The 144,179-nt window shown below is 41.3% G+C and overlaps 5 protein-coding genes across 10 annotated transcripts in view; 3 read left to right on the top strand and 2 right to left on the bottom strand.

Annotated features, from left to right (window-relative positions):
* Nucleotides 1–2,545: 2,545 nt before the first annotated feature.
* On the bottom strand, nucleotides 2,546–66,118 carry shroom4 (shroom family member 4). 2 transcript variants are annotated; one of them, XM_047567924.1, is made up of 11 exons: nucleotides 65,832–66,118; nucleotides 40,699–40,850; nucleotides 21,963–22,172; nucleotides 13,383–16,179; nucleotides 11,038–11,099; nucleotides 8,228–9,610; nucleotides 6,876–7,005; nucleotides 6,690–6,791; nucleotides 6,340–6,510; nucleotides 5,966–6,108; nucleotides 2,546–5,816 (listed from the first exon to the last, which is right to left on the bottom strand). In XM_047567924.1, the coding sequence occupies exons 1-11, from the start codon at nucleotides 65,952–65,954 to the stop codon at nucleotides 5,660–5,662; spliced, it is 5,430 nt and encodes a 1,809-aa protein (XP_047423880.1). In that variant the 5' UTR covers nucleotides 65,955–66,118; the 3' UTR covers nucleotides 2,546–5,659. The 2 variants fall into 2 exon arrangements, with proteins under 2 accessions (XP_047423880.1, XP_047423889.1); XM_047567933.1 differs by lacking the exons at nucleotides 40,699–40,850; nucleotides 65,832–66,118 and adding an exon at nucleotides 26,052–26,426.
* Nucleotides 66,119–70,869: 4,751 nt separating this feature from the next.
* bmp15 (bone morphogenetic protein 15) lies at nucleotides 70,870–74,480 on the top strand. Its single transcript, XM_047601506.1, has 2 exons — nucleotides 70,870–71,400; nucleotides 72,795–74,480. The coding sequence occupies exons 1-2, from the start codon at nucleotides 71,043–71,045 to the stop codon at nucleotides 73,763–73,765; spliced, it is 1,329 nt and encodes a 442-aa protein (XP_047457462.1). The 5' UTR covers nucleotides 70,870–71,042; the 3' UTR covers nucleotides 73,766–74,480.
* Nucleotides 74,481–83,314: 8,834 nt separating this feature from the next.
* Nucleotides 83,315–87,113, top strand: leap2 (liver-expressed antimicrobial peptide 2). Its single transcript, XM_047601567.1, has 3 exons — nucleotides 83,315–83,758; nucleotides 84,219–84,397; nucleotides 85,865–87,113. Exons 1-3 carry the CDS (start codon nucleotides 83,681–83,683, stop codon nucleotides 85,917–85,919), a joined length of 312 nt encoding a protein of 103 aa, XP_047457523.1. The 5' UTR covers nucleotides 83,315–83,680; the 3' UTR covers nucleotides 85,920–87,113.
* Nucleotides 87,114–92,575: 5,462 nt separating this feature from the next.
* On the bottom strand, nucleotides 92,576–119,593 carry phka1a (phosphorylase kinase, alpha 1a (muscle)). 5 transcript variants are annotated; one of them, XM_047589675.1, is made up of 33 exons: nucleotides 119,283–119,590; nucleotides 115,666–115,824; nucleotides 115,474–115,521; nucleotides 114,433–114,601; nucleotides 113,496–113,578; nucleotides 113,328–113,408; nucleotides 112,078–112,176; nucleotides 111,837–111,983; nucleotides 110,822–110,875; nucleotides 109,368–109,490; nucleotides 109,191–109,286; nucleotides 108,990–109,097; nucleotides 108,459–108,537; nucleotides 108,249–108,383; nucleotides 107,569–107,678; nucleotides 107,315–107,459; nucleotides 107,154–107,232; nucleotides 106,954–107,021; nucleotides 103,833–103,994; nucleotides 103,649–103,743; nucleotides 102,886–103,031; nucleotides 101,890–102,043; nucleotides 101,616–101,774; nucleotides 101,406–101,535; nucleotides 100,561–100,662; nucleotides 99,395–99,510; nucleotides 98,956–98,991; nucleotides 97,496–97,531; nucleotides 96,470–96,514; nucleotides 96,155–96,316; nucleotides 95,120–95,173; nucleotides 94,531–94,731; nucleotides 92,576–94,459 (listed from the first exon to the last, which is right to left on the bottom strand). In XM_047589675.1, exons 1-33 carry the CDS (start codon nucleotides 119,358–119,360, stop codon nucleotides 94,286–94,288), a joined length of 3,633 nt encoding a protein of 1,210 aa, XP_047445631.1. In that variant the 5' UTR covers nucleotides 119,361–119,590; the 3' UTR covers nucleotides 92,576–94,285. The 5 variants fall into 5 exon arrangements, 4 of the variants coding, with proteins under 4 accessions (XP_047445631.1, XP_047445605.1, XP_047445614.1 ...); XM_047589649.1 differs by having other exon boundaries at nucleotides 106,852–107,021; XM_047589658.1 differs by lacking the exon at nucleotides 97,496–97,531 and having other exon boundaries at nucleotides 106,852–107,021.
* Nucleotides 119,594–121,964: 2,371 nt separating this feature from the next.
* The window catches only part of hdac8 (histone deacetylase 8), a 24,382-nt gene continuing 2,167 nt past the window's right edge, over nucleotides 121,965–144,179 (top strand). Inside the window, exons 1-10 of the mRNA XM_047611600.1 lie at nucleotides 121,965–122,372; nucleotides 122,472–122,524; nucleotides 123,162–123,292; nucleotides 124,123–124,264; nucleotides 125,099–125,211; nucleotides 125,307–125,384; nucleotides 125,475–125,583; nucleotides 126,699–126,871; nucleotides 127,471–127,565; nucleotides 138,400–138,505. Of these exons, the coding sequence (XP_047467556.1) occupies nucleotides 122,259–122,372; nucleotides 122,472–122,524; nucleotides 123,162–123,292; nucleotides 124,123–124,264; nucleotides 125,099–125,211; nucleotides 125,307–125,384; nucleotides 125,475–125,583; nucleotides 126,699–126,871; nucleotides 127,471–127,565; nucleotides 138,400–138,505 (1,114 nt within the window). The 5' untranslated portion in view covers nucleotides 121,965–122,258. The remainder of the gene's footprint in view (nucleotides 122,373–122,471; nucleotides 122,525–123,161; nucleotides 123,293–124,122; nucleotides 124,265–125,098; nucleotides 125,212–125,306; nucleotides 125,385–125,474; nucleotides 125,584–126,698; nucleotides 126,872–127,470; nucleotides 127,566–138,399; nucleotides 138,506–144,179) is intronic.

The following is a 144,179-nucleotide window of genomic DNA, read 5'->3' on the forward strand; positions in this document are numbered from 1 at the left end:
TTGTGGTTGTTTTACACCGGTTGAGGTTGTTCCCTTTCCCTTTCTGTGGTTATTTGCTTTCTCTTTGAGACTGTTTCATTCCCACTTTTGTTTGTATTATACTACTTTCGGATTGTTTTATACTCATTTGTGGTTGTTTTGCGTCTTTATATAGTTTATATGGTAGTTATTTTGTTGTTGGTTTATTCCACTTCCTGGCTGCTGTGGTTTTGTGTCACTTTCCGTTTTTTTTTCTTTAAAAAAAAAAAAAAAAAAAAAATCTGTGTCACTGCGTGTTTGTTTTATGCATCCCTTTGCTTATTTTATACCCCCTTCTCCCGAAGATCTACTTTTTGAAAAGAAAAATATTTATTAAAATAATTTACATGTCCTCATATTTTGCCATGAGAGTGGGTTGCCAATAGAAAAGAAAAGAATAAAATTAAAAAAAAAAACTCCTTCAAAATCAACATTTTACATTTCTCAGACCCTAACTCTGAAACTGATTTCGTACTGCGGACAAACGTAGCTATTTCACATTTTGATATGAGACTTCGTTGCTTGCAACATGTAATGGAGTCAAATGGTCAACGGGCGACACCTTGTGGCCACTCATATGAATGAGCAGGGCCTTTACGAGGAAAATTGAAATATAGTGAATAAAGTTTCCAGCTGGTATCATGGCCTCCTGCTTTATGTCAGGGAGCTTTGGTTAGCTGCCTGACTTCCTGATGTCTTGTTTCTCTCTGCATACCTCCATCACTCAGCTCCTTGCAGTCCAACATAAACACCTCTGCCTCCCACAGTGTTTCTTGCTCAAGCAGATCTGTTTCTCTTCACTCCCTCTCCTTGTTTTATGTAAACTTCCTTCATTTGGGGTCTTTGTTGTTGTTGCTGTTGTTTAAAAGACATAACAGTTATGTAAACCTTTCTCTCTGTCTCATTTAATCCAGAGGACTATGTCCTCATTTGCTTCCTCAAAAATGCAGCTTCTGCACTTTTACAGCTGCTTTCTTGATTATTTCCACAGACCATCCACCGGATCCTCCACCACCGCCCTCTGCTCCTAAAACAATGTTCTCGCTGTTCAGTGTTACAGGTTGAAGCTCAAAAGCCGACATATATCATCTAAACTAACATAATATTGCAGGCTCTTCAATGCCTGAGAGAAAGACGTTAAATTATGCCTCTTAGTATTTGTTTCAGATCTCAGTGTAATTACGTTCTGTCTCTGTGTATTGTATTATTTTGTGTATTGTCATTGGTAATTTGTGTTTGTTTTGGGTCTGTAATTTTCTTTTTACATTTTATGTTTTATACCTTTTTGTGTTTTTTTTTTTTTTTATGTTTAGTGTATGGTTAGTGTCTGTCCCCTTGTAGACGTGTTGTCTGTTTGTCTTTGTTCTTTACATGTTTGTGGCTGTTGTGTGAATCTTTGGGGTTGTTTTATACCTGTATATTTTTATGCTTGTTTTATGATTGTGGTTGTTTCTAGTAGTTTTATGACTCTTTGTGTTTTCTTGTGAATATTTGTGGTAGTTTTATGACTCTGTGGTTGTTTGGTGAATAGTTGTAGCTGTTTTATGAATATTTGTGGTAGTTTTATGACTCTTTGTGGTCATTTTATGCCAGTTTTGTGTCTCTGTGGTTAGTTTGTATTTGTTTGTGTATGTCTTATGTCCCTTTGTGGTTGTTTTGTGTCTCCTTGTGGTGATTTTTTATTATTATTATTTTTTTTTACATCTTGCAAATGAGTTTTTGACTCTGATTAGTTTGTTTCTGTATATGTGTCTTCTCAGAATATATCTGTGGTTATTTTATACTTATGTTGTTATTTTTTGTCAGTTTGTAATCAATATGTGTCTGTTGTGTTTATTTTATTCTTATGTATTGTTGTTTTGTGTGTCTTCAACCAAAACTATGCTTTACTTTAAAGCCCTATTATTTGAAAGGTGTCAAGACTATCTTATGGAATCAGCAAGCTGTTTGGTTGTTCCAACTTCCTGCTGGGACTGGGTGCAGATTTGAGTCAGTCTAAATGTTTTACAGCACCACACCTGATTTTTACAACTTTATATTTAGAAGGCAGGGCTGAATTTCCATCAGACATTTTAATTTAATGTGCTTCATTGAGGCACGCTATTTGTAATGATTTTAAAGTGGTTTAATCTTAAAGTCTGCTCTCCTAAAATCAAACAACGCCTGTGGACCACTGCTGTTTTATGTTGTTGGTTTTTAATCTCTGGTCTCTTCCTGTTCAGCCTTTGTGCAAAGAATGAGCTCTGAGCTTTCAAGAACCCACCTGGACTGAACATCAGTATTAGTGACAGGCCCCGACTTCGCTTAAATGCGTCTCTTCAGTAAAACTCTCCAGCTCCAGCAGAGCTGCTGAATGACTCTAAGCACTGCGCCCGCCATCCGTCAACCTCCATTTACCACCCGCCATATTTACTTAACCACACTGAAACCACAGCTTCCTCCAGGAGGGAACACATTTCAAACGCTCGAGTGGCACAAAGAGACCGTTCACCAACGAGGATATAAATCACAACAGGAGACACAAAGCTAGTTTAAAATACTATTATTATTATTTATGGTACTTTTGTTCTCACACAAGTATTTTTGCAGTTACAAAAAAAAGGCTTTTGGTAATGTATTCACAAAAAAAGGGTTTGTAATGAATCAAAATAAACAAACAGAAGAAATACACTCTCAAATGTCCAACAGGTATCTTCTTTTCATCTCTTGTCAGATCAGTACACTTCCAGTCAGTTTAGAAAATATGTGGTATAGTACAAGAATACACTGAGTATGTACAAAAGAAAAAAAAGTATTTTAGTATTAAAACAGCAGAAGTTGAAAGTGAGTCAATCTCTAACATAATGAACCTTAACCTGTTTGTAACCAGACTGAGTTTATTTCATCAGCCGATAACCAGTGAAACTGATAAAGCACAAATCTGACACAAATACACATTTGTCTCCTCGCTATCTTCACCTGACGTTTGTTTTGTTTGGATAAAGCCCTGGAGAATCTGGCAAGATCGCAAGATGTTAATCATTCCGAGTTTAAAGGAGAGCTGTAAAGGTTGACAATTAACTAGAACAACAGGAATCCGTCCGTCTGCTTATTGTTGACGTTCTTGTTTAGTCAACTTAAACTATAACTCAAGGTTTTGAAATGTTGGGCTCACCATTCTCCACCATTCATGTTATAGCTAAAGCCAGCAGCCTGTTAGCATAGCTTAGCACAAACACAGGAAACAGAGAAAAAAATGTATGATTTTTAAATTTTTTTTTATATGTGGTTTATAGTAAAAACAATCTAGCTAGGACTCTATGAATAGTTAGCCTTCCACCATCTATGTAGTAAATAGCTAGTTTGTACAGTCTGCTTTCAAAACTTCTTTAGTGTTATATGCTCCATTAGCATGTGCAGATAGCAGTGCAATGTTCATTTCAGAATACTGTATTTAAAACAGCTTTGTGAATTGTTTTCCTCTTTTCAATCCTCATGCTAACCTAAGCTAAACTACTTTAAAACAAGCTAGCTAAAACAACTATCCCGTCATGTTTTTCTACACTTAAACTCCATTAGCACTAGCAGTTAGCAATATGGTGGCATTTCAGCACGGCATTTTCATAATATTTTTTACAGAAACAAAAATAACCAACTGATGGTGTGTAGTGCAAAAGCTAACCATTTGGACACATATCCAAGCTGACAGTATTTGCTTCTGTGTTGTTTGAACCATTGTATTTTTTTATTTAACAACTATAATATGAGCTTTGTTGACAGGATATTTTCCTTTTCTTGGAGAGTGAACCTAGCTGTTTCCCCTCGTTTCCAGTCTCTGTGCTATGCCAAGATAAGCTAACAGGCTGCGACCTGCAGGCCAAGTGAAAAAGAAACATTGTGAAAGTGTCACTTAAACAAACATATTGACTGTCAACATGTGCAGTAAACGTTGACTTTTCCAGGTCTTCTCACTCATCTTTTACATCCAATTCCAGTCGTTTCAAATATCAAAACCACTATGTACATTATAAACACAGCATCTTCTGTACATAATGATCATTTCATGGCAAGGCAGTGGAGTGTCAAACCCCACATTACAGTAATAGGAATACAAAGTGATATTAAAGTAGATAATGCAGTAGTTAATAAGGCTGCAAAGGCTGCATATCTCGCAATATTGGCCTTAGTGTATAACAGGAGCACCAAAATAAAACTAAAACACAAATTCTCCTTTGATTCTCTGAACCAGGAGATTTAAATACATAAGAAAACAAAAAACACACAGCGAGCAGCGTCTCAGTGACACATCCGTCAAGCGATAATGTCTTTGGCAACGTAGTGTGGTAGTAGAAGAAAGTGTTGAGCGTTACAGTAGATGTTTCAGGCACAAAATGTTTAGCTAAAGGATCTATTTTAAACTCGACCAATGACTAGTAGATGGCCTTAATGTGAAGCTTTAGCCAGGAAGCCAAGCCAAAGTCCACCTTGGTCTGGAGTGGCTCCGTTGAGAGCTGATGATGCTCCTGCAAAGATCTGCCGGGTCAGTCACATCATTTGGGTGGTCTTTATGCAACAAAATGGCAGTGATTGGTTATAGGACTGTCCAGAATAGTGCGCTGACATATTGTGATAAGAACTGGTCACTGACCAATAAAGTCTCTGTTAATAATGTGCTTGTAGCGAGTGAGCTACATAGGCTCGACTTTCTCCTTCTTCTTCTTCTTTTTCCAGCCTTTGGCCTCTTTTGGTCTCCATTACTAAAAGTCTGTTCTAGCCCGTCTGCCTAAAACCTTTAAGGGAGTTGGTTTGTTTACGAACCTCACATGTTGGGATGGTAAATATGAAGCTACAGGAAAACTTCAGCTGAAACAGTCAGGTTCTCAACTGCTAATTTGTTTAGCAGTGATTTTTAGAAGTGCTGTTCGGTAAAGAGACACCTTTATGCTAAGTTATGCCAACAGGCCACAGTGGAATATTTGGTCCTCAAACTAATTTCAAGACGGGTAATATGTCTTTGAACACCTTTGACACCATCAACCATAACATTAAGATGGGAGAAATGATTATCTCACCTAGCATATATCAGGCAGCTAGGAGGCAGTGTGATGCTTTGGGTAGACCATGTACAACCCTTCACAGTAATGTTGTTCCATGCTGACAGTGGCCTCTTTCAGCAGCAAAATGCTCCCTGCCACAAATCAGCAATGGTTCAGGAATGGTTTAAGAAACTCAACAGCGAGTTCAAGGCGTTGACATGGCCTCCAAATTCTCTAGATCTAGCAGATCTCAATCCAATTGAACATCTGTTGGGGACGTTCTGGACAAACAAGTGTGGTCCATGGAGGTACCACCTTGGTCCCACTTTGGAAACCTGCAGGACTTAAAGGATCTGCTGCTAATGTCTTGGTATCAAATACCCCAGCACACCTTCAGAGGTCTAGAGGAGTCCACGCCTTGACGGGTTAGGGTTGTTTTGCCGGTAAAATGGTGACATACAAATTATTAGGTAGTTGGTCAAAATGTTATGGATGGTGGGTGTCTGTAAACTGCATGTTTATGCCTGGTTTAAAACAGATATCCACTCAGCTGAAGTCATCTACTTTCCTTCCAGGTTTTGGATAGACTGCATTCTTCTTTGTCTTCTTCTTCAACTTTTTAGTCTTCAATAATGTCCGTATCCCATCGACATTCCCATTCCTATTCCCAGGCCCAGCCCCAGACTCTCCCTCAGCCCCCTCAGCTGCTCCTCTCCCAGCCGGATCTTGTCCTCCAACTGTCTCTGCTCCACCAGTAAAGCGGCCTTCATCTTCACAAAGTGGCTGCAGAGGGAAAAAACAAACCATATGGTTCATCCTGAATGCTTAGTGTGTAAACCACAGATACATTTAGCATGTGTTGTGTGACATTTAATGTTCCTTTCTTGTGCTTTCAATTCGCCCCTATGATGAGCAGTGGTGCTGCATGGTACCTGTAGTCTCGGTGGTGCTCTGGAGAGAGGCAGCGGGCCAGCACCCGGCTGACGGCCTGCTCTCTGCGGTCTACGTGGTCCTTCAGGTCCTGAGCCTCCGACAGCTGCCTCAAGAGCTGACGCTTCTTCTCCAGCAGGGGGAGCTGCAGGGCAGAGAAATGAGAGGACATTTGTTGTTTTCCTGATTAAAGTGCATCCTTCATTTCACCACCTTTTACTTGTTCTCTCTCTTTCTTTCAGTTCAATTCAATCTATGTAGCGTCAATAACAATACAAACTGTGCGAAGACGTTTTAGCTTTATAAAAACCTTTATGTATTTCAGGAAGACATTTTTAAGTGCCCCATCCATTTGCTTGTTCTTTGTCCCCCTCACCCTCTCATGGTGCTCAGTCTCAGGGTCCAGCGTGTCCAGCGTGGTCTCCACCCTGAGCAGCCTCCCTCTCAGAGACAGCAGCAGGCTGACCACTTTGTCCAGATCACCGATGAACATGAGGAACTTGTCCACTTCGTTGGGTTTGCACACAGACACCACCATGCTCTCCACCTGAGGGTTTGATCTGATAGTTATTTCGTGCATAAGAGGGTAAAATGATGCATTATATTATTATTATCGTTACATTGGATCATATCGATCTAATTTTTGTTTCATTTTATTTTTTTGATAAATCAAAAGGAGTCAGTGCGACTGTTGGTACAGAAATAAAATTAAACGTTCGTCTCTACCTCCTCTCCCAGCTGTACGTTGGCTCTGATGTCATCCTGCAGCCCCCTCTGAGCTTCCCGAAGGACCCCCAGCTTCTTGCGGAGGCTCTCCATCAGCTGTTTCTGCACAGCACAGGATTAAATGTCACTGCCGTGCCGCTAGCCTCAAAAACCACCTCCAAAAACAGTAGCGTACGGTAGCGTTACCTTGTAGGTTAGCTCGTCGTCCTCGTCCCTCTCTCTGTTGTCTGTGAAGTCCTTCATCTGTGACAGCAGCTGAGCCTTCGCCGCTGATGTGCTGTAGTAGGACGAACAGCTGGAGCTCGCACCGGACCGCCTGAGAGGGGAGGGAACCCCCGGGAGCACAGTGAATGTAGAAATAAGCACACATAAGAAGACATGGAGGAAATCATTATCTTCTCTTCTACTGAGAGTTGGACAAAGGAAAATATGATATTTACAAATAGTTAAATAGTTCATTCAAAGTTCATTTTGTTTGACATGTCCAACTGTTTTCAACTCAAGTACTTCAGCCTTTATTCTTGAACTCTAATGGTGCGTTCACACCGTGTGCGTCAAGAGCTTCTATTTCAGCGGTGCCAACAACACTGTAACTGTTCAGGCATTATCAACAAGGGTCTAGAACAGGCTTTGAATATAAATATATTATGCGCAAGTGAAGCAAACACTTCAGATTAGATGTTAAAAAAATATTGTGTGTATTTTAGCATTTTAGATTGGCCCAAGTCTCATTCAACATAGAGAAGGTAGAGCTTATGGCCTATACTGCACCCTGTCACCAGGGGGAGCTCTACTTGCTTAAGCTTCACTTTAGAGGAGCAGTCTTGACGCCCACTTTATTTTGCAGTCTCTATTTTACAGACACATCAAAAAAACCAAGGTTGACTGCGTCGTCACCTAGTTGCAGTTTAACGCACCACAAAGACTACAGCACACATCCAGCTGTTCATACCAGCTATGTATTCATCAATGGAAAGAGGAAACAGGAAGAGATACTATTTACTGGGAGGCTAAGAAGCTAAGAAGAGCTGCAGACCTTATAGAGTTGACCTTTCCTGAATGCATATGACCTACACTATTCGTTCCAGGTGAAGGAAACTAGGGCCACAGATGCACACTCATGTCCTGACACTGTTTGACCTTTTAGATGCCTTTTAGATGACACCTCTGCACCAGGTAAAAAAAAAACAAACGTTTCAAGATCTTACACAAAATGTAGATTTTTCTGGTTTCAGGTGTGCTATACTGTACAGTAGTATAGTGACTGGCAACATTAGAATAAGGAAGAAAAGTAGTTTCTACATTTAAAAGGTAAAGCTGTCTGATTTCTTTTTCTCCTGTTGCCATGAGAGCTGAGTCTGTAAAAATAAACCCTCTGCAAAGTGAACATGGACAGAATAAAGACGACTGGCTGCACTGAGGTGATCTGGGGAGGTTGTGGGAAAGAGGGAATGAGCTTAGTGACACTTGTTGTACAAATCAAATCATGTGTGTAATTAATTCACACCACATTCCTTGGCTCAGCCTTCCTCTGTTACCTGTCCAAGCTGTCGGTGCTGTGCTCCGTGGTTTGGTAGGCTCCTCTCCAGCTCTCCGTGCCCGACTCTCCCTCGCTGCTCTGGGGAAAGAGCTCCTCCAGGCTCAGCCTTTCTCTGCTGCCCTCTCCTGCCTCCAGCTCCTCCTCCAGTGAGCAGCTCTCTGTCCTCGCCCTGCCCGGCGGTGAGTCCTCAGGGTCGGGCATCGTGTCGATGTCCGTCTCCAGCACTGTGACAGGTAGGGCAAAGCAGGGCAGCTCGCTGGTGATGGGCATGTCCTCTGCTGGGAGCTCTTCATCCTGGAAATCGTCGATGTCCGTCTCTACGGGGATGTCCAGCTCAGCCTCCAGGCTGTGTGCAGGGCTCGGGCTGAGGGTCGTCTCTGATTCCGTTCCTGGTTCGGGCATCTTCTGTGGCTCTTCTGTCTGGAAGCCCTTGATGATCTGCTGCTGCTGCTGGTACTTGATTTGGCTGTAGTAGGGATCAGAAGGTGAAACCACACCAGCGGATCCATTTTCTAAGACAGGGGGAGGTGCTGCGTCGCTATGAACTCTGGGAGATGGGCCTCTGTCCCACCCAGCTCCAGGTCTCACGCGACTCACATTAGTCTCTGCTGGTGGAGGTGGAGGTCGAGATGACACCACTATTTCTCTCAGGCTTCCCTCCTCTTCTCGCTGGGGTGGAGCCACCGGTCTGAAACCCCTCCTGGATAACATGGGACTGGGTGGAGCGACAGCGAAGGGCCGGTCCTGAAACTGGGTCTGATTCTGAGCGGACGGGCCGTGGTCGGATGCGAGTCCCTGGGTTTGAGTTTGGTTGCAGCAACATCGCGGGCAACCCTCCGCCACTTCCTGCCTCTCTGGAGGAAGACTGTAAGACCTCTGCCTGGACGTTTCAGGAGGAGGGACGTAGGAGGAAGAGTGAGCCGAGTAGTGTCCATCTGCAGTGCTGAGGGACGGAGAGACTGACTGGGGAGCAATAGAAGAAGAGGAGAACAGGGCGTGGTGAGATGCACGTCGGCGGTGGAACTGCTCCCACTTTGGTGGGGGCGGTCTCGGTGGAGGCAGCGCCTTCTTCCTGTTTTGCCTGGCAGTGCTCGCTGCATCTCCACCTCTGACGCCTCCTGCTACTTCCTCCACCTCACTCAGAGTCTGGCTGGTCGCCGCGGAGATTGACGGCGACCAGCGGTGGCTGCTGTCAAAGCGGAGATCGTTTTCGGACATGGCTCGTCCTCGGAGCGAAAGAGGGGCTGGTGGAGGAGCGTAGGAGTACCCGTTGTGGTCCACGCTGCTGCTGTCGGCCTGTCTGTTCCATCGACTCTGGTGGAGGTGGTACTGACTGGAGCTCTCTGGTGGTCTGGACTCCCGCCTCCAGCTTGTGTAGTCTCTGTGAAGTGCAAATAGATATTCATTTGCAGAATCACAACAGTTTGATGTTAAACTAACCAGATGAAGTCACTGAGCAAAGCTGTAGTTTGCCTAGAAGTAGTTAGAAGTAGGTAGAAGCAGCTTATATCACCTCTATCTTGTTTTGGATATACGAATAAAAAAATAGCTAATGGTAATTTAAGTTGTTATTTAGCTATTTATGCTACGCTAACCAGTTTTGCGGTCCTCGCTTAACCAGCTTAGCATAAATAACACTACATATGCTAAGCACCTTAGATGGTTTATCGAAAACTACTAAGCTAAATAGCGTAGAAAGCAAACTAACATTGACTATAAATAGCTAAGCTGCTAACTGCTTAGCATTAATAAACAAGTTAGCAGGGAAGAAATTATCATTGGTTACCAAAAGCTAGTAAAATCTGTAGATATATATATATATACATATATACAACGACATAACATAAATAGCTAACCAGCTCAGCTAACCAGTTTAGGAAAGAGCAGTAAGCCGCTGCTAGCGCTGGAAGCTAACCAGATTCTTAGCATAGTTATGGTCAGCAGGGAGGATCGGCTATAGCATAAATATTTGCAAAACAAATGTTAGAGATTTTATGGGGATTTATAAGCCATAATAATTTCTTGGCAAACAGCATCTTTGCAACTACGCAGGTCGTAAACGCAAACCTGCGCAATCTACCCCACCTTTCTGTTTAATTTAATTTGATAATTAGTGAGTTTGCAAAGAATAAAGCTAAGATAATTATTTGTCACTGAATCTGGTCTTAACGCTAAGATACGCTAACCATCCTTTCTATTAGTTCTGTGTATGGCACGTGTGATTGATTAAACTTCACATCTAACTCTTGCAAAGAAAGCAAATTAGTTTATTTCACAAATAAAGTCGGATTCTTCTATTTAGTATTCATTACTAAATAAGAGATGTTCAAAGTTACAGCTAAAGTAAACTGAGATTAGGGTTTTCTTGATTTTGCAAATTACAAAGAAGAAATGCAGAGTGAAACTGGTTAAATTATAGTAAATGTTTCTGTATTTGTGTTCCAGACTAACTGAACCTTTTCCGTCTCGGGTCAAACATGAGTAGAGGTACTTTTTTTGCAAACCACCCATGTCCTCAAAGACCCCCTACACGCCAACGTACACCATCCGACCACATGTCGTTACAGTCACATTTTAAGCATGGATGATTGCGCCGCACACTTAGAGCTCATTATAGTCAAATCACAGCCGGACACGACTGAGTGATTTCCGCCCATCACTGCACAATGGTTCAACCCAACACACCGTCTCCAGAGACAATGAGACAGACGGAGGGTGAAATGTCAGAAAGTCACAAATATGGAGATTATTTATATAAATGCATGTTGTGTTGCGTTATGGTGTGGGTTGCCAAAGGAAGTGGCTCACCTCTCGGTCAGACTGTACTTCCTGTTGAGCTTGGTCGTTTCCTGTTGCCGGGCGGGACGCGTCTGTGAAGATTTAAAGGCAGTTATTACACCAAAGGAATGAAGGAAGACTTCAATCTGCTGTGTCGGTCAGCACACCTCCCTGCTCAAAGGAAGTGTTACTCCACCCTGCATTACACCTCAGCGGTGATAAGGTTAACTGACGCAGGGGTGTATTCCAATAGATATAGAGCATTTTAATGTTGTAAATGTTTATTTTGCACTTTCTATTTATTTATTTATTTTTTACTTCTATGCGAAAGATAAAGCCTTATTTACAGGACTACATATGTAACTCATTACTGGATAAACCCATTGCACTCTCATGATTGCTGGGAGTTACACACAGTAGAGAGGAGAGGGATACGTTGCTTAAACACACCGCTGGGGTCACCACACACAAACATTCATGTGCCGAGATATTTTCTGACCGTCTGCGATGCAAATCTGAACACCCACATGGTATTTTTGTTGGAACAGTTGGAAGCCAATTTTACATATTTGGCCGTCGACTGCTGTCAACAGAGCAAAAAATCAATTAAATGGTAACAACTGATAACTCTGTAATAATAAGCTCTATTTCACAAGTACCTTAAGACATTTTTATCCATTGTCTTTATGGGATGTGAAGGAACATTAGGGTCATTTTGATAGGCCAAAAGCCAGTCCATTCTTTGGCAATCAGCAGAGAAGTCCCTGCCCAGTCAATAAGTAGCAAATGAAACTTTTTGACACGTTTTGCCATATTCAAACAATTCAAAGAATAACTTTACAGACATCCAACAAAAACAAAGAATATTAATGCCGTTTTGGGAGATTTGCACTATTACGATTTATAGCTGACATATTTCTACACAGTTCGCTAAGGGTCATCTCATATCATACTACCGCTTATCTTCAGGAGAGTTTGTGGAGCCTGTTTCAGCGGTCATCATTTGTATCGATTGACAGCCCTAATGAAAACATTAATCAGGCACTTCCACGTCTAGGTTCAACTCTAACATGTATGTGTTACCAAACAAGAATACCAAACTTGTCAAGAACACTGCTAAGGGTTAGGCTTAGGGAAATGGCAAATTATACCAAGGTGTAGCTTTCATGTACATCTAATGGGCTGGGATGTAAAATTAATATGTCATCTATTGCCAAAAACAATTCCCAAAATACAGCTGAGCTTCCCAAATGAAAGCGCACTGAGTGACAGACCACAAATAATAATTACATTTCTGTATTATCACATTGCTACTCAGTCCAAAACACACACACATACTGGAATATGACAGCCCACACCTTACTGAATGAAGCCTGGGTCCAAATTTAATTTGAAATGTTTACTCTTTGATAGAAGTGAGTTCACGTGTCTGTTCACATCTTGACATGTTGTTGTTTGCCACGTTTGCCTTTCATTTGTGTTGTAGAACCATGCATCCAGCACATTTGTTACCATTAAGAATATAAGACGTTGTCAGCAGTAGATTTCAGCGCATTGGGGTTCTGACTGTGGCATCAAATCAAGAGCTTTTGATTTGAAAAAGATCCCATCGCAGAGGAGGCTTCCCAGAGGCCTCAGCACTGCAAAACCACACGGAAACAACAGACACTGCTTGAACTGAAGATACATTTAGTCCAAAACAAATGTCAGCTTGAATTGCTCAGTGTACCGATAAGGGCACTAATGCATTTAAGTTCATAAAAGCTACAAAAGTTCAGCTGAGGGGCTAAACCCCCTGCCAAGAGTCTCGAACCAATTTGTGGTAAAGATGTAACCCGACGCTGCCATTACTGCTGACACAAGTGTGCGCCATTGTTGCCCAATCTCTCTCAGTTCCATGAACTATTTAAATGATTCGCTGACATTTCAATGAGGACTTCAGACTTTGACCACATGCAGGATGTTAGGTTCAACTTCAAACCAACCGTTTAACCACACAGAGACTTGGACCAAATGTCCACTTAGCTCCAACATCCAAGAGTGACTACTCAATCCCTTTCTGGTGCTGGTTGAAAGACTAAAGATAGTTGTCAATCTCCAGTGGTCATCTCAGTTCAGTCCAAAACCACAGTCTGTTTTCAGGCAGCTGCAAAGTTTATCTTTCACTTTGAAAGGCGTTCTATCTGCTCTTTAACTAGCAAGCCTGCTACTGGAAATCAGTACTGAGGCCAGACTGTAATCCTCGACTATCCAGTAGAGTCAAACATGTGCTTTCTAAAACCTTCTAAAGCTGATAAAACTGACAGTGGGCATGGAAGACCTCAACCATTCAATGTGTCTTTGTTATTATGAAAGCAAGCTGGCAGCACTCTTACCTCAGTAGGAGTGTAGCTCCTTGCTGTGTGTCCCTGCTTCTCCAGTGGCTGTGAAGGGGTGTTGACTGGGTAAAATGCTGATCGTAAGACTTGATTCTGGGTTTGGTTGTGGGAGAACCCCTGAGGCTTGGGCTGGAAGTTGTAGAAGTTATCCTTGTGTTGGAAGTCTTGATTTCTTTCTCTAATACCAGAACTGCCATAAAACTCCTGATGTGAGGTGAGCTGAGAATCTTCTTCCCTTTCCTGTTCTCTTTCTCTCTCAAGCTCTTTCTCTCTTTCTTTTTTGAATCGTTCCTTCTCTCTGACCCTCTCCATCTCTTTTTCTCTTTCCAACACAAGCTCTCTTTCCCACTGTTTCACCCTCTCCTCTCGTTCCCTCTCCCGTTGAATCTCCCTCTGCCTTGCATGCTCCATTTCTAGTTCCCTGTCTTGTCGTTCCTTCTCCTGCTGCATCTCCCTTTCGCGTAACCTCTCTTCCCGCTGTTGTTCCCTCGCCTTCTCCTCCCTTTCTCTAGCGTGTTCCCTCTCTTTCTGCCTCTCCCTGATTGTACTCATGGACTGTCTCCTGGCCTCCATAGTGTTTGGAGGCAGGACACCTTCCTGCTGAAGTCCCCCTTGGTAGGAATATCTCCTTTGGGGTGGTTGCTTACTGTGCTCTACCCCCTGGTGCTCCGGTTGGTTGGAGTTTTTTTTCTGCCTGTAACTTGACAGTGTTGGGACATTCGACCCAGACATCCCCTTGCTTGTCTCCTCAAAAAACTTCATTCTATCTGCAAATGGAAGGAGATCCGATTCCTCTGTTCGAGAAGAGGAACGAGTGTAGGTAGACGTGGATGAGGAGGTGAAGGTGCAAACCCCATGACGTGACCCTGTGACCCCTAACACCCTTTCACCCATGACTCCAGTCCGTCTGTCTCGATCAGGTTCTGGTTGGAGTTTATGCTCAGGGGTCCAGCGCCAACGGCGGGCCTTTCCAGCAGGAGCTGGTTCCTCTACAACTCTAATACCAACACCAAAACTGGGAATGCCTGGATCTAGGATCTGGACAGATCTGGACAGGTTGTTGTTCTGTGGGTAGGTTGTGGAGTGGGTGTGCAAAATAACATGGTTTGTTTCACTGGAGGGCTTTGATGACTTGACAAGTGCCAACGTCTTGGGATCGTGAAGAACAGACTTTTCCTGGGCGGGCAGGTCTGGGTCAGCCCCCTCCTCACAGACATCTGGACCCTCCTCCTGAACAGTTTCTCCACTACAGAGCAACCCTCCTGGGCCATGACTGCGCTGAAGTTGTGCCTTTTTCCTCTGGATCTCATTGCGGAGGTTGGTAGCAAATCGCTCGTTTCGACGACGGTTCCTTCGATGGTTCCTGGACGAATTTGACTTCTTCATACATGCCTCTCCTGCTACATCCACCACCTTTTCCCCTCCCTTCTCCACCACCCTTTGCTCCTCCAGTAGGGTATCCATGCTGGCAGCAGCACTCAGAGGCTCAAAATCATTCTCTAGAATCTGATCAGTACCCAATCTTTCCAGATTTGTGGGTTCCCCTGGTACGCTCACAGAGCGACCCCAAGGTATGTGATGAGGATTTTGTAGGGAGGACCTGTCATTTACACCAATGCCTTCCTGCCTCTCACTTGAGTCTCCATCATCACCATCCAAGAACACAGACCCTGGGGTCGAGCATCGGCTGTCTTCCCATTTATTTGATTGGGTATGACATGACTCCTGGTCGTCCCTTGTGGGCTGAAGTGATGAAGGGGACCACTGGCTGATACAGGGGGACAATGAGGGATTAGAAGGCTCGAATGGTGTCCCATCACTGCTGCACTGTAATAACTCAAGTTGTCCAGCACTGTGGCGGTGTAGCTCCATAGAGGGTGGCATACTCTGAGACTGCCCTTGTACCTCCATGGATTCTGCTGGTAAGGAGCCAGGACTAGAGGAGGTGGACAGGACTTGGGAGGACGTTACTGGGTCAGGGAGATGATCTGAGGCAGTCTCCAATTTGCACTCCTTATTAGCACTAGTGTCACGCCTGATTTGTATAACGTTATTCGTCTGTCCTTTGATATAATGTGACTCCTCGTTTAAATTTTGGTCACTTCCTGGTTCAGAGAAGCCATTATGAATTCCTGATACAACGTTCAATGAGGACTTGTTTTCCTCATAATAACAAGATACACTTGAATTTTCAATAGGAGCAGAAGCACACCGTTTACTGGTGGGATTTGGACGACTGTGGGTTGCTCTGAAACTGTCCTTCCTGGTTGGAGGCTGTGGAGGGTTCCTCTTTCTTTCCTCTCCTCTTTCTCCATTTCTTAAACTCTCAAAATCACCTGATCTGTGCTCCTGCTCATAACAGCAGGACGAGGGCCTCTCTTTCACCTCAACTGTCCTTGGTCTTGGCCTGGTCAGCGATCTGGATTTGTGCACAATCTCCTGTACTTCATCTGGGACATGAGCAGATGAACTCCCCAGGGTTGAGGTTACACCATCTGGGAAGCTTTGACAAGTTGGCCCTAGGCTCTGAAGCAGGTTATCCATGGAGCAGGCTTCCCCCTGCCTCAGCGGCACCGTTGCGTAGTCGGATGTGTTTGAACTGGCCGAAAATGAGCTGTAGGCAGAGTCCCTCTTGTTGTTGAAGAGGGTGGGGTCGACGGGTGAATTATGGGAGTCCGAGTATGGCTGTGTGCTGGGTGTCGGCGTGTCCAAGCTCTCCATGGAACCCAGGGAACTGCTTCTGTCAGTGGAGGAGTAAGGTCTGGACAACTGACCCCACTGCATGGACAAGTCACTGCAGGGAGAGAGACATAAGATGTAAGTGTTGGGTATTTCAAAAATGGGAACAGTTGTAATAATGTGGAAGACAGTGTTCAGATCCATCATGGTGGAACAAATGCTTTAATTATTTAATTAACTTTATTATTAATAAATAATATTTCTCTGACATGCAACATTTGAACTGTAGAGCTGGGCAATCTGTTTTCTATCAGTGCTGATCTGAAGATCCACGGCAGCCCCATGTGTTTTTAAAGCCCCTCAGAGGAAGCCTCTTTAGGCAGAGAGGGATTTCCTCCTCATCAACTCCTGCTGCCTGGAGTTGAAATCTTTAAATCACCCCTTGATTCCTATTATCCTCCTTCGTCTTCCCCTTTCATTCCTTTGTTCCGCTTTTTGGATTCTCGCCATGCCACCTCCTTTACATTAAATATAGATTCATTAGGAAATCATGAACCCTTTTCTTAACATACTTATTAATAAATCTAGATTGATTTCAATGGTCAGTTAGACACAAGGTTTACATAAGAGCCTGCTTGCAATGCAAAATCACAAATGTGCCCTTCCCAACTATACAACAAACAACACCCTCAGGAAATATTGCTATCAAAAGAAAAAGATATTCACCTTTTACCCATGTTAAAATATCCTGCTCAATTGTTCTGTCTACTTGTACTTCAGGCATGTCTTAGGTTAAAAAATGGCCCCAAATCCATGCAAATAGAAAGAACAAAAGATCCCTAACAATATCAACTTCTCAGAGAAAACCACATAAGTCAGAATGGCAGCAGAACTTTGGGTAATACATTCTGACACATATTGGCTATCAATATTAACTCCAGTGGGAGACAAAGATCTTGGTGCTTGGTTCAAATCCAACCTTGTAAAGGCACCAACAAAAATCTTCAGACATTTTTATTGTGGTATTTATTTTTTCCTATAAAGACAAGTGAGCAGTCACTCACCCTTTGTATTTCTTTGGTGTCTTATTCAAACAATGGGGATGGTTGCCAAGGAGACTGAAGAGGGGTTACAGGACAGAGATGTTTCTAAAAAGGCTTTGATCTGAAAACTGTGCCGGGAAGCCAGCGGCAGACTATCTCCAGGCTGTTTCTGTGGTATTTATGGCTTATAGTTCATAAAATAATCAAAGAACTGGTGGGCTTTTGTTTCAGTTGTAAAATCTATAACATTTTATTGTCATGTAGCCCAGTGTTTAGGTGGTTTCTTGGATCCTAACATTACGTAGATAAAATAAAAGAGCATTCACAGACTTAAACCTTGACTGAGTTATGAAATCCAACATTGTGAATATCAAGTGGGCTTTGTTTCTGTCGGTTCAATCAAGACCAAGAACCCTAGACCACAGAGGTACATATCAGGTTCAGCGCATCTTAACAGTTTTGACAGTTTGATTAATTTCTTATTTATAAGTTCAACTGAGGTAATGAAATTACCACAAATTCCTTAATGCACAAGAAAACCCAGGGAAGAAAGTAGTATTCAAAGATGTAAGTGGGGCACTGGGTGTACAATAAAGCTCACAGAAGGTGGCAGGGAGGAGGACAAAGAGCACAACAGCACGTTTTTTAACCTCAGGGTGTCAGATCAGGTCATTCTAGACACCTACAGAAATGAATAAAGACCAGGGAGTGTTAGGAAAAACACTAGACCAGACATCACTGGTTTAACAACAATGGAAGACAATGCTCTCGAATAGTGAGGAAATAAAGCTTCATTATCAGCATGAGAAAAGAGGGCTTGAAGGAAATGAGCGATGAATGAGAAAGCAGAGGCTCCCGTATAGATTTGACCTGAGTGGCAAGAGAGAGGAAGACAGGAAATAAGTTGGAAGCTGGATGGGAAATGACAAGTCACTCCCGCCCAATCAGATGACGATATGGAGGATATGGTGGAATATGTGAGCGTGAGAGTTGACACGGATACGCAGCCTCACCTGATGTGTCCACTTGAGCCAACTGTAATCAATTAACAGTAAGCAACCGTCAAAAGTAGTTATTTTGTCCTTAACCTCCTTCACATTTTGTCTTTTGAGTGCAAAAAGACACATGCATGCAGACTGTACAAAATGTCCTTCGCACAAACACAGTTTATTGAATGTCTTCCTCTCTTTGTCCACATGTTCTGGGAGTCACATGCCATTGTCCAGAGTTATGCCGGGAGCTGCCTCCTCCTCAGATGGTGTGTGTGTGTGTGTGTGTGTGTGTGTGTGTGTGTGTGTGTGTGTGTGTGTGTGTGTGTGTGTGTGTGTGTGTTTGTGTGTGAGAGATGAGATCAGGCAGCAGAAACTGTGGGAATAAGCGACCCACACGACTGCTATCTAACTCACGTGGGACTATTAAATCTAATAGTGGCACATTATATCACCGATTCTTATCAAAAAGGAGAACAGAACAAATCGCTTAAGCACAACGGCAGGGCGGACAAACAAAGACACAAGGCTATTTTAACAGTGAGTCAATATACAAACGGTGGAAACTTCCTCTTTGCAGTTTAGTGAGATCATACTGTAAGACTCATGCAAGTACAGTACTTCTTTTTATACAACATGACTGGGCAAGTGAATCAATAGTCCCTGTGATGATTAATGGAATAATCAAAAGCCAACAATAAATATTTTCAATTGATAGTATTCTTTTTTTCCCCAATCAGATACAGCATAAAAAAGTATTTGAACATTTTCTGCTGGACTAGAGGATACAAAAAATTTACGGAAAACATCCTTAAAATAGACAAAGAGAAGCAAACCAAACAAATGAAACCGAGATATTATACTTGTGCATTTATTTACTCAAGAAAACCTCCTGTTTTTCTTTGAGTTATAATTCCAAACTATATATTTTTACTCTAAATCATAAAATAAACTCATTAAAATTCTATTTAGAAGCTTTAGGAAACAATCTACAGACCAAACAACTGCTAGAATAATTATGTAAGTCACAACAGCTGGAGCCATTAGCATATGAAGAGATTGCAATGTTTTGTTTTGTTTTTTGGGACAAGAGTATTTCACAGTTAAACTGACTAATAAAATACATCAAATAGATTAATCCTCTGAAAGATTAAAAACACCACCTAAACACAAGTTGGATTCATTTTTGTTTCTACTTCCAGCTTCACTGTCAACAATGGCAGCTGAAACTTTGCCAAAATTACCCCCAAGACGTGACTTTGTGCTCCATTTTTAACTGATCTGAAACGATCAATTAGAAATTTGTGGAGATGGAGCAGGGTTAGGGTTAGGGTTAGGGTTAGTTCCTCAAGCAGCCAGAAAAACTAAAGTTTAAACACGCTACTAACAAGTGGACCAATCCCAGCTCTCTGACAGCGTGGCATGTAGTTGCATTTCTAGGGAGGTTCACGTCAGCTACACCACTAGGGTCTGTGCAGGGACTACGCTGTTGCCGTAGCTTCGGCGCCAATTTAACACACAAGTCTAAAGGTAGAAACACCTTTGGCAAGTAATGTGAGCAGGGTACCAAGATGAACTCATTTCAACTTTGATGCAACGACTAATGGAAGCACCAAAGTTCCCCAAATGTTTACCAGAAGGGAACATCATCCACAACTTTGGTTCCTACCACCAACTTGGAGCTTCACCTGAACCCAGATGGAGCCACAGCATTGTTGACTGTATTTTTTTCTGGCGTCAAGAAGAGTTCCGTCCATCTATGTCTCAAAGGGATTGGACCTGTCCCTTCTGACATGAGACCTGACTTGAGCTTGACACAATCCCAAGTAGACAGGACTTGGATTTTACTGGGCTTGGACTTGTTCAAGATGATCTCTGAATGTGTCTCCTGGTGAAAGCAAGAACACCTAGCACTATATTTTAGGTTCTGCATGTTTAACCCTGACACCTTTGGGGAGGGAAATATACAAGAGGTTTAGCTAGGCAATAAGAGCCTGGAACATCCTCTAGTGATCAACTATGACATAGAAATTGATGGACTCACCAACAACAACCAACATCCGAAAATACATTACATTTAGATTACATTTATGTAGGTCTTCATTAACATGTCAGTTGGAAAAGTAGGCTACGACAAGACTTTCAGAGAGAACAAACGCCTTGATTTGAGCCGCTAATAATACAGTGACCCCTGTAAATCAGTGAATAGCTCAGACAATCGATGACTGAATCATTTAGTGTGAATGAGTTCACCGATGCAGCTGCAAACATCCACCTGGCCCCCACAGACAAAGACCAGGTCACTTGAGGGACTTGATTGGTTATCAGTTTGGAATGCTCAAATAGAAGCAAAAAATAGACCAATAGACTTCCTGCGTGGGCAGTGTTGACATTAAAATGCAGTGATGTCACCTGTTTCCTGGCGATTGTTGGCTTTTTGTGGGCGCAGCAAGAATCACAGTGTGGTAAAAAATCCCCAGTCAATGTCCTCTGGAGTCATGGGATCACAGAGTATGGCTCAAAAATACAGTATGACTCATTCACTGTCGGGTTAGAGCTGCACACGATGCGCTTTGTAAAAAGTAAAAGGAAAGCACTTAATGATCAAAATCTAAGCACACTGGCTTTATATCTTTTTATGTATTTCCAGATATACAAATTAAAAACTTGTCAACATCTTTACTCCCGGTCAGATACCACAAAGTAAACCTTGGTATATAAAACACCACTTATAATGATTTTCTCAGAAACTCAAAAGTTACCTGTGAGTAGACTACATCATCAACACCGTACAAAGACATAATCTGAAACATGACTATGTCAATCGATCTTAGATGAACATTAATCTATGAAGCCCTGGAGGCTCAAACTTCTTCTGTTTTAATGGTATTTAGCTAGTGCCAAACCTAAAAAAAGAAGAAGCAAAATCACCCAACTAAACAATCAGACAGTAATTTTTAAATTGTGAAATGTGGATGTTTTGTGTAGTCGTAGATTATCATTCAATACCATATTAGTAGATTTTACACCTACAAAAGAAATCTTGTAAGTATGTAAGTATGTAAATGAAACTACAAATTGTTAGAATATTTATTTGGCATTTTCCTTATTATTTGCTACAACTGTGTATGCTTGTATAACAGTTTTATTCAAATTTTCATATATTCAGATTAGTTTATTTTCCTTATGTACATATTAGAAATAAACTTCTCATTTGTTGGGTGACCAGAACATTGCTGGAGTAGAGAACACAGGTTTACTGAAGCCAAGTTACAAACTACCCTCTTCACACTACATTAACTCTGACAGCCCTGATAATTGGACTGAATACAGTCACATTTATACATACAGAGAATACAATGAAGAGAAGAAAAGCCTTTTGGAATCTCCAGGGCAAGAAATTGTGTTTAGTTAAGATCAGACAGAGACGCAGATCGGTTGACACATTATATTAAAAGATCGGTATACGATCAGTGGCAATAAACCTTGATCAGGACATCCTTAGTATTTTGTCATCCCTACAAAATATGGATCATTGTCACTTCTACAGATATTAACTAATGGGAACATTGAGAGGAAGGCTTTATGTAATGAAGTCTTACTATATTGTGATTAAACTGACCTTCAAGCAGAAATCAAAGCAGTGTCCTGTCTTATATTGTTACATAACAAGTACACCAGAGACTTTTTTGTGAACTGAAGGAACAAGAGGCATTCAGAAAGTCATCTGTTAAATTAAAACAATTATTGGATGAAGCAATAATAATAGTGGATTATCCAGTAAGTAAGCATCCCAATAAATAAATAAAGTTGTGAAATGGTTCATCTAGAGAGTCCTTAATTAGTTCAATTACATCTCAGCTCACCTGTTGTCTGTTGAGTGCCAGGGTATTGTGTAGGGGCCAGGGTGGAGCTGCATGGCAGACGGAGGAGGGGGAGGGGGGAGAGGGGGGGAGTCGGCCGGGGGGAGGCAGGGCGGCGGCGGAGGAGATGGAGGAGGGGGAGGGGGAGGAAGGGGCAGCTCCGATAGCTTTGCCAGGTGCCACGAGTGAGGTCTGATGAGAGGGACGCTGCGTCTGTGGAGACAAACACGGTGTTCACTGACCTTCTGCAGACACAAAGATCAAGACTCTAATCCAAACAATACAGACAGCGGCAATCTTGACTGAATCTTGGTGAATCCTGACATTTTTCTTTGCAATGTGGTGTTATATTGCTTTTATCACCAATTCAAAGCGACATATTTTTTCATCTAAATATGATTAGCCTCAGGTGGACACCTACGATGACGTCCTTACAGCTCGAATAGTCATCAAAGTCCAAATAACTCCACCCCTCACCCTATGACCTACTGCGCCAGTATCTTGCCAACCCAAATTCTGTGCAGGCAGCTTCCTCACAGGTTGTTTGGACTAACTGCAGTGCAATTAAAAACTCATCTCGTGGGTATGGTAAATCCTCCAGTCTGATCTGAAGCCAGGCATTCCAGCGTATCCCAAGATTTTCACTAGTTCCCTAATACAGACTTCCGATCCCATGTGCTCGCCAGATTCAACTCAACCCCCTGCAGACTGAGTGTGATTGAGAGGCAGAAAGAGGAACTGAAGGGCTGTCCAGAAGAAAAATACAGCTTGGAACAAAGAAGAGACAGATATAAATGCAACACTGTAGGAGCCTGAATGGACTTTTATGATGGTAATCATATCCTTTAAACTAACACTAGGTTGGGAATACTGCTGCTCAATGGAAATAATTTGACAAGAATGGATAGTACCAGAGGTTTTAACTTGAAACCAAAGCTTCAAAAAGACTGGAGTCACAGATATTTGCTCTAATATGTTTAATTATTAGGCCTGTGCACTGATGGGACCAGTTATAAGGGGTGTGAACACAGGGAGAGATTAGCAGCAATGTGGAGACTAGAGACTTTGAAATGTTGATGGAGTGAAAACCTTTGACGACACCAAAATGGTCAAGTTCAACTAATGTCAAATTTGGGGCAACGGCCAATGGGAGCGACATATGATGCAACACAGCGTTTCCCAGACATTTGCCACAAAAACACACAACTTTGACTCCCACATCAAATTCACCACGCTGATGGAAGCCTTGAAATGCAGACTGTCGGTTACAGTATTTTCAAAAGGTACATGAGGGTTATAAGGAAAACTCTCATGAGAGAGCCTGGGACGTCTATTAGACACCATTTGTCAGTTACAAAAAGATGGGTGAGCTAACTGCTTTGTGAGACAGGGCTTAAGAGGACGAGCAATTTGGAAATTTAGGGTCCAGGGAGTTGTTTTATGTCTCAAATGGACTGGACATGTCTTGCTTGATTTAAGACTAGACCTTGATCATGAGTAGAAACAACAAGACATTGACGTTACTTTGGTTCACTGAATTTAGACTGGACTTTACATGAGATTTATTTTTGACCTCTCATTTAGCACTTGAGTAGGAAGTGTCTCGATTAACTTGAGAATTGAGCTGGATTCTTGGTTGCAACGTATCAAGACTCAAAATTTGGCTCTTTCTCGGTTCTCGGAGACTCAGTACAGACTATGTTATTAATGATGACTGATTTGAAAGCCAACAGAACTTGTACTGAACTAAGAACTGATTTGTACTTTCCCAAGGGAGACTTAAACAATAACAGCTCAATGGCAGGATGACGAATTATTACAAAAAGGTCCAAAGTTTAATTCCCAATAACCCCTCTAAGTTTGAACTATTAAGACCTCAAACTGAAAGTACAGGAATGTAGAACAAGACCATTTTGGGCATTTCAGAAAAACATTAGGAGGTACAATTTAAGGAAAAGAATGCGGATCCTGGCACCACCAGGGAAAGGAAAGGACCATTTCTGAGTATTATTGTTTATGATAAAGTAGGGGCAGGAGAGACATTTCCAAAATAAACACTCTAGTTTCCTGGTTCTGGCTCCTGAAGAGGGATTTCTATCTAAGCCCACTGATTGTTCGACTCCGCCGACAATGTCCTTAAATTATCCCCTGAGAAAGTTTATATAGAGCCCGTGTATGTGATTGTATGTGAGTGCACGAGCATGTGTGGGAACTTCTTAATGAGACGAAATACTGTCAACTAACATACTACACTGAACGCTACAGGAACCCCCTTCACTGCCACCTCCTTCATTTGTCCAAGTTTAGCTTTTAGAGATTGATGACTGTGAAAATCAAAACAAACTATGTGACGCCAGAGTCAGCAGGAGATAGAATGTATGATAAAGAAAAGAAAAACAACTAAAAACATTAGGTCAAAGAATATAAAGAATATAATATAAAGAGCTGCCATACTGCAGCAGAGGGGAGAAGGAAAACGTTCTTCAAAACCACATAACCTATCACTGTTTTTCCACAATGCTGGAAGCAGCGCTTGAGGAGGGGTCAGGGATCATGTATCCCACATATTCTGGAATTTATAGCAGGAACTGCACCTTCTACATGGAAAATACGAGTAAAAAACATCAACATCTTGTCTAGAGGATGCAGTTCTTGCTAGTTCACCATATTATTTTGGTCATATCCTTTACAGACATTATTTTGGACATGTTAGCATGGGATAATGTGGAGTTGACTTTAAAATTACATCTCAAAGCTGGAAAGAATGGACACATGCATTTATTCATCCTTGTGAACACGAATTCCAGGTCAAACAATAGCAAAAATGATACAAAACTTGCTTAAAAAGTTTGATATCCTTAGACAACAACAAAAAAGCCATTATATAAAATAAACTTTGCCTTGGTTTTAATTGGTTGAATGCCAAAAAACTACCTTACTGACGCGTTTAGGCCATTTTTTCTTTATCAGTAGTGGATGTTAAGTTAGGAGATGGATCCTCTCTATCATAAATAGTGCATAAAGAAGAGAGGTGTATAAAGAACCAAGATGAAACTATGACTTCTTCTCCTCAGTTGGACGGCCGTGATTCAACCTCAAGTGCAAACAACCACCAAACATGAATCACTCGCTTTTTCGTTGCCTCAAGGTGTCTCCGCTGGACACTCCAACAACCTCAATGAAAACAAACTCAGTCTCGGAGCAATGTCTTAACAGGCTTCTAAAGCTTTTGTCAAGAGTTGTACAAGAGAGTGTCTTGTACGAAGTCTGCATCGTGTGTGGACCTTTCATTTACAGGACACAGCAGACATACCACATACCTTTTACAGTCCTTTTAGCCACAGCTGTACATATTAAGACTAATGTTAACTCACAAGTTCATAATACCATAATCCAACAAAACTCACTTTCCTGTTTGTGACACTGTAACCCAGTTCACTACCTCTGCCAGCTGGCAACAACAAGCAAAGAGGAATCACATGGATCATGCATTTCCAAAGAATTTTCTGGCACAACACGGCTAACAGCATGTCCTTGACGTGGTAACAGAGCTAATGAGATAATCAAGCAAAGTTTGTGGTGTCGCTGCAAATGCAACTGACCAGGAAATCTAATCAAGTCTACAAGACGTAGCGAGCTTCTATTTATAAAAGTTTCCTCAGGGTGCTGCGCAGGTTTTTGAGCATCTCAAATGCTGGTTGACGGAGAGCCGAGAGGCGACGGGACAGCAGTCAAAGGTGAAGGAATTATGAATTCACTGTCTTGAAGCAGTGAATGAGCCTCTATGAAAGGATCGGCTGGAATGTCTCAGTTAATGGTCAGAGACGGCAACAGCTGACTGATACCGCAAAGGTCACCCTGCATAATCTGAGTCACACTCACAGTCTCAATACAGTACTGAACGGACAAACAACCTCACAAAAAGAAGTAGACACTTAAGTCTCCAAGATAAGGACACAAACTGGTGCGATACATGAGTTTATGACTAGAGGAAGGACTGAGTTATTTGACGATTCACAAAAGTTTAAAAGGGTCCAAAGTGTTGAATCTCAAAGGAGAACTTTGCTTGCTCTCACATGTAGTCAAACTTACCAGAGTCCACAAACTGAAGCATCCGCTATCACTCTGGTCCCAGTTTAGCTCCGAGAATCCCCAAGTTCAAGCTCAAAGCCGAGAGTCTTTTAAGGAAGCTTTCGAATCGGCTCAGACAGCAAAGTGAACCTCAAAAACTCTCTTCAAAAGTCCTCATAAACAAATTTCCACTTCATAAAAGCGACTCGTCTCCTTCGCCCTCAAGCCAGCTGAAGCCTGAGAGCCCTGACTTGTGAGCGGAGTCCAAGTTTGAGAGCTGATGTCCATCTGAAGAAGTAAAGTAGGTGGCAGGTTCTGACCAAGAGGGAAAAACCTACTGATGATCCTCACATCCCCTCTCCCTCCTTTTCCTCTCTCCCCCCCCTCACTGGAAGACAAAACATAGCTATTTCTCCCTCCTGCGTTTCTCTCCCTCCCTCTTCTCTCTCTCTCTCTCTCTCCCTCTCTCTCCTCCTCATCCCATTCTCTCCCTGCCTCTCTCTCCCCTCTCTCTCGAGCAGGATGTGTGAGTCAGTGAGAGAGGAAGCATTGTGGAGAGCAGATAAAGTGGTGGACGGCTGCTAAAATAATACCCAGAATTCCATGCCGTTATTGTCAGACGGGGGGGAAAAAATGCAGAGGTACTTCCTCCTTACACGCATGAGTGTGTGTTGGTGCGCACGTTATGTTTGCAGAGCACGAAAAAAAAGATCGAAAAAGAGTAAAGAAAGCAGAGACTGCTGGACGGACGTGGGAGCTCTTTCACTTTGGCAGCAGGACGAGAAAAACAAAATGTGGTGAAAGAAGGGGAACGCAGGAGAGGACGGGAGGACTGCGGGAGGATACAGGAGCTGGAGGAATAATTATAGACGAGCACAATGAGTGGAGGTGATGAACACTTATCACTCAGACGTATTTCTTTTCACACTCACTTCTGCTGCAGGTCTATTACAGGCGAATATAACTTTGACCGCTGCACTCGCCGCTACTGATGAGCAGCACCATTTGTCATCATTCTCAAATGACAAGGTAGTTCATGCAGGTCAATATATGTTGTGTCTACGTTGCAAACTATCCAGTGTCTTTGATGATGTGGAAGAGGGTTCTTTGTATCAGCTGCGTGCTTGGCAAACAAGTGGTCCAAATAACTTTGAGATAAAGAGCCTTTTCTTTGTGCATTTCGACTCGTTTTTGTCCGCTTGCCATCCACAGCGACGTCACTTCCTCCTCACTTCCTGATTTCTCAAACTACGGGTACTGGCGGAGAGTCGTAAGGATGTGCGTCAAAAAATTACTTTCTATTGTTGTGTTAACTTTGTAAGCTGAGTGGTTCCTGACATAAACAATCCCAAACAGTTAACAACCAAATGAACGAAAAATACGTTTCAAGAAAATAAAACTGTAAATAGGGCTCATTTTCAGCAGCAAATAAAATCAAAATATAAACCTTTACAAAAATGAAACACCAAGGTCAAATTCATTCTCTGACAGATACATGATTCTTTTAGCCAAAAGACTCTTTTATAGTACTACAGTACATAGACGTTATAACCTAGGTATGTAACCTGCACCGGTGCGAGCCATTTATACTTGCTCGTCGGTTTGGCTAACTCTGTAACAACACCACCCAAACACTAGTTGGCGCTATGTCTTTTTTGCCAGGCGGACTGATTTTTTTTCCCACTTCCTGCTTCATTTCCAACAATAGTGATTGAAACTTACTACGAAATTTTGCAGAAAACGTGTGTATTACCCTACCCTCTAACCCTGACCCTGAAAAGAAGACAGTCCCACGTGTGTCCTTTAAGTGTGAGAGGACGCAAAACAGTTCAGGCGTATGGTTCGTTCAGGCTAGAGCTGAACCCTGTACAACTACAATTTATTATTCTTTTATTTATTATATTATTCTAACATTCTAACATTTCCATATTAATCTCTTAGTTCCGGGTAACTTCTGTGCTCTAAGTTACTTTTTTGAATTGCTTGTTTTCTCTGATTCAAAAACAAAAAAGGAAAAATCTTTCTGGCTTCTCAAATTTGAGAAGCTAGAAAGCCAGAAAGGTTTTTCTGTGGTTGTTGAAATGATTTCATAAATCTCCTTCTGCCTTTTAACAAACATACATTCAGAACAGTGACAAGGGAGATGTCTGGCTGGCCCTGAACTTAGTTGCAGCATAGCTCTGCAGTATGACCAACTCATAGATTTTATGGTGATCAGCTGCAGCTGATCAAATGTTCATGTGACATTCAGTCAGTGGCCTCTGGGTACAAGTGAGAGACGTGTATCTGTGCCGCTCTTCCGTCCATAGTTTGACCAGACGTGGATCTTGCAGTGCAAACACGGAGAGGTGTCGGTGTCCGACATTAACAGCGTTAAAGTTTAACGAAGCGTACAACGGCCTGCACTTAATAACATGAGCCCCTCAGCGGGCTTCAAAGGATTTCCTGGAGACTGATATCTCCTGCAGACTCCCCGAAAGTGTGTGTTGTTGTTATGTACATGCATGCGAGCAGATTCCTCACATTCCCCGTCTCCTCTGTCAGGGTGAAGGGTTAACTATGCTGGAAAGCTTAAGCAACCTCACCTCCTCCACTCGGTCCCTTTGTTTTGGCCTGATTAGGATCTATTTGTTGGCTTAATGGTCTTTCTTGACTCTGTGTGTGTGTGTGTGTGTGTGTGCATCTGCATGCAATCAAAGCCGTTTGTTTGCCTCATTGGCCCACATAGCCCATTATGGATTTGTGAATGACAAACACACTCCTAAACACCCATTTACACCGACCGTCCAAACATGGAAGGGTTAAAGACATTCATCCGGGTTTTACATAGCAGGTAATCAGCACAGTGAGACTGGGCTCATACCAGAGGTCGATGGCAGGAAGGGTGAAGTCCAGTTTAGCCTCTGCAGCACAATGCGCTGTTTGTTACTGCTTGATCCCCTAGACTATGTGTGTCTGCCTGTAATCAGCCGTCTACCGCTGCTCACTACATCCAACTGTCAATAAAACCTTAAGTGAATTAAAAATAAAACAACATAACATCAGTGTTGCTCACATGAGCTGGAAACGTCAAGAAAGTTCAAATGTACTCCTTTTCACAGACAAATATCTGATTGAGGTAAAGCAGCAACGTGGTGCCAAGAGACCATGGGATTTTAATGACCGTGAACAAGTTGAAGACACGACAAGAAAAGAGGAAAAACCTTTGGTGAAATTAACTTGAACTCATCTCATCTTGGCCGAGACAATGGCCGATGGGTGCGAATGATACAGATGACTGACATACGAGGCAAACACAGAGATTCCCCACGAAAGCACTGCCGTGGCTACCATCCCTTGGTACATTGGCAGAATCAGATGGAGCCCAAATAAAATGGAGCCACACCAAGAGGAGCTTGGTCTGGTCAAACACTATATAATAGCAATATTTTGAGTTTACATTCTGCTTGTTCCAGTGGGAAATAGACAAGAGGGTTACCAAGACAACCAGAGCTTGAAACCGACCTCTACAGAGAGGAAAAACTGGAATCATTTTGCCTACAGCTCTCTTGTACTGACATATATATTCTTAGCTTGCTTTATATATTCCTAAAGTGCCTTTTTATTTTTATGTTGACTTATATATTCTTATACATCCTTACATAAGTTTAATTAGATTTTAATACTGACTTATGATGTCCTATATATTATTACATACTTTATAAAATACTTTTATACCAGTTTATATATTCTTATATATTTTTGTTTTGATTCATTTAATTATGCTGCTTTATATATTCTAAAATTGAGTTATATCTTATATATCTTAAATATTTTCACATTCATTTATATAATTTTGCTCTATATTGACTACTTTATTGACATATTTTGTTCGCATTGCTTTATATATTTTTTTCACTTTATTGACTCGTATTTGCTTTCATTTTGTTTATCCTTCATAAAAACTATTTCATTACATGACGTACAGAGTATTTCTCTGTATGAGACAAATGAACTTTCAGTTTGAATTCCCTACAGTCCGGGATGATTCTCTGTTGCTTTAATATAAAAAGCAATAAATCTCACAGCAAAGTGTGAATGGATACATGATTTCAACATACATGGAGGAGTGAACTTCCTATAAGCCGTGCTGTATTTCATCTTTCACTGCGCTGAACCCAAACAGTTGCCAGAAACCTCAGCCGCCGCCACCACAGCCTGAGAACATCACGTTCACAGTGAGACCCAACAGTTTTCACAGCGCTGATGTTTTTTAAACATGTGCACAGCTGCCCGTTGACGGACCAACAGTGAAAAGTTTGGAAGCAGGAGGAAGTTACGATCCGAGCTGATGAGATATAATAAGTAATCTGAGACGTGATTGTCCGTCTGTGTACATGTGTGTGTTTGTGTGGGGTCGGACCAGTGTCGCGTATCACAGAGTTGCAGTTTTAATGGGCCAGTTAATAAAAAGCAGGCCAGAGGAGACAGATAAACTGTAGCAGACCACACGCGTAGAGGAGAGACCCCCGTGGACGCTCCAGCACGTACTGGTACAAGTGTCAGGGCCAATCATTGTTTTCTGTACCAGTCGGTCTGCTAAAGGGAGCGCTGATGAATGACTCGAACTGGACAACTTAAGTGCATGTAAACGTGTTGCTCGGACTAATATCTTAGTTCTCCTTATCTGTGCAGTTTTGGAAAGGTGACAATTTTGGCCAGATTAAAAAGCGATTAAAAAGTACATTATCCATCTAGTTGTTGTTTGAAACACCGGGGAGGGATCAACCAGAATGGGAGGCTGTATTAACCCAATGAAAAGACAGTAATCACCACCTATTGTGGAGGAGGAGGACACATCAGGTTTTCCATTTTCTCCACTGCATGTAAACTGGTACATTCTGAAAGTCAAATTTTGGGCGTAGCCTGATTAACCTGTGCATGTAAATGTGCTGATTTTCTGATAATAAACTCAGAATTTCTACACATACAATATATGAACACAATCGGGCAGCTTAATGCTGTTAAGTCTAAACAATAAAACAATTCATAGCATCAAACTGGTTGGGAATTTGAGGCCATCTGCCTAAAACTAAGTTACCAATGGTGGATCCCCAACTGGGCAAAGCAGGCAAACCCTACAGGGTGACTAAGCAACACTTAACAGTCACGAAACAAGAACAAAATGAGTCTTCTGATCTTAGTCATTGATGCATTCTACTGCTGTAATGGCAGCAGAACTACAGACTAGTCAACTAGAGACCAGTTCTGTGTCCTACACTGCTGGCTCTGGTTGTTGTCATTGCTGTTTAGCTGTTTAACTGGGCCGAGATGTTCTTTTGGGAGAGCAGTGTCTTTGTCCTTGCCACCCTGCCATGCACACCATGGTTGTTCAATGGGTTCTGATGGGAAGACTTTAGTTTCTTAGCAGTTACCTTAGGCTTTTTGTCCATTCTGTTGATTTAAAATGTTCCAGCAAAGGAGTAACCCACTGACCAAATGACAGAAACACACACTCCTCTGTTCACAGTGTTACTATTTCATTCTAAATAGCACCAAAACCAAAATCGTTTACAGTCAAGGCTCTAACTAGACCCAGAATGGTGTATGTATGTGTGTGTGTTCATGTGTGTGAGGAAGAGGTCTTGAAGAATGCCGGGAATGTCCATTGTTCTGTTTGGGAAGGAGTGATGGGGGGCAGACTATTGTGTTTCATGGTTCTTGGCACTGCAGACCTCAGTCTTGCCCCGGTCTCCAGGGACCAAGTGGTACAAAAGAACCCAAACAACAAGATGTGTATGTGTGCGTGTGTGCGCACTTTTTGCCCATCCGTCTTTCTGCGGTCAAACTGCAAACAATCCGATAAATGTGTGCGTCTGGGCCCCGGAAACTTTATCTGACAATCTGAAACTAAGAAAAACACAAAACAAAAAGGGCAGCCCTTAACATCCGAGAAGAGCTGAACTCTTCTGAATGCAAAAAAAAAAAAAAAAAAAGCTCTTTCAAGAAAATATGAAAACAAATGTTACAAATGTAAAGTTTAGCAGTGCTGCTGAGGATGATGGCCTGTGGACGGAACCAAAGACTTAACAATCCTGTAGGATTCTGAAATCAGCTTGATTCACTTTCATCACAGATATTCTTGACACTAATATCAAACTGGGACACACTGTACACACATGAGGAAAATAGAGATTGTGGTTCAACAACTTGTGCAAATCCACTGATCCACACTCCAGTCCAGTAGGTGGCAGTAATACACCTGTAAACTGGTTTGCTAACCACCAATCAAAGCATAAAAAGGCGTAGTGAGCAGAGGATGTCTATTATTCAGTCAGAACTGGAGGAGAGCTAATACACTCTTATATAGACATACAGACTCTTTTTCTCATATTGTTTTTTTTACACAACTTAATCATCCAGATTCTACATCCTGCAAATCACACATGAGTGATATTATAGGTCCAGGAGGAATTTGAAAGCAGTTCAGGAGATTTAAGAGTGGATCTGTAAACCTGCGCACTACCAGGTTATTTAATTAGAACAGAGTGAGGACAGATTGTTTCAAAACGCCTGTAGTCTGAGCTCAACGTTAGTCTGCACAGACTGCTGCAAAAACAAATGCCAATACTTTAAAAATCCCACAAACCTCACCTATTTTCTCTTACACCCACTTTCCCTGCGCCCATTCTTTCATCTCGCCTTCCTCCTCCCAGTTCAGCCTTCAGCAAATAAAAGAAATGTTTAGCTAATGTGGTGCGGAGATGAAAGAGTGAGCTGAGATTAAAGAGCTCAGTCATAAACGCCTGTTTACCCTGTCAAAACATCAAACATGATGTCTACCTCTCTTGTAATTATCATTTTAATTTCCTGACGCACATTCCCCTGTCATTGTGAGGAGACCATGCTGCCACGTAACTCCAGTGGGGTTTTTCTCCTCTGTTGTGCGGTTACCTGACAGGCTTTGTTTTCCCCAAACATGTTTTACTTTATTTTGGGTTGAAACTGAGTTCTGCCTCTACAGCGGCTCTAAATAAGAATCAGAAGAGACAAGAAGGTTTTCAGTGGCAAGTTAATAATGACATATGGAGCAACTGATTTATGCTCACAAGTTGTTGTTTTCCAAGTCCTTCCAGAATCTCATATTCTTACACACAAGTACAGTGTCTGATGTAATTACCTATATTTGTGAAAATAAATATAGATTGCATGTAAAGAAGGACGACATCAGCCACAGATTTCTTGAAGAGTAGGGTTAAAGCTCAGAGTGGCGTCTCCAGCAGTCGCCATCTTGGCATTACCTGACTACACCTACCTCCCAGCTGATCCCAGTAACAGCTATGAAGTAACTAGCAACCTTTGGCTCCACCCACCTGTCGCTCAAAGGTGCCACACTATTACTAACGTATGAGTTAAAGCCTTGAAATAACCTGAACCAGCAATACATTGTTGCAGTTTTAGGGACCAAAACTATTTTTGATACAAAGGCAGTAAACATTGTTTATTTCTGGTGTAACGTCAGAGATTTTTAACAATGGCAATAGACTCACTTTTGGAGCCAGCCTCAAGTGGCCATTTGAGGAAGTGCAATTATGGCACTTAACATTTTGGCTTTATTTTCTCCCCTGGAATTTGCCGCTTGAACTAAAAGTAACTGTGCCTTTGAGAAAGACTTATCTAATCTATTTATACGATACTAAACACACCTCTTGATTTTGAAGTGGTGTCAACTTTAACTGTATCTTAAACAGAAGAACCAAAGCTTCCTTTAGTTTAGCTCCAGATAAACATTCGTATGGTGTTTGTAACACCTTGGAGGGTAGTTTTACTACTAGCATTTGCAGCTGACAACTAAAAAAAAGTGCTTCCTTCTCTTTAATTCCATATTACTATTATTATGGTCTCCACAGAAAACTTAAACATCAAACTTGCACACCTGCCTCTAAAGGGCAGCTTCCCTTTCCATCAGCAACTGTAAATAAACTGTTTAGTCTTTGTCTGCTTCCCCTTCAAGCTGCTTCTTCTTGCTCAAAGAGAATAGACAACAAATTTTGCAAACACATTAAGTCCAAAGCTGGACAGGAAGTAGGAAAGCGGAAACTTTGAGAAGAACAGGAAATGATGCAAACGTTGAGGAATGTCCTCCTGCCTCTTCCATGGCTGCCCAAAGGAGAGAAACTGACCGACACAAACACACAATGCAGTACAGATCTAACAAAAGGTCGGCGAAAACAGGAAGTACTATAGAAGAAACATTTCCAGGTCGAGCCAACAAAACATCCCCATCACTCTTTCTCTTCCAGAAATATAGTGGGCAAATCATCACTTACTTAAAACACCCCCCAAAGATGTAAAGAGATGAAAATACTTGGTGGTGACAACGTTTTGAAAAGGAGGATGGAAGGATGAAAGATCACACTCAACGCAACAATCAGAGGGTGAAGAGGGTAGAAAATAAATGCTCTTTTGTTTCAGGGTAAAACAAAAAAGATGTGAAAAATATGTGTAAATGAGTTCTTCATATATTTATATTTAATCATTTAAATACAAAAAACAGAAGGTTTTATTTTTTTTAGTTTAGTTTGCAAATTGAAACTTAATCAGGGAACCAATGCTTTTTCAGTTTTCATCAGTCCATAAGAAGGGTTAGGGTTAGGGTTAGGGGTAGATCAGGAAAACGTAATGCCTTTGCAATTCCTAGATTAGATTGCGTCAACTTGGTTGCTGGTACGACGACAATCATCTATCAGTGACTACTTTTACAACCCATGCTACTACTTGAATGCAGAGAATTCTGAGTAAACTATTTCCCATGTTTTGTCCACAGGCTTCTTTTGTAGGCAATACAGTGTCCAACAAGTGCACAGTGTAATGAGGTTAGGTTTAGGGTTGTGCTGTGTAAGACGTTTTAAGAGCAGACGTTTTGCCAGAGATCTTTGCCAGAGCACAACAGGGTCTTAACGACAAGGGTTCCAGAACAATTTTCCAACACAACAAATGTCTGGGTGAGGAAGTTGGTTGGGTTGCCAGACAATTTTTACACTTTGCGGCAAAGAAAGAAGAAGTGGAACATTAAAATGGCACCGTACCATTAAGTATCCCAAGAGGCCTACACCGAGTTTTAGACTACAACACCACATTAAAACTGACTTTAGGTTATTTGTTGTTGTTCATTGAAGATTCTCTGCATTCCTTGGGATAGTGGATGTCTTAATTAGCAGGAAAAACAAGACACTAGTTAGCAGCAGTGCGGGCTCGGTTTACCATCAGTTGGCTTGTTAAAATGCCTGTAAAGCATCACTCCTGAAATAAAAACTAAAATGGGCCAAAACACACTGCTGTGCTGCCACTGCACTAAATAGTTGGGTAGACCAGTAAATGCTTGGACCAAATTTAGCCAGCAAGTGCTTCTTTCAGCAGTGCAAGGCTGAATTAAATATATTTTATTTGAAGAATGGACAATGAATGTAAGGACAGCTGAAACAATGGCTGACGAAGGGAAGCAACGAAAGAATTACGATGAAAGAGTCAACCAACGTGACAATCAAATCCTTTCTATTAATGTAATGGAAACCTGTCAGATACAATACACCCTTTAATACATCAAATACAAGCCTCCATGCCAAGGCGTCCCAAGCTGAGTTTAGTAGAAAAGTCGCACAAAAGCACCCTTTTCTAACCACCTCTCCTCGCCAACTCCACATTTCCTTCCTCTGCATTTACATCATATAATTAATCCACTATGTACATTTTCCTTTTCCTGCTCCATCAGCTGAAAAGGCCATTTATTCAGAAGCACTGCTACGGTAAAATACTGCGCAGGGAACCCCAGTGGGTCGTTTCCTGATGAAGTCAAATCTATTGAGCAAATTAAAAGCCGTGCAGCTACCCTGCACCTTAGTTTAGGTCATGTGAGTCGTAATTGAGCTTAGAAAAACAGAAGGGACGTGCAGGCTCACCTTTACTGAAATACATGAATACACAAAGGGGAGTTGCTTATGTTTGGCAGAAATCTCTAAAAACTGTTTGGAAAAATGCCATAATGGAAGACCAAGCAGTTCTGGTAAAGAAAGACTGTACTGCAGAAAATGATGTGAGATTAAGCTATATATATTTTTAGCGAAAAAACTGGCAGTTGGCCATTTAGGTTTATTTAATTAGCCAGATGAAGTACTGGCTAACTTCTACCATTGTGCACACTTTAGAATATACAAATAATGATAGTTCATCCATATCCATTGGGCATGCACATAACTCACATGTTCCATATTTTTACAACTGCTTCATCAAATGCAAGATACAAATACCCACAAAATCCACAAAATAAAATCCCACAAACATACTCTGCTTACTACTTTAATAAAATTAAACCTAAATCTTTTTGTTAATACAACATACCTCACAAGGAATTATGAGAAATACTATATGGGTTATGTTACCCACATTGGTGGGTGTTGTGGTAAACAAGAACAGGAAGGGAACACGAAGTGTGTCTGTCGTTACATCTGAGATGATGTTTGGTTTGTAAAAGCTCATACCAGGCTAGGTTAATTCTTTGTGTACAAGGAAACCAAGTAAACAACAGTGAAACAAAGAAAAAAAAAAAATAGTCTTGCCAAATGTGCCCGCTGACCCTTCCCAATGACGCCTGCTTGTTGCTGAATAACAACCAACTTTCTGGTTGGCTCTAGGTTAGGCCAAAAAAATCACACACACACACACACACACACACATACAGACACACACACTCCTAATAAAGACCTAATAAGAAGCATGGACATCTATCCATTCACATGCCATCTCCGTACCAACAGTCCCCTTGTGTTATTAAAAGAGGTGGTAACAAGATTTGGCTTTTGTCTAAGGGCCCGTTTCCACTGTTAAAACTATACAAGAAGTGCCAAGTGTGCAAATGTGAACATTTCATCATCCCTCTGCTGTGTCGTCTGGCAGCAAACTCCTACGAGACCTTCCAGAGGGTTCCTTGTTCCTACAGTAATGACTAATGCCAGTGTGGTGAACAGAGCTGTGACGTGATTGGCAGAGAGTCGAGGTCAAAGAGCGTCAGAGAACCCGCCTAATACGGAGCCTGATTGGTTATTAATGTCAGTGACGTGTCAGTCAAAGGGTGTTTAATTCGTGTCCAAAATCCCAACCATGGGTGGATTACAAACACGGAAACACAGACTAATGGTGGTTAAAACAGTGAGTGTAATTTTTACAAGGACTTCTCACAGGTGTTGCTCAAATACAAGGTTATTTACAGTAGGGGTGTCCAGTCTGATATCAGCAAACAAGTATGGGATCATATCGGCCTGCGTCTAATATCTCTGATATGAGCACTCAGATACAAGCAGCCCGTTCCAGGCTGCGCTCCAGCACTTCCATCCAGGAGCACCTGGATCCAGCATGCAGGGTTAGATGTGATCAACAACCAGCACAGCTAGTGTGCTAAGGTGCTAACAAAGTAGCAAGGAGTATGATGATATTTTTTGTTTAAGTCCGAAAAAGACTTTACAGCTGGGAGCATTTTTTGTTTTTATTGGATTTATTGAGGTTATTTTTCAGGGTCTTCTAATTTATTTATTTATTTTGTTCAACTGTAGAATATTCTTATGTTTAAAGTTAAAAATGACGTAACCCATTGGTTAATAGTAACTGGGTCAGTTTTTTTTCATACCTACTGTTGCTGACGATTGTTCTCTGTCTGAGTAATATCACTTTTCTAAAATTCCACACTACAAACTAAGTAATAGAAGTATTCATGTTTCGTACTGATATCGTATTGGATCTGTATCGGCCAGTACTCAAGGCTGCAATATCAGTATCGTATCAGAAAGGGAAAAGTTGCAGTAGGACATCCCTAATATCAAGAAAAAATCTCTCCTTGTCTCATTATAACCAGTTAGCAACATGCACAGTTGAATATGAACACGATATATCCAAAAACTGCTGTTCCTCAAATGGCCACTTGAGGCTCGGCCTCCGTGTTTTAATGTACAACTTGCAGAACTGTTTGCTGTGGTATCAGACGGAAGTACATGTAAAAATCCTACATTTGAATGGAAACTGGCAACTCTGTAACTAACAGTTTTGGTCTCTACAGCCAATTTGTGCGTTCATGACAACTATATAGGCACAAATAACTGTAACTCAGGTGTGTTACGGTTTAAAGTTAGGAAGAGTCAGGGCTTAACACTGAGCATCAAAACTGCTTTTCAGGAAACCTATGGCGTCATGAAGACTTCGTCCACTTCTTCCATGCACATTTACAACTAGTGGCTCAAACACGTCAGAAAATGACAGCCAGCTTGTCTCATTCATTTTATTTAAAACTTACAGATAAGTGCACTAATTAGGAAATGATTTAATAAGCGACTGAGATGTTTTTTAAAGGGAAAATGCTCCCAAGAATATATTGGTTCCAGCTTCTTAAATGTGAATATTTACAACATTTTTTGGCAAATTGAAATCTGATGTTTTAAATTGCTGGTAGGAAAAAACAAACTACTTGATCAACTCAATGTTAATCTGACGACTAGCAGAATAATCAAAAAAGGAATCTGTACTTGCTGACTTTGCAAAACTAACGTGTTTATGAATGAAATAAACAGCACTTCCAGGATCGATTTGCCATTGTTAACTATCAACCATGGGAGAACTACTGTAGGATGTGTTGCATAGAACGATCACACGGCTCACACACTCGAGCCTTGGGAAAGCCCCTTAAAGTCAGACGAGCACTTCATACCAGACACTGACACACACAGACAGGATTTAACTGGGTGAGATTCTCATAATGAGTAACATTCCTAGGTTTCTGTCGGAGCACTGGTCCCTCTGAGTCTGTGTGACTATTAATTTACAGTATCCATGGCTGTGTAAATGCTGTTTTGTGCGTACCTAACAGCATTAGACAGGGATCTGCCTGCTGCAGAAACAGGAGCAGAAAGAGCTGGACGGCTGATCTGATTCCAAGGCCTCAACGAGACGTGTCACTGCCAAGCAGCTGTCACAAGCTGTCCGAGAGGACAAAGTAATAGTTGTAAAAGCCATAAAATCTTCCACACTAGTTTAAGGTCCTAATGAAGTGGGGAATTATGGAAAGTATCAGTGTGACAAGAAAGTTGATCAGATCTATGGAAAAAGCAAAGATGTTTTGTTTTATTTTGTTTTAAATCTCCCTGAAAGGAAAGACGTGATTTAAAACAGTCTTTGTGAACATGTGCTGCACTTCAGCTTTCATCCACTAAGTGGCAACAGCACAAGGTACAAAGAGGTCAGCTGTTCATTTAAACTTCAAAGACCTCTGCACATGAAAAAGTGCTCAGCTTAAAACTTCATCCAGAAATATCTAAACTCCGTGTCCTTTTTCATGTCATTTTTTAGTTTTAAGGATGCCATTTTTAATGTATTTGCCAGTAAATTGAGCAATTAGAGGTGATTTTATTTTATTTATATTTTTAGTTCTTAAAAAAAAGGTATGAATAACAACCATATATGACACTCTGAAACTGAAAATGTTTATGAAATAAGAATTTAAATGTGAATATGTGGTTAACTCTGTTCTCTGTAAATATGTTTAGTTCACAGAGTGGAAACGTTTCGGTCTATAGTTCCACTTCCAGAGCCACAATAAAAACCGGTTATAATCTGCACCTTCTCCTCTTGTACCAAAATCCCTTTTATATACATTTATATACATTTTCTCTACACATGCAGCAACTCTCAGTTCGTTGCACTGACTGTACCGCCTCTAACTTTCATAGCTTTGTTTCACCCACACAGTTGTCAACTGCAGCAGCAACATGTCGTTGATTTAAGCAAAACACTACTACCTGTACAACACGGCAATGCACAGGTAAAAACAGAATTTAGCAACGGCCGGTGGAGACCAAAAACAGAGCAAAAGGAGACTGGATGTTGGTCGTACACTGATCAGATGAACAGAAACACAAACCCAAATGAACGCTATATGTCAGCATAGATGCATAAACAGAAACGTGTTTGTGAGTTTAGAAACTTGACAGGGCAGTGTGCTTGATTGTCCAGACTTTTCATTTTAAAACCGTACTAGCTAGCTTTGCTAATGTTAGTTAGTTCCAACTGGAGTTGTGTGCTGGTGGCCTGCCCTCTGGAAATAACTGGAAAACTGGATTTAAACAGTAGCTGTAACTATTTTCTGTTGGTTATGAGACTATGCTGGGGCAAATTAGACTAGAGCTGCCAATCTTGGAACTTTTCCTGAATATTTCTCAGGTTTCCTTTGAGTTGAGCTCAAAGGAAACCGGAGTCACCGCATTTCTTAAATCTCTCAAATTGTTACATTTTCCAAATGATCCTAAGAGCCAGTATTCCTTCCAACAACGCTAAAGGTCAAAATTGACATCCTGTACCTTTGTATGTTCTGAGAACATTGCTTTCATGTGTGTCTGGATAGCGGACTTCCAAGACAACAGGAAAAGCACAGTCACCTCCACCTTGTCTCCTGCCTCACCTGCTTCCCTTCCCACAGCCGCGAGCCAAAGTCAAGACAACATAAGCAGCGGCAAGAAGAAGAACAAAACGGCCGGGGACAACAACACATCCATTCCTGGAAGGCGAACGCTACACTGTTCACTTTGGAGTCGTGATTCTATTTGTAGAAAGAAACCATTGTGAATATATTTTATGTAATGGGCATGTTTACCTCCTGACTGTGAGCTTCAGCAGCCTGTACGAGCCTTTGATGAGGATGAGGGCTTCCTGTCTGCTGCCGTAGAGGGCGGAGCCGTTTATGTTAATGAGCTCGTCGCCAACCTTCAGCTTCTTGCAGTGGGCCGCCTTCCCTCCATCCTCGATCTGCAGACAAAGAAATGAATTGGTTGAGATAAAAGAGAAAAGTTGGAAGGCAAACAGAAGGGCATTCAAGATTAAAACTCATCCTCTGTAATGTCTGCGCTGCCAAGCCGATTTTAAAACCTAGTTTTTGAGGGATTTTTTGCTAAACTGTCTGGCGTCCCCATGGAAACGCCACCCAAATAGCATCTCCAAAACAGCCCGGACCAAACATCCCACAGAAACTCATCGCATTCCTCTGTAATAGACCGTGTGTGTTTGGCACAGTGGTGAGCGTGGGTCACACAGTGGTGAAGTCCGCGCTGTTAAAGCATTGCTGGGATGTTTCAGCGTGTTTTCTAGGCTGCTAAGAAGTGAAAAATTGACGAGTGTGCGGTGAAGTCAGCCATAAATCACACATGAAAAGAAGAAAGGATGAAAGGAGTGAAGAAGGAGAGGAACACACACGGACAAGGGTAACTGACCACCAGCAGGAAAAGACGCAAGCCAACTAGGACAAAGAATGAGACCAGGATATGATTAGTTATTTAACTGAAAAAGATGTTTTCAAGAGCTGCAACAAGTCGCATTCATGAGCCGTTTAGTGGAACCAAACAGGAAACATGAAGTGCTATGACACCACAGACAGACAATGAGCTTATCCTTAACAGCCTGTAAATGTACAAACATAACAGGGTGTGCTGTGTGTGTCTGTTGACTGCATGTATTATAGCTACTGTGTATTTTCTTTGTTAACATATTTAGTGCAAAGCAGTATATTTTAAACAGCCAAGAATTAAGAATTTAGGATTCAGGAAAAGTCTGACTGTTTTTATATTTTGTTAGCACCAATACTCAAACTAAATGGACAATGTTTCTTTGGTGAATCACTACCACCGGTGGAATTGTAGATAGATTTTTTTTGTACACACGGTCATGGTCCCCCGGAAACAATTCCTACTACGTACTGGTCATGTGGTACTTTGGTTTAAGACAAAATGCCTAAAAACCCAATGGCATTTCATTTTGTGTGAACTGAACTGACAACCATTAGCTCTAAAGCTATATTCATGCTAATTGCTCTCTGTTTAATTGTAAAACATTACCCTCCCTTCATTACTTACTCAAATCATTTTGACATGTATTTTTCTGTACATGGCAGAGATCAAACAAAAGTATCCACACACTTCCCAACGTCACAAAGATCTAAGACAACTGTTGGCGCTTATTTGTGTGTGCTGGCCAAAATGTATTACTAATGCATTACTCAAGAAGGTCCATATCTATGCAGGCAGTGATAAGTAATCTAAAAATGAATAATTTTAGAACAGAGTTTGGTGGGACTATAATGGGTATGTTTATGAATGACTAATACAAGCAAGAAAACGCCAGATGAAATAGGATTTTTCCACAAGTGTTTCCCTATTTTACACTCCACAAATAGTGAAATCCTATTATTTCCTCTGGCTTTGGCAGGTAGGAATAGGGAGTTATTAGTAGCGCCTTTCAGGCATTAAAGTCATTAAAACCGGGGGAATTCCACTATTAACCCAACGTAAATGCTGTTTAAAGATGCTTTGGGGCCACACCAAATTCCTGACTACACAGTGTGAAAATGGGTGTGCAGACATGCCCAGCCCTCCATCATTCATTCATTCATTCATTCATTCAGCTGCTCCTACCGCGGCAGAAATCAAAGGAATGCATGTGATGGAAACACAGGTCTGATTTTACGGTTTTAGGGTTTTACAGACGAGCAGCGGGGAACTCCACAGACTGAGCCAACACAAACATAAATCTAGATCTTTCATATATTAACTCAGGATCTCTTGGGCCTAATGCTGCCCTGATATTCTGACTTCAAAGCTTGACATTTTAAAACCAGCTTCAGCCATGGAAAACCATTGCGAGGTCAGCTCCATTTGAAGTGGTTAGCTTTATCACAAGTTTGGGTTTTCTCAAAGTGGGAGCATAATCGTGGTTAAACCTCAGGTGCATCTGTTGTGCAAAAATACATGTGACGATGAAGAAAGTCATCGTCTAAAAATCTCCTTTTGGAGCAGACAGATTAAACCGCACAGGCTACGGCATTAGCACATGTAACCATACATTGCAGCGACTGGTCCACTTGGTAGTAACGTGTTTCTGCTTTAGTGTTTCCAGCTGCTTCTCAGTCTCCACAATTTTCAAATTGATTGTTTTGGATCAATAAAGAACCGGTAAGGTTAACTGAGGAGGTGTGGCGATACAGACGTCTGTTTGGCGAAATTTCATCCCACTTCGGATGACAGTTTCAGTCGCCAGTGAAGCAGGAAGTAGAAACAAAAATTAACCCGACTGGCAAAAAAGACACAGCGCCGTCTAGTGTTTGGGTGGTGTTGTTACAGAGCGAGCAAGACTGACAAGCGCACAAATACAAATGGGTCGCACTGGCGTAGGTTACTTGTGTAGTTTACGTCATCTAGACCCCGCTAGCTCTCTTTGAGGGTTTCCGGCAGGTCAACTGTGTGTATTACTGCCCTCTGCAGGATACAAATGTTAACAACACCAAGCGTCTCTCAAGTGACTTGATCTCTGCTTAATTAGTTTCTGTACTTCGACAGATTGGATGGAGAGGGTTTTCTTAGTACGCACTGTGACTTGTCAACGTATTCCAGTAAAGCAACTGAATATAGTGTACATGACACTCTTTCTTTGTGTATTCATGCCATTTGCACGCACACAGTCCACAGTACAAGACAACACACACGCACACAGAAAGGCAGCAGGGTTGAGCTGAATGCATCTGACACAGTGTTTATGTTCACTTGTTTCTAATGAGCTTTTCATTATGAAAATAAACCAGAGACATAAATGGCTTTAGGAATGAGGGGGAAAGTTTAATGTTTACAATGAAAATTACTGTCTACACACACACAGAGTTTCCATAACACAACATGCATGGTTTAGAAACTCAAATACACAGGAACAATATGACCTCTTATTGTCCGTCGATGCAATAAAGTGAAATAAACTGTGCACACATGTATGAGCACAAGCAGAGTTCGGTGCACGGCCTGGCAAAGACGACCAGCGTATCGCTGCCCTCCAAAAGTCATCCGTCATTTTCCCATGGATAACAGAGGAGTTGAAACAAGGGCCACTGGACTTGGAGGGTTTGTTGAAGATGAAGTCAGATGTTCTTCGGGGGGGTTTACTAGGAACATCTGTGATTGCTGCCCACCTGAAAGTCGCATGACTACTCTAACTACAAGAGTCTCACCTGCATGCTTTCAAGAAGAAGTCCAATCGTTTCAGCTTGGTTTTTAAATACAGCTGGAGGAGAATAAAGCTCTTAAAATGAGCGAATGGGCCTTGAGTTAGCAAGAACACCATGGTAGACACCAACCACCCAGCAAAGCTTTTAGCTAAGTTTAAGAGGAAAGATGAGGAACAGTGGGAAGAAAAGAGCTTTACAGTAAAACACACAAGCCTAGAAAGAATAAGGGATGTCAATGACAAAACAGGGATGCAAAAAGAAAGAGAATAAAAGGCATAAAGGACGGAAGATGAAGGGCAGAAAGATGCTGGAGGAAAAGCAGTAATAGGAGGCAACAGAGGAACAGAGGCTCTAGGTTGTAATTTACCACACACACACACACACACACACCTGTGGGTTTATATACTCAAACCCAGCAAGCAGGTATGTGGGGCATAATTAGAGAGTGGTAATGGGAGAGTTAATTACAGACGGAGCAGGCAGATGTAGGCTTTTCTGTGGATGTGTGTGGCTAATGAAGTCATTAAGTGAAGCTCATTTCTTGTCAGGGGAGGGGTTAGAAGCTGTTGCTGCTTGACGTCATACCTTTAAAGACTTTCCAACGAGGGACAGCCGAAGTTTGATTCCAGCTAAATTAGCCGTAGCCGGAAGACTTTATGCTTCCTGGTTCGTGCTAAAACACAGGCTGGTCCGACTAAGAAGCTTAAGCATTTAAACACGGTTTTGGTCACTCTGGCTGGATCTTGTTTGAACGGGCACATTTAGGTTAGGGGTGGTGTTTATTGATGCGTTTTGATTTTGTTTAGGGAGACTGGGTTGTTTTGAGATTTCATTTTTAGTAAGAACCTGGTCTACATGTTGAGCTTTGTTTTACTCCTCGGTTTATTCAACAGCCCTTGTCCAGTCTCAGTGCTGCGCTTTCTATCGTCTTAATTGTTTCACAATAAACATTTACTAAAAAGCCAATTCCACCTGGTTTTAATGTTGCTTCCCTCACACCGACAGAGCTGGGTCGTAACAAAAGTGATGCGTTGCAACAATGAATGTTCTTGACCTGAATACACATGCTGAAAGCAGACATGAAAGTGTTACATGCAGTAGTACTTTTGTTGTATTTCAGGACTGACTTGCATATGTCACAGTAGCATGGGCTCCATCCTTAGTGAAGTATTTCCACCCACTTGAGTAACCACTGCTACTGTAGTTCTCTACAATGACTCAGGGGCTCCTCGGATGTTTAGTGTTGACATCAGCTGTGTTTCCATTACACTTTCTCGCAAAATAAAAACAATATTTATGAAATTTCGATTCTTTGCGTTTCCACTGAAAGGCGTTTTGTGAACGAGTCTTGCCTCACGATATATACTAATTCATGCGGTCATGTGACCCCCCTGCATCATCTCTGGTGACGCCAGGGTGTTGCAGAAAAAGCGTTTCCATTGCACGACAACACATTTGAAAAAAAAAAACACCTCATGAGAGCGTAAAAGCGTTTCAGTGATATCAGAGGTTTTTCAAAATTTCCACTACCAGTTTTTTTGGCGATACTTAGGTTTTGCGTATTTCAAGAGGTAATGGAAACGAAGCAACTGACACATTATCAGTGCCTGGCCGACATGATACTGCAGTGAGGTTGATAAACTGACTAGTCAACTGGTCTGTACGACCCCTACACTAAACTCTCATGAACAGAACAGAACATTATCTGTCCCACCCCGGGTCCATGTGATTTTTTCCAACACTAGATAAAGATATTTTTCTTTGTGTTTAATAAGTCACTTGTCAGCTGCTCTGTTTCAGTCAGCCAGGACTGTGCCATGCTGCTGTGGGATGTCCAGACAGGGTGAGGTCACTGGAAGCGACGAGGAGAAGAATGCCCTCTCTGTTTGCTGAAACGCACACACACACACTCACACACTCACACATACACACACTCAGGTCCGACACACCCTTTTTATATTTAGCTCTGAGGGGTGACTTTACTGCTTTGGGCGTGAGCTGCACATCGTTTAGCCCTGGGAAAAAAGAAAGGAAAAAAAACAGGGGAATCCCCCGTGCTGGTCACAGGTTGTCATCACTCAGCCATCACCTGACGCACAAACATGGCACTGAACAACAGCTCCTTTATAGAAATCCTCAGCGTGAAGATCATGAACGGCGAGGGAACAAACCCATCCTGCAGCGCTGCGTGTGTGTGTGTGCGTTTGTGCGGCTCTGACGGAGAAGATTAACACAACGTGCATCTGCACTTCAATATTAAACAGCAGGAGCTACCAGCGCTGCTTTACAGCGCACATCTGTGTGTGGCCACTTCAGCCCGTTAACAGCTGATTTGCGGGGACAGACAGTGAATACCTATCGTGTAAGTCATTCAAATTAAGCGGGAGCAGTCGTTTTCAACTCACTTAAGCATTAGGTCAAGACAAATAGTTGTTATAGTTCAATAAAAGTGGATGTAATGCCCTCTTATGAGATGGAAACACAATTGTGTGCCTGCCGCTACAAGCCAGGGTTTTAAACAGGCATGCTTGAAACCTCACATTACTGAAAGGTCAGGATGGAGAAAATGAGTAGTTCTAGTTGGTAACGCAGCTCTGAGAAAAGTCTCCGTATATACACAACCACCGCAAAGCACACGATGCTGCCGTTTGGAAAAAGTTGTGTCATTTCCCCGACTGCGGAGATACACAACATAATCTCTTCTTAAATTTGTTTACTTTAAGACATCCAAAGAATATGAGACGGCTGATGCAGGACAGATGTTTAGAGTCGAGGGTCGGGATCGGGGTGTCATAAGTTCGGATGAAATGGGCTTAAAAGAGGATTTCGCTGATAACGGAGCTGCGTGCACGGAGGACGCGCGAGGAACGACGTGCATTTTCAATCTGATCTCATGCGTTTACAGCGTGTTTAAAAAGTGCTCTGTCATTTAAATGGCACAAACACACAAACAATCCAAACTCATGAGGTCATCTAAACGTCCCGGAGCTTATAGGTCACATTTAAGGTGTTGGAGCTGGTGATAACTGATCAGATGTGCATTCGTTTAGGAATTCTGCAGCTGGCATAATTAAAAAAAAATAAATAAAAATAAAAAACATTACTCAAGTATGTCCAATCTAAAGAACGCAGACTTGGAGTTTGTTTATAAAATGCTTTGTTGATGGTGAAATGTTCCTTTTGTGCCTCGTTCCGTGTTGTTTATGCCTCACTGAATACTTTTTAAGGATGCACGGCGCTGTGTACGAGTCTGAAACTCACTCATTTTAATGTGTAGTGGTTGTTCACATGAAACGCAGTGAGAGATGTCCACTTGTGATTGGATCAAGGAGGACGCATGTTTGGCCCAGGTGAGAACTATGTTCTCCAAAGATCACCTCAAGGCAACTGAGTCTTGGGCCGTGTTCACACGTACCAACGCAATCTTTTCTTCTCCAGTTTTCCTTGGCATCGTTTGTAGAACTCCTTCGTAAAGGTCGATCCACTGTAAAACCGCATCCAGCTGCAGAAAGGCTGTAGTACATGTTCTAGTCCTACGTGTGGTGCTGTTTCTGCTACTGAACTAACGAAACAAGAAGAAGAGGCGGAGCATCAACCCTGTGTGCCATATATAAACATACAGGCTGGAATCCTTTTCAGCTCATTATAGCGGTGGAGTAACAGTATTACCCTGCCACCCAACAATATCAATATCTGATGCAGCACCATCACAAGCCTGTGGTCCACCAATGATGTTCTTATGAGACATCGGGGCTGTAAGGGTGACGGGCATCCACACAATGAAAAAAAGAAACTGCACAGACTCTTCCGTCATGACGGTCGGCAGAAATGTGCGAGACTTACGCGGTTTCCCTCAAAAATGTGTGTTAACGTGTGATATCCGTGTAAACGTGGCCTTGGATGTGGAGGAAGCAAACCTGTGACCTCATGATCCGAAAGCTGTTTCTACTGACCACAGCTTCCCAGTGTACATGTTTGCTTGCATACTGAGTGTGGAAGTGGGATTGGAACAAGAGCGGTCTCTGGAGAGGCATTTATGAAGTATTCTGCAGCTGACACAATAAATAAACATTCTTGGAGGAGAAATAATTCCTATCAGGAAAGCAGCATGTCACACTAGGATTTTGCTTAGAAAATTCTTTGTTGATGGTTAAATGTTCTTTCTGTGCCTCATTGCTTCTTGTTTATGCCTAACTAAATACTTTTTAAGGATGCACGGCACTGTGCAGCTCATAAACTGACTCACTGCTGCCTCTTTTTTTTTTTTTTATCATAGCGGTTGTACATATGAAACAGCACAAAGACTGGTCTGTGATGAATAAAAACATCCACACTTTAAGGTCTCACAAGGAGATATAATGAGCGCCTCTGGTTCCATAAGCAAAACGTTCCATTCGTTTTGTCCACAGAGACTGTTAGATGACTCACAGTTGGAGCATTTACACTGGGCTCAGACCGACCCAAAATCCCTCAGTTGTATTAAAAGAACAAAAGATGAAAGTATTTTTAATCTAAAACTATTGTTATCTGTTCTTTGACAAAGACTCAAAGTTAGAGGCCTTCAACATGTAATTAAAATTCCAACAACTGATGGTGCAACTGCATTAGACCAGTAGTATTGTTGGAGTATTGACCACTTCATATTGTATTTTTCCCCACTTCTTTGCACCTTGAAAGTAGGTGAAGTGCTAAAAATACCGAATGGTGCTCACCAGCATCCGTCTCCTGACGACCAGCTTGGTGTATCAGGCCTTCAGTAGAGTTGTCAACCTCCGGCGTCCCACAGAAACCCCCAACAGCGAGGCACCCGTAGGACAAAGACCACAGGAGGAGGGAGGACATGAAGCTCCGAGGACCGCCCGCTGCACACCAGCTCCCAGCTCCAACTATTGTCTGCACCGCCTCTGTTCACCTCCCAAACGTAAAGCCTCCGTCTCCACTGGACGAATTTGGAAAGAGCGGATTGCGACATGGAAATAATACTGTGGGAGCTGGAAGCTGCAGTGCCAGTTCTTTTTGCGGCTCCAAAGGTAGAGCCCAGTATTTCCCACATTTCCTGTTTTGCTAACATTTGAGTTCACCTTAGTTTCCTGTTGGTACGTAAAACTGCTTTGAGCCACAAGTCTGAGTCACTCCGGCCCTGTTCTCCAGCAGGATTAACATGCGTCTTGGGTGACCCAATCACAGGGGGAAAACAATGAGGCACGCATTCTACTTCGATTTTTGGCAACTATGATTAGCCAACCACCATAAAAAACAGAAGAGGAGGAAGATGTTTTGACACTACTTAGACGTGCTTTTGGTTGATGGCAAACCTAAAACTAATAAGTACCAAAGATCGGGCTTGGCTGATTTGACCATTCTAAAAGTGTCTGGACTGTCACAAGGCTAAGCCTGGTCATGCTTAACTCTGGCTCTGTTTTTTGGGCATTTCCTGTTTTACTCTCAAAGTTATTTAACTCTGTCATTACAGATGAATTCACTTCCTGTCTTTTTGTGGTTACCGCCCCTGTCAGCCCCAAACCCATTCTTCTCCTGATTCTTTCTCACCTGTGGCTCATTGCTCCTCTCATATTTAACCTCTGTGTTCCTTCCTACTATTAGGCGGTTTAGACTTGTGAGTTAAGTTGATGCAAAAGCTACAGCAACAACACAGACCCTGTGCAGACCCTGGTGCTGTAACTGACTCAGAAATGCAACTACGTGCCGCGGAGACGGAGACAGCAAAAGCTGTGATTGGTCCACTTGGTAGTAACGAGTTTCTGCTTTCGTATTTCCGGTCACTGCTCCATTTCCCCAATTTTCAAGTTGATTCTTTTGGATCGATAAAGACTTGGTAAAGGTAACTGAGGAGGTTTGGAGATACAGACACTTACATGACTGGTCTTCGGCAGGATTTCGCCAAAGGTTTCAGTTGCCGTAGTTGAAAGTGAACAAGAAGTGGAAACAAAAATTAACCTAATTGGAAAAAAAGACTCACAAAAGGTTCACAGTGGTTATTGCTAAGTTATGGCATCTATGTCCCGCAGTACTCTAGAAACCTAGCTTTATATCAGTTCACATACTGGCCTGTTCCTAATAAGCTCAGTGTGTCCGATTTACTCCTTGTGGTTTATGGACTTCCGTCTTTGCCATTATTTTCCAGTCCACCACCTGTGTCTTGGGTCATACTCTGCATACTCTGCCCTTTACTTCATACGGAGGCACCGATACCATCGGTTCACCGTTATTTTTCTTTCATGTGAAACATAAAGTTTCAAGTATTTTCTTTTTGAAGGAAAGGAAAACAAAGGAAAGAACTTATTTAGTAGGTGTATTAATCCACACGAGTCATTTTGTTCTCCTTACATGTTAACCCACCAGGACTTGTCCGTGTAATTGGACTGGGATTTTAACCTTTTATAATTATATTTTGGAATTTTGAACTGCTGGCTAAGGAATGGGACACTCCTCCTCTAGATCACCAATAAAACGTCTCACTGAAGACTGATCAGTTCCAGCAAAAAGATTTTGAAAAGCATTTCATTAGAGAATGTTTTCTTTTACCCTGGGACCATTACTCAAGTCCAAATCCCCAGGTTGGACGCCACATGTTTAAAGCAAGGCAAAGCATTTCTTTTGCTCGTATGGTTTTTAAGGCTGCGTTCCTGAACTCTTCCATATATGACACGCACGTTTCCCTCGCTCTCGCACAACTGCACACCCTCCATCAACCTCTGCCCTCCAGTCTGAGCCCTGTGAGGTTCTCCTCCCTTCCTCACACCCACGCGAGCACAAGGCCTTCTTTATCAGGGCGGGAGGAGGGGAGCCGCAGAGATGGAAAAAGGAAAAAAAGCTCCCACGCTCGCACCAGCAGCTAGATGTGTGTTTGCATGTGTATACCGCTGTCTGGCTCGATTGATCCCCGGTGTTGCAATTGGGTAGTGTTGTCCTTAAACGGCCTTTCCATGGAAACAATGAAGCAAGACAATGATGCCCCAGACAGATAAGCCGTTTCTGGGTGTAGCATCAGTGCTGTGGCCCCGCAGGACAGCAGAGACCCTGGATCATGCACACAGTTGGATTAATCTCAATACCAGACTGTTAGAGAAGAAAAAAAAATGGACAAATAACTTTTGCTTTAGTGATCTTTAGTGAATCCAAATCCCAACACCCACTATTCAGTTCAGCTTGGAAACCACAGAAATATCCTGAAAGGTACTGACAAGGCCAAACACTAGCGTGTCAGTAAATGCTCCCTTGCTTGTGAACAGTCATATTTTGCTCTCTCTAAGGTGAACAGTGTGCGTAAAGTATTTTTGCTCTCATGCCTGTCTCAGTTTTATGATTGAGACGTTCCTTTCAGCTCCACACCAGCAGCCGATCCCACTCGGTCTTTGTTGTCTTTATCACCCACCGAGGCTTTCTGTTGTCACAGTGTTTTCCTTTGTCACTCATGATTTCACAGAGTCAAATCAATGTTCTATTTTCAGCTGTAGTCGTGTTTACGTGAACTAGGATCCTGAATCCATTCAGTTCCCATTTACAAGTCTCCATTTAGGTGTTTCCCTTTCAAAATTGTTTTGCTATGTTCTGAAAGACATTTTGCCAAATTATCTCATAATAACCATGGAAACACTTGATCTGATTCTCTTTGGTTAGAATAAACCCATCCTCTCTGAGCATGTTTGCCCCACGCGGGGTAAACTTCAGGTGATGAACAAACAGTTGTTCAGACAGATGATCAAAGCTGGAATGGATGTCGGCAGCAGTGCTGGAAAGAGGAAGCATCTCGGGCGTCTTCTTCTACTGAATGAATTCAGTGTTGTAAATGAAGCTGGAAACTATTTCTTCTTCTGCTGCTGCTGTTCTATTTCTGGTAGTTCCAATGGCAGAACCACTTTGATTTGGGCCATGTAAACACATAACGAGCTGCACTTCACAAAATAAAAGGGATATTTCTTAAATTTCGATTACTCTCTGTACGTGTTTCCATTAAAAGGTGTTTCGAGAATGAGCTGTAACTCTCGTAAAGTCTTGTCTCACGATATCCCACAATTCTCTTTTCTCATTTTCGTCATGCCAGTCTTCATTTTGAGGAAAATGGACAAATGAAGTGGTCGCATGACCCCCTGAATCATCTCCAGTGACACCAGAACAGTCAGTCTGAAACTGTCAGAGAAGCGGCCATGAACAAGAAAGTGCAAACACGCTACTAAGAGAGGACCAATCACATCACCATTCCATTTCTGGGTAGGGTGCACGTAGCTATCATGTCCAATGGACGCACAAGTCTAAACGGCCACAGTGTGAAAGTTGAATACCTAAATGACCAGTCTTTGTCACTTTATCTTAGTAGCTGTTTTTAGCTGTTTTCAGAGACTTTCTGTACAGCCAGGAGACATGCCCCATTCATTAAAACCACTTGAAACATTCCTCCACTGATATAGAACTCTATACATCTCAACAGACTCATGGCTACTTCAGTTTGTTTTTTTTTGTCTGGGATATTTTCAGTAATTATTCTAAATGTTGCTGGGGCCACTTTCTGGTGGGTCCCCTCACTTGTATATTTTTATTAGCTGTACTCCCAGGATGAGACTAAATATTTTAAATCCAAATTAAAAAAGTCTCCTTGGTCCATTGAGTGTGAGGACGTGCCAAAAAAACGTGGCGACAGAAGAAAAAAAAAAAAAAACACACAGTCTCCAATTTAGGCGCCGTATGAATTCAAGAGACGACAATGTTTGAAATATATGTAAAATAAACAGCATCAAAAGAAAAAACTCATCACTCACATGTTTTATGGTTAACTCCCACAACTACACGCTTTAACCTCTGAGTGTATTATGATGAAGGGAAATAAATGGAAATGTATTTCTCAAAATTTTACACAACTATAAACCGTTTTCATCTCTTAACATCTGCTTTTGGTCGGCAGCTGGTGTATAGCTGTTATTTCTCTCACCAAGAAAACGAAGAGGTAGTTTAACTAAGCATGACGAGATGGAAAAAACTCAAAACTCAAAGACAACAGGCATCACTCTGCCGCCCACGGTGTTGACTGACAGGTGATCCTTGAGAAACCCAGTGCAGAAACCTCGACAGCTTTACACCAAAGACCTTCTTACCACCTTAAGCTCCAGTAATGCCATTAAAATCCCACTTGATCTGCGAAAACAAGCCCTCATTACAGTCTTAGAGTGATCGGCCACATCAAAGCTCAAATACTCACAAATCCTTTGGCAGAGAAGCAACGGCGGTGTCGTGCTAACCCCCCGACCCTGAAGAAACACCGACCTGTCGAACCTTAACCCTCAGCTGTCATCTGGATCTATACATCATAGAAAACACACTCCAACTCCCATAATCCCCCAATACAACACAACACACACTCCCTTAAATCTGCCGAAAGCCTCAAATTGGCTTTTTAATGACACACATGAAGGAACAACACACACTTTGTGACTTTGTGACACTTGCACAATGGTTTGGTGTACAGTGTGTGCATACACAAAACACACAAATAGTCCATTTGTGGGGATGGATTTGTGCATTTGAGGTCAATAGGAGAACAAATGAGAAACTCTAACAGTGACATGTGGAATCACAGAATGTAACTAAAGATGGACGACAGAACAGCTCCTCTAAAGTGAAGCCTGAGCAAGTAGAGCTCCCCCTGCTGTCTGGCTGCAGAATAGGTCATAAGCTCCACCCCCTCTGTATTAGTGGAGACTTGGATCAAGCTAAAACACTAAAATACAAATTTATGGATAGTTTCTCTCTTATCAGGTACAGTAGATGACAGTACATGACAGTCCAACATTTCAAGTAAGTTTAGTATTTAAGTGATGAAGTTGTGGTTAATTAGAGTTAAGTGAAGCGAAGGATTAACAGATTACTCATGAAACAATTGATACATTAACAATTTGAAAAGTAAGTTCCTGTAGTGTAACTCAAATATTTCAAATCAATAGTACAACTTAATTAGCCCGTACGTAGAAAGAAACCCCATTCTTCAGTATGTTCGTTCTGTGTTAGACTGAATGTACACTCGCTTGTCAAAACATTAGGTACACCGGTGGAAATGAATGTGTCCCAGGGTAAAGGTTTTGCACACGCCCCTAGCTGTGTGTTTCTGCTGGAGTATGGAAGCCATTAGATCCGGTGACCAGAGCGGACAATAGCAGAGGTGAAAGGGGTCAGCGGCCTGGTGGGACCAGAGCCCCCGACTGGATTGATCCATCAATGTCATAAAAGAAAAAAAAAAAAAGACTCTGGTGTGTGAGTGTCTTTATCTCTCTCACACACACAGTTAAATATGGGTGAAACATTAACTTCTTAAAGTGCAGTAAATGACCTTCCCCTCTCAACTCTTTTTCCTGAGGCAGTTTCATGACTGGATGCATTTAGAGTTTATTTGGAAGATCACAACAGAGTGTGTGCTGTGGATATTTTTAACTTCTTTTCTCTGGGCCCTCTACTCAACTATTTTAACTGTAATGCATCACACTGGAAAAAGATGACAGTTTAAAAAATGTGTCATAAGATGGAAATAACCAGTAGTAGGCAATGACTGCCTGTAATGGATTAAAAATAATGGCTGTGGGCAGATTTGAACCATCAGATCTATGAGTGCACAAGTATCTTTCCTATAAATACAGAGATGTAACAACAACTGTAAAGCACCTGGTGAAAAGGTAGGACAGAGTCTTGTTAAGACCATTTCTGTCCTCGTTTGTTAGGTTTTAAGAGAGCACCAATCAGAATTTAGCATCTTTAATCACAATCTGATCATAAGAGTTGGTACTGTGAAAGTCAAATTCTTCAGAAATAATTAACAAATTGCATCCTTAAAAAAAAAATTTGGTTCTGTTGTTTGGTTCAAATGCAGACATGATCCACCTGATCCAAACTTTAACTTTCCTTCTTATTAATTTGGGAACTTGTAGTAGTGAGTGATCTAGAAGGAAACACCATGATGTGATCAACATCTTATAAATCCACACAGAAAAGCAGGAGGGCTTCAATCTGGCAGCAGCCGTGTCCAGAAATCGGAAACCTTTACCTCCCCCTTTTCATCTCCACCTCCTCTATCTTTTGATCTATTATCCCTCCATCCATCCAACCATTATCTATTCATCAGGCTACCGCTAAAGGGACTAAAGGCAACCCCCGCCTCTCCGCTCCTATTTAAATCAACTCACCCTATCCACTGTCTTTTTGCCATATTTGAAGGCATCCCGCCTGTCTTTTCTTTTTGTTCATCTTTTCATCCGCCATCTTCCGCCCCTTTCCTTACACTCTGTCCATCTGTCAGCTTTAGTTCACCTGTTTCACTCTCCCGTCCATCCCTATCCCTTTATCCAACGCCGTTTTCACCCTTACATTCAGCACATCTGCTTAGGTTTGGCCAGTTGAGTTAGCTTAAATTAGAAGCTTCAATTGAGATAAACAGATTTATTCTAAACTGGGACATCTTTCTCAAGTAAAAAGAAACTTTCAGCATATCTGAACATGGTTTTATTTAAAATTAGCTTGAGGATTTGCACTTATCCGGGTGAGATTTGTTTGTCTTCTCATTGAAATCTATAATAGCATTTATTAGCAAATGTCCCACGATGGTCTGAATGACATTTCAGGAATTTCTTTTTAATTTTGAAAAGCATTTAAGTCACATTCCTGGTCAGAGAGACACTGAACACTGATTATCAGCAACTTTAATTGACTTTCGCAAAACCCAAATCCAACTAAAACCCAGGAGATGAATAAACTATCTGGGCAATCTCCTCATAAATCCTAACGGAGAAGAACGCAACACACCCACTGTCGCCCTTGAAGTTCCACTCGTCCCACTTCCAGCGAGGCCAGAACGTGAAGTTCTCGTGAACGTTCCCTGCGGAACCCACGTTCCTGATAAAGACCGGGGGGAGAGACGGGGGGGATGAAAGGACGAAGTCCCGAGAACAGATGGGAGGGAAGAGGACGAGAGAAGATCCAGCACACAAAGAGAGTCTTGTCTCATCCTTCGACCTCAAGCTGGAGTGGCCTTGCCAGAGAGTGGCCACGAGAGAGCACCACATTGCATGGTGGAATGCGTCACTGTGCTCGTGTGTGGTTTAGGGCAAGGATACGTTGCAATAAACTGTAAACATATAAACACGGACGCAGAGAAACGCACACAAATTACGCCTGTAACAGCCCTTCTCGCGCCAACAATAACAGCTCGGGAACGAATTCTCACGTCTAAGCAACATAGCTGCAGTGCGGTGGATGGAAAACGATGTAAAGAGGAACTGAACATGGGATTAAAGGAACCGGATAATAAAGAGGATTGATCTAAACTCAACAACTGCTGATTCATTTTTGTCAATTACCAGTTTTTCTTTTAACAAAAACCATCTAAGGGAGATACGTCTTCTCAGGTATATTCAAAACACAAAGCTGGAACAAGGGCAACTGCCCTGGTAGATATTCTTGAAGACATTACATCCAAGTAACTGGGTCGGGTCTAACAGACTGGTGGACTGGGTGTTTAAATAGGAACAACTGTAGCCCCAGTGCTTGGGTCTGTTTTTAAAAGATGTTGAAAGCTCTATAAAACAAGGAAGTGGACCTTGAGTTACCAAGATCACAGAGGAAAATCAACATGTGCTTGGTTAAAATCCAACTGAGATGATGCAACTTTGTTTGCTGGGCTCTTATCATGTGCCCATGTACAACCGTGTTGTTTGTGGTTCTGAGACTGTGATAGACAGCGATCCGTCGTTCTGAGACGACTGCTTTTACGTCATCAACAGAATCCAAAAGAATGTTTAGTTCTGATCCCAAGTGGTGACAAGAAACACATTTTTACAATTTCTACTGTTGTGTAACATTTTACCACCACTTTATGGCAAAACCAAACAGCCCTTTATATAGTGGATTAGGCATAAGCAAACATTCTTCTCCTTAGGGTTAAAGTTGTATATCTACAGTGTTTAATGTATCACTATGTATTAGATACACCATAAACCGGGGATGTGGTGTGAATATATGTTTGTATTTTTCTGATTGTCTTTATTTAGTAGCATTGTACAGTGAATATTGTGTGGGGTGTGGACTATACATTAGACAAAACAATAAATATAAAGCTCCCCTGGGTTTTGGGAGCTTTTATGAATGCACACTCACTCTATTCAACTAAAATGATGTTGATCCCAGAATGAATCTATATAAAGAGGGGGATGATTCATGTTTACTTGGTAGGACCAGGTGTGGATCAGCCGGGACACATGTTAATAGGATGTGTGAACACGGCGTATGAGAGTGGACCTGATGAGTGCTGCACATCATTTCATAACTGAACTCTTGTTAACATGCACAAATGTGATACTGTCACAAGACGATCAGCAAACTTTGAGTCTTGGAGGTAAAATGAGAGACATGCAGGAGTTAATAAAATAATCCATCCAATATAACTGCAGCTACAATAAATTGGAGAAAAAAATGATTGCAGATGTGTGGAACTGCTGAAGATGTTATCGGGTGAACACGGAGTTCATGGCCTTACAGACCTTTACAAAGCTTCATGCTACTACTTTCGTTTTTGGGGATTTTTTTATGTTTTTTTTCCTTCAAGGCCAAACCAAAGCTGTTAAACACACAAATACATCTCAGATGGCAGATTTACTAACTTGGGCTGAAAATGACTTGTGTCTAAATCACAAGACTCCAGCAGAACACAAAACCTAGTGGGACTACTAAAAACCACTCTCCACCGCATCAAGATGCAACTCAAGTGTAATCCTAGTGAACAAAAACACGGCTGAGGTAGGTGTGTGTGTGTGTGTGTGTGTGTGTGTGTTGCCCCCCAGAGAGAAAGGGTAAAGGGTTTCAGAAAACTCAGAACGCCTGACAACAACCATAACAACTGCGGCGGCATCGGGTCAGGACTTTTTCACCCCTAACGTGCCCAAACACACACTGTGAATATAATTTAAATACATCCTCTTCTTTTTCCTCTCAGACTGCAATAACAACGCTCCTGCGCGCTTGCCAGCTAATTTATTGATGTAATTATGCAAACAATGGTTGTTGGCTTTTAGTGGCGAGAACATTTTTCGGTGAGGCGTGTGGGTTGGTTTCTTTACAAAGATAGAAGACGTGTGTGTTTGTGTGCCTCCAGACATAGCCCGAAAGAAACAGCTAAAGGCTCCACAGATCACAGATAGATGCATTCCAACCCCACCCAGACACACACCCACCGACAACTGCCCGCAACCTAAATGCTACATGTTCCTACAGCCGCCTTTTTATCTCAAAAACATTCATGTGATAAGTGCGTTCATTCGTTCAATATGGCTTTCAGCGCTGTGATTCAGGCTGCGTATCTTGATTGTTTCCCCAGACTCAGACTGAATGTGTCCTTTCAACCCACAGGTCAAACAAACCTCTGAGCAAACCTGAAATAAAATCACGTCAAGTCTTGCGTGGCGTCATAACTGAACATCTCAAATTGGGTGTAGAATGAAGAAAACGTATAAAACTAGTCTCAACTTGTTCTTTCGTGTGGCTAAATTCTTATAATTAGTGAAATCCATGACATTAAGCAGAGACCAGAGGGAAAAACCTGTGCTCGGTTAAAATCCTGACCATCTGCTGCTCGATCGTACCATGTGCCCGCATACAACGGTGAGGTTTGTGAGTCAGGAGCAACAGTAGATAGCGATCCACTGTTTTGAGACACAGCTTTTTCAACAGCGCTCCAAATGACGTGTTTATTTTCAGAAGGAGCACAAGGCCGAGATCTGATCACAGGCGGCCGCCGGAAATTTTTTGTAGCTCCTTAATCTCAATCAAGAATTCAACAAACTGAAATAGCCGTCAGAAAACATCCTAATCTCCAGGGTCAGGGCTACATGTCCACAAATGTTGGTATATCTCTGTAGATTAGATGTTGTTATTGTAATTAAATATTTTGAGTTCGGTCTGTAGGTTGGACAAAAGAGAAATTTTAACATGCCACTATGAGTTCTATCTATTAACCAAGATCATGTTATTTAAAAAATCATCCTTGTATTTTGTACTTTAGAAAGATTCTTTTTTTCTTAATTTCATTAATAAATCGTTGCATATTTGTTGCTTATAACAGATTGCTCTGCTACTTCTTTTTTTTCCTCATTTACCGTGTTCTGGTAGTATTTAACAGAAGCACTGGCGTTAGGGTTAGGGCTTGTGAGCTTCACGGACGACTTAATATGATAACAAGATGATCAGATTTGAAATAAGTTTTCCGTCGTCTTATAGAATTAGTTGAAACCCTTCGTTCTTTCTGTCTCTCCCATCAATATGCTCTATTGTGGACTGTGTTCCTGTTCGACATATGTTTCCAGTTAGGTGGGACAGTTATCAAAGCAGGGCAGTGGACGTAGAAACACACACACACAAAGAGACACACACATGCGGGAGGGACAACAGCATCTCTATCTGATGGCATCCTCATCTACCCCCTGCCGAGCAGACTGCTACTGGAGGCTACCTTCACAGGAATGCAGGAGGGAGGGAAACACACACAAACCGGCCCACGACAGTTGGCTGCATACCTCCGACCAAATGTCAAAACATTCCTTTGTACAATCCCTGGATCTCTGGTTCTGTCAACAGCGGGATGAGAGCGAAAAAAATATCATCATCTGGGCCAATCAAGGTTCGGAAACATTACTCCGGTGGTGCACTCCCCGCACAAGAAACCGTTTGATTTCCAGCAGCTGAAGAAGAAGAAGAAAAGTCTATTTTTGCCACGACTAAAAAACAACAAACTCTTTGTCCACAACACTGTGCAGTGATTTCAGCTCAAAGGATGGTCTTGAAGGTAAATCTGCAGTATTTAGTTACTGCATTTCCACCCCACTAGATTATCAATATGACAGAAATCAATTAAAAGAGCCTTTCAGTCATTTATCTTATAAAAAAGCCACTTAATCCCGGTGTGTTCAGCCCAGAACATTTTCCAATTTGTGACTAAATGCATTTCACCAATCACATGTTGCCTGCACCTTCATGATGTGCAGTTACATTTCTCAGACTACAGCCTACCTGCCACTATTAGCTCATCTACTACCACAAGCCATCTCCTCGTAATAACAGTAATTATGTTCACTGTACTGATCCCGCACGGGGGAGTTCTTCCTCTACATTAAACCCATCCGTTCGTTGACACAGCAGTAGCACCTGTGCAGCGCGCTGAGAGCGGCTGCTCAAAGCCTCGGCCACGAAAGCAAACCTGGGACCAGAGCTTCTCTCAGGGCTCATTTAAGGTTAACAGCCTACTCCGGCGCAAGACATTTACACCTGTCTACTCGTCAGTGTGGCTCGCTGTGTAAAAACACCACCGGAACACTAGTCAGCGTTGTGTCTTTTTTGACAGCAAGATTCATTTTTGTTTCCACATCTTGCTTCACTTTCAACTATGACTACTGAAAGTAGTCATAAAGTAGTCATAAAAACAAATCAATTTGAAAGTTGAGATGGAGAAGCAACTGGAAATAGTGCAGCTGAAACGTGCCACCAAATCACAGCTCATGGAGCCTGCGTCGCCGCAACATGGTTCCATTTCTGGGGAGGTGCAAGTCAGGGCACAGTGTTAGGGTCTGCGAAGGGTCTGAATATGATCTGGGCTTTCAAACTGATGCAGGAGACTAAACCACCTATAACCTGTGCTCCACGGCTACAAACAGCCCAATGTAAAGACACATTGCACTGCAGAGTCTTGTCTATTATGAAAACACCTGAGCTCAATTGTCTCATCGTCATTTCGCAGCTCATCTTCTCTGGATGAGTTCTAAATGATGATGTCTGACGCCATGGCCTATTTTTTTTAGAGCAAATCTGCTGGTAGTCCGCTGTGTTGGGTTTGTGAAGGGCAGAAGGACATTTTTTCACGAGGTGCTCGTCAAGGCTGGGTTTAAAAAATAAAATCAATCAATTGATCGACTGCTATCCGCGGAATTCTCCCATAGATTTCTATTCAGGATCCTTTGAGTGGTTTGTCTCATCCCTCTAACGTCCGTGGTTTACAAAAGAAAGAATCTTCTTAGTCCAGACAGGTCCTTGAACAGCATGTAAGGTCTGACGTTCATCCAGATAACAGTTAACAACAACGCCGGGGAAGACACCCCAGTCCAGACGGCTCACTCGAGCAACTGGGATCCATTCAAAGTTATTGGCACGTTGACAATTTCACACATTACACTCATTTTAAAGCTACTAAGACTGTGTCGAGACCTTCTGGATGCCCAGGTGTCTCATAGGACCGACAGACGCATGTCCTCAGCAAGAATCAGCAGAGAGTTGACAATAATTCATATTCACCACATATGAACGTGAGCTGACAGCTCTGCAGCAGCTGCTTTAAAGACAACAATGGAAGAAGTCACCACTTAGTCATCACAACCACACACATTAAATCACACACAAAACACATGGAACTGACAACTGTGGTGGTTGAAATTATAAATTACCCTGATACATGTCCATATGACAGTAAACATGCACAAGGGTCACGCCCAGGAATTTCCAACATACTTTCAAAATAAGTTCATGTTTGTGTTTTTAATGGGGGACGTCCCAATCGCTATCAATGCAGGCATCTTTAAGAATAAAAAGCACCGTGGGAACACCACATATGGGACCAAATGTCAGAGTTGTCGCATAAATGCAGCAAGATTTCTTACAAATGAAGGTGAATAGTAATGTTTTTTTGAAATTGCATTTAAAAACCACAATAAAACGATCACAAATGTGAAATCAATCCATCACGGTGGATTTTCGACTGCTCACCTGCACCTCAAAAGCAGAATTTCTTAGACGCAACGTGGCTTTTCTGCATGCCTCATCCTCAGTGCACCATAACATTTTAAGCCCTGACTGACGACTCGCCATTAACAGGCTGACGGAGTGACTCACTAAACGTCTGAGTGAGCAGCAGAGCTAATGAGTGACCGGCTAACTCCGCGAGCAGAGAAAACCTTAAACTCAGCATGTCATTATACAGCTGATCACCAGCTGCCAGGAGAGCAAGCACTCATGTCTGAGAAGTATTAAATCTCCACATCTATGCACACACTCAACCAACAGTAGTAATTAGTTATGGTCCTGGAGGAATGCTGACCAAATGGCTTATATCCCTGCGCTGTCTCAGCCTGGAGAAGCCACCCTTCCCCCTCCAGCAGCGCTCCAACTCTCAGAGGGCCAAACTCTTTAAAACATGGACATCGCGAAAGGGCAACTGGCAAATCTCAGTCCCACACATGTCCACAACTGTCCCGCAGAAATCACAGAAGACGGCGTGCTTTTTGAAGAGCTGTTTGTCAGATGGAGACTCCGAAGGGAATATAAACATTATCTGTGGTGGGAACTCAGCTCTCGTCGGAGTTTGGCAACACGTCATTTTGGTTTCATCATGAGGCTCGTTTCAACTGATACGAGGAAAAAAAAACTCCGCATGCAACTGGATCGTCTCAAAGCCAATCAGAGCCATTCAACTCCACGGTGGTTTACACTCCTGTGATAAGTTGACGAAGCTACAGCGACAACGCAGACTCCTACGGAGGCACCTCCCCAGAAATGGATGGCGATGTGCGTGTTTCCGGCTTCTTCTCCATCTAAACAATTTTCAAATGATTGTTTTGGATTAAAGAAGAATCAGTAAAGTTACCCGAGGTTTGGAGACACAGACGTTTGTACAACGCGTGTTCACCGAAATTTCAGCATCATCAGTCATCACTGGCATTTATTACGTTGACTAGCGAGGAATATCCACGCACAAGAATGACCAAAGTAAGCCTGTATCTGGCCATCACAAGTGTGGGAATTCATCAACCAGAGAACTATGTACGTTGCATGCTTTGTAAAATTGAACTTTCCAGAGCACTAACGAGTTGTAAACTGTTTGTTTCTGCTCATACGGGGCTATAAAAACTAAACCATGCAGATTTCCATTAATGCTCCGTCGTAAGAGGGTGGTAGCGGAATAATTGACCAGAACAACGACACAGCTGTTTTTGCAATTACAGCTTGAGCTCGACTCACCACCGAACAAATCTCAACTTCTGGGTTGAACAGTATCGTTTGGCAAAAGTTCACTTCTGAAACGGGTTTTCCATCATTGATTTCATCATTAGAACATGTCTGGTTAAATGTTTGGAACATTATTTAGTGAAGTTTATCAATTTATATAAAATATTTATTTGATGCAGCCCAAATTGAAAAAAAGTTCCGGCCCTGGCTCTCGTCTCACCTTGGCGCAGCTTGGTGAGCACACACACTCGCAGAACTCACAGAGAGCGCTGGGCGAAGCCTGCACCGCTCCATAGCTCTGACATCGGAAACACGTGGGAGGAGGAAGGTTTCCAAAGCTGCTTGACCACTCAACACGCAGATGTGCTGTTGCACGCTTCGGTTCTAACAAGCAGCAAAAAATTGAAACATCTGCACCTGGAATTAAGCGTGGAATATGTGTGGGGATAAGTGGAAGGGACGAAACAGGTAAGTGAGGTGCAAAGGAAAGCTCTTCCACTTCATTTTTAGAGAAGAGGCATGAGACACTGGAATTAAACGTCCCACTCAAAGAAACTATCTGGATCTTATCTATAGATGTAGCTTTCCTCTCTCTTGCACTACTGCCCCCTCTTAGACTCTGTCGTTCAGAAGTGAGAGAATTATGACCGCTGTGGTCCGAAACAGTAAAACCTCTGTGTGCAGCCTAATGGAAACTCATGTATACACACACTCACGTCTTTTGCGCACTAACACACCTTAACTTCTCTGCTCTTTCCTCCAAGGACTTAACACTTAATCATTAAGCGCTTTTGTGCGCCAGGCTTTACCTCCCGAGCCGCTTCTGCTGCGTGTGTTTCAACTCGCCGCTGGACACAAAACAGCCACAGAGCGCGGTTTTGATTTTTATCTCCTTCAGCGGTCCCAGTCACATTTTCCCAGGGGCTGTGTTAGTGTGTCGGCGTGCGTTTCCAGATGACTGAGCCAGGCTTTTCCATTCCCCGCTGTGGTGAATTCGGACGTGTACCGGCCAACATTTGCACCACTGTCACCACCGCTGCTGCTGCTGCGACTTTTTTTTTTTTTTCTTTTCTTAAACAGAGAGAGGTTGCACGTCCTACTTATGCACTGGACTTGAACGCAAAATTGAGACCACCCCCAGCAGAACACACACCAATAATTACTTGCAGTAACTCAAAGACGGCCTCCTCATTTCCAGCAGCTCAGCGCCCGCGGCGTGAAACCGTGAGAAGAGGCTGAGGAGGAGGAAACATCGGCCCCCGCAACTTTATCGCACAAGATGAGGTCAGCATCTGAAAGTGCACACTAAATCTCTCGCAAACCCTCCTGCAATAGCCCACCTGAAACTAAAACTGACCTCCCGCAGCACACCGGGACCACACCGTACGCTGTCGGGCACTGCGACTCAATCGGCTTCTTCCCGTGTGACAAACGAACCGGGAGCAAGTCTAGGAACGTCTCATCAGAGAATCTTTCATTTCTAGGATTCCCCGAAACCCACAGACACCACACTGCATCATTCCTGCCCTGAGACTCAGCCATCTGAAGAGGTTTTAGTCGTCTGTCAACACTTTTTTTCTTTTACCTTGAAGTAACAGGAAGACGAACAGGGCCTCGTTACATCCGAGATTCCCCTGGGAACCCCTTTTGGCACCCTTGCGGAGACCCTTTGACCTCCGGGTTTGAGAACTCAACTGCTGCATTAGATTAGACTTTATATTCATCAGACAGCTGACAAACATCCACCAGCACCGGATATTTGCTTTCGACTTGGAGAATAACTTTTTATTCTCTGTAGAAGAAGAGGAGGAGGAGGAAGAGGAGAAAGAATGGCACTTGGATGGTAGTCAAAATGCTTCTTCTTTTTTTTTTTTTTGCACGAGTTGGAAAGTTAAGTGACCAGCAACCAAGAATGCACAAATGAAAGCCTGGAAAACAGACCACAACTGTTGTTTTGGTGGAGCTGGAGTGTTGCAACCGCCACAACCACTCAAATTGGGAGCAGATATAGCCAAAACTATTAATATACACAGAAAAATGAATGTTTAAATTAAAAACGACAATTTTCAGTCATGTAATTGAGGCTGCATTGAGTGCATGAATGAAAGAAGACTTACAGGTGTGCAAAACTAACCACAACTGTTGGTTTGCAACATCCACATCCTTTCACAATAAAAGTCAAAAGAACAAATATCAAGCACAAACTATAATAAAACAAAACCAAAAAGGGGGCGTTTGAATTTAAACAATGGTGTACAAATCCACTGTAAAGACCTGTAAGACAATTTAAGGAAATTATTTAAGTAAGTAAGTAATTTAATTTAAAATGTTTGAACATATATTGATGCAAACCTTACTAAAGCTAACTTGTGGTGTGTCAAGCCTGTATACATGAAAGCCGCAAAACTAACAGCAACTGCAGCAAACTTTTAGACAGGCTCAATTCATAGAATTTGGACTTCGTGAATGAAAGCACTAATGGGGATGTGCAAAACTGACTACACAGACTACACTTTTGGTGAACCTGGGCTGTTCAAATGAGAAATTATCGGCAAATATCAAACCGAACCTAGAAATATACACAGAAAGTAAAGTGTGCGAATTGAGACGATCATTTTGAACTCACTGCAGTACAGTTAAAGACGCCTTTTAGCAGTTCTACGTCATGTAATTGAGACTTTTTGCTCTTATATCAATGTAAATCTTACTTTAGTGATGATTAGCGGCTCGCCGTGCTCCAGACCTCCTTTCAGCGTGAACCCCCAAGGCGCGCCCCCGTTCAACTGGACCTGAATGTGGTGGAAAGAGACGAGCTGCTCAACGGTCTCCATTCTCTGTGTGTCTCTCTCCGCTCCGGTTTAACCGCTACCTCTCCTCTGTCTTCCACTTGCCTCCTTCTCACGGGTTTCTGAGCCGAGTCGCTGCTAGCTTAGCGGAGCCGGTGGCCGTCCTCCGGCTTCTCCATCACCGCTCTAGCATCAACAACAAATGGATGGATGGGACGGAGGGAGCGAGTGGAAGAGGGGGAGGGAAGAAAGTTTTGACCTACTGTCAGGTTACGGCGAACAGGTCGCTCGGTACTTCCGGTTAAACTGTTAAACGTTCAAAAAAAGTTAAAAAAAAATGTTATTGATTGCACTTTCAGTATGAACCTTATCAAATGTGCATGAAGACCGTCTTGCTTTGTGTATTTAGCTAAGGAAGTGTTTATTTCTGTGAAAAGCGTGGAATAACGGTTTTATTTTGATATCTCTATAAAGGTATTTCCGGTGTTACTTGCGCCAGCAGATAAACTTTGGGAAAACTTTTTCCCAGCGAGGGTGGAGGCACATCCCACTATTCGAACGTTGGGATGTGATTGACAGGGAAATCAACCAATAGCACAGAAGCTACTGAAAACACTATCCAATGGAGAGTGTCAAAGGGGGAGTTAGACAGGGGTTTCTCAAATGCTGCTGTATTCAGAGAGAGCTTTGCTTTTCATTTGAAACATGAGACCCGATACTTTCTGCTGACCTCTGTGAAAACTATCAGTTCATTTGAGGCACTGATGACCAACCCACCATTGTGAACTGGCTTTCATCTTCACATTTAATTGTGTGTATAAATCTGCATGATTTGTGGTCAAATAAATCAGAGAACAGTCCTAAGATATTATAATAAAATTACATAAGTACTTTTAACAAGGTTACCTCACTTTCATGTTTCCCAAATAGGCTAAGGAAGTTTTAAAAAGTGAGAAAATATCTTTTAAAAAAATTATTTCAAGTTGATGTTCAAATTAAACGCAACACTAAAACTCTGATTTTGTAAATTTTGCTAAAGATCTCTTTTTATCTGCTAATTCAAGTGACAAATTTCAAACCTTGTAAAGCCTGGACTTAAAAAGTCAAAGCAAGGCTGAAGACCTCAAATTATGGTCAAATATGACTTTAATCATCTGCAGCTTGTATACCTCTCATTTTTTTAAGCGAAAGTGCAGAAGCGCTACAGACCACCTTCGAGAACAAATGCCTGCAGGCCAACAACAACATCAGATATCACATTCCGTACATTGCTAAACTCTCACCAGTCATGCCAATGTGTAACCGCTGTTTTAAGAAAATATAATCAATCAGAACGATTGCATAATTCAAACAAACTCTGTCTTTGTGTTCCAGGGATAATTGTAACACTAATAGTGTGAATTTATTTCTGCTTTTCTAGCAACAATTTATCATCCTATGTGATCTTTTTTTTGTTGTTGTTGATCTAAAACTTTTGGATGTTGACCAGTCAAGTAAATAATACTTCTCAATTAGGATTTTAGTGTTGACGACATCCAAATGCCCAAGCCATTTTCTATAGAAGTCTGCAATATCTCTAAGCTCTCAGCTAATAGTGGCTCTTCCTAGTTTCCAATTGCCCCTGCTAATAATAGCTCTCTCCTTCCTAGCAACCCAGTTAATAGTGACTCTTCGTATCTTCATAGCCTCCTAGCTAATAGTGACTCTTCCTAGGTTCTTGACCTCCCAGCTAACAGTAGCTCTTCCTAGTTTCCTAGCAAATAGTAGCTCTTCCTAATGTCTGAGCCTAGTAGTGACCCTTCCTATCCTCCTAGCTAATAGTAGCTCTTCCTAGCCTCCTAACTAATAGTAGCTCTTCCTAACTCCTGAGTCCAGCAGCGGCTCTTCCTATTCTCCTAGTTAATAGTAGCTCTTACTAACTTCCTGGCCTCCTAGCTAATAGTACCTCTTACTAGCTTCCTAGCCTCCCTGCTAATAACAGCTCATACTAGCTTCTTAGCCTCCTTGCTAATAGTAGCCCTTTCTAGCTTCCTAGCCTCCTAGCTCTTACTAATTTCCTAACCTCCCAGCTAAATGAGACTCTTTCTAACTTCTAAGTCTCACAGCTAATAGTAGCTCTTCCTTGTTTACTTGCTTCTTAGCTAATATTCGCTCCTCCCAGCTAATGGTAGAACCTACTCCTCTTGCCACCTGCTGGTATGATGAATTTGTTCCAGCTGTAGTCTTTGTGATGTGTACAAATACACATTTTTGGCCCAGACATAGATAACATGGGGAAACACCAGCTCCCATACAGAGGTAGGAAACACCAAACCATGCGCTAAACATGCTAAGTTAGATACACAGTTTCCATTTAAGACTGTATGTATACAAAGGGTAGTTTTCAGCTACTCTAGTTAAAGTTATTTGATGAATTTCCTGATGCAACTTTTTAAATGTTTTTGCGTAGCCATGTGCTGTCTGCTCCTCATAGCATTAAATTTTCCCACACTCTCCCTGCAGACTGAAATGATTGGGACTGTAGATAATCACTGTTGTGGAATGCCACCACTCTGCAGTGCCACTTAACAGAACGTGTGTGTGTGTGCGTGTGTGTGTGTGTGTGTGCGTGCGTGCGTGTGAATGAGTTGCTATCTTTGTGTTTCAAGAGAAGGAACAAGGAGAAGAGATAGAAAATCAAAGACCAACAGTTGACAGATGTGAACATGCCCAGACGTCTCACTTTTTCACTCAGACCACGAGGACTTGTTTTGGTCGAAATCTTCTTCAACCTTAACTCTGTGTTGTAGCATTTGCCGTGGTGGTGAGCTCCGCCTTCATGTGTGATCAAAGTTAAAACAAGACAAAACATAAAGGTACTAGGGCACATGTTTCTGTAAATTTTGTGGTGTTCACATTTCGTGATGAAACAGAAAACAGGATGCCGTCCATTCTCTAATGAGAATAATTTGTTTACCAGAAGCCCAGTGATCTCAAATCTCTCCAGCTCCAAATTATACACGTACAAACAAACAACATATAAAAAAAATGCAATCAGGGTCTGCAAATAAAGTTGAGAGTCTGGGAGTGGTCTAAATACAAAATGAGACCCACAATGCAAACCAGAAAGAGAGAAGGTGACTCCCAGTATTTTAGTACTGCATGGAGTACTTGTAATTTAAGTCTAAAAATGTATGTAACAGATGCAGCTTTACCGATTTATATACAATGTAGTTGTTACAATATCTGATATATGCTTACCAGCCAGATCACTAGGTACACTAGCGAAAACAAATGTATTCTAATATAACAGTCTTGGACTAAATCCTCCTTCAGGACTGTTCTAGTGTTGACTCTATTTTGAAATGGAACCAGAAAGGTGGTAATTCAACTGGATGATCATTATGGAGGATGGAGTTTGTGGTGCTGTTAAAATGGACTGAATTAAATAGTGTTTCTTTTAGCCTAGTCCACTGACTGCAATGTCAAAACAATAGGAACATGTTTCCATACAACACATCATGATTTAGTGATTCCGTAAACCAAAACCTCCTGAATGAAAACTCAGTGGAGTGTTTTTGTTCCAAGAAGAAAGGTCAGTCCCTTCTTTAAAAAAAAACAACAACAAAAAAAACAATGTCTTTCATTGATTTTCAATAAGAACATACTTAACGCATCAAAATATAAGAGAAAAAGAAAATTAAAAATTACAATTAATAAAATTGAAAACGATAAAACAAATAAATACAAAATAATAATGGCAAACGCACACACACAAAAAGAGCACTGTCACACTCAATAGTCTTAAAGACAAAGATAATCTATTGTCGCTTGAGAAAGTTCATTAAGGGTGCCCACCCTTCTGTGCATGTCTTCTTGATTTTGTTGTTTACTTAAGGGTGCCCCCACCCACACCTAATTCTTGCGCTTTACCCATAGTTCCATGGGTTAGTTTTTCTAATGAAACACACATCCATCTCTCCAATCCAGGACTGTGTGGAAGATAACATCAGTCCCTTCTAATGACACTGCAGTCTTTCTACCACATGGGGGCGCCAAATCCGTCACAAACTCAAACCTTGACTTTAAATCAGCTGCTTCCCAACTGAGTGGGACTATTTTATTTAGATGTGGATTACTGACTGGTTGCTAGTTCACTGGATAAACAATCAAATTAAATTTAATTCATTTTAATTATGCAATATCTGAAAAGTTATACTCATAACCATTAATTGAACTTTCATTTGCACTGCTGCTTTTATATTTGCTGCTGTTTAGATTTAGTTTATATTGATCCATGTTGGATTTATGTTTTATCCATGCATGACAGAACCTCGCCACTCTTTCATCCCCTTTCATCTAACATGTATTTTGGAATGACGACAAAACATTCAGGCCTTGAAACCTTGTTATATTTTAAGTCGCAGTAATGAATCTGTTGATTTTGAGTTTAAAAATCTCCTCTCATCTTCTACAACCGCTTATCCTGAGTCGCGGGGATGCTGGAGCCCTATAAACTGTGGACAGGTCGCAGTCTATCGCAGGTCTAACAGAGACAAACTACCATTCACACTCACACCTAGAGTCAATTTCGAATCACCAATCAGCCTAACGAGCATGTCTTTGGAGGTGGGAGGAAACCGAAGTACCCAGAGAAAACCCACACAGACACAGGGAGAACATGCAAACTCCACCCAGAAAGGCCCGAGTCGGACTCGAACCCGTCCTTCTTCCTGGGAGGCAGATTTTAAAAATCTATTAACAACAATAATAACAATAAATAAATAATCAAAATTGGAAAAAAAAGACAAATAAATCATAATTTTGTGGAAAACAATTGTGTGAATGATCTTTACCAATCACAAATAATATACTGGGACCAAATAAAATTAAATAGGACGCAAACGTTACCTTTACGCAGCAGTACCCACCTTTACGCACCACTCACGTGGTTTCCTGCGCTCCAATTGGCGCCTCATGAAAATCCGAAAGGTTAATTGGGGCCACAGTCAATTGCAGGAAGCGAGTAATTAATGTCTAAAATGGCCAGCGATCAGGTGAGTCTGTAAATCACGCCCTCGGCCGCGCGGAGGATGGTTACCATCTACAGGCTCGTTGGTGGAGCTCGCTAGCACCAGAGGTTTTATAACCAACATGAAGGTGACCCGCGCCAAACGCGGCTTCCTGCGTGTCTGCGCCTTGTCCTGTTTGATCTTCATGCTGTATTCCCCCGGCACCGGAGTCGTAGCTGGACGGGAAATGGCCTCGCACCACCTCACGTTGAAGCGCAGCCGTCGGAGCCAGCAGAGCTCCAACAAGCACAAGGGCGCGCACCACCGTCCGCTGACGGACGAGCAGAAAGCGGATCAGAACCTGCAGTTCATGCTGAGTTTGTACCGTAGCGCAGCCGAACCGGACGGCAGACCCAAGCAGCACAGGAAGTTCGGCTCCAACACGGTGCGCCTGCTGAGACCTTCGGCGTCCTCGGTGCACTACCTGCCCTCGTCAGGAGGTGAATCAGTCAATTTACTAAACATTTGAAACACCCGCCTCTGATTCCGTGACGAGGTTTATGGAGGTTTTTTGTGCAAAAACAAAGACATTAGGAACTAATGTGTACAGCCAGAAACTGAACAAATATAAAGTCTACCTTAGAAAAAGATATCCACACGCTCTAGGTCACTGGGCACACAAATTAACAAGAAAAAAATGCAATGCTAGTGGAAGTTATTTCATTCCAGTGTCATTCCTCCTCCTCCTCATCATCTGCTTCACTTGCCACCGTTATGCTTCCACCTCTTCTCTTCCTTTTTTTACACACAGAGCAACAACTTCTTGTCATATTTAACTACTTCAAAGAGTCAGAGTGTCTCAAGGCGTCATTGAAAACTAAGCACATTGCTACTGCTGTGGTTTAAAGTTCAACAAGTCTTTGAAGGTTCTCAGTCATCCAGGTGATGGTATATCCAAAAAAGCGTTCTTGAGATCCCGCCTAAGAGGCAGCAACTTTGAACTTGTTGAACTTGAATCCAAAATGCATTTAAAAAAAAAAAAAAAAAAAAAATGGACTTGCTGACTTTTGAGAACACATTTTGACACTCATCTGAGAAACTAGTGCACCAGTTTCTGGTCAAGCAAGTTTCTCATGGGTTATATCCAGAGTTCCCTATTTAAACCTGAACTTCCCACCAGTCCCTTAGAACTGAAGAAGCTACTTGGATGAGTGGTAGAAACGTCTTCTCAAAACTCAACAAGTCCAGTTTCTTTTTTTAAACCCGTTTTGGATAAAGTTCAACAAGTTCAAAGTCACTGCCTCTTAAGTAGGATTTCAAGATTTTTCCAAGTGGTTATTGCTGTCATTCTTTCACCTTTTATTGTAAATTCAGTGCCTCTGTTTCACGTGACTGGTTACCAATGAATAAAGCATCAGGGATCACAATTGGTTCTTTTTGAAGACGATTAAACGTCATATTCTTTTGATTATCAACAGTTTTTTAAACTCTCTTAAATACCTGTAACAGACCGAGATGTTACATCATTAAAGTCTAAGTGTAAGAAGAGAAGATATGTTAATATTTAAATGGAATTGAACCAGAATAAAATGGAAAACATAGTGTGCAGCGCAAGACTTCGAAATTTAGATCTCATGTCAGTTGTCATCTGTGAACAAACCTTTCTCTTTTTTAGCCACATGTGTCACCCAGAGACTTAGTACCAGAACGGACAAATTAAAGTATATTTTTGAGGCATTGGGGAACATTTTCTGGTGAACATTCAGGAAAGGTGCCATTTCATCCCTTTTATTTTTTTAATGGTCTCAACTGGACATTAAGGACTGGGTTTGTAAAGTTTAGCCTGGATGAAATGAATGAATGAAATTTAATTCCCTGTCCTTCTCTTCCTCAGACCACTGCTACACTTTCACAGTACAGTACAACCTGGACACCCTTCCGTCGGAGCAGCTTGTCAGAGCCTCCTTCATCCACCTTCGTTCTTCTCCCTCCATTTCCTCAGCGACTTCGAGCACCGCCCAGACCATGGAGTCGCCCCGCTGCAGGGCTCAGATCACCTCGCTGGGCGCCGAGAGCCTGGTCACCCTGGAACCCCATGAGCGGTGGACGGAGACGGACATCACAGCACATGTCAGTGGTCATGTCCAGAAGGGGAAGAATGACGGCACACAGGGGCACTTGACCCTCACTGCCCAGTACTGGTGCACAGAACCTGAGCTTGCCGAAGAAGACGATGGCCTCTTCTGGTGGTGGACTCGTCTTCGGGGGAGAAAACGATGGGACGGTGAACCCCACCTAGAAGTCCCGTCTCTTCTTTTGTACTTGGAGGAAGAGAGAGAAGTGAAGGACTGGATGGTGGACTTGCTTGGGGCCAAAGGTGACAGCATCATGAGGAAGCTTGGGCGATGGCACCCTTGGGTTCGTCGCCGCCGTCGCTCCAAAGACTCCTCATCCTCGGAACCAAAGGATCCTTCACTGGATGCTGCGAAAAATGCCTCTGCCTCAATCATCTCCAACATCCCCAGCCACAAACGCAAAACCAGCGCCCCAAAGAACCGGTGCAAGCTCCACTCCTTCCGCTTGTCGTTTGACGAGCTCGGCTTGGGTCACTACTTCCTCGCTCCGCCGGTGTACAACCCTCGGTTCTGCCAGGGCGACTGCCCCAGAGTGCTCCACTACGGCTACCATTCCCCCAACCATGCCATCATCCAGACTATCATCAATGACCTGGGCGTCGGGGACGTCCCTCCACCGTCCTGCGTGCCTTACAAGTACATGCCCATGAGCGTGTTGGTCATGCACAAGAAGAAGGTGGACTACAAGGAGCTGGAGGACATGGTGGCCGAGTCCTGCACCTGTCGTTAAGGACTCTGGGACTATGTGGCTAACCGTAAACGAGCTAGAGACTTGAAGGAGGAAGTTGTTGTGGTTTCAGATCTTGTTGAAGCACTTTAAGAGGCTGCTGCTGAATCTGAACTGTGCAGGAGGAAGGGAAGCCTCAACTTTCTGATTTATTGACTGTGGAACAATTGTTGTATTGTGGCAAGAAGCACTGAGGAGGTGAACATACTGGTTGTTAATTGTATCATTTTCCCACTCAAATTTTGGGAGGCTGGTACATTCTGAAGCATTTTAAACCACTTGACAGAGATACTTAACTGATGTAAGTGGGAACCAAAGGTGACTTTGCAAAACTAATGTGACTTAAACTTAAAAATAAATTTACTGACTAATCTTTAAAAAGGAAAAAAAAAAGGTCTCAAGCTATTTCTGGGTGATGTGCCATGCAAGGCTGCAATTGTCTGTAGAAAGCTAGATGATTTTTAAAGGACGGGGGGGTCGACCATGTTGGATGTGCAGGCCTTGTGACGTTACATTTCTGCTGTTTCGTACTTTTGTACATATTTATAAAGGGAGGGGTTCTTCTTATAGAATAACTAAAAAAAAATAACTAAAAAGGGTTACAAGAAGACGCTTGATGGTTGTTAAACGCTGCAGGAAAAAAGTTGCTGTGGTGGAAGTGGATGCAATTTTTTTGTGCAAAAGAATAATTAAATAAACTACATTTTCTAAAGCCTAATTTCTTGTGTTAATACATTTGCTTTTTCAATGGGTTCAAAATGTACTTCCTTGATGTGCTCAGGAATAAAAAGACATGACTGTACTGCTTGTTTTTTTCCAGAACAGCTGGGTCATGTCCTATCAAAGTATTTGAAAGAAATGTTACGAAACTTTCCATCCATCCATTTTCATACGTTTGTCTAAAGCGCTCCTACAGATGTGGATGATCTCCACCAAGTTCTGGGCCTATGTCAGCTAGCTGTGGCTGGTAAACCTCCAAGGGCCCAAACCAATGGAGTTTCACCGCCCTTGCCTGCTTGCCATGCCGACTCACAGCATCACAGAAAACATCACAGAAAAGTGTTTATTGAACAGGATGATCATTTTGGAGGATGAAATTTGTGGTGCTGTTTCGGTTTTTTAGCCTAGCCCACTGACTAAAATGTCAAAATAATTGGAACTAATGTGTCAGCACTACCCAATAAAATTGATCAGCACTACAAAATGAAAATGCAACTGAAGCAACATCTGTTATTTTAATCAAATGCTTAATGCCATAACCTCCATGGAGAGTGTTTTCACCAATGTACCTAATAAACTGCTAAGTGAATGTACGTTAAGAGAAATGCTACCTTCAAAATGTCTTTTCCTATTAACCATCCTATTATCCTTTGTGAACCAATTCTCCGTTTTGGAGAACCACCCCTCAAATCACGCTTTATTTCAATCAGTCCATGCAAAGCCAAAAATATTGATTAGTCAGTTTTACTCTTAAATTTGTGAACAGATGGAATGACAACACAATAATACTCATAAGCCAACAAACGGAACGCTTTCAGTTTAAATACCAGACATAATAGTACAGCTATGATGAATTTAACTCATGTGTATAAAATAATCCTTTTAATACACCTTAAGTCTCTCAACTAATGTAAGGGAAGCTATATATGTAGAATATATGTGAATATAATTAAGATGCCTAAAATCTTTTTTTTCTATGTGTTTTGCACTTGAGTGACAGCAAATTCCTGTCTATGTATTACTGTGATAAAATGAGTTATGATTTAAGATTTGAACAAAAAAAATCAACTACACAAGTTATTAGACTCTGAATTAAACATTTAGTCTGCAGTTTTAACCATAAATATACTTTACAAAGCACGATCTTAAATTGCCATCCTCATTCTGAATAAAGAACTTTTTTTAGGAACTGTTTTTAGGAAGATGCAGTAACACATTAACTCCAACAGATGTCGCTCTTTACTGAGATTACAAACTTGTTGCGCGGAGTCTCCACAAGTGGATGGGTTTATTTCCTGACTTTTTTTTTTTTTTCTTTTTTTTTGAAACGTTTTTGGAAAAATAACAAAACAACTTATTTTCTTGTCTTGGTTTGACGTGGAGTGACCTCTGGCATTTACCTTGACTTCACTATCAGGAACTACCTTTGAAGAAAACCATGTGAGGTTTACATGAAGGGAAAAGTGGTCAAAGAATCAGTATGTGACCTTTAACACACATATGTAGGTTCACCAAAGGAACATCTAACAGATAACATACTGCCACAGAAAAAAGAGAGAGAGGACCAATTCTTCTATTATGCCCTGAAATGTGAAATATCCATTTATTATAATATTTGCGTATTCTTAATTCTTCATGTCACTTGTTGTATCTGTAAATAATCCATCAATACTGCAGAAGTAACAAGCTATTTAGAATTGGAATTGAAAGGAATGCAAGCGTTTCTTTTCTCCTGCAACTGTTGCTGTTGAGAAATAATAAAAATAAATCAATCAATTCTTTAGCTACTGCTTCACCTTTGATCTGACAACACTACATCTGACCATAAATGGTCTTTAATTTTGACTTAAGTGGCTGGTAAGAGACTAACTGATCACTGTTAAACCAGATGAATATCTTATAGAGTAAAAACACTATAAAAACATGCCATTGACAAGTGAACCGAATCACCCGGACCAGTGTCTGGAATATATCGGGCATCAAATGAATGAACTGTTGTTATGTAAGCGGCAGGGAAAACGAGTGGAAGTGGAAGGTGAGGAATATTGACAAGTTTCCAACTGTGATGCTAAGACAACTGGGTCAGGATAACTGACCAAGCCTTGATGGTTCAGGGCTGTTTTGGTGTATAATTAGGGAGATCTCCAACTACACTCTACTGCCAACAGTATTTGCTCACCCATCCAAATAACTGTTACTGGGATGCCACCTGTTCAAGTCCAGCTGTGAAATTTCCTCACTACTAAATATTTAGTTTGGGGATGACTGCATACTGTTCCAACAGGACTGTGCACCAGTGCACAAAGCAATGTTGATAAAGACATGAAGGATTAGAGTGAGTTGATTAGAGTAGGACTGTGAGTCAGGCCTTCTCGTCCAATAACAGTGTCTGACCTCACAAACGTGCTTCTGGAAGAATGGTCAAACATTCCCATAGACATAGTCCTAAACCTTGTGGAAAGCCTTCCCAGAAGAGTTGGAGCTGTTATATATATATATATATATATATATATATGTATATGTATTTGTATATATGTTATATATAGCTGCAAAGGGTGGACCGATGTCATGTTAAACCCTGTGGCTTAAGAATGGGATGTCACTTAAGTTTATATGTGTGTAAAGGCAGGTGAGTGAATACTTTTGGCAACGTAGTGTACATTACGCAGGTGGTCATAATATTATGACTGATTAGTGTAAGTAGAGTGTGTAGCTGAGGCCAGCTCATGTAAGGATCTTCAGCAGCATAACTGGACATTTACAAATAAATGATTCAATTTGGGTCAGAAATGGTTCATGTTCTGTAAATTATTAACACTGACCTCAACATGGATAACTATGTCAGCTGTCCAGCACATTTAAATGAGATGATTTTAATAAGAAAATGTTTTGGGTTGTATTGTTTTCATTTTTATAATAATTATTTTTATCATTATTAATTCTGTTATAGTTCTTCATTTATTTCTCACTCTTTAAGCCCCCTCTGTGTAACTGTGCTCTTACAAAGACAGCAGCTTCAAATGAATTTCCCCCACACAAGTCATGTTGGATTTTTGGTCAGACTTATCTCTGTGCCCTACATCTGTGCAGCTTTGCCCTAATTATTACCTCACTGATGACTAACATAAATAGGGAGCTGCCACCAGGCAGTAACTGAACATTTTACTCCATAGAGGCATCGGTAGTTGCTTCATAATGTTTTTAAACGATCCCAGAGATATGTGTGGCTTTAAAAAAAAAAATCACTTTCTGCTCCATAAAAAGAGGTCGACACAACAAGGACTTTGGCCCTTACACTCGAGCCATAACACTTAGTTATGGGAAGTCTGTCTCTTTTCAAAGATTCAACTCTTGGTTGGGCTCTCTTAGAAGTGCAGACTCTTATGGCTCTCTTTTTCATTCATTTTCATAAAAGCCTAATTTCTATGCTTTCTTTGTCACAAAAAATACAGTTACCACTGTTAGCATTTGAATCGAAGCACCCCCCTTTCTTTTTTTTAACGCAATGATCAGCCGACATATGATCCTAATCGCATGTGATCGACCGCACGGGGGATTCAGCTCTTCTCGTTCGTTCCAAAGACTCGTCTCTAAACGCCGACTCGTTCACAAACGACACATCGCTGCGTCACCATAGGGTTCAGCATGTATTATGGTTTGAGGCAGTGATGTGTCAGACTTCACTCTAACACAGCTGTGTGGAAGAAAGGAATAAATGTTTCAATGTTTCTTTCAACTTCAGTCATTAGAGTACATTACAGCGTGCCTGGTAAGAGTGCTGCTGTGTTACTGTAACATTTAATTATTGAATTACTGGAAATCCTCAGCTTCTACCTCCCTGTCTGTTTCCTCAAGGGGTTTTCTTGTGAGTCTGGGTGTGTGTTTTTGTCCTTCTCATCCTAACCTACTCCGACAGATGGATTCCCAGAAACAAACTGTCGCATGGGATGGACAAAGAGACAGTTATTACATAAAGAGCTAGTGAGTCACTATGACAGTCACAGATGAGTGTGTCTATGAACTAAACCCAGAAATAATGGCATTTGGACCATTTGTAATGGAACAAAGTATGACAAAATGTCTGTTTACATTTTGTGTGTTAGCTATCTAGCATGCTGCTCACTCGTGATGCTAACAATGACGTAATTTCTGACAATACGTTTTATATAATACAGAAACCTTCTCTGAAAAACAGAAGATAATATGTTTTAGTTTGGCCCTAACATGGAGTGGGTGGAGCTTATGACCCATGCTGCAGTCAGTCACCGGGGGGAGCTCTACTTGCTTTGGCTTCACTTTGGAGGAGCAGTTCCATAGTCCATTTTTATACAGTGGGACTTTAGCACTGATTTATTTAAAAGTACAAACACACAAAACCATCATCGAAGAGCTATCACCCAAAAACTCAAACACTTAATGAAGACTATAGCCACTAGGCACTCCCAAATAAAATTCACATTTTAAGGCTCTGAATTAAAAGTTTAAAAGAGAGTAAAAAACAAGAGTTTGCAGATGTCTTTAAAAATGATAGCGGTTAAAACAATGCTTTCTGGACTAGATGTAGATGTTTTTAAAATTACAATACCACAAATGGCCTCCAGGAAACGTGATGCCACCCGTCCACAGTCACCTCCATATCAAGCTCTCTTGTTTCATCCATGAGGTCTTTCTGATTTGACTTGAAGCAACGCCTTTTCTTTTTCTTATTCTGTTCATTATATTATACTTATTTCTTATCTCTTATCCTGTTTTGTTTGTTTGTTTGTTTTTATATGTTTTTTATACTCCGGAATATGGGTCATATACATTACATGAAGACTTGTTTGTGATACCAGTTAAAGGCAAATCATCAGCAAAGTATAATTAATCCACTTGTGAATGTAAATACTGGTGCCAAATTTCAAGTGGATGCTTTTAGTAATTTTATTTATTGTTTTATTAGTATTAAAAAGCAGAGTAGAGTGAAGTATCTGGACTTTTTCATGTGAGGTGAGGCAACATGGCAAACCTTGTTTCTACTCTGGTAAATAAAATGATTCAGAAGGCCAAACAAAGTAAAAACACATTTAAAATGACAAATGACAAACAGGTCTGAATGTACAGAGAGGAGCTGCCTCTCTGGATCTGTGCACGTGAATCTGTGATCAATTCTGTAGTAGCTGGGAATTTGCCAGATCACACACTACAGAGAAACCTCTATAAATACACTGTTGACCATAAAGGAGGTAGCTGTGACTCAGTAGGTAGAATGAGTTGTCCATAAACCAGAGGGTTAATGACTCGATCTCTCAGCTTACTTTTGAAACCCAAACATAAAGTATGCTGACTGTAGTCTCTTTGAAAACTGACTGTTTATTTTGTGCATGAAACAAATAAAGTATTCCTATGGATATTGTATATTTAGGTTCAAAATTTACAGTCTGTACAAAGGTTTTGTATATCGAGTCCAATCCAGTCCAATATTGTAATATTGTATTATTATACAATAATATATTATTATATTGTATTATTGCCTTGTATAATATTTTGTAATATTGTGTATTGTGTAATATTTTAGAAATTAGCCCTGAACGGTTTGGATAAAGTGGAAGTCATGGGCAGCCGTAAAGCCATAAAACAATTAAAGAATCTCACATTTTAACAACAAATTTGAGAAGTTATACTGAATGGAATGAATGCTAGTGCAGATCTTTAGCATATAGTTCGCTGTCAGTATGTATAGCTGTCAGTGTGAACAGTTATTAAAGCTAATTAGCTGTGTTGCTAAATGCTCTGCTTCTTTAAAAATTGACTCACATAAAATATTTGGCAACTCTTACTGGAATCAATAGTACAAACATGTCTCCTATCCAAATGAAAAAAATGATTGTTGTATTGTTGTAGCACCTGCGCTAGCTAGTTTGATAAGCTAGCTTGAAGTGCTCTTTTCAAAGAATTGCTAGCAGTTAGCTTTACAGCACAGATGTCAAACATACGGCCTGCGGGCCAAAAGCAGCATGCCAGAGGGATTAATAACCTAACTTACCCGCAGGATGAATTTGCTTTTCTCTGAGACCTAGAACTATACAGAAATTGGATTATGTACTAAATCAAAGGGAATCTTTTGGAGCTGTTGTTATTTATAGGTTAACACACGGTGGTGTTACTCCTTTGAGATCAAACTGGGCTGTATGTGGCCCCTGATCTAAAATGAGTTTGACACCCTTTATATCTTCACTACCCGCCAAACTCAACACACTGTATGACTACTGGATTTAGTTTTTCTGTAAATTAGTTTGCTGCCAAATGAAATGAAGATTTGCGTCTGCTTTCAAATGAGCTCGTGTTTGCTTTTGCATGTTCCCATATGTTGTAATTTACCTGGTTTTTAGCAAGGTAAACTCGTATGCTGCCTTCAAATGGAACTTATTAGCTTGTGGTTACAACATTAGAAGTAATGTAAACAGAATGTTTGGCAAAATGTTCCAGTCGCAACATCAGTTGTGAGAAGACCTCGGCTAGACAACTGTCTCAACTGCCTTCTAACAGTTTCCTAGCATCAGCGCTCTCATGGCTTATGGCTGATGTTACCACTTGATTGTTAAACATTGTGTGCACCTGAGTTCCCATGTTGTAACCACAGGTTCAATTTAAGGGACTTTGATCAAAAGATTTCTATCAGTTCTCAGGCCTATGCTCTGACTAATTCTACTGCAGTGTCCAGTTAGATTTTAGAGGGATAACTGATAACAGCTGCCATTGCCAAACTGTCAGAACATCTACTATCAGAGGATTACTGGCCCTGATTCAAGGCCTTTCTTCATTTATAGAACTTTCTGTGTAACCTGATTCCCTGAAGTTCAGACGAAGCTAGGGCTGAAAACTAGTCAGACGATCATGCCGGAAATTTTCCTTCGATCCAATCAAAGTCCAAAAAGGCCAAGAGTACAGCTGTGTACAAGAAGTGGTGGAGAGGAGGACACTGTTTTAAATCATGGTTAACCCTGAACACCATGTAACAGACACACAACGGAACACACATCCTCCAAAAGGCTCAGACTGCTTCCTTGTCTTGAGGAACGCTACAGGAAATCGTTCCTGCCACAGGGACAACCAAGAGTTGGCGCTTGGAAGGAATCTGGTACAGTCAGAAATGGTTGATTTCCCACATCCTCCAGTTTCTCTTCAAGCAAAATAATGATCATACCCTATATCTGTCTCCTCCATAAGAAATAAAACTTGCATTAAGGGATTAACTTGCATTAACTTTAAGTAAATGGAGAAATGCCACTGTCTGCATGGTAACACACATGTATGCTGCATAAAAACAATAAAACACAGCTGTAATCATAGAAAATGCCAAGTTTTAAGTTGCAAAAACTGTTTCTTGACAGTAATAAAGTAACACAAAAGCTCCTCATAATCCTCTGTGATTTATGTGTACTTTTGCACAATCTGAGCTCAGCGCGATAAACGTGCACGTCGCCGTAACTTGTTTTCACATTTGTCCCATAAAATATTCAGACCAGACCCACTGCATGCATCTGTGCTGCATTAGCACACCGAGTTGGCCACACAGTCAGGATGTTCTTCTTCTCTTCTCTGAGGGCCTCATGAGTCACGCTTGCCGATAACTCCTGATGCAGATGTTCTCGGTTTATGTAGCATGAGATTCCTGTCAGTCTTGTGGGTACCTTTTGGGGACGAACCACCTTACAGGAATCCCTTCATCACTTATTTCTAACTTTTTCTTATGGTCATTGTTTTTAATATGCTGCCTTTAACTTGGTTTTCAAACATGAGTCTGACTGGAAAACCACGCCTTCAAATTTTGGTCTAAAGTCAGTTTAATGGCATAGTTTTTGGTGTGAATTAATGTGTACCTCCCGCACACATGCATCAAATGTGTGACCAGACCAGTTGACCAGACGCTGCCTAGCACTTTAGTACTGTGAATTACAGAACAACGAGGACACATGAGTGCACAGGGAAAATGCTTTCACTGGCATAATCCCCCGACTGCGTAGGCTCCACGTAGAATGGTTGTAGGTGTATAAACTAAGATCTATTCAGGAAACCTATGGGTAACCTCAATCATCGTTCTGCACAGTAAATGGTTGGAGACACACATTTTGTTTAGGCCAGCATCTAGTGGCCAATAGTGGTATTGCATTTTAAGGGATTTCAGCATTGACCTAAGTTGTTGTTGTCAGAGTACTTGACTATACCACTTTATCACTTACACGTTTCTCATCTTAAATTTGTGGAAGACTGTGAAAAGAAGGAAATTCTGTTTTTATGTTTGTGTGTAAACAAAGTTTTACTTTGTTGGTTGCTCCATGAAAATGACTCATCATGTAGACTTGCTCACTGCCCGTCCGAACTTTCCGAAAAATGATTCAAGTTTGGTGAAGGCTCGGAGTCCAGACTGGTCTCCTCATTTCCTAAGAATCCAGCTATATGGAGCACCACACATGTCACGTGCCGCTATCATGAGTACTTTGTAGCTGCTTATGTAAACCACGCCTGCTATGTTCATGTACGCGCACAGTCTACGTTGTGTAAGTGGGACTGCAAGATTGCAGCAGGTCACTGGCCTCTGTAGTTAACGATATTCTGCAGCACACAGACGCTTATCATGAGGGAAGTTCAGTCACACACATCATGGCATTGACATAGAACCCATTTGAACCAGATGGGTCAGGCCTCTGAATTACTATCACGTGTGAGGTGTCTGGTCCTCCTGTTGGTCACCATAACTAAAAGAACGAAAGTATCCATGAGTGATACAAGAACAAGCGCGTCCTGCTGAACGTACTGGGTGGCCTTGTTGAGAGAAATGACTGACTTTTGGCAAACACATCATGTTACATTCTAGCTGGATAAGAGAGATAAAGAGAAAGACATGGAACGTAGGGGGACGGACTCCCTCCCCCTTGCTCACCCTCTCCTGGGATCATGGCCTGACTATATAAAAAGAAGCCCAGCCTTATTGGGATTGCTGAGTCAGCCTGACTTGAAGAGACGCTCTCCAAACCTGCGACTGATCAAAAACCTGACTTGAAACAACCTCCAGACAAACCACTCGGACTTAAAGTTGCCCGAGCGAAGTCGCCCACTGAGGTGTTGGAAATCAAGGAGTTCTGCCTGATTGAGGTCAAGGTTTTGGAGGCAGCAGGTCACAAGGAAGAAAGGAAGGAAGGAACGTCAGCTGAAAAGATGCAGGAGAAAGGCTTTTTCACCCAAAGCAAAGCTCCAGTAGCACTGTGCATTGTGCTTTTAGTACTGGCTCAACAGGTGAGTGGACCTTTGTGACTTGAGCCAATGTTTAAACTCAAGAACTAACAGATAAAACTATGTATGCTCAAAGGATTATTTTTTCCATTTAACAAAATATTACATCCACTGTACACTGTCAATTAATATAAAGGAAGAAAATAGAAAACCTAGACACAGCTTAGAAATTGCAGCTAAAAGATCTTGTGTTGTTAATTTCTGCAAATGATTATGATGGTGCTGATGTATTCTGCACACAAGTGACGCAGTTGATTTATGTTGTTTGCTCAGTTTTAGCCATAGCATTGTTTAAACCCAGTTATTTAGTAATGTCTTGCCGATTATGCCTCCTAATTATTTAACACTTATACATTATCCTACCAGATTACATACAAAGTCAGTTCTTCCTGGTTTTCATTTTGGTTCGTTGTTGATCCACATTGCTCTACAAACCTTTTTTGTATCCATTTGTGTCTACCAGGTGTGTGCAGGCCCATTAGTCCTGTCTAACTCTGACCACGGTGCAGAGTCACGGGTGGAACGCAGCGTCCACACTCCAAGGAGGATAGCCCGGATGACCCCGCTGTGGAGGATCATGAACAGCAAACCGTTTGGAGCGTACTGCCAAAACAACTACGAATGTTCCACGGGAATCTGCAGGTAAATGTGTAGCAACACACAGAAAATACACTATTTGTGTGAAAAGTAGTGGTTGAAATTACTGACAAGAAGCTAAACATGCGTCGCCAGAAATTAAATTGTCATGATTTTTTAGACATTCGGTCACTTTGTTCATTAAACTAGCACCTTGATACAAACCGTTTGAACATTATGAATGTTTCATTCCTAAAAACAGTTACTCATTTCATGAACAAGTGAAAACAGATGATGCTGAATGATCTAGCCAATGAGCTTACTTGCTAACACATTGTTATGTAAAAGAAAAAAAAAAGGTTTCTAGGACTGGATGAAGTTTCCTTCATAGCCTTAGACATGAAACATGTAATCAAAACTTGATCAATGCAAAAATCAGTGCTTATGTAAAATATGAAGTTTGAATATAACTGTTGAATATATTAAGTTTTCTTAAATTAATTGTAAGTTACACAACTGTTCTCTATTATTGCACAAGTGAAATGTATTTAAAGAAGAATTGCAGTCTTACAATCACTTGCTACATATCAAGTGACTGAGATGAGCAAAATTTCCGAATTTAAAATTACACAGTCAAGGTTTTAAGTGTTTGTAATATAATTTCCAATAGTCAGAGAAAAACAGTGACCAAGGCATCAAGGCCCTCGGTGATAAATAAAGTTTTTTTCTGATTCGGATTTTAACACAAGAGGTGAAACGAACCGCATGATGTGTCATTTCCCTGGAAATTGCCCACTCATAGCAATGTCTGGGTGACCAAAAGGTTGCACAGTCATATTCAGAAACTGTATCACATGCACACTTACATATATATATATATATATATATATATATATATATATATATATATATGTTGAATTGATTTCAATTTAAATGAGTTAATTTTCACTTTCATGATCTGACGTTTAACTGTTAATCCATATGTTACATTATTAGCTTATGTACCACTAGAGGCTAATTAACCGTCCCAAAAAAACCTGTCAAATGTTACACTTTATTATCAGTTACTGAGCTACTTTCAGAATTAATTTTTCATGATTTTGCATTGAACTGCTGGCTACCATAGGTTTTCTTGCACAACCTCTCACTAAACCCTACATACTGGTCCTGAACCATACCAAGAAACCTTTTTACACTTTATCGCTTGCTAATTTTGTAACAATTTCCTTTGAAAATATATTGAAAATTCCCCATTTATTGTGTGGCATTTATAAGCAGTTGTTAACCTTTTATTATTGTTTTATCATTGGAAGATATACATGTTGGATTGTGCATTTTAATTTAATTTTCCTTCAGGATTTTGTATTGCTGTTGGCCACCTTAGATTCTCTTACACAACCTCACCACTAGATGTCACTAAACCCTACACACTGGTCCTTTAATTAACTAATCAGGAAAAATGCTGATTGTTGTACCAAATTAAACAAAAAGTGTTCCAGAAATTCATACCTCTTCTTTTTGTGTTGTCCTCAGGGCGGGACACTGCTCCACCACCCACCGCACCCCATCAGAGCCCGTGAACTACTAGATTCACGACCACTGTGTATACTACCCTAATCCTGATGGGTTCTGATTATGTTTGTTTGTTTTTATAAATCGGTATTTGTATTTATGTGTGGCAATATCATATAAGATAGCAACATTAATTTACAGGCCCTTTTCAGGGGGTGTCATTAAATTAGCAGGAGTTGGTGCGAGGCGATGCTACTTGCTTGGATAGCATGTGATTTTTAAGGGCTGACTAGCAAGCCTTACAGTGGGTGCAAACACCTAAACATACTTGTAGCTGTGGAACAAAACCTTCCAGACCTCAAAATGCAAACACTAGAGGATGTAGCTTAATAACGAGGTTTTGCTGATAATCCGTGGTATCATATCTTTCGGTTAGTTTCATTGGTATCACAGTTTTTTTAATATTTATCTGTGTGACTTGGACCACTTGGAGCAATTTCAATTACTGGTCATTTCGCAGAAGGCAACTGTGTTTCTTTAAGCAGTAAGACTCCAATGAGCAGAATTAAACACAAAGAAGTCTGTTTGCCTTTCCGCAGATCATGACCATCACAATTTTTCCAACAATGTTGTAATTTAAAGTCTAAAATCAGACATCTGACTTGCGATGGATCATGAAAGTAAAGATGGATGAAGAAAAGTGGAATGAGATATTAAAGTCAAGAAAAGACACTATGGAAGGGAATTGTAAAAAGGTAAAACTAAGCAAAGAAGGAGCAAAGGTTACAGAATATTGAAGAGATGCTTGGGCATCCCTAAAGTTTTATTTTTTATTATAATTAAGAACAAATGGAGATCACACACATTCACAATATCTGTAATGCATGCATGATTTCCTCTGGTATTTTATTTATTTTTGTTTAAATGTCTGAAATGCATCAATTTACATGTATTTTTTTATTTTAAATATATATGGGTTTATGACGTTTTAATGTTTAGAATAATCAATCACCATTACTGATCTGAGTGTACGGGATTGTTAGGAACAGATTTCTTTTTTCTTTCTTTCTTTCTTTTTTTTTTTTTTTACACATCCATCTCTTGAAATGAAACGGCAGGTAATGGCTGATATTTTGTACACTCAGAAATGTTTGGGTAGGATTGCACTTTTAAAGCCAAAATTATCTTTGTACTGTGTACTCCTTACTGTACTGTGTTGCTTAACCAAGCTGGAGAAAATGTGGAATAAAAGCATTGGAGAATAACTTGACTTTGGTTTTCCCTTTCATCTGAGATGTAAAACAGACGTAATGAACATGTGGTGACAATCTGATGTGAACAGATACATTTTGTCATATTCCAGTTTACTTGTATATGAATATAGACAACCTTATAGCTCTGGTGGTAGCTGCCTGCAGTGTATATCAGAAAGATTCCTTGTTAGTAGAGGAGACAGAAGCCAAACTAAAATATCCAGGTATACCCCAAATAAATAGCTGCATGTTCAGGTGACAATTCTTCTGAGAAGTTACATTTAAAGTAGTTATTTGAAGCCATAAAAACAGGAAGTGACATCTTCATAGCTGCTGTGACTGACAGCATGGAAATAGTTCATTGGCGGCTTCTTTCTCACTGCGGAGATGCAGAGGTCATTTTACATGGATTTAATGGTCTGTTTCAAACCTTAACTGACCAATGAGCTGAAGGATTGTTGGTAAATTTGCAAATTCATTTAAATTTGGTTGGGACATCGGTTGGTTTTTTACCTTGTCTTAGACTAGGGTGAGTAATGGGAGAAAGTAGACATGTCCTCCGTCGTTATATACAGCCAATGGTCAAAACCAAACCAATATACCAATGTAATCTTTCTAAAAAAATACTTCCTAACATCCCCAAAGTCCACTGGATCTTGCTGTGTATGGAATCCTATCAACACGTTACAAATTTGAAATATTTGAATTCCAAAAACCACTGTGACCTGAAGGGCATTTGTTGAGGACTATTTTTGGTTTCGGATCGACACACAGAACGAATACCAAGTACGACTATTTGATCCAGGCAAGGCGAGGGCAATAGTGTCTGATGTCAGTTAGTATTGTCTGTACTTTAACACTAAACACAGTTTTTCTTAAACCATAATCAAATGTTGTCCAATTTGGATGTTTCAAGAAAGTCGTTTTCAATCATTTTCAATTACAGGAAGTGCTTGACCTGACTGCAAGCAAGGTCAACCTTATTGCCCAATGTCATTGTTCACGAATGACTGCCATGGTTGTCGTGACTTTATCCATGTTAAGTGGTTTAAAGGGCAAACAAACGTTCAACTGGTGTAAAGTTGACTATGAGGTTTCACTCTCGACCCGATGAAGACGGCGTGATACAGTTGACCGCAGAAAAAGCAAACAAGTGGATGTTCAGTAGGCATTGCTTTTGTTTGATTTAGAAGCTATAAAAAGGGAATGTACATGATGCTAATGTTGACTGAATGACCCTGTCATTTTGTCCAGGTTGGAGGTGAAGCTTGATTAGCCTCTTATTCGGCAGATCTCTGCTCACATGTCATCTGATGATGGCTTCACCCCCAGACCTCTGTGCCTCCAACAAGACATCTGCTGCAGGATAATAAAATCACATTAAGATGCCACTTTCACTGCTCGACTTGGACAACACCCTGACTCATCTGTTTTGTGTGTGTGTGTGTGTGTGTGTGTGTGTGCGACCTCGGAGGACTTCATCTAGTGTCAGTGTTCAAAAGTCAAACAGCTGTCGGGTGTTTCACAATGACAGACACGAGCCAAGTGTGTGAGAGCGTGGCTGATTCAAGAGAAGAGAATGTGATTAGAAATGTGTGTTCATCGGACAGATATGTGCATCCAAATGCACAAAGACTCACTGTGTGAACTAGGGGTTGAACAACCTGACTGTGGTGAAAGTCGAGTCAACAATGTCACGTTTAAAAATAATGCTTTGCAACAAATCTATATTCTCGACCTGAATGCATAACCTAGCATCTCACACAAAGGAAGCTACGGAGGCTTTTCTACGAGTAACTGAAGCTTTGCAGCCACAGCAACAATGTCAACTAATAGACCACAGCAGAACTGAACATAAACATATGTTTATCAATACTGTGCGCTGTGATATTTCTCCAAAGCCTTTCCCTCATAAAGCAGCTAAAGGTGTAATTACTTTAGACAATTAATACCTCCACCAAATGTCCTGTGGTAACAAAGCGAAGAAGGCTGCACATCAACTATTTGCCGGTGGATTTAATTGATTGATGTTTGGACTGCTCCTCTGTTAGCGCTATGGGTTGTCTTTTCAGATGAATGTACATTGTAGTAGTACTTTTGTTGCATTTCAGGACTGACTTACATATTCTGCATGTCACGGTAGAATGGACTTCTTCTCTACAGAAATGCTTTGGTGTGAATTTACCAACTTAGTTACTGGCGCAATTTATCATTCACCAAACCGGCAGTCAGTCATAGCTGGTGTTGGGGAGCCAGTGAACGTCTCTGGTTTTCGGGAGGCAGACACCGTCTCTACTTTTCAGGTCAGGCTTAAGACTTTCCATTTTCACAATGCTTATAGTTAGTGCTGGACTTAACCATCCCTTAGTTATGCTGCTATAGGCCTAGGCTGCAGGGGGACGATGCACTGAGGACATGTCCTCTCCTCTTTCTTCTCTGGCTCCTGTCCTCTAATATCTTATAATTTATTTTCTATTACTAACCACTGTGTCTTACTCTCTCCCTGCTCTCCCTTCCCCCTCCATCTTCTTTTGAGGGTCTCTGGTCTGGAGTGCTGAATATCTGACCTGTGGAGTTCTAAGCTACATCTGCTGCTGTGGCCTCATCAACCAGTCCGAGTCTTCATGGTCTGGAGTGCTGTGTATCAGACCTGTGGAGCTCCATAATCTTCATCTGCCCCAGTCGTCATGGCCTCCTCCAGTTGTCCACTCCTACCAAGATGAACAATTCACCAAGCTGCCCATGATTCCTGTTATACTCACAAACTATCTCATAGATCATCAGCTATGTGCTATATTACTAGATCCTACGTGTTTCCTTCAGCTTGATATATGTATCTATTAGAGAAGTTTGTTTATCTTGTTTCTCCTGTTCTTCTTTTTGCTCTATCCTCTCTGTTTCTACTCGGCTGGCCTTCAACAGATGAGTCCCTCCATATGAGCTGGGTTCTGCTCAAGGTTTCTTCCTGTTAAAGGGGAGTTTTTCCTTGCCACTGTCACCCTCAGACTTGCCCTGGAGGTTACAGGACGGTTTTTGGAAAGTGTCTTGAGAGTATTGTTATTGGCGCTATATAAATAAAATTGAATTGAATTGAATAGTTTTTTCACCTTCATCTCATCTGATTATTCAAATACAAAAATATTTTCACAACATCGTGATCATCTTGAAAAAATAAACTGTAGATCAACTGATCAGCATTATTTGGGAGTTCAATTACTATTAGTTCTTCCTACCTTCCTACTCTTCCAAATTATAGTAACTCTTCCTACCTTCCAAGTCTCGTAGCTAATAGCAACCCATCCTACATTCCTAGCCTCCCAGCTAATAGCAACTATTTCCAACTTCCTAGCATCCCAGCTAATAGTAATCCTTCCTACATCCCTAGCCTCCCAGATTGTAGTAGCTCCTCCTACCTTCCTAGCATCCCAGCTAGTAGCAATGCTTCCTGTTCCCCTTTTGATTGATTTGATTTGAAATTACTGTCTACTGCCACCTGCTGGTATGAAGAGTTGGTACCTTTTATACAGGAACGATAGCATGTACCAGTTGGTCGTCGGCTGTAGTCTTTGTGGTGTGTTCAAGTGCAAATTTATGGTCCAGACACAGACAACGTGGAGACAGCATTGATGTTAATTTGCTTTGTCTGTATCTTAACGTTTTTTTCTGAAACAGTGATCAAGTGTTGTACAATTTGGGTGTTTTAAGAAAATTGTTAATTCTATTCAACTTTTACAGGATCCAGCATATGGGAGAAATTGACCTGGCAAAGCTAGGTCAACTTTATTGCCAAATATCATTATTCATTAATGATACTAGATACTATTATACTAGAGTATAATTAGGGTGTAATTTTAACATCTACGTAATGGAATGCATACTTTGAATGTAAAGAACAACACTTAAACCAAGTGCATCCAGATTAAAATTATGGTGATGCAAGCAATGCAGCCTGCACTGGTGTTATTGACTGTTCCTGTGTATCTGACAACATTGAACTTTCTCTGCATCCCCATCCATCAGTCGCTGTCCAGGCAGGAGTCATCTGGCACATTGACTTGTACACAATGTTCCTCATGCAAGCTGTACTGCCCAATTCACTGCCACAGTTGAGTCTGTGTGAAAGTGCATCTTTTACCAGATGATATGCCGCTGTCTGATACCAATTTGCCCTTACGTGAAATAGTTTAGATTTATTTATTTATTAAAATTCCATCTAGGTTTAATGTGAAGTGGCTTAATCTTTGCTTTTATTTCTGTTCTTGTTTTCTTGGTTTTGTTTCCAGTTTGATTTAGTTTCAGTTAGGAGCTACAGTTTCACTGCTTGGTAGCCTGACCCATGGACCAGCAAGCTAAAACTTCACTTTTAACATTTATCATTTACTTTAGTCCTCCTTCATACCGATGTATTTTGTTTAGGGTCTGGCTGCCAGGGACAGGGCCGTGTGTGTTCCCACATGCACATGTTCACATATGGTCAATGTCAATATTTCAATCAATATCTTCAGGCCTGCACAGAGTCTGTCTATGTTTATTCCTGTCTATTTGCTTTTTTCCCTTCAGATATATATAACCCAGGTCACGTATTTCTATCTTTGTTTAACATGACTAAACTTTGGACCTTAAACACCACATTTCAAAGTTCAACATGATGGAATACTGATGGAATATTTTCACCCTTGAGCCCAGTTTTAATTCAAGAAACTCGTTGGCAGCATTTAAGGTTCGCAGAAGATTCAATCCTACGGGGGCGGCACAGCAGCTTGGTGGTTCAAGTCCAGCTCGGGCCTTTCTGGGTGGAGTTTGCATGTTCTCCCTGTGTCTGTGTGGGTTCCCTCTGGGTACTCCGGTTTCCTCCCACCTCCAAAGACATGCTCATTAGGCTGATTGGTGACTCTAAATTGACCCTAGATGTGCGTGAGTGCGAATGGTTGTTTGTCTTTCTGTTAGCCGTGCGATATGCTGGCAGGTGTACCCTGCCTCTCGCCCAATGCCAGCTGGGATAGGCTTCATCAACCCCCCGCGATGCTAGTGAGGATAAGCGGTATGGAAGATGAGATGAGGTTAATCATACAGGCTTTTGGTCTAGTTTAAACTCAAATATTTTGAAATACTGCTTCAAATGTTTAGTAGATGTGATCACCAGTTCATCTCCTGCTAATGCTAATGCTAATGGACACCACCATCTATGGGTGATGAGTCTAATCTCTGAAACCCTAAGAGTAAAATAAAACAGGCTTTTCATTGCAAAACAGTTTTGTTAACTTAACACTTTGTTGCAAAACTGCAGCAATTAACTAAAAAAATGGCAGAAAATCTGTCATTACAATGTTAGAGAGAATGAGGCATGCACCACTTGCTGGGTGCCTTAACACACAATCATCATTTCTAACACGTGAAGTGAAACAGCTTGACGTAAAAAAAAAACGGTATTTGAGAGCCAATCTGAAATAAATGAATGAACTACACAGCACCCGAAATGTCAGTTTCTACTGTTTTATTACAGAATTTGTTTTAGAAACAAACAAACAAACAAAAAAAAGGCCAACAACCAGTCTGCTCAGTGGATTCGCTCAGCCATGATTGCTTGTAGTTCACATGGAGTGTGCTTGAATATCACCAAATAACCAACATCAGCTGTTTATTAACACAACATTTATCCCGTCAAACAGTTAAAGGTGAAAAGTGTTGAGAATAATGTAGAACAACAATTGAGAGTTAAAATGGCCACGAGTCTCACTGAAAGTACTCAAAAACAGACAATTACATTCCAGTCAGCAGCAGCAGCACATGAAGGCACAGAAGAGACAGAAACCTGAATTTGACTTCACTGCTATATTTATGTGCATCTGAAAATTAACACAATAAAACCTAAAGTGGTTTTAAATTCATACAAAGTCTCTTGCTTTTGAATAGTTTAAAATAAAACAGCATTTCTCTAGTTTCACTCACACAAAACTTTTCTAAGTGCAACAATGCTAAGGCATCCAAGAAAGCTCTGAAGTAGTTCAGTTAGAACTCTAAAATAAATAGTTGGTAGATTATTTAATCTGTTTCACATGTTATACATCATACAGCATGCATGTACGGAAGGTACAAGAAAATGGTCTGAATTCTGGGTCAACATTTATGTTCTACACTTGTTCAGCTTTAAAGAAGATTTATGAGAAAGTCTAATTGCATTAATCGTCACAGATTGAATTAATATATCAGACTCTTTATTAAAAAAAAAATAATGAGAACAGTGGCTACGTTTACATGGACATTAGTTTTCCACTGGATTTATCAGAATGTGAGTCTGGGAACACCCCCATCTGGATTTCATATGTGTTTCAACCAATACAAAGGAAAAATGATCTCTGCATACAAGTGGCTCGTCCTCCAACTAATCAGAGCTTTTTTAATGTAAAGAAATACAAATCCATGTGGCTCAGATGAAGGGTCAATCACCACGTAAAGCCCACCCAAATGATTTGATAATTCATTTGAATAACCAAGCAAGAGCCAGACAATAATCAGTGACACCAAATCAACTTCAGACTAGATCCAGTCTGGCTTCCATGCTAGTAGCCATTAATATTCAGATTAGAAATGCTTCATGTGACTACTTCAATCAGAAAAGACTGATCTGATCAGAAGACTTTTTCAATCACATGTAGAGAGGGGATGTAAACCTTTGATAATTTGTTCAACGGAAAAATCCATCATCTCTTAGCATGTCCGCTCCACGTGGGGTAAACATCAGGTGATGAGTTTCCAGGAGGGACAGAAACATAGAGAACAACCAGTTGTTCAAACAAGCATTTGGATCAGGTTGAAGAAATATTACAGTCCATGTAAACGTAGCTGATGTTTCCTGGGTGGCTTATTTTACAGTGTGACCAACGGGGTCATAAAGATTTTCAGTAGATAGCGTTGGGAAGTTTTAACAGACTGTTGTGTTGACAGTAACAACGATATGAGATACCTACTGTGTTAAGGTGAGAAGACGGGGCTACAGCTTAGTAAAGACTCTGGAACAGCAATGGAAGCTCACTTAACACACAAACTTCAAATAAAATGTGAGTCTGTTATTGTTGTTATTGTTAAACTTTGACCAGATTTTTCACATAAAGCCTATAAATTCACTCTGTAACATTACAATTAATTCATTCTTACTTTCATGTAAAACTAAAGTTGTCGTAGCGACCTCTCACTGCACGGCGCACGCCCCACTGGGTAGGAAGTCCTGCACATACAATGCCACGGCCTTGGTGAGGTAGGTCATGCTCCCAAAGCGGCCACTAGGGGCGCTGTCGTACAGCAGCCTGCACACTCCGGTGGACGGGTCCCTCTCCAGGATGTGCTCCTCTGCTCCCAGGTCCATCTAGAGGAGGACACGAGAAGAGAAATGCTTAGCTGTTCACAGAGTGCCTGACCCAGTCTCCAGACGCCAACCTGATCCTTGTGGAACATGTCGTTGGCCGTGTGGACGATCTTCTCCACGTGGATGATGGAGCCGATGCTCTGGATGTCTACGTCAGCCAGCATTGTGAGGACCAAGATGGCCTCCACCAGCAGCTGTCGGTACTCAGGCTGAGGGACTCGGTTCAGAACTGTCTCCACGTGGACCGCGAATTTAATCTCTCCAGGGGTCATCTGGAGGTGGACAAGAAAAAAAATAAAAAAACGTTCACCTGATGCTGTACTGTACATATATTGTAGAACTTTTAGATATGAACTATGAGTTTAAACATTAGAACTTCTATAAGCAACAGACAAACGTGATGGGTGGCAATAACACAAGTCTGATAATGCAAACTGAAGCCACTCTGTTGGAAACGTCTCATCGATTTCAGGCTCAGACTTGTATACTGTGCATATAAATTGATACATATGGATCTCAAATGTCGTCTTAAATTTTGTCCATTGTCTATAATTAAAAGGCCGTGCAGTATGTATTCTTTTCTTTTAATCTATTTTTATTTACATCCATCCAATAATAAGTACAATACAATAATAAGTTTTTTTCCAGTGCGTCTCTCACCTCTCTGGTGGTTGAAGATGGAAGGACAAATCCCTCTATGGACAGACCGTGGCACTGCAAGAGAATATATCGACAGGGTCGTTTCCTTGTAATGTGTTCGTTACAGCGCTAATTCACAAATCTTTTGATCCATCCCCCTTTCGTTCAAACATAATATAATTCATACATGATGCTATGACTTTTCAAATATAAAACGTAAAATAAGAGCATCTTTAAAACCTCCACAAGAGGAATCAAAACCTACCAGATTCATAGTTCAAGTAGTTTTTTAATTACCATTATATATATTCATTGCTGCTCAAAAGTTTTAGCAAACGCCAGAAAAAAAAAAAAAAAAAAAAAAAAAAGATGCACAAGAGGACAAGCATAAGTTGTAAGCAATTAAGGCTCGATTAATGTTACTAAAGTACATGAGATTCAAGATTCAATACCACTCCCCTCGGGGAAATTATTTTGTCCAACGAGTCACAAGATAAAAAGAAAAACATATATGAACAAGGCTATTTAGGATAGATATAAGAATCAGATGAAATAAAAAAAGAATTAGAGGAATTAGAAGTAAGATTTACAAAGAAATGTACAGTCCCATTAACATATAACATACAGTAAATAAAGCAAGTGTCTTGTGTGCAAATGTGCAACATCATGTAGATAAGCCAGAAGACTGTGGGAAATGTTTTGCAGATCATGTGAGTAAATGAAGCAACATCTCGGAATTTTGCTCTGAGGAATGGACTGGAATTCCTTTAAGCTCCTGCAGACGACTGATCAGCAGTTACTAGAAATGTTTAGGAGTCACACCAGATACCTAGAAACGAGGGTTTACTTATGTTTTTCCCTCACAGATGACTCATTGTCTTGAATAAACACAGACACAAGCATAATATTTTTGTTTCATTTGTGTGTTTGGGTTCTCTTGGTCTACTCTCAGTAATTTTTTGTTCATTTTTGTGCAGAGTAGTTGAAGCGGTGCAAATGCTTTTCAGCACTAGTGTACATGTCAACAGTAGAGAGTCAGAAAAAGCTTCCTCAGACCTTCTGCAGGATCTTCCAAACTTTCTGGTAGAAGCCGACGGGCACTCTGTTCAGCGCTCCGTCCAGACGCCTCCTACGCAGCCACTGGCCATGCCTGGTATCCTTGGAAGCAGGGATGCTCTCGGGAATATCAAGGGATTCTATGGACGGCAGTCGGTACCTCTGGAACACAAAGGAGGAGTCAGCAGAGCTCTGTTTCTTATGGACCAACAGCGCTCTCTGTCTCCTCAGAGATGTAATGCAACCCAGCAGAATACTACACAAATTAGTGGCTGTTCAAAAAAAAGAAATAAAATCAAAGAAGATAAATCCTACCCCAGACTCGATGTTTTCGATGTCCAGTGACTGAGATCGTACGCTCTGTGAGGCAGAGAAAGGAAAAGGAAAACAAATGTGATGCACAACGTGATAAAGCAGAAGGTCTGAATCGCGGAAACGACCCCGAAGCCAGTGGATCCTGAATCAAGCATGCACAAATCAAAGTCAGGGTGGGAAAATGTTAAGAATTAGGAGAGAAAATATGAAACTGTGAGTAAATAAATCCGATTAATTTCAAAGTCAAAGCACTTTCCCCGCAAGACGGCTCCAAACTGAAACCATCACCTTGTAGAAAGGCAGCAAACCGACCAGAGCCTGTTTCAATTACAGAACAGGTTCAAATGACCCGCCAAATTAATTACAGTACCTCTGATGAAAGCAGTCAGGAAATGAGCTGGATTGCTTTGGATATGGTTGCATATGGTTTGTTTTTGTCATTTATAATTATTTTCAGAAATAGAATTAACCTACGTATCGATTAATTGATCCAATTAGCTGTCAGATCAAAGACAACGTTTAGCTGCAGCTAGCAATAAGTAAACGATAGACTACAGGGTATACGTTACTCAATTTGAATTTTCTAAATATCACTGGGTTTTCAGTCGGCCGTCTGTCACCTTGTGTTTGGGAATCACAATCTGGTCAAGCTGCAACGAGGAAAAGAAAAATCTGATTTCTACAGAATCTGAGTCCCCCCCCCAGATCACATAAAAGTAACGCTCCTAACGCTCCTCCTCCACCATCACCACTTTGACCAGCTCTGTCAGGGACGACCTCTGCATCTGTAGCTTCAGTGGCGGCTTTTGAATTCAAACTTCTAACTCCTCCTCACTTAGCCTAGACTGATATTTATGCCCATCATCACCTTAACGGGGTCAGTCAAAGACACCCTGCGATCCATCTGCAACACAGTGACACAAACGCTAGCTTTCATATTAGTGAAGCCGTACTCCTCCACAGCAAAGTTAAAAGACACATTAATATCTTCCTGCTCAGTATCATAGAGGTCTTCTTCAGCATCACCTCTGCAATTGCATCTGTCAATGACAGCCGATGGTCCTGGATCAAAACAAAGAAAGAAGTGCTGTTATGAAGTCCAGCTTCTCAAATCTTGATGCTGAATACATCAACGTGCTTGTTCTGGAGCTTTTAGCTCTAACACACAGTCTTCATCAGCTCCGTTGTTTAGATGTTTAGGTCTTCTATATCTTTGTATCTTTTTAATTCCAAGCATTCTTCCTTCTAGTTGACAGTTGGTAACTGCAATACCCACAATGCATCTGCCTGCAGGATAAAAGCTTTTAGCGTAGCAGCTGTTAATGCATTTAACAAATCTCCAGAGATGACTTTAAATAGCTCTGGAGTTTTGAAACACAAAAAATTTAAATACCATTTTTCACATCATCAACACCTGCAAAGTTCTGACTACAAGAGTTTAGCTTATACGTATCCCCTGATTCACCTTTGCTGACAATCGGAGGAGAAATCCTGTCTGGTCGGTTGTGGCTATGTACAGATTTGTCTTTAGATTATCTGAGAGTGTTGTGGTAGTTACAGATCTGGTCTTAAACCTGCTGAGCCACCTGAAAAATAATTGGGCCCATCAAACAGGTTTAATACGAGTCTCCTATCAGGGTTTGATAAAGGGATATCTTACAGCATCTCATCTTTTATTGAATGTTAGCTAGCACAGTATTGTAGCCAGATTTCCCAAACTTGTTTAGCCTTCCATTTTAGTTTTTCTCTCACTGCAAATTATTATGAAGTCATAGTGAGTTCCTTTTGGTTGATAACTTACAGGTGTGTTATCGCCACCTAGTGGACTGGAGTGTGGAGCCATAGATTTGCAGTGAGTCGTCACATAACAGACTGCATCTGTTTCTGTATGAATGGTGCGTTCAGTGTTCTTTGATCTGACACGGTAATCTTAATACTGTCCTGTAGTAACATTTACATACTTTCTGTGCATGCTTGAGATTAAGGAGATTCTCCTTCAATGTGAGATGCAACCTGATTTCTGAACCTAGTGTTTTAGAAATCTTGTCATCTGAGCCCAGCTTTAGCAGACTCTGATATTTAAAACCAGTGTACATCTCCTTTATAATAAATTCCTGTGTATGCTATCAAAACCTTGGAATCTTGAAATGTTGTAGTCTTTGATGTTTTAAACTTGTGAAGATCTCCTTTAAAAGTTGTGGTTACCAGTTCCTTCTCAAATCTGGGAACAGCTAAACAAGGCGGATGCTTGGGAAAAAGCTGGTAAGTGACCACTGACGTGGGGTTGTTTTATCAGCTGTTTTCCAACACGCAGATTCTCCATGTGACTGTGTGATACAGCTAAAAGCTCGGGAACAAGCAAGTGGTCCTTGAGTTGAGTTTGCAACACATTCTGATTGATCTGATCAGTGATGTTTACAATGGAGGTGAATTAATGCCATCAGCATGTTCTAATATCCATTAATATCCACTGATATGATCGTCACCTTAAATGGATCCGACACGGACAACCTGTGTTCAGCCTGCAACACAAACAACACATTTTAAATGAGGATCTTTTTGAAATAGTTCAGAGAATCAGATGCTGGAATTAAGTTAATTTCTTTGATTTTTAACCACGATTCCCCTCCAGTGCATCTCATGTTTTCATTTATACACTCATTTTATTTATTGTTTGTCTCTCAGCGCTTGGCAGGTGAATTAGCACCTAATTTAATCGTCATGGTCACCTTACTCGTATCTGTCAAAGACAACCTGTGCTCCAACTGCAATGAGACAGACGTCAGTTTGCCAAAAAGCTCATTGTTTCTGAAACATGACGGCCTATTCACAGCCTCCTCCTCGTCTTTGTTTGGTGATAAACTTTTCTTTACATCTCTTATCAACACTTTCGCTTTTACGAGATGAAGGGTGTGTTTCATCTACCATCTTCATGTCGCTCTTCAGTTTGCTGATGCCGGCTCTCTCGCTCTTGGTGGCACCCACATTTCCCAGGTGATGGATGGAGATGGCGGGACTGATGCCAGCGTCCAACTCTCTGACTGTGGAGGGAAAAAAGGCTCTTAGCAGGAAATATCTCACAAGATAGTGCCACTCTGAATACATGGATGGGTGTTTACAAAACGAAGACAACAGCATCTATCAACAACAACCTGGAAATCAGTTTTAAGCTGTCATCTGTTGCTTTTTCCCTTTTTGATACGTCTGATAGATGCCAACTACATAAATTAATCACAAATAAAACAAAGGAGAGGTTATAACACACCAAATACTGCAAACGTTTAGGATTAAATGTCAGGAATTGTGAAAAACTGAGTTTAAATATATAAAACTAAGATGTGTGCTGCACGTGTATGCTAAGCTGCTGGCATTCAGACGAATCCAATCACAAGTGATGACCATAAAGTACAGGTGTGAACACACCCAGGATGCATTAGGGAGAAGGGTGTCCTTGTCCTTGGGTAGTGTGAACGCTATGCGAGACGACCTATAGTCAACAGGAGTTGTCTTACATCAGCAGACATCAGCCTCATTCATTTGTTCAAAAAAGAAAAAAAACAGAAAACAGACCGCTATTATGATCATCAAAAAAAGGAAAAAGCATCCTAAGTGATGTCTGTTCAACGAGCAAATGAAAATATTTAGAGCACTGTCCGTCAGTCCATTATTAAATAACATGTTGGCGTGTGTTAATTATTGATCTGACAAAGCTGATGCATAAGGAGTTGTATAGGGTGTTCTGTTGATGTCTGACCGATGTCAGGGCAGAGATCAATAATTATTTAGAGTTTGTGTCCAAGTCACGCACACACAGAAAAATAGCACTGGTTCTGAAACAGCAGTAGGTGCTGATCCATCAGAAATAGCCACTGTTAAAAGATTCTACTGCATCCCAAATGATGTTGGTGTTTATTTGCCTACAGACTGCCAAACAGATCAGAATCTGATCCAATCACAGCTAAAGCTGGTAACTTTCAACTGGATTGCCCAGGATGAAGGTGTGAACAGGGCCTCTGACTTAAACTACTGAAATGTACGTCTCTGTGGATGGGTCTGGAGGAAGTAAACTGTCGAGTTAAAAGAGGACTGACCGCTGCGCTGCACTCCAAACTCCTTCCCACTGAGGATGTGGTGAAGAAGATTTTTCAGTTCAGACGGACTGAGGCTCATCAGACTCTCTGTGGCCTCCTCTCCTGCACACACAGACACAATTACGTGAAAACAACTACATCAAGCAACATTACTGTTCAACTATGTAAGGGAATGCTGCATGAAGACAGTAAAACTTAGCCCCTGTGATGTGAGCCTTGTAGTGCATTGATGTTTGAGATTAGTAAAGAGAATATTTGTTAAGATTCTTAAATGTAAGATTCAACCAGATAAATAATATAGGATTTTACAACTCTTTAAATCTGAGTCCAGCATCACCAGACTTTTCAAAGTGGAGAGCATCTCCTTTACGATAATTCCCTTTAAAGTGTGCATGCTTGAAGGAAGTAAAGAAATAATATATGATTCTAAGATTCTCCTGTGTGTAATGCAACCACATTTCCAAAATATGTTAGAAATACTGAATCTAGTTTCAACAGATGTTAATGTTTGAAACTGGTGAAGATAACCTTCAACCTGTAGTGTGTGCATGGTTGAGATCAGAGAGAAGAATATCTGTAGATCTGAAGATTATCCTTAAGTGTCCTGCAGTCTGAGCCAGGCTTTAGCAGACTCTGGAGGGGTTAAATTGTCAAAATTCTCCCTTAAAATATTCTTTATCCATGAGTTTGGGAGCAGCAAATCAGAGTGGAGCCCAACAAGACATCACAACCAATAACAAAAGAGTTTTGGGAAACTTGAGAGATAAATAAATGCATGAAGGTCTGGAGGAAGGTGATGATAAGAAACGAGTCTACACTTCCAGTTCCTTATCTTCGTTTCTCACCTGAGCAGTTGAGTGACTGAGCGAGTTCAGTAGCCATGACCTGGATGATGAGACCGATTCGTAGCCTAAACATCTCGCTGAACAGATCGGGCTGAGTCCTGATGCTCATAGCCAGGTAAACCATGATCTCCTGGTGGTAAAGGAAAAAAAAAGATGAAGGAGGACAAAATGAAAACAGTTCGAGCAATGACTGAGGAGGACGCAACCCACCTGGGTGAGTATGGCGATGCTGATGTTGCCGTCGCTGGCCTCGTCAATGAGAGCAGCTAGCTGGTCTGGAGGTATCGGAGCGGTGATGGTCTTCTCTCTTGGTTCAGGAGGGAGGCCCACGGTCAGGTGCTTCTGGTGCGCCAGCATATCGGAGCAGGCCTAGAGAGTTGTCAACCAATCCAAGAAGACGACGACAAGAGAAGAAGCTTCTGCATGTGTAGCTTAGAACAAAACATAAACTCCTTGGCAGAAGGAATGTACTTTCTGGTCATACCGAGTCGAGCTCTTCCACCTTCTTCTTCAGCATGCCTGAGATCATCCTGATGAGGCTCCAGTGTTTGAGTTCACCGGCCTTCACGTAAAGGTCAGTCAGCAGAGTTCTCACTGTGGAGCCTTTACCATGTAGTTGAGTATCCCAGTCCATTCCTCTGTTAAAGCACAAACACAAAACGCATTCTTAAACTCAGTTCACTTCTCTTCTACTTTGAGACATGTGCTCTATAAGATCCAACATATCAACATATTTTCAGTTGGCGTTGTGAGGCAGTGAGCCTTTGTTTGTTTGCATTGTTGTAGTCAGGGATCTTCCAATCATTATTGGGAGATCGGTATCAGGGTCAGTCCAGGTATTTTTTTTTTATTATTATTTCTTTTATTTTGAAGTGATCGGATCAGGCTTCAGCCAAGTTTAATCTTTTGTACTTATCAATTTACGATCTGCCAAAAATCACTATGTCCCTGAATCAACACCACCCAAAAATCACAAAATACATCCGGTCAACTCAGTTAAGGGCTGCATCTGAACAACAATCAAAGACTGAACGCTGCGTTTAAGAGACAAGTTTTCGGGGACAGCGTCAAGGAGACATATGTGAATATTCTAGAGAGGGTTAGTGAGTTTATGATGTTGGATGACCAGAATATTTCTGGAGTAGGGAACACAGGTTTTGCAGAGCCAAGTGTTCAGGTAAAATGAGTTCTGGTCCATTAGCAGAGAGAGAGAAAACAAATGACTGGACAAAAATAAAAATATGGCTTGGTTTTCTATTCTCTTTTAGACAGTGCCTTCTTCAAGACAAATTCCATTTTTGTGGGAGTACATGTAACAATGAATAGGATTCTGACAATAAGCAGACTCTGGTGTTAGTCTTGACCAAAGGGCTGGATCGACAATCACACCGTCCACAGAGCAGCCTGAGATCTTTCCTAAACTGCATGAATATAACATTAACGACTTGACCTTAATAAAGCGTCTCCATTAAAATCTCACTTGTCTTTGAAGAGGATGTACAGTATGTCGGCCTGGTCCTGGAGACTCTGTGTGTCTTTTAGGAGCTGGACCAAAGCGTTGTAGTCGATGGCTCCGCTGGCGTCTCTGGGGATGCCACTCTCTGTTGTGATTTTCACCTCGGGATGCTGAGGTCCACACAAGTGGATGGTGAGACTCACATCAAATCTGTTTCAACTGATACTGAGAAAAAAATGCCTCTGCATGCAATTGGACAAAAAAAATCACAGCCATTTTGTTGTGAACAAATTCAACTCCACGGCACACACTTGGATGACTACTTTGCTGTTATCATTATGTCTATCACTACATAAAGCCACCCAAAGATTTGAATGGTCTGGCCGATCTTTGCAGGACCATAATCAGTTCCCAGATTTTCAATCAGCTATTTTTATATGAATATTTCTCCAACCAGTTAAAAGTAATATTGTGCCCAAAATATGTGGTGACAATCCACTTCCTGAGAGCCACAGTTTGTCCAACAATCAGAATGATAAGACTTCTGAACAGGAGGTCATGGACACGACTGTCAGGACAACAAAGTCCACATTTTAACATTATATAAGGAGAAGACAGATGCTTTGAAGGTAAAGGAGTAAGGGATACCAACTTAGTATCCCTACTTAGATGAAATGTCTACAAGAAACTCTCCAAGCCCAGTTGACCCTGTTTCAGCTTTGTCTTTTGGACACAGTGACCTGGATGACTGAGAACCTGAGTGAAGAAGAGAAAGAACAGGACAAACCTGAGTTGCTTGTGGTGCTGACGATTCAGGAAGATTCAGGTTGAGCGATGGCTGGGGGGAACGAAACAGCTTACTGGGCAGGTACATGTTGACATCTGGACAAAAAAAAAATCTTTTCAGAACAAAGAAACAGACATTTTATTGCTGACCAACCTCAGGAGATGGAGGTGGTGGATTCACTCACTGTGTACGTTGAGGTCCTGAGCCTTATTCATCAGAGACACCATCTCCTTAGTTTTGGTGGCCACAGCCTTGAACCTGCCCAGACCACCTTTCTGTGGCTTGGGCTTCTTGGGGGCAGCGTGCGCCAAAAGGTGGTCCAGGTACTGTGCAAGGTCGTCAGCCTCTGGACGGAGGACACGGGGGAATGAAACAGAGAGGAATGAAGGACGGATTTAAAAATGGAAGTGGTAGAAATAAATAAATATTCCACTTACCTTTTTTTCAAGTACATAAAATACTTTCAATCATCCAAATGTGTAAATTCATTGTTTCACGGTTAAAGGGTCTGCTCACCCAAAACCAACCAATCTTTCTTGACATTAACTTTTGCTTTTGCGCTTTGAGGATTTCAGATATAGATTGCAAAACTTGTTATTCTGTGAATAACAAACAGCTTTACTTATTGTATGACTATTATTTTAAAACCCAAAATTCCATTGGCATAAACACGTATTACACCGTTTACAATAAAACCAACTTGTATCAATGACTTGGGGATGTGAGAGAACAGTTTTGTCTGAAATGTTGGGTGAAGTGACCCTTTAAACTGTAAAGATAACATGGTGGCAGGATGCGATGCATTCAGGGGCCGTCAGACAAGCTGCTTCAAAACATGCGTGTATGTCAAACTCAACACAAGCAACAAGACTGAAAAATGTTTTTGTTGTTCTACCATTAAATTGGAACTCATCAGTTGTTTTAAATGTATCACACCTTTTCTCCATGTTTACGTTCCCCATCTGTCAACTAAATACACACTGATCAGCCACAAAATTAATGACGTTCCGCTGGGTCGTATATGGGATGGCAGTAGTTTTTTGAACAAATCGGAGCCTTGTACACGAGTTGTGTTTGAGCAAATGCTACATGCAGTGTCGTTGGAAATCTCATTTTCTTCTGATTTCATTGATATAAGCCATTATAGGATTCAACCAACACAGCCGACACAACCAACACATTTTGTTCAAAACAAGAAGAATGGGTAACAAGCATAAACTCACCAGAAAAGACTCATATTGATTCAACAATCAATATTATCCAGGTCAAAACGCTCCATTTTATCAAAAAGGGTCCAAACTGTCCATTTCAGTTGCATTTTCAGTTCAAAAACTACTTTTAGTTCAATAAAAATCCATGAAGTTGCATTTTCAGTTCAAAAACTACTTTTAGTTCCATAAAAATCCACGAAGAGCTGTTTCAACGTCTTGGACAAAGAAGGAGGTAAGTCGCAATGGACTGTGTCCGATCAACAATATTCAGAAGCCAATGAGAGTCAGCGCTGGAAAGAAGCCCATTCCCCCTTCACAGACTGAGCCAATGGCGTTTATATTCAAAATGTGTCCAAATGGCACAGTTTGGAAACGCATGGTTACACTTACAAAAAAAAGGGTAAAATAAACTCTCTGTCATTTGTATATGCAATTTGAACTGGAAGTAGGTAAGACTTTATTCTCTGATAACCTTGTGTTACCCAGATAGGATTTGTCCTCAGTTTCATTTGAAGGCGTCAGACAGCAAAAACAATTCCGGCAAACAACTTCTTATTTTTAAGTGTCTGTCAACTTTGATTCCTCAAGACCAATACCACTTAGAGTGACTCTGACTTTTTCAATAGAAACTTCAGTCTTAGCATCTTAGCTTTCAAAAGAGACCAAGACCTGTTCATAAACAGCATTCAATTTGGCCCACGTCCATTCTCTGATGAGTCACAACTATGTTGGAGGCACCAGGGAGACCTATGTAATATTAGGATGGCAGTCATAATGTGTATGATATACCTGATCAGTGTATTTTGTATTTTAGAGCAAAGAATGCTAAGTGCCCCACATGGCGTCTCAATGCCTATAGTGGAAATACTCAAGCAAGGATGGGAAAAACTGGTGATAATATGAAGAGCCATCACGTGGGAACGTGGTTATAGTTTTTAACTTCACAATGTTACATGGGGGCACACACTGACAATATGAGGTTATTGGTAAGTTGTTGTATTAGTCTTTATTCCTTGTTCTGAAATACCTGGTTATCCTGGTCCTTCCTGGTGAGTATGGTCAGGTTTAAATCAGGACTTAAATCAAATAAATAAATAAATGTTTATGTTTTTGGTTAAATTAAGACTTGTAACTTTTGTTATCATTGCGTCCTTTTATCATGTAAATGGAGGGAGAAAACGAGTATTGGCTCCAAATATCGTCTCAGAAAAATCGTCTGAATGTATCAGCCATCGGCCGAGGCTGATGTAAAAAAACAGTATCCGTATCCGCCCTAAAAAATCCATATCGGTCTATCTCTAGTTTATACTGAAGATTCAGACTTGCCAGTCCGAATGAGCAACTATGCATGGTTGACGTTTGCATCCGTCCTTGCTACTGTTAAACATCCACTGATTCATACAAACTGCACCAACCAAGGCTGAAAAGTGAACCCAACATGGAAGTGCAAAACACTGCAGTTCCATAAATGGCCACTTGAGGGTGGCTCAATTCCCATAGACCTCGGATTTAAAGTGTCTAAGTGTTAAACTGGCCACTTTAAATAAGAAGTTGGTGGCTCACGCGCTACTTCTATGTTCCTTTTTTAAATTATGATGATGTTAGGTGTCAGGCACTGCTTAGACGGTGGATGATGTCACAGAGGGTTCTCTTTATATCCAGTCAATGTGTTTGTACTGTGATCTCAAGTAATAAATGTCACTGTTTGTGGTCAACTCATTTGGACTGACTTGGACATAAGAGATATGAATGTCATATCAAGTGTTAGCACTGGAGATTGCATTTTTATTATTTGTTTGAGTGTCTTAGTAAGTTAATGATAGTATTAATGTTGCATGAAGGCAAATGTGTAATACTCTGTGTAATACAATGATCAAACCAACCATGGAAAAAAAATCAAGTACTACCACATTCAGGCTTGAATTCAATGTTTTTTCCACAGCTGGTGTCACCATTACCCTCGATCACCCATCCATCTCTTTCTTTTCTTACCATCATCATAACGTAACTCATGCATGTATCCATCGGCGTCACCCTCATCATCATCATCAGCATAATCTTCGTCGTGGCGAGCCATGCTGCCAGAACCCTTACCATCCAGGAAGCTGAGGTGAGCGAAACAGGAAGTGGTCATGAATTCCGACAGCTTCCCCGTCTGGATCCTAGAGAAGGAAACATATCACATTTAAGAAATTAATCATGAATAGCAGACTGAAATAGATTCACACTAAAGCCCTAGTGCATGAAATTAGGATTCATTATATCTGAATTGTAAGAGGGGTACAAAAATTGACCTTGCTCCTCCATGATATCCATCTTGTAATTTTTTCAGTGTTGCCAATACTGCGGGGTCCAGGTTTGTGCGATCTTCAGCTAAAAGCATAAAAATGAATCTTAGTTACAGATGTTTTATTTAAAAGACTAGATGCGTTTTTTCACAAAGAAAGGTCCTGACTCAGCATGGTCTGTGAGATAGGGAAAGTGACGGTCGGCCGCCCAGTCATCCTCCATCTGGATGCCAGGTAGGCGATTTCTGTCCTCAACATCTCCACGATCATTTTATTGTCCAGAGCCAGGTAGAACTGCTGGTGGTCAATGAACTGCAGGGATTTTTGGAATATTTTTGAATATACATGTATATATGAAAATATATGTGGTTTTAACATTTGAATTTATATTCTGTATTCACAGCTGTGTTTTCTTACTGACCTGAGGTGTGAATGAGAACATGGTGTTCCTGATGATGTAGAATTTGGAGGTTCCCAGGACTCCTATCCTCCTGTAGGGTCGCCCAGTGAGACCGAGCCTCGGGTTACGACCTTCGAGTGAAGCAGGTGAAAAGTAATGTATGGTTAATCATCTGTGCAGAAATTAAACTTTTAGCTCGGCTGGCAGTGTCTAAGAATCTGCTTCCTACCCTTCACATACAATCGTAAGTGGTCTAGGTTTTAAACCTTGCTGCTAACAATTAAATAAATAAATAACAGGCTTATTCCAGCCAGAGAGAAACCATCAGATCAAGTGTTTCCATGGTGATTAGGAACTAAACATTTTCTGCAATCAAACGTTTACACCAAACCTCTATTGAAAGTTCCTTCTAAATAGACCAGTGTGTCATGACTGAGGTGGTTACCAGAGGCATTTTTATTAAGGTTATTAGTGGACTACTAAAGTAAATGCAATACAAGTGCTCCTCAAGGACGGTCATAATATTTTTAGCACCAACAGCTGCTGGACCAAGCAGTATGCAATTCAAACTACTACAATTCAAACTACTAAGTATTTGTTTCTGAAAAGATCTTCACTGTGTGTTACAGAGGCAAAAATTCTCCTGTAATTATCACTTTCACTTTGCCGTGTTCAGAAGGAAGAAGAACTTAAGGTTTTACCAAGTCTGGCGTAGATGTGGCTGAGGACTCTGGACGGCTGCACATGAATGGGATGGATGTCAGCCACAGTCTCCACATCTATGCCGTTTTTCAACAGCAGCTCCTTAATCTCCTCTGTCTCGGCCAGAATTGACACTGGAGGAGACGGACATTTTGACAAACTCATTCAAAAACAAACAAAAATATCAGCACACTGATGTGTGAACTCACCCTGTACCACCACATCGGGTTTGGGGATTGTAGAGAAACGTCTGTTGAGAGGGTCTATCTCTCCGGGAGCAAGAAAACCCTGAAAAATGGGTAAGAATCCAAAAACTAACTAAGAATTTAGTTTCCGAAGCTGTTTCTGAAGTCATTGTGTGGATTTTAATGAATTTAATTGTTTTGTAAAAACTAAACGAATTTCCATACATTTTTACTTTAGAGAAATTATTAGTCCAAGATAGCAGTTATTAATTACCTAGTATTATCCTGTCTCAGCAGCACAGACTGTATGACTGTTGCATACGTTAACAGGTGTCAAAAATAATTACTAACTGCAAAGCTACAAACATGTAAAATTAGAAGACCAGAACCTTGACATAACAACCAGAAATCTGGAAGAGTTGGAAGAGTCTGAGGTTTTCATGGGGATATTAAGACAAACTGAAAAATTGTGAAATCTGCAAAAAGAGACAAAAAGGTCTATTTCTTAAACCATAATGTGTCATTTTTTTGTTAGCCAATGAAGTAACAGCTCACCTCAGCTAAGAGGTTTCCCAAGATGTAAAGAGACTGTCCCCATTTCAGAGGACATTTTCCCATAGCAACCCTCTCCACTGAGTGAGGGTTCACATACTCCTCCTCCACCTGTTTGGATACATAAAAACTTCACAGTATTATTCCTGCAGATTCATCACGCTTTAAAAAAATATGTAACCCAACATCCATCAAAGGCTTTACCTTCTCTGCAGGGACGCTGTAGAGCTCAGGCACCAGTCGTATGCCATCTTTCTGCTTGATTAGGATGGCCTCCAGAGCCTCCTGGTACTCCTGCACCTGATTATATCAAACATGCATCTTGAAGATAACAGGTGTGTATAGGTTCTGTCATAGCACGGTGCTTAGGGTGTACATTACCTGCTCGGGGCTGTTGATAAAAATGCCATCCAGGATGAGGTATGTCCAGAAGAGAGGCCACTCGCACTCAATGTTCTCAAACAGCTTCAGCTCCGCGGACTCGTAATACAGTCTATTTGGATCCTTTATGGAGGTAGAATACAAGACAGAACTAACATCTGGTGCTGGGTCTTTGTTCAGATTATCTCAATGTAAAAATCAACACCATCAACCTGATAAGGTCACACTAACGCACTGGTAGCAATGTATTTTACTTTGACCAGCATGATTATTTTCCAGATTGGAAAATTAGAGCTACTGTAGCAACGGTAATAATGTGATCCAGTATGGAGAAGCATATCGTATAAGAACTAAAGTTACAAATGTAACTAAGGTTCTATGAACTCAACATCTCTCACAATCAGGATAAGGAAAAAGAGAAACCAAGGAAGAATCCAAGAACAGTTTCTGGTGCTAGTTTCTACTGAATGGACTGAATTCTACAGTGGGCAAACGTCAGGAATTGGTGTCAACAGTGATTGTGCTGTGTAATTAAAGTTACTGCCACAAGGGGGAGACACAAATTATGTCCTGCAGCTTTAAGGAAGCAAAAGCCACAAACTTCTATCCAAATAAAGAAGCTGAAAAAACGGCAACTGGACTTTTGAAGCTTCTTGAAGATGCTTCATACAAGTGGCTACTTCAGTTTTAAAAGGCTAGCAGGGAGTTGTTTTTTTGTTTTGTTTTTTAATCGGGAACATCTGTGGGTGGTGCCCATAAATTCCTCCAATTAAAAGGTGACTGTCTGGTTGTTACAGTCCCTAGTCATGTGAGTTTAAGATTGGCAACACCAAGATGTTCCTAAGTAAATCCAAACTCAGACTATAAGCGTACCCTGGTAAATGGGCAAGTATTTGTGTATATGAACTGAACTGTCACTTTTATTTTAGTAGTTAAAGATGCAGAAAATCTTTGTGTGTTTCCAGAAAATGGTTAATATGACAATAGCTTGTAATCTCATACAACTAGGGAAAACCAAGCAAACTTATGGAAAGAGGTATTTAACAGAACCTTACTTGTATTTCTGGATCCTCGACAAAGTCATAAATGTTGTCTGATATACTAGCAAATGCTTAAACTAGAAACACCTATTAAGAGTCTAAAAAGGAAAATGAGAGCACAAATGAACATGCAAGGTGCTCCGAGACATTAAAAAATTCAGCTTCTTCCTCCACTGACCTGTTTTCTCTTCAAAAAGAAAAAAGGTGTACTGTTTTTGCTGGCCTCTTCCAAGCTCTGATTACATAACAGTTAAGAAATGCCAACCGTGACATACAGCTCTGACAGCCAAAGTCAGTGCTTTGTGAAAAGTTTGTGTAGCTGCCTCTGGCTGGGAGTCGAAACCTTTACATCAGACTTCAGAATTTCCTTGAACATTCCACTTAAACGTTTCTTATCTGAAGAGAGTTATTTACCTCTTTAGGTGTTCTGTGTCCATCTCTGAGAAACCTACAGCAGCCATATCGACCCTGGACAAAGAGACAGTATGTGAGCAGGAAAGTCTTGGTCACGTTAAAACATATGCTATACCAACTTTAAAGCAATTCTGATTTACTTCCAGATGCTATTGTAAGAGAAAAACAACCTCCTCAGTCAACAATTCTCAGTCTTATTTTTGAGTGATGGTGTTTACTTCTTAAACATACTCAGTGCTGAAACAATTTGCCAACTGCTGATTGATTGCTGAAAGGTTGGTGGACCGCCAACTCAACACCAGCAATTTTATCTATATATTTTTCATCATAATTTATACACAAATCAGCTATAATATCATAACTGAGAGGTGAATAACACTGAATTGAGCCCCCCACTGAACTGGTTATTTTTTCCTCACAGTTGATGATGATGCAGGAAAAACTAATGTTTGGAAGGATTTGGGCGACTTGAAAAAGAACTGCATTATGATGCTTAGACAACTACATCAGAGCACCTCCAAAACTGCAGCTCTTGTGGGATGTTCCTGGTTTGCAGCGGTCAGTACCTATCAATAGTGGTCCAATCCAACAGATGAGTCACTGTAGGTCAGGTTGCTGAATAAGTTAATGTAGGTTCTGATAGAAAGGTCCAGAACAATTAGTGGAAAACCCTAGATGGCTGTGATAAGGCTTTGTGTCATAAAGCAACAATGGTTCAGGAAAGGTTTGGGGAAAACAATGAGCTCAAGGTGATGATTTTATCTTCAAATTCCCCAGATCTCAACCCAACTGAGCATTTGTGAGATGTGCTGGACAAAAAAGTCATATCCATGGATGCCCCATCTCACAATTTACAGGACTTTAAGGACCTGCTGTTAACAGCTTGATACCAGATGAGTCAGGGCATTTGTGAAGCCAAACATGGTGCTTTCTTGGTGTAGTATTATGCTTGGTATTTTTCTCACTTGTGAAACTATGCGTTTTAAAAAAATATATCTGAAAAGTTTCTCTGTACCTGCAGTTTAGAGATGATCTCCTCCTTGGTTTTGTTGACTATGCTCATGTCCTCAACAGCAAAGGCAGGGTATGAGATGATGGAGAGGACTCCAGCGTCCACCTCCTTGGAGATGGATGCTCGAGGTAACATGGATGTCAGGATGGACTGATGAAGGACAGAAAAGAAAGGAAAGTAGAGGGATAACTCTGAATCAGAAGACGCTCACACTCTTTGTCTTGATATGGGATGCTTTATGTACCTGGCAGTGCTGTATGTCATCAGCCAGGGCGTGCACCACAGATCCAGGTCCTCCTTTTGCTCCGAACAGGTTGAGTTCGTCCAGCGCCTCCAGAGCTGCCTAGATGCAGAGCACAGACATTCATTAAAAACCATAACTTAAAAGACTGTACAGCAGTAGTACACATACAGAACAACTACAGTGCCTAAAATAGATTAAGTAGGTTTAAATTTGTTCTCAATTATATTTATTGTACACAGGTCCATGGATCCCAGCTTGGTAACTTAAAAGATATAATTTGTATGCTAGTGTTGATAATTATAATTGGTTAATGTAAAGTACATACAGTAAACACACATGAACATCAAATTTTGGCTAAAGATGCCGTGAAACAGCTACCCAAGTGCTATTTCTTTTGTAACATTCACACTATATTTCAGATTAAGTGTAACTGTACCCTGTTATATCTTATAATTACACCCGAAATTAAACTTATATAACACAATAAACTAAATTAATAGATTTTAGCACATGTTTAACACAAAGGTTGAGATTAATAATTGGCTAATGTACAGTAAGTAACCATATATTAACATTAAAGTTTGGTTAAATTTGCCAGTAAACAGATAATGGACCAGGAAGCTCTGACTGGCTGCTTTATTGAGAGCTGCAGTTATAAATAATAATAATTACATGTAATTAGCAGAGCAGGGCACATTCTGCAGCAGTGCCTCTTTCCAGAGTCCTAAATTAAACTTTGTGTGTGTTCACAGCGTTGAGTACTGCGAGTACTGTGTTATTTCTGAGTGAGACACCATTCTTAGAAGACCACAGAGAACCTGATACCTCATGTTCACTGCCAGCCAAGGACAGCTCTGGGGCAAACATAGACAGGGAGCACTCAGTTACTGTATGTAAAAATGTTTTTTTTCGTAGATTTTTATAGAAACTATAAAATATAAATATAGATATTAAAATTGTATTATTTTGCTAAAAGTGTGACCGTCAGCATTTGTTCCCTTTGATTTTCAGACTTCCTCTGATTACATTTATCTCTACCGACATCAGGACATGCTGCTGCGTCTGCTGTGTACGGTTTCAGCACCAAAACAAACTGATCCAGACTCAGTTTCAGAGTCTGAGTCGTCCAAAGGTCAGAGTAAAGGTCTGCGTAAAGGCCGCTGCAGTTACGGAGCACCTGTTCAGCTCCTGCAGTGGAAGGCTCTGCTAGCTCGTTATTGTATATGCTGTGTGTTTGTGTATGTATTAACCTTGGCCATGCCAATAGAGCTGGCATTAATCTCAGTGATGCCCTGGTTGGTTTTGTCTCCTCTTTCCCACATCCCGTAATCCTGAGGGATCAGAAAACAAACATGCAAACTTTAAACATCAGCTAGCAAGTGTTGAAAATCAGTTTGACTGGACAAATGAGCACTTACAGCCACTTTGTAAGCTGCTTCAATGTAGAACATGAGGTTCTGAACTACATCCACTTCATCCTGAGTGTAGACGATATGAAGACCTGGCAACGAGTAGATAAGATGATTAACAGGAACTTAATCTGCTACATAAATAACTTTTAGCAGTGATATAACATACTGACCATTACTAATTTTAAAACATTTTCTTGTATTTTTCAGACAAAACTAGGAATCTAAAACAAATTAAATAACTTGACGGCAGAAATAGTCATAAATTAGAGTTCAATGTATTTTGCAGAACCTAAACACAGAAAAATACACCTGCTGACGAGTCACTGTAAATGTGTTTCTTTAATTCCTGTTGATGTTGTTGGGGATGTTTCAAAGTTACTGGACTAGCTGACAAGCCAAGGCAATGTGCAAAGGAGTGGAAGGCAGCTTGGCTTTGATACGTAGCGTGTCACATAGCAGCAAGTGTTGGGCGTCAGTTTAAAGCTTCATTTAGCCACCCCTGACTGAAAATGTAGCTTGTTGCTGCTAGACTGGAAGCAAGACAAACTATGGCGTAAAGTAGCTCTGGAGTCTCTCCACTGGGAACTGCTTATGATCTGGCAAAGATCTGTCCCATGTCTGATTGAAAACTTCTTCCAGTTCTGATTAGTCTGTTCTAACTGAGGAGGTAACTTGAGGTATTTTTATTTGATTGTTTGTGGGATACTTGTCTGAAGGCCGGACCAAACAATTTTTTATTACTGCGTTTGGTCAACAGTTTCTAAAATCAGCTAACTCTGCCTGTTTGCGCTTTTTCAAGCAAACCTGGGAAAAAGCAACACCTGAGTCCTTGTCTACATCTGAAGAGAGAATCAAGGCAACTAACGCGTCTATCAATACCTTTCCTGTAATCAATATCATTATTCGGATAGATCCGGTACGAGTTGGAAATATTCATTCATACCGGATGCTGTCATCTGAGCGAGGAAGAACAGGAAGAGAGAGGTGGCGTCCACCTGCAGGTGACCCCACTGGTCGTCCCCGACAACCGTGGCACAGGTCCTGGGGTTATACTTGGCATGGAGCGAGTCTGAGGTGCTTCGGCTGTATTTAAACTTCTCCACCTTATCCAGCTGTGGAGGCAGAGACATTTTCATTTGCCATAAAATGAGAGAGGGGGAGCCAAAAAGGATGTCATTAATTAATTAGACATCAAAAACCACCAAAGAGAAATAAACAACTTTTCTATGCTGAATTCATTTCATAACAATATATATGTGCAGTATCACATTAAGCCACCATTCAAATTAATTTCAGTATGTTCATATGGATATTATGTTTTTCATTCATATATTTAAAATATTTAATATATTTAGAATAATATATTTAAAATAGGTTACTCTGAGAAAGTGTTATGTTCATTATTTAAAGGAAATTGAACTGAAGGATTGAATGATTAGTCAGAACATAACCAATAGCTGAATGCATTAAGTGATAAAATAACCGATGATAATAAATCAGAAAGTCATCTTAATCAATTCATAAACAAAAAATAAAATCTGTGGATAATAATAATAGCTGATAGATTGATAAAAAAAACTGCAAGATTAATCAAAGAATAAAATAAATGTAAAATAGATGAATATATTTATGTACAATACTGTATGGAGAGGTTGTTAAAAAAATGTTTTTTACAATTAAGTTATTTATATTTAAGGAATTGACAGATTAAGTGGCTACAAGAATAAAACAACCCTGTTCAACTTGTCCCGTTTTCTCATGTTGTGTTTACAACTTACATTGGTAAATATTATATTTATTATTTATCTGTTTATCTTGGGCTCATTCATTCTATTTATTTTCTGCCACTATCTGGGGCTTAAAACGGTGCCATAGCTGAGTTAAGCCTCTACTCTTGCCTCTTGTGGTCTGGACTACAAAACTGAAAAGACGTGCATCACACAGACATTTTATAAGGTGGAAATAAAGAAATGATTCATCTTACCTGCCTCATTATGCACTGGAGGACACCTCTCATCAGTTTCACCACACTCTGGAGAGAGATAAATGTCAGGATTTTTCGACTGAAGGAAGAAACGCGAGGCCACATGCTTAGCCTGTACGAATAGACCCTGTACATGTGTGCCCTGCATACCCTAAGGAACTACAAATCTGAACGGCGTATACATAGGCCTACCTGCTCCAGCTCGTAGGCCTTGGCCTTGTCTTCATCCCTGTCTGCGTTCTTCCTATAGGCCAGACTGAGGGCCCACACAGACAGGACGCTGTAAACGTTGTCTCGCACCCAGGCGTCCGGCTGATCTGTGCTGCCCGGAAGAAGACCCGTTACTGGATCCTGTCAGAGAGATCAGAGGTCAGCCAAGGCAGCGTGCTGTAGAGGTGACTCAAGACTTACACAGACTCTATTCATCCATTCATCACATTGCTTAGACACAGTAGCTGCAGATAACAGAACACTCCTGAGAGCTCAGTAACTTCGTGTGGCTGTGCGGTTTGACATAATCACCCGCAATTTGGCGACAGACATAAGAGTAAGAAGAGCGACATAGTTACTCACACTACTATTGATTTAGTTTACAACAAACTGGCTGAGAAGCAAGATGTTTAGATGCCGCTCTCAAAGATACTGAGAAATAACCTTTAACGACAAACTATAAACAGCGAATAAGAGATTTTTTGGCATACGGACATCACCTAAATTCATCGTTCTGATTGGTTATACGACTATTCAAGGGCATCCAATCATATTTTCTCTCTTTAGCGGTTTAAACAAAATCCAAGCTAGGTTTAGCTAGCATGTTGTTAAGGTTGTGCACATTAAAGATAAGGTCAGAACACAACTCATGGCATGTACCTAATGGATGTTTATACTTATTGTGATTTGATAAAAACAACCAAGATGAAATGTATGTCTGAAGTGCCAGTTTAAGCAGAAGCTACTTTGCATTTTGTTCCCATTTCTGTCTACATTTAGTGATCAAGAGACACTTTTTTGCCAATTCATTGGGTACACCAGTGACTGCATTCTGTTATAACAGCCCTGCATTAAATCTTAGCTTTAATGTAATCCAGTTTGACAGCACCATAAACCACATCCTCCACCGTGATCATCCAACTGAGCTACCAGCTATCATGGCTCACATGTCTTTCCAAACTGACACTTTCATCAGACAAATGTCACAAAAAGAGGTTTAGGGCAGAGTTGTGCAAACGCAACACAAGAAACACGTTAAAGGTCTAAAAGCGAGCATGTGTGTGAAGCAGATGGCGTCGAGCTTTTTGACTGCCGCTGAGAATGAACAGCTAAAAAGACCAGAGAGATTTACAGCCAATGCATCTGTCGTCCATAATCGAGTTATTGATGACTCTGCTCTCAGGGAACAAATCTGGTTCTTAGTGCAGTGATCCATCTGAGCAGTGAACTGTACCCAGTTGCTAAGCGGCAACTTGGGGCCGATTCAAAAGGCGACCTCACTGTAACCACCCACTTTCACCCACTTTCACATCTCCCGTTTCTGTCATCTATTGAACAAAGTGAGGCATCAGGTAGCTGACAGCTAGGGATGTGCCAATCATTTTTTTTTTTTTGTATCCTGATCCAATGCAGATTTTTAATATTGAGTATCAGCCAATCTGAGTCAATCTTAAATAAACTAAATGTCCTCTCCTGGGGCCTATGCTCAAAAATGTTGCATGCAGTCTTATTCTCTGCAAAATTCAGACGTATCAAGAATAAAATGACCATGGAATTGTGCGTGGTATTGCTTAAGGGTGCGTACGCCAAAACGTGTGGCGTACGTTTTTCCCCACCTCAGAGTTGCACGCACCAACAGTGAAATGACCGTGGAAATGTGAGGTGCCTCAACCTGCAGACTGCATCGGCTGCTGCTGATCCTTTGGCAATACTTGGATGTGATGCTGGGACACTGTCATAACACCGTATTGGCTCGCTTTATATCCACCCTGATATCGGACCACTTATTTTTCCATTTAAAATGATCTGATTCTGACCCCATGTCATTGGCAGCCTGGGACACATCTGTAACCTCCGTCTGTGATCTTAATCCTGCACGAATCGTCCGTGTCCGTAATTTGTAAAGTCATAATTGTACTGTAAATAATTGTGGTAACACAGAAGTCCTGAGATAAAAGTAATCCGGTGTAAATCAGCATCTCCGTGATTTCTTGTCACTTAAGGATTATGAAGGATGTGCAATAAATCAAAGTTTGGACGGATGTTCGGGAGCAAAGTGGCGACGTCGCTGAACTATTCACCCGTGTAGAAGGATGAAATCATTAAATCAACCATTAATGTGTAAATCTGTGTAGGTGGGGCTGATTAAAATCATGACAACCTCCACTTCAATCTTCATGATTTGCGTATTTAAATGGGGGTGTGGTTTATACGGCTATTTTTAGGTTTTTGCGAAGCATGGAGATTATCGATGATATTTAAGAGAATTTGGAAACTGTCCTGCTTCACACTCCAGTCCAGACGGTGGCGGTAATTCTCAGTTGTTTGCCAACCGCTATTAAACCGGTAGAAGAAGAAATGTCGTCTTGGACAAATACGTGCACTCAATTCCACGTTCATTGGGACACAAGGGAAAGGTACTTGGATTCATGTGTACGCACAGATTTATGTACATTTGGCCAGTGGAGATTCATAAAGGCCTTTGCTATCTTCCTTGTATTGTCTTGGATCACATGGCACGATGATGCTTTGGGCAACCTACTACCAAGGCATACAGAGGAGTAAAAGAAATCTAAAAGACTCCAACAACACAATGGAGAAAAACCTTGGATCCTAATAATCCTAACTGGGATAGGGGCCAAACCAGACATTTTATTAAATGTCAGTCTCGGACCCTGTTGTTGGTTTGTTTCTTTTCCATCCTTGGGCCACTTTTGAAAGGTACTGAACACTGTAGACCGGGAACACCCCACAAAAGCTGCAGTTCTGGCGATGTTGTGAGTTGTCTCGCCAGCCACATTTGGTTCTTGTCAGGGTTGTTAAATTCCTTCCTCTTGTCCATCTTTTCTGCTCCCAATATCAACGTTGAGGACAAAATGTTCACTTCCTGCCTAATATAACTCCAACCACCGACCTGATGAGCCAAACAATCGGTGTTCATCTGTCAGTGGTCATGACATTTTGGCTAGTGGGTGTAGATTCATACTTGTGTGTTAGTGCTTCTCGTGATACATTCTTGACTCTTATTTCGTGCATAAAATATATCTGCTTGGGTTTCCTCTGGCTGTCTTTGCACGTGACAATCCTTCCCCTGTGCGGGGATGGTAAAGAAATTGATTTTGCCAGCTTTGGCATGCACAGAGCATGCCAAAGGCCTTCAGGGTGGCCTTTAGATGGTCGCATGGGAACAAATGTGCTGCAGCCAGGATCCAAAGCCTGAGTGGAAAGTTTCACCAGAGGAATGGAGGCTGCTATAGGAGCAGGTGATTGCACACAGTGTTGGAAAGCTGCAGAATGCAGATGTCCACATGGATGCACTCATAAAAAAAAAAAATGTCAAAAAACGAACCAATGCAAAGGGTTTCAGACATCACCACTACAATGACTGAAGACAGGCGCATTTACCCTCAGTGAAAGAGCACTGCAGCCTTGCGACATAACACCTTACCTCACCTCCTGCATGAAAACATGCAGCTTCTGGCGCTCACTTGACCGGCTGAGTAACAGCAGACATGTTTTAGCAGACTAAATGTCACGTTTATAACTGCGATGTCGTTGAAACGAGGAAATGAGCCACTGTTACTGTAGGTAACACTTACTTGGTGCCGCAGGATAGTTTGCTGCACCATCCGGGCATAGTTGTCCAGTTTAACTCCCGAGTTGCTTCGACTTCTCATAATGACAAGTCAACGGTTGCACTTCAAACAAAAAAAAAAAAAGGAAAAAAAAAGAGGACACAAACTTCCTAAAAGTTCGACGGAAAAGTCATTTCCTCAGCGCCTCTCTGGAGTCCAAAAAAGGCGTAGAGAGGCGAAAGCGTTTCGGGCGACCAGGAGAGCCGCTGCCTGGCTGTCAGGAGAGCAGCTTGACGGCGGCAGCGGGTGGACCAGGACATTCAGTGACAGTTAAGTTGGTCCCCGGAAGCAGCGGAGACCGCGGATGTTTGGGGACGCAGCCTTCAAAATAGAAGCTCGGCAGGAAGTGGACACCCCGGCACTGCTATGTCATTTATGTGTGGTCACTCCTTTGTCTCTGTGCCTCTCATTGAGGTTTAGAAGAAGCGTGTGGCTTGTGCCTGCAAGTCCAGCAAGTGCCTGGATCGGCACCAAATACACATTTACATTTGTTTACCACGTAAGGACAAGAAATTATGTATGGTAAATTCATCCCTTGATTTTCTCCATGAAAATTCAAAAATTTTGAAAAGATTCACAAAAGTATAAAAAGCCTTGTTATGCCCTACAATAACACTCTGGGGTTGAAACTTTCATTCATTTCATTGAGTGCCTTATAAAGGGTCAATAAAGATATATACAGGTGTGAAATACTCTTAACATGTATGTTAACAAGACACACGCAATAACTACTATAACTGCAACTACTATTTTTGATGTCACTTGATTTTTATTCTGTTTCTCCCTCTTCGTCCAACCCTCGAAAAACATGCTTGTTTGGTTCATTGATGATTCTAAATTGGCCGTATGAGTGTGAATGTGAATGGTTGTCCGTCTCTCTGTGTTCTATGTTCATGCAGTTTCTTGTTCTCAGATGTTCCATCATACAAGTGAAGTGTAATGAAACATCATCTTGTCTTTCCTCAGTCATCGCTGTGTTGCTGTCGGAGCTAGGTTAGTACTGAAGCATGGAACGAAGGTGTGGCAAGTGTGGAAAATGAGTTCTAAATCTGTAATGTCAAATGATAGCCATTAGAATTTCCTCTTTTTTTGTTTTGTTTTGTTTTTGTTTTTTTAACCAGGGTGCTGTTGTTGTCTAGTTTTTGTTTCATTATGTGTAATTGCATATTTGTCGTGTGTAAGTGAAAATGTTCATGTGTATGTTATATGTATGTTGGACCCAACACAGCAAGCATACCCAAATCAACACCATCAGAGTTTAAAGTGTCTGTATGGGTCCACACCACAGAGTGTTAATTTGACTCTTTTTGAAGTGTTGGTATGTTAACGCTCCCAAAGCTTCCCAACGTTTATTTTTAAATGCACAACCGTAACAAATACACAACACAGATAAATCATATAGCTGTTTCTACACAACATTAGATGCCACTTTCCAGATACTTTGTTCCCAAGCATCAAGTAAAATGAGAGAGAATAAGTCCTGTAGCTCCTTCAGCAGGTGTTGAACTGTTTCCAGCCTCCACTCAACAGGGGTGCTGCTACATAAGCAGCCTCATTCATTCAGTAAGATAATAAGTTGTGCGTGTGTGCCAAGTCATGACTCACACCCCTAAAACAGAGTTGTTCTTGGTTCTGGAGCAGCGCTTGAGATCCGTTACAGACAACAGATGTTAAAAACAAATATATAGACCCTAGACGATGTTGGGGTTAATTTGCTGAGCACACAACTGAAATGGGATCAGGGGAAGCATTTAATGCCAGGTCTGACCACACCAAAAGATGCTCACTTGCGATCCAATAGTCCAGATCAGATGTAGTGTAAGGTCTGAAAAGGCCCTAGGGACCGCATGACATTATAGAGGTCATGACCAAGTGCGGCTCGAAAACCCAGACAGGCAGAGAGAGAGCGTGCCTTAAGTAGTATAAAAATACTATAAGGGCCAGTAACGGCCTTCCACTGCATTGGCTGGGGGCTACACCGTAAGCATGAGCCTGGTGTCTTGAGGAGGCTGAGACCTCCACCTGCAGCCACAGTGGGCTGATCATTTGGCTGTTGGGTTGAACAGACCAGAGTCAGCGGAGGAGGTTGGACCTTTCAGCCCAACCTTCAAACTATTAGCGACAATGAAGAAACAGGTCCTATATAAAAACTCCTGCTGGTAATTTGATGACGTCATGATGACATCACCATGAACAAGATCATAGGAACAAGAGCAAATGTGGCCAATAGCCACGCCCCTTGTGGGCGTGTTCAGGTCTTATGACCATAGTACAGAGCTGGTGACACTGACTACCAGTTGGGAGGCATCCCATTGTGCTGTCTACCCATTTAAATAATCTAATATCTGTGGATGTCCAAATGTTGAAAAAAAAAAAAGCTCTTTATCCAAAAACACTGAGTTGGTCAATACCAAATCTCTGCCAGTTTATTTTTAGGAAGTGTACAAGTTGACAAAGACCAAGTTAGGGTCACTAAATTTATTTTAATTAAGTACCATGTTAGAATTTACAGTGTACGAATGTGTGTACAAAGCAAATAAAAAATGTAAAAATCAGTTGCTATGAACGTTTCCTGTTGACGTTTTGGTGAAATGAGACTACAGAAAATCCCAGAATGCATTGCTTCCTCATCCGTTCCAAGTTAAAAAGCGTCCGCACGCGGAACCCTGGAGGAGACGTTGAAGCTTTCCATCTGTAAAGATTGTCGAAATAGTGTCGTTTAATGTTATATATAAAACAATTTATTTAAAACATTTTATGTATAGTATTTAGTCTCTTTAGTATTTAAACCACGCGGTAAAAAGACCGTTTCTCGGAGGGGGATTGTTGATGGTGTAACACCAGACTCGAGAACAAGACGCCTCTCGCATCTTTTCTCTCCCTGAATTGTTCATTTTAGTCACAGTCCCCTTCAAATTACTGACGTTTTATTCCACTTAAATGAGTTGCAAAGGGGACAGCGACGATGACAGCTGCAGTAAACGGAGGGTCGCTTATGTTTATAGCCGGGAATACATCGAGACTTGCGACAGTTTGTCTAAAGTCCCGAACCGGGTGAGTTGGATTGAACGAGAGAAGCTAACGATCAGGCAGGGACAGGACATTAAGTAGATATGTTTTATATTTATCCGAGTTTATTCATGTCATTTCCAGGCGAGTATGGTCCACTCACTCATAGAAGCCTATGGACTGCTTGAACACATGAGGTAAGTCGTTATTTGAGCTGTAGCTCCACATACTGTACTGTACAGTAGCTTTATTTTGAAAGGAGATGAGACGTTTAGGAGCTTCAAAAGTTATTGATAACTCAGGACCCATCCTGCAGCATCAGTTTGGGGCTGGATGCTCAGTGTGTCTCGTGGTGTGGCAGGTCACTCTATATTGCTGGAATGGCTGCTGCTGTCTGTGTTGTGGCTGTGGGGGTCCATGGGGTGCCCGGTCAGGTGTTAGGTTTAAAAAAAAAAAAAAAAAAAAGCCAAAGGCTTTCCCTGAAGAGGATTGCATTAGAACGAGATCATCAATGTCGTTTAATTTGCTGCATGTGGTTTTAATGTTATGGCATGTATTGCCATTTTTTATTTCCTTTATTCAGATCTAAAACGTCTCCTTGTGCTTTCCAAATAAGCACCCGGAGCTTGGACTGTTTTCCTTTCCACAAATGGAAATATTTTCCTCAATCCCTTCTTGTGCGTCTGGTTATTATTTTGTTAATTTACAGTATTTCATGGTTGTAGCTTCCATTATTTAGCTTCACTCTTCAGCTGTCTCTTCCGCTGTGGCTAATGGCAGTTTATTGTGGAATCTTAACTCACAGTTCATGTTGTTTCCGCTGCTTTTCTCCAGCACTGTGAAACCTCGCATGGCCACCATCGAGGAAATGGCCAAGTTCCACACCGACTCCTACCTGGAGCATCTTCACAAGATCAGCCAGGATGGGGACAACGACGACCCCCAGTCTGTCGACTACGGCCTGGGTCAGGATATTCTTTCACCTTTCAATCAATTCATTTTACCCACATTAAAAGTCAAACTGTGTTAAGAAACCACTTGAGTGCCAATTTAAAACCCGTCCTCCTCAGCTTGTTTAATATATATATTGGAAAGTTTTCAACTTTAGCACAGAAAATACACAAACAAACCCTCTACAAAGATTTTTGCACCATTTTCGTGTCTCAAAAGTTGCTTTACAAGTAAAATGGAATGATCATGTGATAATAAAGGGTCCCGTGGTTATTGCCAGCAGGGGGCAGAGTAACACTAGACTAAAAAAGCAATCTGAAATTAAAAATGTCCTTGAAATACGTCATTGAGACATACTTTTTAAAGCTCTGGGCGACGGCTGACCCTGTCTCATTCCAGACAGTGGGCTCATACTGGTTTGTTGTTCTTGGACAGGCTGACTGTAAGCCCACCCTTCTCCAAGGCTTACATTTCAGACTACTTGTTTTTATTTCCTTGACTCATCTTTATCTCTCTCACTCCTCTACCCCCCTTTGGCGTCCACCCTCTTCTTTTTGTCTTCAGCTCATCACTCTGTCACTTCCTCCTTTTGTGTTGTGCACACCTCCCTTGGGTACATCCTCAGTTGTTATCACAAAGTTCTCCACCTTATTCCTGGACATTTCTCACTTTTATTCTTGTCTTTAGGTCGCCCATTTTCCTTCAAACACATCCTCCGTTTGTTTCAGTCAATCAAATTTGCCTTGTACAGGAAAAACTCACACAGCTTGAGTATCTTAAGTAAATGACCATAGTCTGAGTTACATCTTCCACTGCTCATGTTCTTGTGTCTCTCTTCCTCCAGGTTATGACTGTCCAGTGGTGGAGGGCATATTCGACTATGCAGCAGCTGTAGGGGGAGCTACACTGACGGCAGCTCAGTCTCTGCTGGACCAAAAGTGTGAAGTGGCCATCAACTGGGCAGGAGGGTGGCACCACGCCAAGAAGTAAGAGTACCAGCTCGCACATTGCAATACTGTATCTACACCGTCTGCATGAAGTGTTATGCTCCTGAATTTTCAGGAAAATGATTGGAGCAAAAAAAAATTGGAGGCCATCTAGAGTGACATTTGCCAGTGGACCACGCCTATGGAGTGCAACCCTCGTCTAGCATCTCCTCCATTTGATCACACTGTGACTGTGGATTGGTGGATTCCAAATGTTTTAGAGTTGGTTTTGTAACCTTTTCCAGCCTGATGAGCCTGGTCTTGGATTGTGACAAATTCTTCATTTTCTTATAAAGCGAACTTGGCTTATATTTGTTTGATTGGGTTCTGTTTGTCTACACCTTGAGTTTTGGCTCATGAAGTAAGGAATGGGATGAAATGAGGCCTTATCCTCAGAGATAGTATGACGAGCTCAGACATCTGGAGGAGGCTCGGCTGTTTTTTCATTGCGTTGAAAGGAGACAGTTGAACTGGTTCAGACATTGCTGGTCAGGATGCCTGCTAGGTGAACACCCAGGTAGACCCACATTTCTTTTATACACAAATTACATAAAGAAGACCTCATGTGGCCTTGGAACTTGGAACGATTACTCAAAAGGAACTGAACTGTATTGCTAGGGAGAAGGACGCCTGGAATACTATGCTGAACAAGGAGTTTTGAGTTACATACAGGGCTATTACCGTGCTCCGTTTAGACATTATATAATGAATGAAGGACGGCAGGAGGACAAAAAGTATCTGAGTTGCTTCATATGGCCTGAAGGTGGGGCTATAAAGCAATGCACAGAATTGCAGTCATGCATTTCACTCCCTGCCTGTCTGTCTGTCTCCCAGGGACGAGGCTTCAGGTTTCTGTTACGTGAACGACGCTGTGCTGGGAATCCTGAAACTGAGAGAGAAATACGAGCGGGTCCTCTATGTGGACGTTGACCTGCATCACGGAGATGGTACACACAACAAGCCCTATCGGTTGCATAACTCATTCTGATCCTGCCGCCACAAAGCGTTTCCATGAAGTGCTATTGATTCTCTCTCTATGCAGGTGTGGAGGATGCGTTCAGCTTCACATCCAAAGTTATGACCGTCTCTCTGCACAAGTTCTCTCCTGGATTCTTCCCCGGTCAGTCCTTCCAGATACTTTACATACAGTTAGTTTTAACACAACAACCTGTGTGGTGAGACAGAGCTAAATGAGTTTGTTTCCATTTAGGTACGGGGGATGTTTGCGATACTGGTTTGGGCAAAGGCCGCTGGTACGCTGTGAACGTCCCGCTGGAGGATGGCATCAAGGACGACCGATACTACCAGGTTTTTACCAGGTAAGCACGGGCACATACATACGCTTATTGAAAGACAATCGCCAGTGTGAATGGAAGGATGTTTACCTAGAAGGTCCCTGAGGAGACTGTCCACTCTTAATTTTCTCTCTCTCGTGACCGAATGAGATCAGAGGTCAGGGTCGACCATAGAGGAGCAAATGCAGCGTCAGCATTTTATCAAGGACACATCATCAGGGAAATCCTTCCATTGTGAGGTCTAAAATTTCTGTCAGCGTGCGTATAGTACTGCTCTGTCTGTTATCCTAAAGGGGTGTTTCCCAACTTTTCTTCAGCCATGGCACATATTTTACATTAGAAGAATCCCACGGCACACCACCAAATTAAAATGTCACAAAAAGTATCTATAATGAAATGTTTGGACATGGCTCGGCTCCGTTAGACAGCTTTTCCCCACACACAAAGCAGAACGGGGTGGACTTGGTTGGTTCCCCAGTGAAGTAGCTGAGCTCAGCTTTGTTTGATTTCTTCTCATACCAGGACCTTCATTTGGGTCAGGACAAGTATTTATCCATCACTATGACCGTTGCTGTAATTCAAAGCATCATGACTTATTCTGTTATTTGAATGGCAGCAGGTAGATAGGTAGGTTAATTATCTACCTTCTGCCCTCTAGTGGAATAAATGATTTTCTGACCAATAAAGTGAAATTGGATAATTTCCCGCAGTACACCTTCTCACTGCACTCTAATGAGCTGTGGTTGAGTGGACCACTGTTTTTAAGAGGCGTTTCAGTTACTGAAGTCACTGAAATGAGCAAGCACACAGCGTCCAATTCCTGAAAATGACTTTTGATAAACTTGTAGAAAGATGCCGTATGTGCTCCTAGTCCAAGGTTTTTCTTTGATTGATGGCAGCTTTCAAGCTAGTCAACCGCCACTAAAACAGGAGATGACAAAGAAGTTTTGACACTACAGGGAGGAGGTTTTGGTTTATGGCAGACCTAAATCAAATAACCGCAAAACATTGGCTTGAGCTGAAGCCTGACCCATCATTTTAAAAGCGGCTGAAAACCGATCTCTCAAAAGCTCGGGACATCCCCTAGCTACGTCCTTCTTTCATATCTGGTCTATCATCGCCACGTCTTCTTTCGACAGTGTAATGCAGGAAGTGCGGGCACAGTTCAACCCAGAGGCCATCGTGATGCAGCTGGGTGCCGACACCATGGCGGGTGACCCCATGTGCTCCTTCAACATGACCCCCGTGGGGGTGGGCAAGTGTCTGCAGTACGTCCTGCAGTGGCAACTACCTACACTGCTGCTGGGAGGAGGTACACTATTCACACATATCCGTTATAGCGTACGTGTTCATCAGTCCGCCTGCTGTCATGTTTGGTGTGGCGGTGTGGATTACCTGTGTTTAGTGCGTTGGTTTGTGCATTGGCTCTTGTGTATTAAAATACTACAAATGACACAACTTTGTGTGTGTTTGTATTTGCTTTGAATGTCAGTGAGTCACACACACACAGCGCTCTGTTCCAGACTCCTCAGCTCTTGGCCAGATGATAGCTACTAATTATACGACACAATGAAGCCATTTTACTCAACTACAATCCCACCTCTCTTCCTTTCTCTCCCTCCCTCTCTGTCCTACATACTTTCTCTCTCTCTGTTATATCCTCCTCTCTCGGTTCTTGTCGTTCTCTTGATTTCACTCACTTTTATCCTCTTCATCCTTGACTCTTTCTATGAGTCTTTTGTGTGTCAGAGTTTTCCACTCAAACATTTTCTCACAGTCGTCCAAATGAGGAGCTATGAATTATTTTGGAATCCTAAAGTTGTTTATCTGTTCTTAAGAGTGACTAGTGAAATTAGACATAACCGCGATTTTAAATATGCCTCCCCTTTTTGCCTGCCGCTCTCTCAACAGGAGGTTATGACTTGGCTAACACTGCTCGTTGTTGGACCTACCTGACCGGGACAGTGCTGGGAAAGACTCTTTCCTCTGAAATACCTGACCACGAGGTACGGCAGCGCACACACGGCCACAGTCCGCCCACATTTTCATATTCCCACATGAGCACAAGTGAGCTCATTCATTGTACTGTCCCCCACACACACACAAACTCAAACACACCCCCGCTGTGTCTAATGTCTGCTGAGTCACTTGGTCTAATCAAAGATGGCCGCCCGTTCCTCAATAAAGAGGTTTGTCTCCAGGTGAGTCAGACAGGTAGTAGTGTTGACAACTCCTCTCCGTCTCACTCCATCTTATTTGGTCTGTGTTGAAGGAATACAAAATACATATAGACTCCTAAAGGCCCAGATTCACCAATCAGACATTAAAGAAGTAACTACAACAGAGGACGAGTGTGAGGCCGCCTCATGTTGTCAGTCCATAGACTCGTTTTAGTTCAGGGGACGGCCCAATTTAATCACAAAGGGGCCAGACCAGTAACGTAAAAGTGTATTAACCCATAAATAACGACAACTCCAAATGTTTCCCTTTGTTTTAATGCAAAGAAGTGCATTATGAAAGTGTTTACATTTAATATACTGTGTGAAACCTAGGAATAGCAGTTACTTTTTTTGGAAAAATTGCAGTTAAGTCAGTTTTCAGTGTAATTTTTTCCTTTTGCATATTCATCCCGTGGGCCACATGTTTGACACCTGCGTTTGCAGACCAAAACGTTGCACTTGAACACGCTGCAGTTAATGGCCAGCTGATATATACGTTCTACACTGTGTGAATGGACTGAAACTCTTCATACCACCAGGTGGCACTAGTCTGTGTTTATCATTCAAAAAGGGAACCAGGAACAGCTACTATTAGCTAGGAAGAGCCAAAACTGACGTACAGAGCAGACGTCTCCTGAATCATGCCAGTCAGTTGGTGATCACGTCATTCATTCTAGATGACCACAATGTTGTGGAAATGTTTGTGGATTTGTATGTTCAGGTGAGATGAAGACAGGAGGAGCCTACTTTGTGCCCTTTGAACTTGCTGTGCACTGGTTCTTTGAGCCAAACAGCCAGTCAGAGAGATGAAAAAAGATGGCATGTCTCCACTTTCTCATTTTGGACAAAGTAAGGTTAGAAATCCAAGCATACGGCCAGTGCCATCTTGTGAGATTGGATCCAGAGTCTGAGCAGTACTGTCCGAGTTATTGACTCCGTCCATACTGCCTCTAGACTTACTTGCATTTATATTTTGGTTAATACTGCAATCAGTTGCAAAGAAACTTTGGATTATACACTATTATGGATTCAGACTTTGTAAAAGCCAACTACAGATAGCTGACTTTTTATCCCTCCAGAATTTATGTTGGAGAGTTGTTTTAGCTAGTTAGTTAATTACCTTAATTCACTGACAATCTCATAAAACAGATGTGGAACCTGCTGAAAAACTGCAAAAATCCCTCAGATTCTTGAGGTCAGTTAGCACAGTTCACACAGCTGCTTTCGTGTTTGGTCTGATCCACTAACATGGAGCAGGTGGAGCTTAGGACCTATACTGCAGCCACCAAGGCGAGTTCCACATGCTCTGGCATCATTTTTCTAGAGCTGTCATGGTGTCAGGTCTATCTACAGTCTATGGTTCCGTCACAGATTTAAAATGCTGAGCTGCCTGAAAAGCTGTGGTCAGAAGTCTGACTAGTGCCAACAATGCAGGACACTCTGCCAGAACCAGACTGACCAACGACTGACCGGCAGCTTAGTGTACCATGACCTGTATCAGGCTGAGGTCTAGTTTAATGTATGAACCGTCAAAACTAAGTACATGACTGTGGGATTAAGATCCTGCCAGAATCCAAAACTGCAACTACATCTGAAAACTTAATTTTAAAAGCACCTTTTTACGGTGTAGCCAACACATTTCAAATTTGTTCCATTGTTCCTTCAGATTTTCTTTTTTTACAACACCAACTTTTCAGAGATTTCACCAAAACATTTCAAGCTTCTGTGATTGTGATTGTGTGATGTGAAAAAAAAGTTTAGTTTCACACCGCACAACCTTTAATTAATTTAGTTTCGAATTCTAATGCCATAGTTTTACTTCCTGTCATGTGATGCATGTTGAATGTTTCCTGTCAGCCACTGTTAACAGGATTCATCTGGTTAATTAGGTCCTAGTATGCATTTCAACAAACATACATACCTACGAACATGTGAGCGAATACATTTCATTTAGTATAGAAGGAAAACATCCCAGTAATTTGAGTTGGTTAAGACAGAACATGTGGCCACGTCCTCTGATTTTTTTTTTCTTTCTGTCATACTAAGTGGTAAATCAAATAGACTCATCCTCTCTCCAAATAGAAATCAGTCGACCCATCTGTCTCTGTTGCTGCTGTAACTCACACACAAACACAAAGAGTCCCTTTCTCCAGCCACTGATTTTTGGACCTTGTCTTGGTCAAATGTAATGAATAGCTGTGAGTGCCTGGGTGTGTGTGTGTTCGGACCACGATGAAGGTAGCTCTTGTTTCTCCTCGTCAGCATCCAGTGGCCCTAAATAGCCTTTGACCTCATTAAGGAGCACTCACTGAAAACAAAGCAACCATCAGTGCGGACAGCTGCCGTATATGATGAAGACGAGAAGGCGTGCACATGCACACATTTCTCTTTTTAAATGAAAAAAGTATGGGCGCTATAATGGCTTGACTTTTAACCTACTTTTGTTTTCTTACGTATTTATTTGAGGTCATTTTTCTGCAGAAGTCCTAGCACTACAGAACTTTACAGAAATAAATGTGTGTGTTTGTGAGCGTGTGACTGTGGGTCAGTCTGTGCCCGATAAGAGGGGCATTTATCCACGATGACCAAGCAAAGCCGAAGTTCCAGCGACACGGCGAACAAAACCTACCTTTGTACCCCCTCCGTGAGTGTGTGCGTCTCCTCCAAACCTCCTGCTCTACTGTAGACAAAAACCACATGAATACACACATTCATCTCAGTCAGATAATGCAGTGGCCTGTTTTATTGCGCTCTCTATGCACTTCATTGTATGATAAATTGCCATCGGTGCGGAGGAAACAGCTGTTACTCAAATGGGAGATGAGTGGAAGAGTTTGCTCTCATGGAATAGATTCAAGAAGGAGCAAAATAAATGATTGTTTGTTTTTACTGAGCTGCTTATTTCGAATATATAAATAACCAAGCTTCTAAAGTTTCATGCATTTAAAATGTACGTACTGTGTGAATTAGGGATCCTAATCATGCTTTTCTGCCTCCTGATCAGATCCCAATCTGTTGACATTGAGTATTCGCTGATCCAGAATTTCCTTCCCTGGAGATTCATAAAGGCTTTTCCTTGCATTGTCTTAGATCAGATATGTACTGTGTTGGCTGTATTAAGTCCAATAAATATTTCTGTCAAAGCTAATGTAGTGTGGAGAGGGTAGCTCATACCTTGGCTCAAGAAATCTGTGTTGTCCACTCTGGAAATGCTGTGGTTATCCTACGCTACAAACTCCTTAACCCTCTCTGGGATATTTCTCACCTTGACGCTGTCTTAAGAAAACTTTGCTCTTCATTTAAACACAATGTTTAGTGTATCTTTTTGTTTCTGTGAGCGTTTTCTCTATATAGTCTTTTCTATATATATTTTGTAATATTTCTTTTGGTATGGGTTGAATCAAGTTGATAGTATTGAATTATGATCTACTTTGTACAACTTACAAATTGCTGACTGACATGATCAGGGACATGGTTTTGGTTAATGCCGATTCTTAAACAAGTAACTACAAAGGTCTGAGCCTGCCTGAAGCCTGATCCATTCATTTTAGAAATGTTTGGACTGGTCCCCCCATTGATTGATGTGCAGCAATGTTGCCCTAAATTAAACGAACGAACCCTGACGAATGCTCATGTTGTGGTCTAATATCCATTTGTTGTGTTTCTTAGCTCAAGTGAGTAGTGGTCCTTGAAGCAGAGCAACCATGAAGGCCTGATATATTCAGTCTTTGAAGCATTTACATGAGCTCTAATATGAGTTACTCTGAATTTGCATTATTTGTGGCTGGTAACCCTAATGAACACCTTTCCAAAAATCTTGAAACTTTCCGCGTTGACTAACCTTCGTGTTTTAAGGTAATCATGGTCTGTCTTTTTGCTTAGTTGATAAGTAATAGTTCTGATAATATGGAAAAGTAACACTTGATGAGACTCACCTGTAGGGATGGGCATAGATAAGATGTCTGGATTGGCTCCCACATTGATTGATGTGTGGCAGTGTTTCCTGAAAAGGCCCTTGATGAGACCTGGACAATGGAGAGGCATGATGTTAATTTTATCCATGCCATGCTTGGCAGATCAAAACTGAAAAGAAGAAGTCATTGAACAGTGAATTTAGTCTGATGGTTGGTTGGTTGGTTGGTTGGTTGGTTGGTTGGTTGGTTGGTGAGTGATCAGAGGCTGGGATTCATCGTTTTGTCCTCATCAGTTGTTTTTACAAAAAAGGACACAATAGCAGATGCTAATCATGATGCCTATTGCTAGCACCACCAGTTCATTTACAAGTTTTTTTTTAGATTGTTTCTGCACATATGGACCTATAAAACCAAACAATTTAGATTTACATTATAAATCTATATCCACATTATAATCTAAGTGGATGGAAGCAATCTTTAGCAGTGGTAAGCATTACAACACAAAGGTTGGAACCAGATGGACGGCCCAGGTTTATCTATGCAGAGATGACCCTCTACAGGATAATAAAACTGTTTTTTCAGTTACGTTCAGTTGAAGTCATTGAAGTTAAACCTTTCCCAAGAATTTGTGTGCTGAACTTCTATGACGACAGTATTGTTTGATATGGGTTTCTCATTGATAGATATCAAGTACGCTTAGAAGTAGAAGTGCTGTACATTATTTATTGGTAAATCAAAGGATTAATTGACTCCTGCAAAAATAGTATAATAATAATAATCAACTGAAAGAATTATGGTTTGATACAGCCCTACTGTGCACAACCCCCACTCCCAAAGGAATAATTTAAAAATAGTAGTCTAAAGAACACAAACACCAGTCAGAGTTGGCCAGTCACATTGACAATAGTGGTCGCTGATTACCAGACAAAATATTACGCTGCAGATAACCGACACAATGGCTCCGCTTGTGTTTTTATAAGATATTGGAATATAATACACATGACACAAGTGAAAGTGCCGTTTGTAACTTGAGCTTAACTTAACCCTCGCTGCTGACTTGTATTGTCTGTTAGCGGTGCAGCTGATCTTTGATTGACCCCCACCATTGTGTGATAACGGCAGGGCATATCTGCATGTGAATCAGGGGGCAACAATAAGGGGCGTGATAATAATAGCTGCACAGGTCAAAGGTAAGTTAGCGGTTCTGATTAGACGGGTATGGATTGTCTTTATAACCAACAGGTGACCCATGCAATTTAAAACAATTTTTAAAAAAGGAATTAGAGTTAACATTGCTGGAAGACATGTCTGTGAAGGTTCTCAGTCATACAGGTCAAAGCTTATCCAAAAAAAAACAAGCTGAAAGAAGGTCAGCTGGACTTGTTGGCTTGGGATATTGCTGGAAGGCTTCAATTTAGAAAATTCAGATGTCTGGAACCAATCTGTCACTATACAAATAACAATAATACTAAATGGATGATGAATAACTGGTAGGGCGCAAAAACTGATAAACTGCTGCCAGACTTTATCTGGTTCGCCACGTAACTCGCCTCAATTCCCCTTGTCTCAGGCCAGAGTGACAGAAGTAAATACAAATGTATATCTGTCTGCAAGCCACACAGGAAGGGAGGACGTCTCTGGTCCCAGATTGGCAGCGGGGAAGCGTCCCGCCTCTTCACTTCCTACTTCCTCTTTTTCCTGTCTACAGCTACTTCCTGTCCTGCCCCTCGCTGCCGTCAAGGATGTGCTGGCTCCCAGAGTCATGGGCTCAATCACCGGAAACATCACCAGTCAGAGGGAAATTTGTTAGAAAAAAAAAAAAATGACATAAAGATGTGGATTCTAACATTATTCTGGTCAATCTTTAACGCTGCAGATGAAGATCATAACAGGGAAAATGATGAATGTAAATGTTGGGTCCATCAAATGTGAACTGTAAGAATTAGTTTCCATTTTCAAGTAAAAGAGCTGTGCCTCTTTTTATTCCTGTTTGTGTTTCAAGTTCATGGACAGGTTCTATCCCAGAAGGTCCTCATTCGCTTCATCTTCATTTTTAATGTCTTATCAGACGAGATGTTGGTCTAAAGCATTCTGAACAGTATTCCTTTAATTCAAGTCTTTTTTAATCCACTGTTTCTGACTTTTAGCTCTCCACATGTCTTGTAAGCATACAAACACTATTTGTGGGATACCATGCCTTTAAAGGAAAACTGTCAGAAGGACTAAAAGAAGATGGATTGATGAAATGGTAGGGCGGGGGGTTGAGAGAGAGTCCAGATGCAGAGGGGAGTACGTGCGCTATGTGACACTGTTCGGGCATCAGGCTGTTTTTTTTTCTTTCCTTGTTGAAAACATTTATTAGATAGCGGCTCGATAGCAGACGGGGTCCATTTGTTTTCCGAGACGCTTTCCCCTCCGCTGCGTGACTCGGCGTCCTTCATAGCTGGAGATCCTGCTGATCGTTGTAAAAACAAACACGTACACACAAAACTCTGCTCTGCACAGATGGGCTGGTGTGTAACAAGAAATACTCAAACTTTCTCACAGGCATGTACTGTACATGTTAAATATTTTTAAGGGGTTACTAAAACTTTTTGGATTATTATAAGACCTAAGCAAAGCTTTATGGGAGATTGGCAACCTCATTAATATTTAACACTAAATGTTTTTTTTCACTAAATGAAAGTTAGCTAGTAGCTGACTGTGGTATGGCTGAGAGCTGTGCACTGTCCCAGATAAATACACTTGTTGACCAGACATTGTTGAACACATGGCACTCTCTGTATTTAATGTCGTGCATCACTGACAAAGCATGTTGGTGGTGTTGCTGTCCTTGCTTGAAATGACCTTGCTGCATAAGTTATGTCCCTGTTACAGTCCCTTCTGGTGAAGTGAAGCCACACTGTTTCAGCCTCTCTGCCGCTGCGTCTTCCTTGTCGTCATGGGAGCGTCACGTGATGTGAGTGATGTGGTTCGTGTAAAGATTACTCACGAACCGATGAGAGGAATTGATAAGCGGCTCTCGATGCCCATCCCTGCTCATCTGTTAAATGAAAACCATTCCTGGTGACTACTTTGTGATTGGGAGGATGCCAAGAGTGTGCAAAGTTGCCATTGAATCTCAGGGTGGCTACTTATCTAAAATATAAAACATGGTGTGCTAAATGTTTTTTTAATTTTTTTTTATTTGCTACATAATTCCTTACGTATTCCATCATGAATCAAAAATCCAAATCAAATTGATTAATTTCATGATTTTTTTTTTTATTATTATTTATTTATTTGATTTATAAAAGCAACTAAAAATGAAAACATCAACCAAGTTGTTTCCTTAACAAACAAGCTCATATGAACAGTGAGTGATGGGCAGAGGGTGCCATGTTAAGGACCATGGTAAATAACCAGAGACCTTTCACTATTTATCTCCCCAAGCGTCTCTGGCTGAGACGCCGGAGCCAGCCAGCGGCTATTTTTTTTTTTTTTTTTAGTCTCTTGACCTTGCCCAAGTGACGTAGATGCGCTCCATCACTGGATCACGCGCTGATCTTTTTTATCACGCATGGTTTTTGCTCTCACACACGCTCACTTTGTGGAATAGAAATACAGGAAAATTGTGCAGAAATATGTTTAGAGTGCACTTTTCTTTTCCTCTTTCTCCTCTCCGTGACCGTCCAAGCCAAACAAGCCACCAGCATGAGGCTATGCGTGTGTGTGTGTGTGTGTTTGTGTGTGAATTGTGTTTTTGTGTGTTGCTGGACAGCAGGAGACAGAGCACTGGGTTCATGGGAATACAGTGTGTGTGTTAAGTAACCGCTCTCACATTGAGACCGGAGGTAAGACACAGAAACTCATCGGAGCTAATTGGAAACAGACATTTCAGCTTTTACCTTTGAATGCGTGTGCGCACACAAGCAAATACCTCACTAAGCACACATGTACTTTCTTTGCTACGCACACTAGCACACATTCCCTCTATCTGACTCACACACACAGGCACAGGCCTATTAAACAAAGACAGAGTAGTCTTTGTCTTCAAATAAACAAAAGTATACTCCTGCTGCACGTTGGCTCGGTTCAGCTGTGTGTACATCTGCTCCAGCCTGCGTGGGTGTTGCCAGCAGATCTTCTGAAGTCTTCTCTAATGACGTCCATCTAATCTGCTAAAGGGTTCACAACAAGGTGTCTCAGCGTAGAAATCATTCCAGGATTGAGTTTGTCAGCTTAATGGGAGGCTAAAGGCCAATGCTTGTAGAGTGTTTACAGACTTAAAGTCACATAGATACATGAAAAAAAAATCAATTTTAAGAATAGATTCATCATTTGAGTCGTTAATCAAGGTTAAAGAAAGCCCAGCTCCGCTGAGATTCGCTGCAGTTCCTCCTTATCTTTCACGGCAATGCGAGTGTATCATATTGCTGTTCTCAACAAGAACTTTTCCATGATTTCCTGATATTTCACATCTTTGCAATCCCTCAATCCCTATTTCCTCGACTTCTTTTGTTTTATTCCTCAGTCACCTTGGCTCGCCCGGCTTGTTCTGCCGAGTCTTTACTGCGTCCAAGGCTTTCACAACAGTCGCTGCGAACGGACTGACGCACTTGTGGTCAGGCCTGGCCGCAGAGTTTGTTTTGCTCTCATGGCACCAAGTCATGGCCCCACAAATTCCCTGAAAATAATTTATTTATTTTTTTTGTTAAACCAATGTGCTCTGGCAACTTGTGCCTGAACCCGTACTCTGGATTTCCACCTGTTTCTTTTTTTGTGTTGGCTGCGGTCGGACTCCTGCGTGAAATGCCAGGAGTCTTTGGTATTTGCTGAAATCGCCCCCATTTTTTTCTTCTTGCTGGTGAGGCCCAGGCTGTCTTTACGTTGAGGTTTGACTGATTTGCGGTTCCTCTTCTGTGTTCTGCATTAAATTTTCTTTCTGTACATCAACCCGACTAGAACGTCTCATACATTTGTTTGTGTTAATGCAACCCCCAGACAACACACTGAGTCCGCAAAATATAAATACCATGTGTCCTTCTGAGCGCTGTGATCTGTTTCTTTGCTCCAGGGATGGCAATGTCCGCCTGTTAATCACTTTCCAGACTGAAATATCTCAACAAATATTGGACGGATTGCCATGAAATTTTGTACAGATATCCACAGTGCCCAAAGGGAGAATCCTTAAAAACCACCATGATGTTCACATTTGTGGTTTTTTGTGAAAAAGTGGACTGTTGTTCATCTGTAGATGATGATGATGTTCTATTCGGGTTAAATTGAATTAACTCCATTGAACCAGTGACCTTTCCTGTGTGTTACTTTGTGTTTAGTGCTGTTCAGACCTGGTATTAACAAACCTCCTTGTTCAGCTCTTATGTGTAAAACGTGTCTCCACATGTGTCTCAAGCTGCCACTCTAGATACGATCTTCACGATTTAATATGCAAATTAACATCGACATCATTTGAGGCATTGTAGAAAATTGTGGAACTGGATCTCCACCTACTGTTGTTTCAGAACAATGAGCTGCGCTGTTCGCTGTGTGCATGCCTTGACCTGAGATGTGATACAAATTGTGGAACATAATGGGCCGTGAGTCTCTTTCACTCACTGAAAGCACACTAAGTTATCATTTATTTATCTAAGCTCTGATTTCATTTTATTTCAGATCATTCACTTCTATGCTGTTTGCTGCAGCACTGGAAGAGACCAAAACTGGTCATTATTGAAGTCAGTGCAATTTCACTCACAGATGTACTGATAACTTACTAATATTCAGTCATTTTAATAATATTCAGTGATATTTATTTCACACGGGTGGTGTCATCTTGTGACTTTGGAGCCAGAGTCTGTGCAGTATGGTAACAGAGTAGACCTACGAGTTTAATGTTTATACATCTCTCACGGTCCCAAAGTCCCCCATGGACCGGTTGGCATGGCCACTGGTAGTCGCCATTATTTCACATCTTGTTTGTATAGCCTCAAATAACTAACAAAAATTAAACTTAAACAGAAAAACTGGTACTTGAACATGCATCAACATTGAGTCCCCAAAAATGCCAGAAACCATCCTTGAAAAAAAATTATTTGGCCTAAGACCCATCCGCTAACAAGGAGGAGGTGGAGCTTATGACATACTGCAGCCAGACACCAGGGGGAGCTCTACTTGCTTTAGCTTCACTTTTGAGGAGCAGAAACCGTTTCCGTGTCTGAACAGTGCCACTGACATTGTTAGCATTTCACTCTACAGCAAGACTTTTTGTCTCCTAGTTTAGTTAAAAAACTCAAATGTATGCTGAGCCCTAAGTATAATACATCAAATACATTTAAAGAAATAACAAAGAGTGGGAAAATCTAGGTTGGTTGAGGTTTTCTGCAAAAAAAAAGAAAAAATTGACACTCAGAAAAAAAAGGGGATTCCGATTATTTTTTAACCACTGCATTCAATTATTTTAATACTTGTTCAAAAAAAACAACTCATGTGAGCCTATGTAAATATTTATCACAGTCAGTTCCACAGCACACTTCTTCCAAACAGAACCTGAATTTTCCAGGAAAGCAGCTGCAGTCTTTAATAAAAGAGACAAAGAGAGGAACGTGTTCTTTGGCGCTGCGATGCGGTGACTGTGCGCAAGTTGTGATGCGTGAAAAGCCTGACAGGGAATAGGAAAACAGAAACATTATTTTAAAACTTTTTGATGGGGTCTGTCTCTGTATTAGTTTTTCACAGAATATGGACCAGACTACTCACTGGAAATCAGCCCGAGCTGCCGACCAGACCGCAACGATACCAAACACCTGGACCAGGTCATCAGCACCATCAAAGGTATGTGAGTGTGTGTGTGTGTTAGGGTGGATTCACAGGTGCGTGTGTTTGTGTGAAGCTTAAATAGGTGTGTGTTTGTGTTGTGTTGAACCCCCACTCACCTTCAGACCTTGCGTCTCAGCATGGCTTTTTGAATCTGCGGTTTCATGTGTCTGTTGTGGTTTCCCTACATCTCTGTGTGGGATTGAAGTATGGCTTGTTTCTCCGTCTGTCTTTATTTTCCTTCTTGTGGCTCTTAACATCCTTTTGTGTGACCCTGCCCTGTTACCCACAACCATCCATTTAGAGTCTGCGTCTTGATACATGTGATAGTTTTCTGTTTGCGTCTCTCTATATGTGTCTTTGTGTTTGTATGTTCGTCTCTGAGTGCGTCCGTGTGTGCAGACATGTGGTCGAACCTAAAGCCGGGCCTTTGGTCCCAGTGTTGACAGCCCACAGTTCCCAGAAGAAATCCTCTGGCAGGGTTGAAACTCAGGCGAAAAGTCGAGCGACGGGAGGATTATTGTAAAGGAGGTGAGGTCAGGAACGACAGGGGAGCATGTCCATGAGTCAAGTTCATTTTACGAACATCGCGCTGTGTACTGAGAAAGGCCATGATTTTGAAAGAAGTTTAAATTGTCAAAGAAGTGTTGAGCATGCATCAACAGGAAATCCTTCTTCCCGTCCCTCCATCAGTGAAATGTTATATTTGACACAGCTAAACAGTTCAAGGAAGAAAACAATCATTCCCAAATGTGGTCAAATCATTGTTTCCTATGCACCACTGAAAACTAGGTGTGGATTTAGACGATTTACACGGTTCAAATTGCGTCAAGATGCTTTACAAGACCTAGAGTCTGAAACCGACAGAGCAAGCGCCAATTCAAAGGCTTTGATTCTTCGTTGATATTAAAACATTATAAAACAGCTTCATTTTCAAATTCAGAAATTCAGGGCATCAGTTTGAACCTTTTTTTGCCAGGAAATGTTGACTCTTTTTTTCACCTTCTTTAATTATTGGCCAATCAATGACACTTTAATTTATTCAATTGGTGCATCGCTCAAGAGTTACCAAGGTCGTAGAAGAAATCCTTTGTTAAGAATTGGCAAACTATTAGAAGTCCCCTTAGCTTAGGTTTTTGAAAGACTCTCATATTCAAAGAGCTTCATTTGACAGTCATTTCAACAGATTTTTCTAGATCTGGCCCATGTTAACCGTCATCCATGCATCCATCATCTATTACTGCTTATCCTGTAGAGCGACACAGGAGGCTAGTGCCTGTGTCAGTTAGTAATGGGCAAGAGGACAGGTCAACAGTCCATTACAGCGCTGGAGAAAAACAACCATGCTCACTCAAACATACACCTACAGCCAATTTAGATTCACAAATTTAATGCACGTCTTTGGTCTTTTTAAAATTCATCTGAACAAACATATGACGTCTTTGGTTCCCTCGAGTATAAAGCAGCCATCTGTTTGTAGGCTGTGAATCAACCTAATGATTAAATGGTAATTAATTACAGAAAACCAGTTAATGTACCCTAAGTAGAACTATTTACAACTATTAATCAAATGGCTGTGTGACAAAAAAGAGACAAAAGCAATCAGTTAAACTTATAAAGCCAGTAAGTTGGATGCGACTGAAAGTTCTTGACACTGATACCTTAAGGTCAAGAAGTCTTCTTTTACTGTCCAAATGTTACATAGTGGAAATGTTGCCGTCAGATCTATTCCCTGGGAGGAAGATTGAAAAGCTCAGTTTCATTGGTTTTAAAACTTCGGCTCAGTTTGAATAGAAAGCCAGAACGGAGGGAAGAACGTGTGTTCTCAAATTGTAGCTGTGGTAGACTGGATATGGTATCAATTACTGTGGCAGACTTTATGCGTTCAAACAAGTCCTCTTACTTTAGCAAATGACAAAAAGCCTGTTGGATGTTGTGTGAGTTAATCTAAACGGCATTAAATCTGAAAAGGTCAGCTCAAATCAGGAGAGCAGGAGTTTATTTGACGATGTTCATTTGGCCTGTTTTGGTCGCATTAAATCATCACAACCGGAGGGGTTGAAATTATCGCTGGTTTCCAGTCATAAGGCTTTTATTAGGGGCAACAGAGAGAACCGGTGGATGGATGGATGAATAGAGAGAATAAAAGGGAGGAGAAATGAATGGCAGACAAGCCAAAGATGAAGAGAAAACGGGAGGATAAGTATGTTTTGGCTGCTGTGTCCCATCTGTCTCTTCTGTCTCTTATCAGAAACTACCAATTTATTTTGCAAAAATACAGTAATTGGAGACTATAATTTGACAGTGTAGATTTACAGTTCGACCATAACCCAGCATAACAACTTCACACCTAACACTTGAGTACATGTGTTGAATAGTTGTTGGAAACTTCTTTATGATTTCTGCTCATTGTGCTTTACTTGTGCACAGTCAAATCTTTTTCATTTTCACTCTTCTAAATGTGAAGTGGATTGTCTTTACCTTTCTTTTTTTCTTCCATTGACATTTTAGCCATGGTTTCAACCTGTCACATCGGTTTTATGTCCCCTCTCTTTCTTTCCTTCACAACCTCTGCTCTCCGCCATTTCAAATTTAGTCAGTGGACACTTCACTAAACGATTTACCACACAACCTGCAAGAGATCAAAATCTCAACGAGAAGTCAGTATATTATAATTTTAAATATTTGAGGTTGCCTTTTGTTTGTGATCAAAGAAAGAAAAAAAGAACCTTGAGTAATGCATGCACACGAACACTGAGTAAGAATAGACTATAACGCACACCTCCAGGCAAACATATCCATATGACATCATTGGGTTGGATAAGTGTTTCTCTGGTTTGGAACCAAGTGCTGCTTATAAACATCGGTTTCCCTGAGAAACCAGGCAGTGTGAGAGTGTATGTATATTTATGTGTGAGTGTGCCCACATCTGTTCAGTCTGCTGGCATGAACGGACTTAAAAGATTTCAATCTTGAAGTGGTAATCTCCAAAATCCGCTCTCTTCTCATTTTCTTCCTGCATTATATCCCTAACCCATGCGCTTAACTTAACACTATGCATATGTAGCATGCACGATTTGTGCACACTTTACATCTGTTAATGTATAAGATGCCATTTTACACATTAAGGAAGTTATGCAAGGCATGCATATAGTTTTTCAATGGGGAAAAAAATGTGGAGTGATGACTTTACTGTGGTCACAAGTGGATGTTCCAGGCTCTAGTTCCCCAACTAAGTGTTGTATATTTCCCACCCGAAATGTTACCGGGTGAAATTAGCAGAACATAAAAATATTAGTAGTGTATGAATGCTGTTCAGTCTTCTTGCCATCATCACTGTGTACTTGATAATATCACACACAATCTATCTGCATTCCCCTATGGTAAATTAGTTGGTAGGAACCAACCAGGAAGCCATGGATGTTGGTTCCTTGTGGTAAATGCTTTGGAAAATCTGTTTGCATGAAATGTATCAATCACTCCCACTGGTAATCACCTCAACTGTGCCATCTCAGATTTGGGATTTGTTCAACGCGATGCTTGCTAACACAGCTGCTGTAGACGCTTTTCACAGCTCGTCATCAGCCTGTCATAAATCTGGAAGTAGCCATGTTGGAAGCACTCTGCAAGGTAAACAAAGCACATGGACTGAAGCAGATCATAAATAATGGTGAATTATTCACGTGTTTTTGGGCAAACCGTGAAAAAGATTTGGAATTTTATAGACTTGCAAAAGTTAGAACAAATCAGGGAGAACAATGCCAAAAGCAATCAGAGGAAACTAGGCGCTTATGGTTAGCGAAGCTAAACCAGGATCTATGAGGCAAAACTCTGGACAACATCTGAATTAGTTTGGCCCATTTCCTGTCAGGTAATTGAAGTGTTGCTCTTAACTGATTTTGTGGTGTAATGATAATAATATAACTCATATAAAGCTACCAAGTAGCTATCAAGCTACTTGTTTCTAAAGGTGATCTTTGGTGACCTGTCATTCCAACAGATGGTACCCAATCTGGGTCATCCTTTTGATAAAGGTCAGACTTTGCATGAGAATATAACAGGAAATTAAACCTGCTGACGACAAGTCAATTGAAGTCATCTTAATTAGTGGAAGACGATTAATTAGATAGACAATGTAATACCTCCAGACCTACATGGCTAGCGTGGCCAAAAAGTAATTAAAAAGCCTTTGCTGTCGAGTCTCGCTATAGGAATAATGAAAGTAATAAAACCTGACACATTTTTGCCACACGCACCGGAAACATGTTGGCTTTTATTATTGTCATAAACCAGCTAGTTTCATTAAACATGTGTGGCAGAGTAAACAAATGTGACACAACATGACAAGTGTTAAAGGCATTTGAGTTACTCAGTCTTTCTCAATACTACCGTTTCTCTCTCACACACTCACTGAGACTTTATTAATTAGAATGTGATTTTTATTGGGTGATCGTCTGCGGCTGCCTCAGCTGTCTCACTGTTTACGCGTTCACAACTCAGCGTTTACAAGACCGGTGGCGTGATTTCCCCAGAGGATTCCCATCGTTCCCATGCGTTCAGTGTTATCAGTGTGAAGTTGGTGTGTGGACTGCCAGGTCTTTTCGTGTGACCATATCTCATCTGTGTGTATCAGCAGGGACGTACTGCCGCTCGTTAATTCTTCTCTACGCTGAGAAGATGCTTGTCATAGACAGAAAATAACAGACTGACCTCAAAGATGTGCACCCAAGACATGAAACCTGTTCATAGAAGAGATCTGTACATATCTATGACAGTCACACACATGCGCAGAGCATACCCACCCACGGACTCTGTGATGGATTACCGTTTGTAGGTAGTAAATATCAGGGGCCCCCGTGGAGGCTTGTCATTTTACCAGATTTTCTACATCTGGACAGAAATAAAAGCAAGCAGGGGGATGGATGGATGGAAGGGTAAAAAGGAACACAAAAAGGTCAGAAACTGTTGCATAATTAATATTTTTCAGATATGCAAAAAACCTAACTGAAACAGGGGCAAGTTGGCTTGTAGGTCCAGTGCGCCTCTCAGATGCTTCTGAGGAACCGTGTTTAAATTGATACAGAGAAAATAATATCTCTGTGCACACAGTTAAATAGTCCTACGCCCAGTCAGGTCACAGCAAGTAGGTATGTGACATTAAGCAATGGAGCTATTCTTACCAAAAATCCTTAACTCTGGTCAACTGTTTTTCCTTTTAATGTTTTTCTCTGTCAATATATTTTACAACAGATGTGATTATGGACTCGCTTAAACTTGTTGTCAACAAATCCAACCCAACGGCGTCAAACTATTTGATTAACCAGCAGATTGTTGCAGGAGCATTATCATTTCCCAACGGAGCGATTCCAGACCAACTTTCCACCACAACAATTTGCGGCCTGCCTTCTAGGCTAGGAGCCAGCTACACCGTCCACCACACCAAAACACTAGAATGAATCATGGGGCTGTGTTTCTTTGCCTCTGCTGGCCTGAATGCCACCTAAAGCCTCCCAAACATTTTAATGTATTCACGGAGGCCACAGAGCGATCGGCATCGGAAACAGTTTATTTTCTCCTTCGATAAAGAGTGTTGTCGTCACTGGATGCCGAGCATGACAGGACTCCACTGACAGCTCCACAATGGCCAACAAACAGGACATCCTCCCTCACTGCGTCACGGCAATTACTCATC

The sequence above is a fragment of the Mugil cephalus genome, chromosome 1 (assembly GCF_022458985.1).
Source record: "Mugil cephalus isolate CIBA_MC_2020 chromosome 1, CIBA_Mcephalus_1.1, whole genome shotgun sequence".
Taxonomy (NCBI): Eukaryota; Metazoa; Chordata; class Actinopteri; order Mugiliformes; family Mugilidae; genus Mugil; species Mugil cephalus.

Coding starts and splice junctions, on each gene's coding strand:
- shroom4 (XM_047567924.1), bottom strand. CDS start 65,954: ATGGAGACCGTTGAGCAGCTCGTCTCTTTCCACCACATTCAGGTCCAG. Junction 22,173..40,698: donor CTGAAGCTCACAGTCAGGAG/GTAAACATGCCC, acceptor TTGTCTCCACAG/ACGCAGCGTCCCTCTCATCA. Junction 6,792..6,875: donor ACGACGAGCTAACCTACAAG/GTAACGCTACCG, acceptor TGTGCTGTGCAG/AAACAGCTGATGGAGAGCCT.
- bmp15 (XM_047601506.1), top strand. CDS start 71,043: ATGAAGGTGACCCGCGCCAAACGCGGCTTCCTGCGTGTCTGCGCCTTG. Junction 71,401..72,794: donor CTACCTGCCCTCGTCAGGAG/GTGAATCAGTCA, acceptor TCTCTTCCTCAG/ACCACTGCTACACTTTCACA.
- phka1a (XM_047589649.1), bottom strand. CDS start 119,360: ATGAGAAGTCGAAGCAACTCGGGAGTTAAACTGGACAACTATGCCCGG. Junction 115,825..119,282: donor AAACTATCCTGCGGCACCAA/GTAAGTGTTACC, acceptor TCTCTCTGACAG/GATCCAGTAACGGGTCTTCT. Junction 94,732..95,119: donor CATCTTCAACCACCAGAGAG/GTGAGAGACGCA, acceptor GTCCACCTCCAG/ATGACCCCTGGAGAGATTAA.
- leap2 (XM_047601567.1), top strand. CDS start 83,681: ATGCAGGAGAAAGGCTTTTTCACCCAAAGCAAAGCTCCAGTAGCACTG. Junction 83,759..84,218: donor TTTTAGTACTGGCTCAACAG/GTGAGTGGACCT, acceptor TGTGTCTACCAG/GTGTGTGCAGGCCCATTAGT. Junction 84,398..85,864: donor TGTTCCACGGGAATCTGCAG/GTAAATGTGTAG, acceptor TGTTGTCCTCAG/GGCGGGACACTGCTCCACCA.